Source organism: Marmota monax, unplaced genomic scaffold (assembly GCF_021218885.2).
Source record: "Marmota monax isolate L192 unplaced genomic scaffold, Marmota_monax_Labrador192_F-V1.1 WCK01_AAM20220418_F8-fsc00099, whole genome shotgun sequence".
Lineage (NCBI taxonomy): Eukaryota > Metazoa > Chordata > Mammalia > Rodentia > Sciuridae > Marmota > Marmota monax.
The window spans coordinates 3,431,293-3,562,796 of record NW_026692126.1 but is presented as its reverse complement, the minus strand read 5'-3'; the positions used below and the strand labels follow the sequence as shown (position 1 = coordinate 3,562,796).

The 131,504-nt window shown below is 50.2% G+C and overlaps 3 protein-coding genes across 4 annotated transcripts; all 3 read right to left on the bottom strand.

Annotated features, from left to right (window-relative positions):
* Positions 1-13,883: 13,883 nt before the first annotated feature.
* Positions 13,884-77,517, bottom strand: Cacna1s (calcium voltage-gated channel subunit alpha1 S). Its single transcript, XM_046465019.2, has 44 exons — positions 77,325-77,517; positions 75,666-75,771; positions 61,275-61,414; positions 59,413-59,555; positions 59,099-59,251; positions 56,722-56,927; positions 55,713-55,816; positions 53,627-53,772; positions 53,169-53,250; positions 51,500-51,660; positions 48,178-48,403; positions 46,972-47,179; positions 45,868-45,988; positions 45,231-45,345; positions 44,037-44,130; positions 43,264-43,333; positions 40,301-40,433; positions 39,309-39,438; positions 38,671-38,730; positions 37,177-37,283; positions 36,675-36,762; positions 36,375-36,482; positions 34,185-34,237; positions 33,761-33,907; positions 33,089-33,290; positions 32,497-32,655; positions 31,073-31,183; positions 30,326-30,409; positions 26,947-27,003; positions 25,953-26,081; positions 25,694-25,759; positions 25,036-25,127; positions 24,259-24,418; positions 23,154-23,281; positions 21,772-21,868; positions 21,007-21,109; positions 20,075-20,176; positions 19,667-19,791; positions 17,908-18,036; positions 17,026-17,276; positions 15,760-15,845; positions 15,076-15,149; positions 14,684-14,827; positions 13,884-14,529 (listed from the first exon to the last, which is right to left on the bottom strand). The coding sequence occupies exons 1-44, from the start codon at positions 77,474-77,476 to the stop codon at positions 14,278-14,280; spliced, it is 5,604 nt and encodes a 1,867-aa protein (XP_046320975.1). The 5' UTR covers positions 77,477-77,517; the 3' UTR covers positions 13,884-14,277.
* Positions 77,518-78,777: 1,260 nt separating this feature from the next.
* Ascl5 (achaete-scute family bHLH transcription factor 5) lies at positions 78,778-79,805 on the bottom strand. Its single transcript, XM_046462788.2, has one exon. It carries the CDS (start codon positions 79,624-79,626, stop codon positions 79,021-79,023), a length of 606 nt encoding a protein of 201 aa, XP_046318744.1. The 5' UTR covers positions 79,627-79,805; the 3' UTR covers positions 78,778-79,020.
* A 16,396-nt stretch (positions 79,806-96,201) lies between these two features.
* On the bottom strand, positions 96,202-114,106 carry Tmem9 (transmembrane protein 9). Of its 2 annotated transcripts, none has more exons than XM_046464422.1 (6): positions 114,066-114,106; positions 113,488-113,589; positions 112,393-112,484; positions 106,416-106,524; positions 104,847-104,978; positions 96,202-97,290 (listed from the first exon to the last, which is right to left on the bottom strand). In XM_046464422.1, exons 2-6 carry the CDS (start codon positions 113,551-113,553, stop codon positions 97,138-97,140), a joined length of 552 nt encoding a protein of 183 aa, XP_046320378.1. In that variant the 5' UTR covers positions 113,554-113,589; positions 114,066-114,106; the 3' UTR covers positions 96,202-97,137. The 2 variants fall into 2 exon arrangements, with proteins under 2 accessions (XP_046320378.1, XP_046320370.1); XM_046464414.2 differs by lacking the exon at positions 114,066-114,106 and adding an exon at positions 113,798-113,997.
* Between the last annotated feature and the right edge of the window lie 17,398 nt (positions 114,107-131,504).

The following is a 131,504-nucleotide window of genomic DNA, read 5'->3' as shown; positions in this document are numbered from 1 at the left end:
CATACGTCTAGACCACAGTCCCATTGACCTTTATGACCCACGGATGACCCATCAGGCCCGGCTCACACTCTGTTGTGGCAGTGGGGGCAGAGGGGTCAGTGTGGGAGGCTTGAGATGCCCCAGGAAGAGGAGGGAACAAAGGGGGCACTCAACTCCAAGGGCACCTGGATGGAGAGGCTGGGTGGGGAAGTGGGTGGGAAGGGAAGGCCAATGAGTGCAGCTGCCTGCACGAATGGATATAAAGGACAAGGGGGTGCCATGGAGACTTTAACACAGGGCAGTTATGGAGGAGGAGACCAGTGCTGTGGAGACACAATTCCCTGTCCAGTCCACCTCTCCTCCCTCTGAGACTGGACTCCTCCTTCCTGCCCTCCAACTCCAACATTGGGGCCATTCACAGAGCCCCTCACCAGCTGCCCTCCCTTCCCTCACTTCACCCAGCTCCCTCCCCTGGATAGGGCCCAAGAGGACTACCCAGCTGCAACTCCAGATGTGAGTTGAGATCTCTGGGGGAGGGGAGAAAGGGGAGTCTGACTCCAAGCCTCTTGCATCACCCTCAGATGATGAAACCATGTCAGAGATTTTGGTAAGGATATAGGTTAGGGTCGGAGAATTTATCTGTTAGTGCCATCTTCCTGTCCTGTCTCCTCCACCGTCCCCCTAACACCCCAGATAACTACTCTATCCAGGAGCCCAGATCCCTGTATGGTTTGACCTATTAAGTTCAAACCAAAAAAACAGAAAATTTCAACAGCAGATTTCAAGGTCACATCAACACCCTCTCATCCTCAGGGCAAATAGAAGGCTGCCATCAGCAGGAGTACCCCCAAGGTTGTGGTAGGGGGTTCCTGGTGAGATCTTGCACCCTTTACTAACATTTGAACACTCCCAGAGCCGGAAACCAGCAGAGTTGAGGAGTCAGATCCTGGGCATTCTCTCTCCATCTTCCAACCAAAATTAGCGATAGGGAGCAGCGTAACACAAACAAGGTACTTCATGGGCATGTTATTTCATCGTTATACCCCTGAGCTAGACTTTAATATTCTTTTTCAACTTTGCAGATGGGGAAACTGAGTCTCACCCAGCATATAAGCAACAGACTCAGAATTTGAATTTGTGCATATGATTCTGGACTCCCCAGATCACCTCTAAGCAAGTGCCAGGAGGATGGGAGCTGGGCTAGCCTAGGGTTTTCTTGCAGGCCCAACAGCCTCCAGGCCTAGCCCTCCCAGATGGCAATGCTGCATTTTGCAAAACTGCTCTCCCACCCACCCATCTCTAGGCTTCTTTGGGGCCCAACTCTGGTTTCCTGCCTGCAGGAGGTCGGCTGTAACTTCCGACAGTAGGTGACCCTTCTGACTCACAGTTCAACTGCTGGGAAATGCTACCAGAGCCACTGCCCACCCCCTCTGCAATCCTCCAGGCCACAATCCAGAGTGTCCAGCTAGGACAAGCAAAGAGACACATTGGCTGCAAACTCAGACCTCCTAGAATCAGGGCCTCAGGATTTTGGTTACTTTGATCACCTCAAGCAACTCCCTCCTGGGCCACCAGGGAGCAGCAGGACAGCCCAGGGTCCAGACTGACTCCTGAGCTCCGCTCCCATAGGTGAGAAGCTAACACGGGGATTCAAGGTAGAAAAGAGGCTTAAACTGCAGCTTGGGAGATTTAGGTTAGACAGGTCAGAGGAAGCCTAGGACAATCCCTGCCCTTTTCTGTCTCTGTCCAGCTTCAGCACAGCCCCTGCTTCCTCTCTGGCTTATTCCCACTTCTTCTGTCTCCTTTCAGCTACTCTTCTTTCCTTCCCTCCTCTCCAAACCCTGAAGTTTCTTAGAATCAGCTATATAAGGCACATAGCATCCCCAGTACTTTCCTCTCTGCCTGACAGAAACACACACACACACACACACACACACACACACAGGCCCTGAGTAGAAAATTGGACTGGAGTTTGAGTCCCAGGATTTGTCCCGAACTGAGGCCCTTCCCCCAGGCATCTTGGGGCCTCCATCATTTCTCCTGACATGAGCTGTGGGCGTCTGGGCAGATGGGAACCTGGGGGAGGTGTGGGGAGCCCTCTCCAAGTCAGGAAGCTCCCACGCTACTGTAGTTAAAATACTCCAGCAGCGACTTGGGGCAGCCATCTGGCCGAGATTTTGCTCAGGCACGTCTCAGCTCTCAACAGCAACCCCAAAGGAACAAATCAAAACACCTAAGAGATACATGTAGGCCCTAGAAATGTCTCCAAGGGTGGCCTGACCTTGAGCCATCTCCCTTTTTATTTTCTTCAGTGTTAGTACTGAGCATTGGCATTTGCAAAATCTGAGCATTGACCTCAAATTCTGGGAGCAGAAGATGGAGTTCTGGACCTCCAGTGTTAACCCCCGGCAGCTGTGCTTGATTCCATGGGAGAATGGGCCTTAACCTATCCTCCAGCAGACGTCCAGCCACAACTTCCAGTGTTCTCCCAGAGAAAGAACCCAGTTTTGCCTGCTAGCAGGAGCTCAGAACCCCAGGGAGTGTCCACAGGGCTGTAGACTAAGAAGGTCTGAGCTCAGGCATGGGTTCAGCCTCACTTCCTCTGTTATAGGGGGAGACAGACTTAGCCACAAAGGAAGCCAGAGGTTATTATAAATAGCAGGGAAGGAGAGAACTGTTGTGGATTACAAACACCCCACTGGTCTTAAAAAAAAAAAATCTTATTTTGTTTCAAATGATAATTAGTATTTAAAGAATTCTCCATATAACCTCAAACATGAAATCTTCACCACCACCCCTTCTACTTTACAATGCTTTCTGACACAATATTGGGGCCAAAGGTAGTTGACTATGTCACCAAATCCTCAGCTTGGAAAGAACCCCCTGGGTCACTTAATGCATTCCTTTATTTTCAGATGAAGAAACAGGCCCACAGATGAAAGGGACTATCCAAAGTTGCATTGTACAGTGAGATTTAGGTTAGACAGGTCAGAGGCTGAGCAGTAAAACTGAAAGTTTAGTCCCTATACTTCCAAAGCAGGGCCGTTTCCATGATAGCACAGTAGGAACCCAACAGCCAAACATCTGAGATTGGGCTGTCAGTGAGTTTATAGTCCTGACAGAAGTTCAGTCTGAATGAAATAACAAAAGACAGCCCCTCAGCTGAACTGTGGTCTTTAAGACATAGAGATCTAGGCTCCAATCCTAGCTCTGCCACTCATTAGCTGTATAACCCTGTTCTAGTGATGTAACTGCAACAAGCATCAGCTCCTGCATCTCAAAATGTTAGAACAGTCACCTCACTGGGCTATTACAAGGTAACATGGGTCAAGCATCCAGGCTGGCAGTCAGCACAAAATAGCTACTAATTTTTTTTGCATTTCCCTTGGATTCTGTATTCCTTCTCCAATGGATTTGTCATAACAAAGTTCCGGGAGAGAGAGGGAGTCTCAGAGGTGAGTGTAGGTGAGGCTGGGGGAGGAGGAGGTTATGGCAATGAGATTTGCTTGGTTTAGGTCATGGGTGTGAGGTCCGGGAATGGCAGAGGCAGATCTGCAGGAAATTATCCATTCTCTGTCAACCACTCAGTGGTGGAGCCTAGGAAGCCAAGGGAAGTTTGCAGTCAGAAGGGAGCCTTGGCATGCGGATCTGTGCTGTACACAGAGGGGCTGCTGATAAGGAGATCTTGCATCCATCCTATGGCCACACTGGACCATAAGTGTTGTTTAAGTTTTCTTATTAAACCTTCATAACAGTGAGGTCAACACTGTTATCATCCGCATTTTGCAGAAGAGGAAATGAGCTCAAAGGTCATTTGGCTAGTGTAGTAGTCATTAGTGCTGTTTACATATTTCCTGCTCTCTGTCTTCCTGCACTAGGTAGGACTGCAAGTCCTCAGTCTTCTTTGATGGTAACTGGTCATGTGACTTTAACCAATGAAATGTGGGGCTTTGCCAGCTTTAATCAATGAAATGCGATACTGGTATGTGTCACCTCTAGGTAAATAAATAAATAATAAAATGTAAAAATTAAAAATCTCAGTGGCACATGCAAAATGATAGCAGCTACTATTGCACCATTTCTGTGCTGGGCATTGTGCTAAATGCTTCCGATGTATACTATAAGGTAATGTGCATGGTAACCCTAGGAGGTAGGAACAATCATCATCTCCATAAAACAAACCAGGAGCTGGGTGTGGTGCCACACACCTGTAATCACTGGCTCAGGAGGCTGAGGCAGAACAATTGTGAGTTCAAAGCCAGCCTCAGCAACTTAGTGAGGCCCTAAGCAACTCAGTTAGACCCTGTCTCCAATTAAAATACAAAAAAAAAAAAAAAAGTTTGGGGATGTGGCTCAGTGGTTAAGTGCCCCTGGGCTCAATCGCAGGTAACAAACAAACAAACAAACAAATGAAAAACCAGGACAGTAAGAGTTTATAAGGTCACAAGTGAGGAGCAGGGTTCAGACTCAAGCAAGTCAATGGCCAGTTTCAAGGAAAAGACTGGATCTGGGCTTTGGCATCTGCTGAGCTAAGAAAGTGATCAGAAGCTGGATGTAGTGGCACACATCTATAATCCCAGAGACTCAGGAGGCTGAGGCAGGAGGATTGCAAGTTCAGGCCAGCCTCAGCAATTTAGCCAGTCCCTAAGCAATTTAATGAGACCCTGTCTCACAATATAAAAAGAGCTGGGATGTGGCTCAGTAGATAAGCACTCCAGGGTTCAATCTCGGGGTACCAAGAAAAGAAAAACAAAAGTGGTCAGAGCATCTGAGAAGTCATCTGCTTTTTGTAACCATGCAGAGACTCATACACAGTTTCACTATAGCCCCAAACTGGAAACAAACTGAATGACCCTCAGAAGGGAATGGGTACAGAACTGGCACATCACACACACAATGGAACACTATTTGGCAATGAGAAGGAGAGAGCTATTGATACTAAATACATCATGGATGGATCTTAAGAATTAATTGTTGGACTGGGGATGTGGCTCAAGCGGTAGCACGCTCGCCTGGCATGCGTGCGGCCCGTGTTCGATCCTCAGCACCACATACAAAGATGTTGTGTCTGCCGAGAACTTAAATAAATAAATATTAAAAAAAAAAAAAAAAATTAATTGTGCTCAGTGAAAAAAGCAGACCAGAAAGAGCACAGTGATACATAATTCCATTGTTGTAAGAATTTTGGAAAATAAACTAATTATAAATGTCAGATTGGTGGTCGATGGTGGGGGAAGCAAGGGCAGTGGGTGGGGCTGGGTGGGGGGGTACAAGGGGAATTACTAAGGGGCTTGAGGAAATTTTTTGCGTGATGTGTATATCGATAATGGTGATGATTCCATGGGTGTGTACGTCTGTCAAAATCAATCAAATATGTATGTTAATTAATCAAATACTGTATGTTAATTACTCATCAATAAAATTGTTTCTTAAAAACAAGTAACTTGCTCCAATTTCTTCTTTGCCCAAACAGAGAGGCAGAATGGCTTATGACTTAGCCTGGGTCACAGGGACAGTTAATTGGAATTCCAGCTACCTGAGTGGGCCTCTTGTCTGTACCATGGAGGCTGTGGGCTCATGGAGAGATCCCCACATGCCAAAGGGACAGGAAAGTAGATAGCAAAAAAAGGGTAAAGTGACATAAAACAAAATAGAGAGCCCTGAAAAGAGGCAGACAGGGCATCCGGCTGGGAGATCCAGAGAAGAGAAGGAAACAAAGAGACCAAGCCACAGGCCTGGGGCAAGGGAAGAGGGGGATGGGAGACCTGGTGTGAGGGGGGAGGCCTCTTAGACTGTCCTAGCCAGGACCAGAGCAGCCACCCCCCTCTTTTGTCAGGTGCCTTCTTTATAAGCCCCTTCCCTCCAATTAAGTTCACAAATCCCTTTCCACCAACCCCTCCGAGCTGCTGATTTTCAGTCCCCCAGGATGCATCACTGGGTTTGAATAGCTATTTCCTTGGCCAGACCACACAGAGCAAACTGCCAGCAAATGAACATTTAGCGCTTTAAAAATGGGGGGAGGGGAGAGGGGTTGGCAGCAACAGCAGGGGCAGGGAGTCATGCTAGGTTAACCTCGCAGGTGCCAACTCTCCAGAAATGTAGCCTGACTGAGGATTTTAAGGGACAGCAGAGGATGCCAGCACCCCAGGCTGGAGCTCATGGGGTGGTTTTAGGAGCATTTCAAAGGCCCTTTTGACGTAAGACAGTCAAGTTGACCTGAGGTGAAATGACTCTTGAAAAGTTCCTCTGTGCCTTCCCTTCCTGACGCCTGTACTTCCTGACACTGGTAGCAGCAGAGAGAAGAGAGGCCTTGCCTTGAGGAGGACTGGGGAATTAGGAAGGGTCTAGTGACGATGGAAAGATGTAAGCATTTTTTTTTCCCCTCTTTAACTTCCAAATTTAGTTGGAGGACCCAACATGGGAAGGCCAGAACTGGGTGGAGCAGAGTTTAGGTCATAACCCAAATTAGAAAGAGCCCAGAGGAAGAGGCCCATCCTCTGTCTTCCATCTCCCCCACCCAGACTGATGTGGGTCTCTTGTGCTGGAAAAAGAGAAACAGAGGACGTGGGGGACTTGGCGGAGGTCATATCCCAAGTTGTTGCTATGAATGAGCCTCTGCTCACTACTCAAGGGAGACTGAGGACCAAGCTTACTGATAACAGGTGCAGAAAGGCCCCATACCAATTTTTTTATGTGTACTGTGTGCATGCACACGTGTGTGTGTGTGTGTGTGTGTGTGTGTGGTGTACTGGAGATTGAACCCAGGGGTACTCTGCCACTGCACTATACCTCCAGCCCTTTTCATATTTAGAGACAGGGTCTCCCTAAGCTGCCTAGGCTGCCCTCAAATTGGCAACCCTCCTACCTCAGCTGGGATTATAGAAACACACCACCGCACTCCCCACCCCATCAGATTGAATCTGCTCACTGTGTGAAGACCACCCTGCATAGGGTGCCCACCTTGGTGAGCCCCCATCCAAACCAATTTGTATGGATGGTTAGAATAGCTGTAAACTGGTCCCAAACAAAAGGCTGGGAGCAGGGACGGCCAGACGGGCAATGGTGGTACTTGGGCAGTGCCAGACAGTGGGGAAACCCGCTATAGGTTTGAGTAGGTCAAATTTTAGAAAATTGCCATCGTAGCTGGGCTCAGCTGCGCAGACCTGTGATCCCAGGGACTTGGGAGGCTGAGGCAGTGGGATCTCAAGTTCAAAGCCAGCCTGGGCAACTTGGTGAGACCCTGTCTCAAAATACAATAGGCCTGGGAATGTAGCTCAGTGGTGGAGCATCTCTAGGTTCAATCCCCAGTAGTAAAAACAAACAAACAAAAACCCACAAGAAATTGCCATTCTATAGATCAAAAAGAATAGAATATTGGCAATTTTTTTTGAATCAAACTAATACCTACTATTTAGCAGTTTACTTGGTGTAGGGTTTTGATTTTCCCTTCCTTCCTTTTTCCCTTGCTGGGAATACAAAGTTAAGTCCTAGTCCCTGTCCTTGAGGACTCACAGCATTTGGAAAGAGCACATCAATACCCCTAATTATGATACAGTGCAATAAATGCCATAACACAAGTTATCAAGTTCTGCACAAGCCCTGAGGAGGTGGCAGCGAAGTTTGCCTATGAGGGTGTTGTTAAGGTTTGGACCTGGAATGGCCCCCAAAGCTCATGTTGAAGGCTTGGTCCTCAATGCATCCATGTTCAGTGGTGGGCTTTGGGGTGGTGGTTGATCATGAGGGCTTTAACCTCATCAATGAATTAATCCATTGATGAATTCATGGTTGAGTGGTTTATTGGGTGGTAGTAGAAACTAGGAGGTGGGACCTAGCTGAAGGGAGTGGGTCTTTGGCAGTGTGTCCTTGGGAACTATATCTTGTCCTCTCTCTGTCTGCCTTCCCAGAAGCCATGAGGCAAGTAGTTTCTGGTGCCACCCATTTAGTCATGACCTTTCTGCCTTATCACAGATTTAAAAGCAAGGAAGCCAGATGACCATAGACAGAAACCTCTGACACTGTGAGCCAAAATCAACCTTTCCTCCTTTAAGTTGTTCTTCTCAGGTATTTTGTCACAGTGACAGAAAGCTGACTAACACAGGGGGTCAGAGAAGGCTTTTGAGAAACGTTGTTAGGTAGAGATGGAAGGAGGGGTTGCTGGGTACAGAGGGCATGGTCCTGGACACTTCAGGGAACTTGGCCTGTTTGAAGAGAGAGGGGTGCCGCTGACCACTGCTAGGCTGGTGCTTGGCAGGATGTGAAGGGGTTTCAGGGCCGGGTAGCCGAGTCTGAGTTGGGGATTGTGAGAGCTTGTCCTGTGATCCTCATGATAATGCAGGAGATAAGCAGCTTAGGAATAGCGTCCAGGCTCCCGTTGGACCCTGGCTTCGCCATTTTGTGGCCAAATGACTTTACATAATTCACTCGGCTTTTCTGAACCTCAGTTTTCTCATCATAAAATGGGATTAGCCATAATGCCTGTTTTATAGGTAGTGCTGCAAAGATTACATGAGATGTTTAAATTCAGGCACGTCATGAACCTGGCTTGGTGAATGTTGGCTATTGTTCCACAGAGGAGCAAATCAAGGGGCAGAGGCACTTTCAAAAGAACAAACAACTAGAAATGGGAATGGGTTTTCCCTATGTCCAGGGCTTCACTTTTATTTCAAGGCTGCCCTTCTGAAGAGCTGGGTCTCCTCCTGGCTCCCCTTGCTGCCTCAAGTGATGTTGGCTGGCCATGGCTCCTTCCTTCTCGGGGTCCTGGTGTCATTTCTCACCACGGTGGTATCTTTTCTTTTACTCATTTTACTTTAAACTAACACCAGTCAAGCCTTTGTCCTCTGAACCCCGTGGAGCGCCTGTGGACACCCTAATGTTTTCAGTTGCCAGAATTATTATTTGTCCCCTGTATTTATGGTCAGTTTCTTTCTAAAATGCCTTGGTTTTCTTGACGGGATCTTAAAGTTCCATTTAGGGGCACAGTTGTGCTAATGTAAGGGAACGAAGCAATGGAATTCCAAAGCTTGAGGACCAATACTGGCTCTGCCACTTACCGGCTACGATACCCCTCTGTGCCTTATCAGTAAAATGGGGAGAGGGAGGTCACCTGGCACTCTGAGCTATCAGCTCCAGGGCCGCAGTGATGAATTACTGGAATCAGTTGCCACAGGATTAGGGAAGACCCTAAATATAATAAGGGGTGGAGGTCAAGGTCAGCCCTGGGTTGGCGATGGTCAGCGGCAGGAATCACCTTCCATGCTCGTCCATGATGGTCAGAGCTGTCAAGGCCTGTACAGAGGCTAGGCCTGGAGCTGAGGGGTGTGGGCTGAGTGTCACTGCTGCCTAACTACCCCTAAAAGCCCTGGACCCCCCACTGCCGATCAGCTTCCTCCCTTCTTAGAAATCAGCCCTCTCACTAGCCAGCACCTGACAGGATCAAAACAGCTTCTTACCAAGTGCAAAGATCTTACACTGCCACATTCATGCCCTGCAACAACCCTGAAGCAGGAATTATTCCATTTTACAGAGGGAGGAGCTGGAACTTAGAAAGGTTTTGTGAACTTCCCGACCCTCCTTACTCCTCACATGAGTGGAAGGAGGAAATGAGTTTAGATCCTAAGAATTTCCCACTTAAGACTCTGCTCATAATCACTTTGCAGAGAGTAGTCATACCTTTCCTTTAAGAACCCCAGGTGATGGACATCATGGTGCATGTTATGCCTAAAATTCCAGCTTCTCAAGACACTGAGGTAAGAGGATCAAAAGTATGAGGCCAGCCTCAGCAACCTAGTGAGACCTGTCCCAAAATGAAAGATAAAAAGGACTGGAGATGTAACTCAGTGGTAAAGCATCTCTGGGTTTTATCCCTAGTATTTTTTTTTTAAGGAATATTTATTTTTTAGTTTTAGGTGGATACAATATCTTTATTTTATATATACGTGGTGCTGAGGATGGAACCCAGTACCTCATGCATGCTAGGTGAGTGCTCTACCACTGAGCCACAACCCCAGCCCTATCCCTAGTTTTGAAGAGAGAAAACAAACAAAGAAGAACTGAATAGAGTCCCAGGAGGTGGGCTGGGTGCACCTCAGGGGTATAGCACTTGCCTAGCATGTGCAAGGCCCTGTGTTACATCTCCAGGAGAGGCGGCTAGCTCTGCAGGAGTCACTCAGCTCTATCCAGAGCAGGGTGGGAAATTCTCCAGGTCTGGGGCCAGGAACACTAACCCTTCTGAGAATGGACTAGAACTGGGGCTCACTCTCTGGTCTTTCCAGGGACCCTCCATCTAAGCTTTGCACTGTCCAGATGGAGGGCTGCCCTGGTCCTCAGAGCCCCCACATGCAGCTTTGTGCTCATCTCTCCTGCTAGCTGCACTCCGCCTCTTCTGGCAGATTCTCCCCCCAACAGCTGGGCCCCAAATCTGCAGAGAACTGTCAGGGAAAAGATGGGGTCTGGCAGACACTGCCCCTGGCCAGTGCCCCCCAGTGACAGAAGGTGGCCCCACCTTCCCCTATGGGCACACTCCCTCTGTCAGGTGGTCTTGCTGAGAGGGGCATCTGGCTCATCTGAAATCTGCCCACTCCCCCTCACACCCTTCTCAGGCCTTATCCTTCCTTAATTGGGTCCTCCTGGCTTTATTTGAGTAGCCTAGCAGCCCCGTTAGGAGAAAGCCATCCGTTTTGTCCAGGGGAGTTGAGATGGATGCAGAATTTCACCCATTCTGATAAATTAGAACACTTTATATGTTACAAAGGACACTGCCTGAACTTTTCAAAAGGGCGAAGAGCTAATAGGAAAGTTTCTCAGAGACTTTTATACATACATACCTGTCAGTCAGGCTGGAAGGAAAGGCATAGATTTGACAAATTGCACAGCGGTTAAGGACATTTGATGCTAAACTGCCTGGGTCTGACTCTCACTTTGGCTCCCTTACCAGCTCTGTGGACTTAGACAAGCTACTTATCTCTCTGGGTCATATTTGCAAAATGAGGATGATGATACCTTTCTTAATTGCTAAGAGGATTAAATAAATTAACATACAAACCACTTGGCACAGGGCTTACCATAGAGTTAGCAAGCAATCTATATATGGTAGACATAGTACAGGGTGCTCAAGTCCCTGCTGCAAGTAAAAAATAACCTTTTATAGAATTCTACAGCATAGGAGCAACAATCTCATTAGTTGCACATTATCTTATTCTTGTAGATGAGTCAATTGAATGGGAGATAGTGTAAGTGGTTGTGAAGAGGAGGGGGCAGAGGAGGGGACCAGGAGGAGTCTAGGTGCTCCCTCTGCATGTGGAGTCTGGCATGTCACCCTCTGGAAGCAGAGTTCTTCCTCCCTGCCTTCCCTTGGCCTAGACGGACAGCTAAGGTGGCCAAGGGTGCAGGACTGAGCAGGAGGCACTGGGCAGTATGATTGCTGAGGGCAGGGTTCACACCTCTTAGCTCCTTTCTGCATTTATTCAACACGTAACTGTTGAGCCACCAATGAGTGTTGAAAAACGCTCATCTCTGGAGGGATAAGTGCAAACAAGGAGGCCATAGCACCAGGTTTCATGGAGCTTAGCATCTGGCTGGGGGAGAAGGCAGGTACAATAAGGTTACAATCCCTGCTGGGACAGGGAAAGCAATGTGCTCAATTTCTGGGTCAGACAACAGAAAGCTCTGTGCAGGATGTAATAGGAAAGCTGAAGTTTAATTAGGGGTCCATCAGGTTCAGGGCTCAGGAAGTTTCCAGAGAGAGCAGCACATTGGTGCTCAGAGATGAGAGCAACTCCCTCTGGCCAGGTGAGCAGGAGACTCACGTGGGGCAAATCTGGGTGAGACTAGGAACTGAGGCCAGGGTTTGCCTGAGATTCTGAGAGCTCTGGGGACACTGTTTGGGTTTGAAGTAAGGAAATAATAGATTTCTCTGTTTAGAAAGATCAGAGATGGATTGGGAGGGAGGCGAGAGATTGGGAGGCCAGTTCAGAAGCTGTTGCAAAGGACAAGACATGAGGTGATGGGGGACATATCAGGACGTGGCTGTGGGGTGAAGAGAGGTGGAGACAGGTGTAAGAAGCACTTTGGAGATGAGTTTATGGGGCATAACAGCCAGACCTTCAGTTTGAATGAGGAGTAGGTTTCCCTGAGAATGAGGAGTAGGTTTCCCAGCAGCAGCAGAGGAGAAGTAGCCTTGAGGAGAGGATAAGAGGTGACACTGGGACAAGGTGGGTTTAGACATGGTGGACATTGTATTTTGTAGGAGGAGCAGAAATCAGGGACCTGGAGAGAGTTTAGGAGAGATTTAGACCAGAAATACAGATTTGAGAATCAGCAACACATAGGTGTCACTAGGATATGAGCATGAATGTGATCACCCCAAGAGTCAGTGAGTGCAGCGAAAAATCAAGCAGACGGAACACACCTGGGAGCTGGGGGTGGAGGAAGAAGGCTCAAGAAAGCTTCAAGTGGGAGCGCCCTTGGGAGGTAACAGGAAATTCAGGAGATCTGAGACTTGGGAGGCATTTCAGGAAGTGGGGAAAGATAAATTGTATCAAATCTGCCTGGAAGTCAAGTAGAGAAGAGTCCACTGGATCAGCAACAGATTGTTAGTGATATTGGTTTTCATGAAGAAAGGGTGGGGAGGAATGCAGGCTGCGTGGGGCAGAGAAATGGAAAGTGGAAACCCAGGCAAGGACGCCACCCAGGTAGGAAGTTTGGTTCCCTGTAATGGACTTACGATTGATGGATAAATAGGTAAATAGATGATACACAGTATTTACATAAATCCACAGGCAAGATGGCTGCAGGATCATGTTAAGCTAGAAGCACCTAGAATGTGCCCCACGTAGATAGAAGGAGCCAGCAGAGGCAGAGAGGGGAGAATGGCTAGATAGAAGGAGTATTTTGGCAGAAGGAGAGACCCGGCTTGGTTTCCACTGGGTCAGGGGGAAGGTAGAGATAGGTTCCTCAGTGTGGTGAGAGAGCTGAGGAGGGACCTTCTGGTGGCTTCTATTTTTGCTGTGAATGCAAGCTACTGGCATTGAGGTTTGAGGAGAAACATGAGTTGGAATACCTGCTCTGACCAGGCACCAGGAAGCTTTGGGTCCAGCAGGGACCAGGGATGTACAGCACCCTGAGGGTGTGAATGTCCCTGTCCTGTGCTGCTTGCATCTTGGGGCAGAACCCAGATGTAGGGATCCTGCTGCAGGATGTAATAGGGAGGCTGCATGGGAAGCCAACCTGGTTACCATGGCCACAGCCACAGAGCAGGCTTGCCCGGCTGGCTTAATGTAGGAGTGGCCAAAAGAAAAAAAGAGTATCCAGGGAAGGGGAGGGGCACTGTAGGGATTCTGAGGACATGGTGCAGAGTCTCGGCTTTGCCTCTCCCCAGCTGTGCACTTCAGAGATGTCCTATCACCTCTCTGTACCTCCATTTCCTCATCTTGATCCTATACCTACATCACATGGTTCTGGTGAGGATAAAATGGATATTGTGTGTGAGAGTGCTTTGTAAACACAGTACATGAAGACCTCTGGTGTGAGACTGTATGTAGCTGGCACACGGGAGACACTCAGCAAACAGTAACTGCTGTTACACGTCACATCCATACTCATGGGGTGGATAAGAGGGGCCATGGAGACCGCAGATCTGTGATAACCAAGGCCATAAACGGCACGAGAGGAGGGTGGTGTTGGCAGTGAACTCTGACCAAAGAGGCACTATCAGAGCTCCAAAGAAGGTTGGCCATGGTGTGACTAGGGCTTAGGAGTGTTTCTGAGGCCACCAGTCCTCTCTGGGGTTGCTCCGCCCTAGTCAATGGGGCCAGCCCTAGACTTCCAGGCTGAAGAACCCCACTCTCCACACAGTGCCTCTGCCTCATGCAGAATAAAACCGAGAGAGCCCCTCTAGACTCCTAGGCCCAGGTTCCCTGAGGGCTCTTGGGGAGGGGAAAAAAGTATAGAGGGTCCAGAAAAAGAGAAAAGCAGAGGCCAGGTGCCAGTGTAATAGGCCTGAGACTTTAATGTCCTGCTGATGGGAGTGGCCTTGTGACAGATGGACACTGGCACTGGCCAGGACTTTTAGAATGACCTTAGAAGTTCCAGCCAATCATGCTTCTTGCTGGTGAGGGAAGGGCCTGTCCTGTCCATCTACTTCCTCCCAAGTTTTTGAGATGGTTCCTGACCACCCTTGTTCAGCCAGGCGTCTAGCCACTGAAGGGAGGGAGGCTGCTGTGGTGCTAATACTCCTCCCTCCAGCAGTCTCCCTCCCCTTGGTCATGTCAGCTCTAAGCCCAGGCTGATTCTTGTCGGCCATCACAGCCCGGGAGGAATCAGGGTCTCCTGTGAGCCCTGATGCTGGTCAAGGCTGCCCAGGGAAGACCCGAGGCTCAGGCCTCCCACGGCACCAGACGGGCCCTCTGGGGTCTGTCGTTCTCTCAGTAGCTCTGTTGCTGCCACCTCCACTTCCTCTGGTTCCATCTGGCAGGCATCTGCCAGGGCCTGGCCTGTCGCCATGACGAAGCCAGCGTCAGCCGCCAAGGAGTCCAGGCCCCCTCGAACCAGAGCCTGCAGGGAGGAGAGGGGCCTAGACAGGGTCTTCCTGGGAGTGGTCTTTGGTGGGGGAAGGTCTGCTTCTGTTGACCCTACCCCCTCTCCATGCCAGGCTGTCACAGGGCCACCTGCCAATGTAGCCAGCTGCTCTGTCCCAGCCTCTCCTCACCTCCTGGATCAGCAGGGCCGTGGCTGGAGTTGGGCACCTGGAACGGCTCTCCTCGGAGCTCCTGCTGCGAGATGCTTCCGCGTGCAGAGAGCCTGGCATGGAGCGCTTCCTTTCTTCTAGAACGGGAAGCTCTGCCCTGGGGCGCTGTTTCAAATGCACAAAAGCAAAGACCCCAACAGGTTTGCTGGAACCCACAGATGCAGTGAAATCCCAGCACATCCAAAGCGGCCTCAAGCAAGATCCATGGAAAGGAGAAGATCCAGGAACCTGATTTTTTTCTGTTATGGGTGGGCAAACTGGCGCCAGGCCCTTCCCCTGTCATAGCTCGCTCCTAGCACTGCATCAGGTAGGGTCTCTATATGGAGTTTGCTCCCTGTTCTCCACCCCTTTACCTGGCAGGGGACAGGAGGTGTCCGGCAAGTCCGCCATTCTTTCAGGTTTTCCACATGGGGCTTGCTGAGAGGTCCTGTGAGCAAGGCGAGGACAAGAGGACCGTTGGCTCAGGCAGGCAACCCCGTACCAACTCTCTTGGCCAGCTGTGGAGGGCGGCTTAGAGGGAGGACACATGCTGGGGCCCAACCAATTCCAGGCCAGGCAGAATTGCCCAGGTCTCTTTACCCTACTCTGGGTTTGGGAGAGGGGCTCCGGGCCAAGTCTCTAGCTAAGCCATTCTTCAGTGTGTTTGTGCATGTGAAGGAGTGTGTGTCAGGGAAGAGGGTCACTGATCTGCAGTGTCCTCGGGGTCACTACTGTCACACAGTGGTCCAAAACCCACTGTCAGATTCCAAGATGACCTGCTAAAGGGCCCAAGAGCCAAGGTAACAGTGAGTCCGGGAGCTGCCCTTCCATGGGACCTGGGAGAGGGCGGACTCCCACGCTGGCTGAATTTCAGGCAGACCTGGAATAATGTAGGCTCCCCCACCCCCCTCTACCTAGAAGCTTCTCTCAGCTGGTTCCCACTGCCACAGGCCCCAAGACAGCCCTCCCAGCTGGGATGCCAGACTCCAAGGAAGGAGCGAGGCTCCCCAGGCCTCCTCAGGAGAAGGCTCAGCTTCTCAGGTCGGCAGAAGGCTGACCCAGGGCCTTGCGGGCTTGGCTGAAGGTTCCTCCTCTGGCAGCAGGTGTCTCTGTCTCTTCTGGAAATTCCCTTTCATAGTGGACACTGAAATGGAAACAAGGCCAAGTGAACCAGAGCAGGCTTCCGGGTCTCTGGACGTCTCTGCTCTTCTGTGGCCCCAAATCCTTTCACTCAGGGTCTGGACCCGTCATAGCACAGGGACCTTGACTCCAGTGACCCTCTCACCTCTCTGCACAGCTATCCCTGACTTGGGGGTGTGAGCCCAATGCCTCCCCGCCTCCACTGCTGTTCAGTGGTCCCCTCTTTCCTCTCCACATTCCATGCAGCCTCACAACCTTTAGGACCCTGGTTCTTGACCTTGGCTGCACGTAGGACCCCCTGGGAGCTTTAAGGAATAGTAGTGACTGTCGCACTCCCAGATGATGGGGGTTTGGGAAAGCTCCTTATATAATTCAAGTGTGCAGCTGCAACTGAGAACTATTCTAGACCTTTCCAGTCCATGGTGATCAATATCCCTTCTGTACTCTCAGGACATGAGTCATATCACATGACACGTCCCCTAGCAGCCTGGCCCAGGTCCGATACAGCTCTAGTTTCACACCACTTTGCACCAAAGTCTAAAGTCAGGCGTACCCTTCAAGGCTTCTGGGATGAACTCAAGGGGCTTCTCCAGCTGGGATGGGGTGTAGGCAGCCCTGGCTGTGGAAAGTAGCTCTTCAGATGACTTCTGCCCTGTCCTACCAAAGCTTTGCTGGCTTTCGGCCTAGAATGGGAGCTCCGCTTTGAGCCCAGCTCCTGGGTCATGTTGGCTGATCAGCTTTTTCCCTCATCCTGCCCTTTTTTCCATGACACTCAGGTAGTCACAGATTATATTTAGTCTTTAGTCTGGGGTTGGTGAGGTGGAGCCCAACTCCAACAATTGAACCTTATCACCCACAGTAGTCTGTGCTGCTGAGGTAGGCCCGCTCTTTCTAACCTGTAATATGCGCTATAATATATCTCAGCTCTAAGACCTGCTGCAGAGGATGAAACCAAAGGTCCCCTCAGCATCTGGGCCAATGCTGACATGAAACTGCCCCCTGCTGGCCACAGGCATCTCTGCACCCTAAACCTGCCCCTTGCATTAAGGTGCAGAGGATCCCCAAGGGCATAAAGGCAAGCAAAGGATACACCATAAATCTCAGGGCTCCCTCTTCCCATCTAGCCTGCAACCTGCTAACCCTGTCTCCTCAGTCCTATCCTGGTATCCAGTTGCTTCCATTACCTGGAAAACACAGAGCTGTTGCTACGGTCACTGTTGCCATGGGCAACATTAGCATTGGCATTGTTGGTATTGGCACGAGCAAGTGGGTTGGTTCTTGGATCATGAGGGAAGTCCTCCAAGAAGACAGGGGACTCCAGCTCCTCCATCTCTATCTCAGAAAATTGGAGGGGTCTTTGGTTGGCCATGACGGGGGGCAGGGAGTTGGTCCTTTCCAGGAAGTTGTCCACTTGGCCAAACAGGCCTCCAGTCCTCTAGAGGCAAGGAGAGGAGTGAAGGGACAGAGGGACAGAGATCAGTGACCGAGGGATGAGGGTTGGAAGGGGACTGGGGGCTGTCACCCAGGATGATGGTGCTGGAAACAAGTTATGGATTGGAGACAAATCCCATGAGGCCAGAGGGAAATGGCCTGAGCAGTGAGACCAGGCAAAGAGAATCCCACCCTCAGAAAGGGCTCAATGTGATGGGACAGACAGGACATAGCTCAGGACATGTACAGGATACACCGACACATGGATAGGGAAATGTGGTGTGGTGGAGAGAACCCTGAATTGGGAGTCTGCAGAGCTGGGTTCTAGCCCCCTTGAAGTTAAGTTTTGCACATCTCACACCATCATTTCCTCATCAGTAACCTGAGAGGGTTTAACAAGGTGGTCATAAAGAATCTTCCACCTTGAAAGTGTTAGAAGAAAACTGGACAGAGGACTGGCATAACATGGAATATTGATGAGGGTTTGCAGGGAAGGTGGGAAAGGGTGTGTTATGCTTAACACCTTGTTCCATCAGCTCTCATGTCCACCTCCTGTGTGGCTGGACTCCTGGCCATTCTCTCTGTTACTGCTCACTGTGTCTAGACCACGAAGGGTGGTCATGACCCTCACTCACCCGGAATATTCCTTCCTCCATTGCAGCCTCCACCATAGCTCTCTCCAGCTCCTCCTCAGCTGTCAGGTCCCCTGAGATGGTGCGGTGGATCTCAGGGGCTGCTTCTTCCTCTATGGTCCTCAATCCAGCCTGAGGATGGAGAAGTGACTGGTGAACCTTCTAGACCACGAGCAGAGACTAGAACTGCTTCCCCCACTCATTTCTAATCCATGCACCTGGGGGTCTCCTGAAGCCTGTTCTCCCTCCTGTCTCATTCAAGATCACAGGGCTGTGAAGCTCCCAGACCCTTCTCCGGTGGCAGTGATAGTCCACACTCTAATAGTTACCAAAGAGTCTGGTCTTAATTCCATGGGTGGAGATTTTGTGTCTGCCCCAGGCCTCTGGGTTGAGCAATCTTTTCACTTATGTGCATGTGTGTGTGTGTACATGTGTGCACACCAAAAAGAAATTAACAGAGTACTGAGTCCAGAAGGAGAAGAGAATCCTCACCTTCAGAAAGGTGTCAGTTTGATGGGATAGACAGAATATAGTTCAGGACCGTATAGGAGACACAGACATACAGATAGGAAAATTTAATATATCATCATATCTATATGTCTACATTTCTATACATTTATCTATCTATCTATGTATCTAAAATTGATCAAAGTTCATATCACCCACAAAGGGACAAATCAAAATTGGTGTCACCTGATAGTTTGCAATGAGGACACAGTAACATTTCTGTAACCGACAAGATGCATATCTTATACCTGATATAAGGACACATCAGACAAACCCAACCTGAGGGACATCATGGCCTCTCATCCTCAGAAGTGTCAAGGTCATGTCAAGGAAAGACAAGGAATGTTCCAGATGGAAGAGACTAAGGAGAGATGGAAACTAAATACAATGTGTGATTGGCTCCTTTTGTTAAAAAGGACATTATTGGGACAACTGGTGAAACCCAAATGAGGTCTGAGGAGTAGATGGCAGTAACATATCAACATTATTTTTCTGATTTCTTTTTTCATATATATATTTTTAGTTGTAAATGGACACAATATCTTCATTTTATTTATTTACTTTTATGTGGTTCTGAGGATTGAACCCAGTGCCTCACACATGCTAGGCAAGTGCTCTACCACTGAGCTACAACCCCAGCCCCCATTTTCCTAATTTCGATGGTTGCATTGTGGTTATGTAGGAGAAGACTCATGTGTGCAGGAATACACTTTTTCATGTGTACATCATGGAACATCAAGGGTTGAGGGAACATTATGTTAGTGTTACTCAACAGTTCAGAAAAAAAGGTTTTGTATTGTACTTGCAAACTTTTTAAAGTGTGAGATTATTTTAGAATAGAAACAGCAATTGAAATAATGTTCTGCGCATACAGCACAAATGCATGCACATTTTTGATTTTACAAATTATGTGCATTACAATGAACACAAAAAATAGAAACAAAACCCACATAAGATAAAACAAAGTTCTAAAGCTTTCTTTTTCATGGCATTTTAAGTACCCCTGGGGGAATCTGCTTTCTTTGGAGACTATTGCTCTTGTCTAACTCATCTATCCTCTGAACAAATCCCGTTTTCTTCTGTCCCACCATCCAGAGGTGAAGAGCTCCTGGTTCTTCTGAAGTTGATACGTGACTCATGGAGGACCATCCAGAATCATCATCTCACTTCCTCACTCCTCCATCCCCAGACAAAATTCCAGAGGGAACCGGAGCCCTGGCAGGAGTCCCTTGGAACTTGCCTGGGTTGGACTTACCTGGATCTGTACGGTGTCCTTCTTAGGCCGATATCCATAATATTCTTCCTGGCGTTTTATGAACTTCCGGAAGTGTTCCTGGATGAGGAATGTGGCATAGAACTTCCCCACTGTCACCTCATCATCTGCAGAGGGGCCAACAAAGGATGTCCCGAAGGTTGGTGGTAATCTGGCACAGAGTGGGAGCCAGGTGCAGCCAGGTCCAGCACCCAGGTCCTCCTCGTCTTGCTGCCTTGGTCGACGGGCACTCTGCACCTTAATACTGGTGGCTGCCTTGCTAGATGCTCATGGGAGTCTATCAAGGGTATTTATTGAGGTCTGGGCCATTCTCAGATTCTCAGGGGACTTCTCAGAGAAGCTCATTACCCTTTCTGCCTCTGGACTCTGGTCTCCTACAGTAGCACCCACCTCCTATTGGAGGGATGACCTGGTCCAGGAGCTTCATGCTGGTTCTCTTCCAGATCTTCTTGATGATGGCCCTCAGCTCCTCGTTGGCCTGTTCAAAGTTACCTGGGGCAAGGCAAAGGCAGGAGTGGCCCCAAAGCCATCCAGGCCAGGCTGACTGCCTGTGATAAAGCCACCTTATACTCACTGAGCCCCTCTGAGTGCCACTCATTCACTCAGCCAACCCTGGCAAAGCTTTCTTTTGTGGCAGCTGCTGTGCTAGAGGCTGGCAATGGGGCATCCAACCCTTGGGTGACATGTTTGCTCCTCAGAGGCCTTGGCTTCCAGTGCCCAGAGTGCTTAGTGTCCAAGGCTGTCACCCCTGCTCTCCTCCCCAGACCTTCAATTCCCTGCCCCTCCTGTAACTCCAAATTGCTCCCCTCTGACTCCTCCCCTTCTTTTTGTTCTCCCAAAGAACCTGCCCTGTGGCTGCCTAAGACTTTTTCAATGCAGGGGTGGCTCTGATGCAGCCAGAACCCTGAGCAAGGGCTCAGGAACAACCCCCCTCCCTCTCCCCCCACACTTTATTCCTTCCCTGCCACCATGTCCCTCTGCTAGGTGAGTGAGGACCTCCAGGTCTCGTGGAGTTGAGTGTGGACTCCTGTCACTCTCCCAACCAGCTGAGCCCCTCCTCTGCCCCTGTCCAGAGCTGACCTCAGGTGCCCCAGCCCCTGCTAGCCCTGGCACTTCTCTAGCCCAGAGACACAGCCGAGGAGTCTGGGAGCAGATCCTTGGTGAACTTGCCCTGCAGAGTACTCCAGGCTCTCTCTGAGCCCTGAGGGGCAGGAGGACTTGGTGACCACTCTCTGGGCTCCCTCTGCTTCTCCCCATGGCTCTTGATTCCAGTCTTGAGCACTGAGAATCTGGCAGAATCGGTGCCCGCTGAAGGCCCTCACCTTCCGTCTTGATCTTGAGGGCAGTGCGCACCAGGGCAAAGAGTGTGGCGTTGAAAGTGACCGTGCCATCGCTGTTCAGGGGCATGTTCATGCCCACCAGCCGCTGTGCAAGCAGAGGCAGTGGTTTGTTGTTGAATTGGGATCAGAGGTCATGCTCACCCAATCTGTGGGCCCAGAGGGGATGGGACACGAGACAGGGTGTGGGCTGATCCTAGTCTCTACCTCTTTTTTGGGTCCTGCTCATGGAATGAGCAGTTTTCCTCTGCCTCAAGCTCCCACCATGCCGTGTGGTACTCCCCACATACCCGAGACCTAAAAGCAAAGGGTCTGCCCTATCATTTTGGAATACCCCAAACTGTGAGCCAAAATAAACCTTTTTTATTCATAATGTGATTACCTCTGTTTTTTTTTTTTTTTTTTTTTTTTTGGTACCAGGGATTGAACCCAGGGGTACTTAACCACTAAGCCACATCCTCAGCCCTTTTTCTGGATTTTATTTAGAGACAGGGTCTTACTGAGTTGCTTAGGGCCTCACTAAGTTGCTGAGTCTGGCTTTGAACTGGCGATCCTCCTGCCTCAGCCTCCTGAACCACTGAGATGACAGGTATGTGCCACAGTACCCAGCTTTAGGTATTTGTTATAGTGTTGGAAATCTAAACAGGAAAGTGCTCATCTAAAATGACTCCCTCAGGGCCTCAGTTTCCCTGCCCTGTATCACCTGCTCCCTTTCTCCTGGAACCGCCCCTCTCTGGCAGCTCTAGTTACCTTACATGCTACCCGGTGTGGACAGAACTTCCCAAAGCCCAGTGGGGGCTGGATCCTTCTCAGCAGGGTCACCACATCCAGATGTTTGATTCTCCCCCTGCAGGAGGACACAGATCTGTAAACCACATAGCCCCACTAGGACCTCCCCTGCTCAGAGAGCAAAGGGAAGGGAGCATGGGGCACTTCCTTAATTTCCAACTTTAGGAAGTAGGAGCCTAGGACCCTTTTAAAGGAGGAGACCCTGTTGGGATTCACTGTTGCCCAGTACCAGGAATGGAGGCTTTATTTGGGGAAGACAGAGGATCTCTTTTTGAGGGGATTCTCTTGGAGAGGGGATCCCCAGGCCTGGAGGCTGGATGTATACTAACACCTTGTTAGGCTTTGGTCAAGATGTGAGGAGCTCCTGGGCTATATTATCAGAAGTAGAGTATATGGCAAAGGAGGTGCAGACTGGTCCCCAGAGCTGGAAACCATATTTTCATTGTGACCATGAATCTCAGAAAGGGCATAAAGCACAGCAGCCGGGAATGACCAAGGCAGCAGATGTGTGTTGCCTTGGAAAAAAACCTCATTTTTGAGGATGCTATTGACTTCCTTCTTTCTCTGGTCCTGCCTGGGTTGGAAGTTGACCATTTTCTGCCTGTCTCCAGAGGGCTGAGTTAGGACTTGTGGATGGCTGGTAGAGGCAGGGAGGTTTTGGTTTCCCTGATGTAAGCAGTTTAAAGCACAGTGGCTAAGGACACCAGGCAGACCTCCCTGGAATTGTGGGGCCATTTCTTAACAACTGCATGAGCCAGGGCAACTTAATCTCTTTGAGCTTCAGTTTCTTTATTTGTGAGATTAAGATGATCAGAAAACCCATGTTATAGGTTGTAGGAATTAAATAAGATAATACATAGAGTGTTTAGTATAGTGCCTGAAACCTGGGAAACATCCAATAAATGCGAGTTTATTATCTTTCTTAAAAGGAATGTAAGAAAGTGGCACTTCCCAAGCTTTAATGTGCATACAAATCCCCTGAGGATCAGGTCAACAGAAATGAGGATTCTGATTCAGGCAATCTGGGCAGGGTTTGCATTTTAACCAAACACAGGTGTGGATGGTCATTTTGAGTAGCCAGGACTAGGGTGTCTGGTGAGATGTTGAGTTCCCCACTCCTAAGAATGTCCATTCAGAGGCTGGATGACATTTTCCCAAGAAAGTCAAGGGTCTTTTCACATGGGAGGCTTGTGGGACCCCTTCCAACCCTGAGACACTCTGATTCTCTGGGCTGGGACCTTGGATAAATGAACAGAGAGTGAGTCCTTAGGGGACACAGGGTCTCGGATGGAGGATGGACAGTTTAGGCAGTGCCCAGCACAGAGCCTATGAATTGGACTCACTTAGCTTCCGGGTCATACTCCGCCCAAATGGCCTTGAACTCATCCAGGTGATGAGGGCCCAGGATGGACCAGTCTCGTGTGAGGTAGTCAAAGTTGTCCATGATGACAGCCACAAAGAGGTTGATGATCTGCAAGAGGAGGACCAAGGGCTCCCAACCGGAAAGGCAGGAGATGCGGGCGCAGGCGGAGGTGGGAGGCATCCCTGGGTGGGGGGCTGCGGGCTCTCCCTCCCCATGGCCCTCGTCCCACATTTCACACACAAGGCGGTGTCTATCTCTTCTCTTGCACAGGCAGGTGCTGTGTTAGGGTGCCAGTGCCTGTTTTTTTAAAACCCAACCCGAGTGCCTCTTTGGGAGCTATCCCATCTCAGCCTGCCATCTGCACCTGCGAGGCACTTTGCCATCTTCTGCACCCTAACCTGTGGCCTTCTTGCTGCCTCTGCCTTTTCTGTCCAGAGTTGGGGGGAGTCCCTTTGAATCACAAGGTACTTGAACTCCTTTGTCCCTGTGAGTTCCATCAAGGCCAAGACTGGGTCTCATTCAAGTTTCTATCTCCTGTACCTGGCCCGGTGCCTGACACACATCAGATGCTCAAATAATAGTTTTGAGGGAATGTAGGAAAGAAAAAGGAATAGAGGAACAAGGTCCCCATGATGGCTTCACATGGACAGACAGCAACCCTGCAGTCTCAAAGTGACTTCATACTTTTTCTAATGCCAACTGACTTCCTGTGGGATCCTGTTTCCAGATTCTCAGCCTTCTCATAATTGGACAACAACTTTCTCTTCCAAGGAATAATTAGGCATAAACATCTTTAGAGGAAGTCCCCACCTATGGAGGGTATGACCTCATTAAATTCCTTGTGCTTACTAAATGTGTGTCTATATGCGTGCATGTTTATGTGTGTAGTAAAAACTTCTTATAATCCCTCTAGAGCAGGAAAAAGTGCTCTCAAAACAAAACCAACCCCAAGATGACCAGAACAAAGGGCACTCTAACCAGAGCCTCAGTGTCCTGGAGATGGACCCCTGGAGAGATGGAGAGGAAGAAGGCGGGTCCACCACCCTCAGCTCAGTCCGTCCCTTCTGCCCTGCCCCAGGTCTCACCAGGAAGGCGCAGAGCATGTAGAAGCTGATGAAGTAGTAGTAGGCGAAGTTGGTGCCGCAAGTGTACTCCTCGCCCGGGGCATAGTCCGACTCTGGGTCACACAACTTTCCGTAGCTGCAGGCCAGCAGGATCTCCTGCCAAGCCTCACCTGTGGCACACCTGGAGGAGAGAGGCTCCTGTCAGCCTGTGCACTCTTTCGTGGTCCCTTAGGGGGCCACCAGCCCAGCCAGGGCAGGCGTGATGAGCAGATGGGGGCTGCTGCCACAGAGGTGAGGAGGTCAGATCCTAGGTCACCGTCCCTGCAAGCCTGTCTACAGTTTCTCTCTGTGTGGGAGCCCCTCAGCTCTACCATCGTGGGGTGCTACCACTCGGAGATCAAATATAGAAAAAAGGTTTCTTGGATGGAGGGGCAAAATCGGTCCATGGTTCAAGTCCCTAGACGGGGAACAGTCAGAGTGAGCACACTGACTAAGGCGAGGCAGGCTCGAGGCCTCACCACTTTCTTGGGAGAGGCATTGGCCTCCGTCATCTCCTCCAGTGGCGTCAGAAAGAGGAATATGCAGCCCTCCATTCATTGGAGGCATGAGTGAGACATGACCGTGTGAAGCCACTTGTTCACAAATGATTAAAACCTTCAAGACGGTGACAGTAGGGCATTAAGCCAGGCAGGGGACCTTTCTGAGTGCTTGACTGTGTGGAGCTAATGCTGTCCACAGGGCAGTCAGCACAGAGCCAAGGCCAGAGGGTCAGTGAGGTGGGGGGTGGGGGACTCCTGCCTGAAAAGCAGCAGCACAGCTTGTGGGAAGGTCTGGAAGTTGTTGTTCCGGTTTATTTGGGTCCCATCCACCATGGCAATCTTCCCAAACATCTGCAAGTCACAAAGGGCTGTAGCTTAGGAACCTAGATACAAGTGTCCCCTCCGCTCATCTCCCACGTCTTTTCCTGCCTGACCTGCTCCTTGCCTTCACCCCTACCTCTCCTGAACCCTGCTCACTTTGGTCCACAGCAGGTCAGGAGCCAAATAAATTGGACTATTTTCTCAGTTGAGTAACATTCTTCCCAAAAGGCCAAAGAAAAGTAGGAGAGTGAACCATTTTTCCCAACTGCAGGCAGACCCAGGGTATTGTGGCCTGGCAGAGGGCTCCTGAGGAAGGGCCCCAGCCAAGGCCTTAGAGATGAGATCTGGCCGCTGCTGCCCATCTGCCTGCCGAGGGCTCTCCTGGGTCACCTCCAGGCTCCTACACTGTGGTATCTGGGCTAAGGAGTGCAGCCTCTTTTCTCAGCCTCTCAGGTGACCAGTTGGACCACTGGGGTGGAGGAGGCAAGGAGGTGTAGGGCCCAGCCCGCATGCTGATTAGGCCTCCTGAGGCCCACGGATGCCCCCTCTAACTTGGTCAAGATCCATTCTGTGGCCTGGGCCCACCTGCCTCTCACCTGCATGCCAATGACAGCATAGATGAAGAAGAGCATGACGATGAGCAGAGCCACGTAAGGCAGGGCCTGCAGGGCAGGGAGGGAGCGTCAGCATCAGCCGTGGGCTGCACCCACCTGCTTGCCACCCTGCCCATCAGCAGCTTGCTGGGTCCTGCCTGACCCCAGGATCCCCAGAGCTCCACCCTGGACTCAGGTTGATGCCCCAGTGGCCTCCTTAGGTAAGTGCAGTTTCCTGTCCAGTTGGGCTGGGTTTTTGCACCTGGAAGGACTTGATGAATGTCCACAGCAGGGTGCGCACTCCCTCTGCCCGACTCAGTAGCTTGATCAGCCTCATGACCCGGAACAGGCGGAAGAAGGCGCTGGAGATGCGGGCGCTCTCATCTGGGTCCTGCGGGGCAGCAGCCCCAGAGGTCAGTCTGGGGGCGGCCCCTTCAGGTGGTAGGGGCAGGGTGGGGTGGAGGTGCAGTGTGTGTGTGTGTTGGGGAGATGTCCATGGTAGGGAAGTGGTTCCACACCCTCCGCATGGCCCCTGCTGTCCATTATTTTGGACATCCCGGGGCTCATGGCTCTGGGCTGTTGGACTCGGGGAAGGGGTGGGCATGGACGCCAAGCTGTGCGGTGAGCCAGTGCTCAAGAGCAGCAGCAGGGATTCTGCCCTGGGGCGAGGCTGCAGCCAGGCCCACTGTCAGCCCTTCTAGGGCTTTCTGTTTATTTCTCCTTTGCCTCAAGCTGCCACGGAGCTTAGTGCCCTGGTGGCCCTTCTGGGCCCCTGGCACTAATGTCCTAAAGTGCAAAGATTCCCAAAAGCTTGGCCATAAGTTCAGCAGGGTCACTCCCTATTATCTCCACCCTACTCTTAGCCCCTGCCCTTGTGCCAGCCTTAGACACAAGGATAACCCTGGAAGGGAGACCCCTCCCTGCCCCGCTTCCTGTGGCCCCAAAGGCCTTGTGCCTAATGAATCATCACTGAGGTCCTTTGCCAGCATAGTCCTCTCTGGACTGTACTCCAATCTGCACAGAGGGTGCCAGAGAGAACCCTCACTCGGTTTCCCAGGGCTCCAAGGAAGCCACTGTCTCATGCACATTCTCCCACAGAGCCCCCGCCTCCTCCCTAACCCTGACCCTCAGAGGGTCTGCTCTTAGTAAGGGGGCCCTGAGTGCTGGATGCACCCCATGCGACCATGCAGCCAGCCTAAGCATGCGAGCTGCGGGGCGAGCCGCGTGCGGGGCGGGCTCATGCAGCCTGGAATTACAACGTTCCCGCAGCCTCCACCCAGGCAATACAGTCCCCCGCTGGAGGCCAGGAAAGTCTGTGGAGAAAAGAGACGAAGGGAGGGGGAGGAGAGGAGAGAGAGGAGGGACACATGGGAGGGAGGTGAAGAGAGGTGTCAGAAAGGACAGACACACAGGAGAGTTAAAGAGAGAAAAAGACGGAGAGGTAGGAGTGAGACCCCGAGTGGCTGCAGTCAGGGGCAGGGGACGGTGGAGTGGAAATGAAGCTCTGTGGGAACATGAGGGAACAGGCCGGGCCACAGGAGCAAGAAGGGAGGGAAGACTGGACACAGTCCCTCTGGACTCTCAGATGCATCCACAGGTGACAGGGTTATGTAATGCTGGGGACATGCCTGCCGAGGGCTCACTGGAAAACACCTGCTCGTCACTCTAAGTGGCCCCTAGAGCCCTGAGGTCAGGGCTGTGGCTCTTATGGAACTTTCCTGTGGGGCAAAGCTCCTCTGTGGGAGCCTGAGACCCCCCCAGCGGATGCTCCTGGCCCAGGCCCAGGACCAACGCTCACATCTCGGTGGCTAGGCCCTTAAAGACCTGGTGGTTGGGTTTGTGGGGATGACATTTTTCCTGCTTACTCCAAGCTTCTCCCTTAGGCCACATTTCATGAGAAACCCTGTTCTTGAGCTCTTGGCCGAAAGAAGTCATTGTTGAACTTCCACATATCTTCAGGGAGGTGACCCCCAGCGCCCTGGTTGTGCCGGTCGAGCACAGTGTCTTGGGCAGCTTTACCCCAGACCACCCAGGTCTCAATCCTGTCTGCATGTCAGAATCACCCCCAATTTTTTTTCCATGCCTTTTCTGGGTCCCCACCCAGGCCAATGAAGTCAGAGGTTTGGATGCACCCTAGGTAATTCTAATGTGTAGCCAGGGGATGACAACCGTGTTCTAGATCTGTGATGTCCATAGGGTGGCGGCTAGCTATGTGTGGCTATTGAATGACAGGAATATGAAATAAAATTAGAAACCTAGTTCCTCAGCTCCACTATCCAGTTCAAGTGACCAGTAGGCACATGTGGCTAGTGGCTACTGTATTGAACTGAACAGAGTGATTCTATCATTGTTGTGAGAGACGTGCTTCCAGGCCTTTCCCTTGTGTGTATGTCCTCCACAACCAAGAAAACCATTTGAATTTATCCAGGCCTCCCCTACCCAGGCCTCAGTCTTCAGGAAGTAGTTATTTTTAACTTAGGCTCGTTATATTGATTGTGTAGAATTGTCTCCTCTGACTGTGCTGGTGACTAGTGCTGCTTTTAACCACAGGGACTTTGGGGATGCTGTTTTTCCAGCAAATGTTGAGCATGGATGGAAATACACAACACACACACACACACACACACACACACACACACACTCACTGGTTTTGCCCCTCGCCAGCCCTGAGCAGATGGAGCTCTGTCTTCCCTGTCTGTTCTGTGCATGGGGCTGAACAGGGTTCCCAGTGCCCACCCCCAGCCCTGCACATCAGACAGTCGGTGTGGCAGCCAAGTCCCCAGAAACTGCAGCTGCCTGCCAGGGCTCAGTTTTCCAGCCTTGGTCCAGGGCTCCTTCCGCACAGACTCAGATTTCCTCAGTTGTAGCCGCCCATTCCCACCCCATCCCTGCCCACCCCACCCAGGCATCTCCCAGGCTGATCCTCCCCACCTCACCCCCACTCAGCGACAGGCTTCCCCGTGGCTGGCACAACCTAATGTGCTTTTCACTGAGCAGTGGGAGGCTCAGAAAGAGGCCTTACATATGGATGAGCTCCTCTCTCACTGGGGTCCCTGATGATCAAATCAGCCACTCTTAGTGTAGAATCCCACCCTTTCTAGCTTAGAAAGATGAATTCCCTTCTCCACCTGCTCTTGCCCCCTTTCCCTCCTGCTCTTGCGCTGCCCCCTGCCTGGCCTGGGATCACTGGGTACCTACCCAGAGGGCAGCTGTATTGATTTTAGTCACTAAGTCTTGGATCTCCTCCTCCCAGTGTCTTCTCCCCTTCTTCACTCTGTAGCAAGGCCACCAGAGGGCTCCACTTCGAAGTCCTTGTAGGGGACCTCTCTGGCTGAAACCCCTCCCTGACCTGCAGTCCTACCCCTCAACACAGATTCTGCTGCTGTTTCCCTTTCTCCTCCAGGGCCTCATTCTTGCATGCTGAGTCTCTTGGTCCAGTTCCTAGGTCATTCGCCTTCCTGCCAGCTAAGTTTTCAAAATAGATCCAGAGCTGGCTACTGCTCAGCACCTCCACGGCCAGCACCCCAGCCACCATCCCCTTATCTGCAGCTCTGCAGTAAATTTCTGACCGCTCTTCTTGGTTCAGCCTGGTGTCTGCTCAACCCAGAAGCTAGAATGATCCTTTAAGAACTAAAGTCTGAACATGCTTAAACCCTCCAAAGGGCTCTTTGTCTTTCTCAAAGTAAGGACATAACCATGATCTGACCCCTGTCTTCTCTCATCTTCCCCAACCTTCTCCATTCCAGCCACAAGGGCCTCCTGCTCCTCCTAACTCAGCAAACATGCTCTGGCTATAGCCCTTTGCACACACTCTTCTTGCTCTCTTCAGCACTCTGTTTCTCATACCTGCCTGACTCACGCCTTGCTTTATTCAGGTCTGATCTCAATGTCATTTAAACAATTTTTTTTTTCAATACCAAGGATTCCTACCACTGAGCTTCATCCTCAGCCCATTTTATTTATTCATTTTAAAAATTTTGAGACAGGATCTCTCTAAGTTGCTGAGGCTGGCCTTGAACTTGCAATCTTGCCTCAGCCTCTTGAATTGCTGGGATTACAGGCTTGCACCACTGCACCTGGCTCCAATGTCTTCTTGATATCATCCTCCCTTTCCCTCCCACTCCGCATCCTTAACTGCCTACATTTTCCGTTCTGTAACCTGTCACGTGATAGACCTATTTACTGTCTGTTACCCCCACAGTTTTGCTCACTGCCGTATCTCTAGCACCAAGAGCAGTACCTGACCCTCAGCTTAGTTTTAAAATCCACCACCCTGTTCAGAAACCTTTGGTGACATCCCACTGCCAGCTATGTAAAGTTCAATGCCCCTATTCCAGCCTTACCGGCCCCCACCCCCTGCATGTTCATATGCTCCTGCCAAAGCCCGAACCCTCTCTGCATGGCCCAGGCTGTGCTCTTCCTGCAAAAGCCCTGCCTTGGAGTTTGTCCCCTCTCCAGTGGCCACCTCCTCCAGGTGGAGTGCCTTTCCTGACCACCTACCCAGAGATGGCCTCTGCTTTCCTGTAACCCTAGGGTGCTGGGCTGCTCACACAATGGGTACCCCACAATTATCTACAGTCTGAACAAGTGTTTTCAGCCCCACCCCAGTCATGGCTCTGCCGGGCTGATACTCACATCGATTTCACTAAGGATGACATCGATGATGCTGCCGATGACGATCAGGAAGTCAAACACATTCCAGGGGTCTCCAAAATAGCCCTGGGAATGAGAGACGGGAAAACAAGGGTAAGTTTTGTGAAGAGGGGACTCTGGTGGCCTGCACAGGGCAGTGGTCCAGTGAGATCTTCTGGGACGGACCAAGGTGCAATGTCCACGGTGCTGCTTCTCTCTGGGGCTGTGTGGGCCAAGCCAGCCAACACCCTTCTCCTCTTGGCACTTTAGTCTCTTCCCCTAGAGTGTCAAGTGGTTGGGAGAGTTGTTGGGGACTAAGGACTTGGGGTCCTGATCCAGATGGGGAACTCTTACATCCCTGAGCCCCTCTTAAAGTCCTGGCAGGTTTGGGAAACCAGAACCATCAGTGGGTGGCCTGACTGGGCTGGGCTGCTTGCTGTGGGAGTGGACTCCAGAACCAAAGAACCAGGGCAAGATGCCCCACGGCCCTGGGCCTGTGCTTCAGAAGCTGAAGCGAAGGTGAGGAATTTAAGACAGGCTCAAAGATGGGGCAGAAATGGGCACCTATTGTGTCATCTGTCGCTTCTGGTGGCCTGGAGCTTCCCGTGGCCTGTACCTGACAGTGGCTGTGGGCAAAGCGGTGAGCAGGTGGGGAGCAGAAGTGCTGGACCAAGGGGCTTCAGCAGTGAGGAGACGGGGAGGGTGCTCCACGGGAAGCCCACCCAGACTGGCCACAGGGCAGGCGCTCACCCTGGCCTTGAATGCCATGAGCTTGAGGACCATCTCCAGGGTGAAGATGATGGTGAAGGCCACGTTGAGGATGTCTGAGATGTGGTTCATCTCCTCTGACTGGTTGTAGTGCTGCAGAGGGGACAAGGGAGAGGTGGGCCATAGGGCTGGGCTTGCCCAGCCTGCTGATCCCATTTTAAGAGCTTCCATCCTTCCTGGGAGCCCTCCACCCATTCTTGGGTCCCCTTTCTACCTTGTTTTAGCTCAGAAAACTAGGAGCCTGCTTTAGTGATCCCCTGAATCCCACCAAGTTTTCAGAACATTCCCTGCTTACAAAAGAGAGGGTGGGGGGAGGTTCTGCAAGTTCAAGTCCAGCTGAGTATGTTCCAGGGTTGCAAGGCCAGAGCTCACTCATATATCTGTCTTGGGTGACCAGGGTGTCCTGGGTATCCTCCAGGCAGGGCTCTGTGATAGGTTCCATGTAGGCATTTGGGCATAGGACTAGGAGACAAGACCCCTGGGTCCTGAGGTTGGCATTGTCACTAGCTGGTGGGAGACAGAGCTCACCAAGCTTGCTGTACCTGCATGCTGTCCCTAGTGGTGTCAGGGTATTTAAATCAACAACTCGCCCCCTTAACCCACTGCTATGCCCCCCTCCCCCCCTTAAATCCATGGTCTTAGAGATTTCCCTGGGAATCTCTTCCCCCTTTCTTAGAAAGTTGATGAAATCCCACCTCTTCCACAAGGCCTTCCCAGGTTGGTCAGAAGGATCTGATGGCTGTTCCCACCCCTCCAGCCTTGGTGGTGCTGCCCAAGTCTGCTGCCTGACTCAGCCCCAAACACAAGCCACTGTTCATGATCCTCTGTGTGGTCGGGGCCTGCTAACTCAGTGACTCCATATTCTCAGGACCAGGCGCTGTGTGGTCTTATCATGGGGTGTGTCTTGGGCTCCTAGGGGCGGGGAGCCTGGCTGTGCAATTCTATTTATATAAGACTTATATAAGGATTACATGCTTAATTAAGATTTGATAAGGCTGCTGCTGATTAGGATATTGTCTATAAGGGATGCTCAACTCCTAAGAGAGACACCTGTTCTGTGAATACTAAACCCAGTTTTCTTGGGACCAGAGCCAAGATTCCAACCAACTCAACCATCTAGCTTTGCAACCTCAGAAGAAAAACAGAGAAAGCGCTTTCTACTTCCTACACTTCTTCCTCCTGTTTGCAGAATCACCACACTATTTGTATGTTCTGAATTGGTTCCTGAATAAGCCATAGTGCCTGGTGACGAATCCTGTGACCAGTTTACTTCTGTGTCCTGCCCAGCCCCTCACCACGCAGTGCCTGGCATGATAATGTCTATTGGGAGGAACCAGGAAATCCCATCCTACTCACCCTGGCCTACCTAGGGCCCAGGTCCCTTGTGTCCTGGGAGGCCCCCTTACCTGCATGCCCAGGCAGATGGTGTTGAGCATGATGAGGGCAAACATCAGGTATTCAAAGTAGGAGGAGGTGACGACGTACCACACCTGGTACTGGTATGGATTTTTGGGGATATAGCACCTCAGTGGGCGGGCCTTCAGGGCATACTGCACGCATTGGCGCTGGGACACAATACAACAGGGTGGGTTAGCACCAGGAGCCTGCCCGCCCCCCAACAATGCCACATCCATGGGCTTGAGGGAACCCTAAATTCTGTGAAGGCAGGAGGAACCATGGCTGGGGGACTGCATGGGTTATTTAGAGAAAGAATCCCACTGGGATCCTTGAGGTACCATAGTCAGTTGTAACCATGGCTCTTTCTTAGCCCAGGGGTTCTGAAGGGCTTCCTCTCTCTGAGCATCATGGGGGTTCATGAGAGGATCTCCAGCTTGGTCAACTAGTATGGCTTTAGGTTGGATGTGGTGTGGAGTGCGTGGAGGTTGGGGCTGGGCTTAAGTGGAGGTTCTGGGGTCACTCTTAGGACCCTCTTGACTGGCCAGAGGCTCAGGGCCTGTAGGGGCTCTGTTCTCCATCTCTAGCAGGCAACCCAGGCACCTGGTTCTTGTCCAGCTCGCAGTTCTTGTACTCGGTCTCCCCCTGCTCCTGGAAGGTGACAATGACAAAGCCCACAAAGATGTTCATCATGAAGAAAGCAATGAGGATGATGTAGATGATGAAGAAGATGGCCATCTCCACGCGGTTGTTGTAGATGGGGCCTGTGTCTTCCTTATTTGAATCTATGGCCTTGTACAGCAGCCTTGGGGTGGGCAGAGAGGAGGGGATGAGGGCCTTGGGTCATGAGGCAGCCAGCCACCCAGGAAGGGTAGGAATTACTCCACTGGCCACGGGGAACCCAGGGAACTTTCTGAACAGTCAAGTGATGGGAGAGAAGGAAGGACAGGGCCAGAGCAGGCTGGAACCATCTGGGAATGGTCCTACCCTTCTATGAAATGCTCCATCGATGGCTAATCAATCACTAGGACACCCCTGTGGGCAAGAGCATATCCCTTCGGGGGATTGGGCACATTTTGTTGGAGTCTCCTAGTCAGGGACCCTTTGTAGTGACTAGTCAACACAAGTCCTACAAACCATCAAGGAGCTGGTGGGGTTTGCTGAGCATTATCACAGGCCTGAAAGGTGCAGTGGGGGCCATGGGAGAATCACAACTGGCTCCTGGCACTGCCCTGACAGTGCCTGTGTTGGACCTGAGCCTCAGGCTTCACTCACTGGGGCCATCCCTCGAAGGTGGAGACCGTGAAGAGTGACATCATGGCTGAGAGCACGTTGTCAAAGTGGAAGTCGTTGTGTATCCACTGGCGGGGGCGCAGCTCTATCTGTGTGGGATCCTCATCCTTGTACACGTAGTAGTAGCCCCTGGTTCAGGGAGGCCCAGTCACTCCACTGAGTGTGGCTGGGCTTCCTCTGCCCCACCCAAATCTTCTGAGTCCTGAGCAGTTAGTGTACAGGAAAGACACCATTGGACACCCTCTCCCCACAGCTGCCCAAGGAAGGGGGCGTCTATGAACTTGTCTCCTGGGTCTAATAGCTCAGGTCTTCCAGTTCCCAGCCCGAAGGGCCAGCGTGCCCCATATATGAGGTCCCTGCAGCAGGACCCTCCCATGGTGCCCCTCAGCCAGCAGAGCATATGTACCTGCACTCTTCTTCTGTCATCTTGGATAAGTCATTGCAGCTGAAGAACTTCCCCTACATCCAGGAGGAGGGAAAGATGGAGACACGTTGTCATGGAAACGGGAGAGGAAAGTGGGCTACAGAATCATACAGTAAGGCCATCTGGAAGGAGGAGCCTCCCCTTCCTCTCAGAGGGGTGGCCTTGCCCTTGAGGCAGGCCCCCGAAGAGTCTTTCTCCTTCACCACCCTCTGACTCCAGGGCTCTCCCTGGCTTCCCTAGCCAGACTAGCTGCTCTCAAAGGTGAGAATCCAGCTCTTTAAGTGAGCATTTGCTGAGGCCCCAAGGAATGGAAATAGGAATGCAGCCCTGGTCCTGCTCCTCCCCCTTGGAGAGGGGAGACAGAGCCCCTCACCTCCCACTGCTGAAGGAGCCCCCTGTGTTCTCCCCAGTGAGCAGCAGGGAAAAGGTCTTCCCCACCTCCCGCCTCCCCTCTCCTGCCATAGGCTGGCCCCAAGGGCCACTGTGGAAACAGGAGCTGCAGAGATGGACCCTAGGTGGGCTCTGATGATTCAACTTGTCCTCAAAGTGGGACAGGGGCCCCTAAGGCCTGAGTAGGGGACTCTGGGGTCCCCCTAACATCAATGAGAGCACTTTCTCTTTTTGTCTATGTCACCTTTGGATACCTGCAAAAGATCCGGTTTGAATAGAGGAGTTGCTTCCTAGGTCTGAATGTGGCTCAAATGAAGTTTGAAACCCACAGATTCTCGTTCAGGCCCTCCAAGGCCCAAAGAAGGAAATGCCATCACTGAAGACGCAGGACTCGCTGAAGTCAGCTGCCCTGCCCCTGTGTGTGGCGGGGCTCCCACCACACCCCCTCTTTAGGATTGCTGGAGCAGAGCTTGGGATAACCCGGGGGTGTTGTGGGGGGAAGGTGGGGAGTGGAATAACATGAAATGCATGTGACAGGTTTCCAGAGTAAAATGTGACGTGCGTGACCAGTGTGTCCTATTAGCTGGGCAGGCAGGATCTGAGGGCTTTTGATGAGAGATGAAAGCACAGAAGTTGTGGTATTGAGGTGCCATTGCTCTTGCCCAGAAGGGACATGGCAGCCAAAGGAAGGGCAGCCCCTCCCCCAACATTCCTTCCAGGGCAGTGTCTGGCGGGCTCCTATGTGCCAGGCCGCAGGTGGGGCTCCAGGGGAAGGGATGAGTCTGGCATGGTCTCTGCCCTCAGTGGGTCCTGGGACCCCCAAGCCTGACAGAGGAGAAAGGGGGGATAGCCCCTTGCCACGACTGGAGGCAAAGACCACATGGGCTGTCCAAATGTCTAGATGGTGTAGTTTTTTGCCCCTGAAGGTCCTCTAGGAGCCCCACCTTAACTATGTTCACCAAATCCTGTTCCCTGCCCTCAAGGAGGAACATGTGGTTTATCTTGTGACCTCCTCAACCCTAGCAGAGGCCCCGGCCCCATGTATGGGATGACGGACGCTTCGTATGCTGAATGCATAAATACCATTGTGTACCTAAGACTCACTGAGGTTATATAATCATGACTTTTCAAGGACCATGCTTTGGGGACAGGAGTGGGTTGAGTCATGACAAAGAGTATCAAGGGTCAGTGGAACACTCAGATGTCAGTTTCTGAGTATGGCAGGTGACCTAAGAGCCAGAGGCATCTGGAAGCCAGAGTTTTGTGGGAGGGGACATCTTTGTGGGGCTGATTCCTAGGGAGGAGCTGAGTAGTTGTGTTTACCCAGGAAAATGAGCCTAGAATAAGGCCAGCTCCAGACATGAAGTGAAGGACAGCCACTCCAGAAGCTCCTGGGAGGCTTGGCTGATGCCAACTGCCCGGCTGGGTTCATGGGCTGCAGAGCCCTGCTGCACCAACAGAGCTGGAGGTGGTGGGGCGGGGCGGGTGGTGTGTTGTAACCGGGGCCTGGTAGGGTAAGAGGAAGTGGCTGAGGTGGTGAGGGGAAGGAGTGACCGCAGGGGGAAGAGAAGACATAGGCAACGGTGGCCAGCAGAGCCACAGGCCAGCCATGGGCATCACTTAGGAAACTGGATCTAACCCCCAAACTGTGCATTTAGGGAACATTTGCTTTCACAATTTGGGGCTCCCTCTGCTTGGGAAAGAAACCCATTGGCGCCTTTCATGGCCTGAGAGAGGCCCCAGGTGGGGAGGGGCAAGGCTGCCCAGGCAGGGGGGCCTCACCTTGAAGAGCTGGACCCCAATGCAGGCGAACATGAACTGCAGGAGTGTGGTGACCAGGACGATGTTCCCGATGGTGCGGATGGCCACGAAAACACACTGCACCACGTGCTGGGGAGAGAGGGGCCCGATGCGGGGCCAGGCCTACACCAACTGCATCCTACTGTCAGCTGGGGGGACAGTTCCCAGGGAAGCATGGCTTCTCCAGCCTCTTCCTTAACCCCCGTTTGGCCAAAGAGATGGACCTGTGCCCCAGCCAGGCTGGACAGAGTTTCTGGAACCCTGCTGGGGTCCCTCTCTCACCTTCAACCCTTTGGCTCTATTGATAGCTCGGAGGGGTCGAAGCACCCTTAGCACCCTCAGAATCTTCACCACAGAGATGGCGCTGGACCTGGGGGAGGCGCAGGGGGTGGGGCTGAGGGCAGCCTGTTCCAGCCAGTGGGGCCTCCATGCACCTCCTGCCTCTAGCTCTCCACACAGCTGCCATTGGTGGGCCTTGCAGCAGGACACAGGCTTTCTCTGGGTGGCTAGAGGTTCTGTCTCTCCCATCAGGCCAGCAGGGGCTGTACTCCCCATGGGGAGAATTGGGGGCGGATTTCTCCTCTCTGCCTCCCTTCTCAGTTTCCAGGATAGGGCTTTGCTCATATAGCACTGCCCCTTCAGTTCAGCTGGGGACAACCAGGAAACCCCCGACCCACGTCCCTGAGAGACCCTCCTGCTGCAGCATGGGGTGGTATTCCTGCTTCAAAGACCTGGCACAGAGAAAGTTGGGGGCATGCCCAGGGTTGGCCCTTGCCCTGCTCACTCTAGTCCCATGGAGATGAGAGAAACGGCCACCACCAGCAGGTCCAAGATGTTGAAGTAGTTGCGGCAGAAGGAGCCTTTGTGCAGGAAGGCCCCGTAGGTGGTCATCTGAGGGGAGAGAGGCAGTGTCCTGGGTAGCGAGCCTGGGGAGCAGGTCAGACACTTCCCTGCCTTGCCTCCCAAAGAAGGGCTCCTTGGCTCTGTCTGCTCAGGAGGAGTGAGTATAGAGACAGCCTGCCTGCCTGGGAGTCTCTGCCACTCCACTCCCTCCCGAGGCCTAAGCGCACCCTCTGCTCATGGCGGAAGCACCTGACTTGTGCTGGGCTTGCCTCTCTGAGCACAAGCCCTTGACTTCACATACCGTAGGATGTCCAGGCTCCTGCCCTGCGGCCCTCCTCCCTCTGAGGGGCAGGACCCAGATCCTCTCCCCTGGAAAGTTTTCTTGGAATGTTCCTCTGCTCAGGGATTGCTATGCTGGGTTCGACTGCCCTTTGAGGACCCCAGAACTTACCAGCCCCTTCTCTCTGCACCCCCTACCTACCCTCTGCCTTCTGGCTTCCCTCTCGACTTCTTATATTATACTCCCTTAAGGTCCAGTTCAGGGCCCTGTATGATTTTTGTCTTGTCTTCTCAGCTCCAGTAACCAGGTTTCCCCCTGGGTTTATGGAACATCTCAACCCAAAGAGGCCACACTGTCCTCTCCAAGAATGTCCCCAAATCTTACAATGAATTTGCTGCTCTCTGTCCTCTTGGATTTCCCTGGTTTTCTCTTCCTAATGAAGTCCTGTCCAACTTCAAGGCCTAGCTCTTATGCCCCCACCTCCACAAAGTCCTCTTTGACCTTGGGAATCCACTGTCTCTGCTCAATTCATTCAGTAGTTGAGGCCCTGAAATAAGGGCCATCCCACAGTCTGCTCTGACGGCTGCCTCTCCTCTCCTTGTTGGTGAAGGTAAAGGCTGGGATGAGCCCTCCCTCTGCCTGCACCCCCAAAGCCCACTGCACGGTGATGGCTTCAACTCAGTGTGCCCACTTCAACAAGTGGGCAAGTGGGGATTTGCTATGGATAAGACATGAACAGTGTGTGGCTGCCAGAACCCCAGGCTGGGACAGTGGTCACTCCCCTGGGGACTCTTGGGAAGTCAATAGTAACCAAGGTCTAGGAACAAATTCTAGCTTCCCTGATCTACTCTTAAGCTCAGTGTGCCACAGGCTTCACAGACGCGGGCTGTACTCTGCTGGGGTGGCAGGCCACAGGTTGGTTGTACTTCCTGTCTCCAGCCTTCCCCCGGCTTGTGAGCTGAAGATCTATCCCGTTTCCTGGGTCCTGTGAGGCTTTCCTGTGGTGACCTACTTCTTCCTGTTTTCTCCTGCCCCTTAGTCTAGGCCCTGAGTGAGGTCAGCGTAAGAAAATTGGATTCACATCAGGGAGGGTCCCATTCCCTGGCCCAGAGAAGCCCTGAGCCCAGGGCTGGCTGTCCATCAGCCTCTACTTACCTTGAGGACAATCTCCACAGTGAAGACGGAGGTGAAAGCAATGTCAAAATACCCCAGGATCTGGGTATGGGGTGGGGGAGGAGCAGCAGTGAGAGGAGGGATGGAGCAATGATACCACCACCACTACCACCACCATGACCACTATTACCACCACTACCACCACCACCACCATCACCACCACCACTGTCGCCACCATCACCACCATTACCACCATTCACCATCATCACCACCATTACTGTCACCATCACCATCACCACCATGACCACCATTCACCACCACCACCATCACCACTATCACCATCACCATCACCACCACCACCACCACCACTACCGCCGCTACCATCACCACCATTACCACCATTCACCATCATCACTACCATTACTAGCATCATCACCATTACCACCATCACCACCACCACTATCACCACTGTCACCACTACTGTCATCTAAAGCACTCAGTAGCCACAGCCCATCCTACTCCTGTTGTGACAGTACTGTCTAGGAGGGGCGGAGGAGGCAGTCTGGATCTTTAGGAGCTTAAACTAAGAAACATTGCTTTAGCCACAGAGAATATGCACTTGCACTCTGGGCACCAGAAGTGTGGGGATGGCCGAGGCCTGGCATGGGGGCCCCTATCACCTGGTTCCGCACAGACTCAGCCCGGATGGGGTCCTCAGCAGCCAGGGCAGCACTGCTGAGCAGGATGAAGAGCAGGATGAAGTTGGTGAACCAAGTGGCATTGACGATGCGGTGGCACAGGACACGGATCCTGGCAGGACAGAGTAGGGAGGCAGGGGTGCTGTGAGCTGCTAGTAGTTTAAGCCCCATCAGCCACCGTCCTGAAGAGGGACAATGGCTCCTCTCCCTTTTCCCCAGGCAGTAGAGAAGGATAGCCTTGCATTTTATGGTACCCTGACTGAACAGGAGGGGATTCTGCCTCCCAGTTAGTTCCTTCTGTCTCTGTCCCATATTCCCATGCAATCCCTCCACCATCTGCCCCTTCTCCCAATGCACCACCACACTGAAGTTTCCCTGCAAAAAGGATGGGGCAGGCTGAACTCCATCCATGATGGCAGGCAGGTGACACTCTGTAAGATCTAGAGTCTGTATATCTTTGTGTGTGTGTTTGTGTGTGTGTATGTGTGTGTGTGTGGTGCTGGGGATCGAACCCAGGGCCTTGTGCATGCAAGGCAAGCACTCTACTAACTGAGCTATATCCCCAGCCCTAGAGTCTATGTATCCTAAAGCTGTAAAATTATGAAGCCAATACAAACTATAGCATTTCTCAGCTCATGCACAGTGATGTCTAAATCTGCTCTTAGCAAGGAGCCAATAAACACGGTTCTTCTAGGTGTAACTGATACTGGTCACTTATTTTTTAAATCCTCCTCCCAACCCACCCCCAGTGTTGGGAATCAAACCTAGGGCCTCGCAAGTGCCAGGCAAGCACTCTACCACTGATGCCCACCCCAGCATCCTGAACAGGGCACAAGATGTTAAGCTAAAGGAATGAGCTTCTCTCAGTGTAGCTGTAGGCATGGAGAAATAAGAAAAGGTCTTTTAAGGGCAGAGAATGGCTCTCTCTGGGAGTCCCATGGGTCACCCCACACAGCAGACAAGGGACCACCTACTTATTGGTGGGGCTGAAGATGAAGAAGGAGCTGGCTTCTGGGATGGGCACTGCCTTCTCTTTAAGCTGTAGCTCGGCCAGGGGGCGTGGTCGGGGGCTCACTGGGATTTCAGGCTCATCTTCCTCGTCATCCCCTGTGTGGAGAGGGGGAGATATTAGGGTGTCTTCCCAAACTTTGCTTCATCTTTGGCTTCTGTGCTCAGAGCCCTCCTAGGGGTCCCTGCAGCCAGCAAGCAAAGTGGGTGGCAAGCCAATATGGGACTCTAGGACATTAGCAGGGACTAGCCTAGGTATCTCTCTTGCTCTGCAGGGAGCAGACTTGAGCTGTCAGGGGTCTGTGGGGAGGACCCAGAGTATTCTGGGAGTAGATCCAGGAACAGGCCCAGGAGTCTTTGTTGCTGCCCTTTCTGTCTCAATACTGGATCATCAACACCATGAATGCATAGTAGCTGGGGAATGGGGTGAGGGGCTGCTTCAGGAGACTTGAATTCTGTCCTCATTCTGCCATTGACTTGCTGTGCAGTGCTAAACAAATCTGTGCCCTTCCTGAGTTTCAGCTTCCCAATTTGTTCTTTTTATTATTATTATTATTTTCTTTTTCATGGTGCTGGGGATTGAACTTAGGGCCTGGCACACGCTAGGCAAGTGTTCTGCCACTGAGCTACATCCCCCAGGGGCTTTCCAATTTGTGGAATTGGCCTGTAATCCCAGTGACTTGGGAGGCTGAAGCAGGAGGATCACAAGTCCAAAGCCAACCTCAGCAACTTAGCGAGGCTCTAAGCAACTCAGTGAGACCCCGTCTCAAAATGAAAAATCAAAAGGGCTGGGGATGTGGCACAGTGGATTCAATCCTCAGGACCAAAAATCGAAATAACAAAAAATAACAACAAAAAAAAAAGTTTGTGAAATTGACAAGGGGCAGGAAAGTTGTTAAAAAAAATGGAGTCGTTGGTCTCTCTCCTAGGATTCTAAAAATAATAATTTGAGAGAGGAACTTCCTGCATGTTAAAAAAAAAAAAAGCAACCAACACTTCTTGAGCTGCAGCCCAACCTCAGGACCAGGGCAGGAAATGGGGTGGAGGAGGGAGGGAGGGAGAGGAGGATACAGACACTGACAACACATCCAAGGTCTCAGGGCCTCTAGGGGGAGCTGAGGGCCTGAAGTCCTCTGCTCCTGGGCAGGAGTCCCAGGGATGGTGCTGGGGCTGTGCTAAGCAGGGAGAGTGCTGGAAGAGGGGTTCCCTCACCCTCCACCTTCTCTCTTCTCCCACCGGCCCTGGCAGAGACCCTCAGTGCAACTCGGTGAGACCCTGATTCTGGATTCTGGTCTCCCCATTGAAGACGCCTGAGGGTTCTCATCCATCCAAATCCCATTCTCTCTCCCCTCCATTCCTGAGAAACTAGAGAGAACTCTTGCTTCTTCCTCTGAATGTGTGTCCTAACCTGACATTTCCTGTCCTGACTGGACTGGCAAGGACCCCAGGGGCACACTTTCTGCTTAATTATAGAGACCTATTAATTCTTAGAGTTGCATCTGGTAGCATCTTTGCCTCCTCTCCCTTCTAATTCTCTTTTCTGTTGTCTGTGCCCAACTTATTTCCTTTAGTGTACGTATCTTTTGTTGTAGGCCATTTCAAATTCTTTTTAAAATCAATTAATTAATTATTTTGGTACAAGAGATTGAACCCAGGGGCGCTTAACCACTGAGCTACATCCCTAGCCCTTTTTATTTTTTTATTTTGAGACAAGGTCTCCCTAAGTTGCTTAGGGCCTTGCTAAGTTGCTGGCTTTGAACTTGCGTCCTGCCTCCAGAGCCCCTGAGATCGCAGGGGCCCAGCTTAAATTATTTTTAGAAAGAAGGTAGATATAAACACAATCCCTCCTCTTGCTAAGACCTCTCCTCCAAACACCCAGCCCACTCTCCCTGCCCTCCTTCTCCTCTGCAGTTCCCCTCAACTTTCCTACGTCAGCCAGTCTCCACCCGCTCTCTAGCCACCCCCTTCTAATAGATGACACCTGTGAGGTGAGACAATTCCAGATGAATTATTCTAAAACTCCAATCTTCATTTCTGGTAGATACTGGAAGAACATTTTATCAGTCTTACTATACCATCTCCATTCAACCCACATTTCATTTCTCAAAATCCTTGCATATATTCATTCATTCATTTTACTGAGCACCTACTCTGTGCCAAACACTGTGCCACCCAGAACACAAAACTTCCCCATGGAGCTTAGAGTTATTGGAGCAGATGGTCATTGGCTGATTCCACAAAGGGACAAAAAATTGCCCCCATGACCCAGTGCTCTATAGGACCCATGAGTGAGCTGAGCAAAGCCTGGGAGCTTTTGGATACCAGAACTCTTCCAGGTGGACTTTTAGGATTAATCCAGCCTGATTCAGCTTCCTCCATGTGTCTTCTCCTTGGTCCAGATGGGTAGGATTTCTGGTTATGTGCATTTAGATGCTCAAAGTTCATCCATAGCTGTGTGTAATCCCCCCTTCCCATCCCCCCCTTCATCTTTCCTTTTGGATTCCACACAATGCCAGTCATGGTGAGTGATCTGCTCCATCCCCACATGGATGGGTGTGTATGCTCTCATTGAGGGTCCACTCTGTGTGACTACTAGGAAGGTCATATGTACCCACCAGTCTCTGTGCTTTCAAAACCAGGTCCTCAGCACTGAAGCATGCATTCAACACTCAACAAAAACTTGCAGAGGTAAACACAAATAAGATGTGTGAATTTTTCTACTGTGTGTGTTGTAGGGAGAGATGAGCTGGCAGATAGATGGCTTATTTGCAAGCTTGGGTAAGGAAGGGACGTCTCCCTGGTCCTGACCTCCACATGGAGGAGTTCGAGTAGGGGACATACAAAATATTGCCCATGGGGAAAAGGTGGCACCAGCATATGCCCCTTTAATCCCATCACCCTGCTCCAGCCTAGGCTCGAAGATCCTCACCTGGGAAGTCCGCTGAGGGGTAGGGATCCTTCACCTCATTGACATTAGATTCAAACTCATCAATTTTCAGCTGCAGGAAGGAACATAATAAAGAAGATGGCAAAGCACAGCTGCAGTTGCATGTCCTGAGCACGTGCTGGGGACCAGGGTAGCATTCAACCTCCATAATCCTCTGTAGCCTGAGGGACAGGTGATATTGTGGTCATCCCTGTCTTGCAGACCAGAGCCCAGGCCCAGCAAGGTCAGACAACTTGCCCTGCCTCCATGAGACACAGTCAAGGCCCACGCTTGTCCCAGCCTGTGTCCTCTGTTGGGTTCAACAGTGGAGATGGGCTCCCCAGACCAGGCTCCCCAGCCCCTCTGAGCCCAGTTCCCTGACTCCTTGAACTCCATTTCCTTAGTCTCTGGGAATGCCAAGTCATGCCAAGGCTGAAATGGGCAGGGCAGGACTGGTGGGGAGTCAGTCCAGGCCTCTCAGTAGGCATGGGTGTCTTAGGGAGGTGGAAACCTCTTGCTCTAGGGCAGGAAGCTGGAACTGTGAGGAAGCCTGGTTCCCTGACTGGAAGGCCCTGGCCTCTCAGTACAGGATTCCCTGGAGCCGATGCATCCACCAGCCCTCCCCCCAACAGAATGCAGGGGAGCCCTCACCTGGCAGACAACCTCTCTTCCATCTCCCCTTCCTGCCCCACCAATGCCCTGAGGCGTGGAGGAAACCAGGGGGCTTTCAGAACCCCCGCCACGTAGCCTGTAAAGCATCTCATATGAGGTCTCACCTTGGCGGTGGTGGGAATGCCCTCACCCTTGGGTTTCTGCTCCAACTTCTTGGCCATCATGGTCTTCTCTTCCTCTGACTTATCTGGGAGACCCCTGGGTTGGAAAACCAAGGAAACCCGAGGTGGAGTCCCAACCAGACAGTTGCCAGGGGTCTTCTCAGTCTGACAATTCCCTCGGAAGGATCCCACACCAAGGGCTCAGGGGGTCTCTGTGCAGGAAGGTGAAGGACTGGCTACCAAGTGGGATGGGGGTGGACCTGGGCAAACCCTTTCTCTGATGAGAGGCCATGATACACAGCTCAGGCTTGAGGCTCACTGGTCAGCTGCATTCAGTGTTTGTTGATAGTGAATGGGTGGAAAGTGGCTTTGTACTTAGTTCATACAAAATTCATGGAAGTGGTTTGTCCAAGATGGTTTTAAGCTTTCTAAATGTCTGGACTCTACTGCTGGTCTCTCTTTCCCCTTCTCTTCCCATGTTTTGTCCACAGGAATGGGCACTCCATTCCAGCAGGCATGGGCATTGGGAGAAGCAGGGCTCCATCCAGAACCTAGTTGCTCCAGTGTGGCCCTCCAGTGACAGGCAGGGTTGACACCACCTTGGAGCTTGCTGGAAATGCAGAACCTTGACCCACCCAACCTGGTTCAGACCAGTTGAAACAGAATCTAAATTTTAACAAAATTCCCAGGTGGTACATTTGTCGTTTGAGTTTGAGAAATGCTGTCTAGACCAGTTCTACTTCCACCCCCAGAGGAGAGTCCCAGGCTACAGAGAGTGACATGACATCCCAAATGGAGAGACCTCAGGAGGTCCAGAGAAGCCAACACCCACTTCACAGATGGAAGGTGCCTGAGGTTCAGTAAAGGACAACTCCCTCCAAGAGGTACAGTGATTCAGTAGTAGGGCTGGGAGGAGAAATCCCAGAAGCCCTCATGCGGGTCACCTGGTCCAATGCACCGGGTTCTGCCATCACATCTCCTGAGGCCTGTGTAGAAGGCCATCCCGCCTCTAGTCCTGCCCCCAAAATGACTCCCAGGACTGCAGCAACCCTGGCTGTCCTAGTTGTAGGAGTGGGCCTATGGGAGAGGCCACGTGGCCCCTCATCATTTGGCTCCAGGAAAACCCCCTCTTCCGGATGGAGGCCACAACCGGGGCCCATCACTCCAGCTCCCTCCTGCTGAAGACACAGAACTCACTTGGACATCTTCCTGCGTTTCCTCTCCTCGGCCTTGGCCTTCTGGGCAGAAGTCAGGCTCTCCGCCTCAGCCAGGTTGTCCACAGCAATGGCCAGGAAGACGTTGAGCAGTATGTCTGAGAGAGCCGAGCTAAAGAACCTTGGGTTGGGGTGAAAGGAAGCCTCTGCCTGTGTTGACAGGACCTAACGCCCGCTGGGGTAGTGGAATGTCCCTTGCTAGAGAGGGTGTGAGCTCAGGGACACAGGTCAGGGCCCTCAGAGAAGCCTAGCTGCAGAGAGTATCCACGAGGGGTTCTGAATCCGCCACGGCCTTTAAATCCTATCCATTTCCTGCCATAACTGATCTCAGCTCCTGCACCAGGCTACTACATGGGGACCACCATCTGTACTGCTCCTCAGCTAAACCCTGTGCTTCCTCCCACCTGCTCCAGGCTGGTTGGGGTCAGTTTCTCCCCATGACCAATCATTCCTGCCATGGTCCTCAAACCTTTCTATTGGGAGGAATCATCCCATAGCCACACCTGCCCTTGCTTTGTCCTATCCCCCCACTTCATGAGCTAGGACCTCCCCTCCAGCCAAAGGGCCTGGCACTCTTGACCCCTCCCTAAGTTCTCTGCACCCTGCACCCAAGGGGATACAGTTGCCACAGACGAAAAGGATGATGAAATAAATACACACAAGCACGCCGGGGTAGGACGGCCCCCCATAGGCCATGATCCCATTGTACATCACAGAGTTCCAGTCCTCCCCTGTCAGGACCTAGGGGGAGAGGGAGGAATGAGGAGATGAGAGGGTGGGCATGCAGACCTGAGAGTCTTTCGTAGGGACTGCATTATTCAAAAGGCCTCTTCTGGCTCCATCATTCTCCCTAATCTGTCCTCTTTATCCCAGGGCACAGATGACTGGTCCCTGCCCTCCCCATTGCCTCTCTTAATAGCATCTCATCCAGTTCTGCAGGGCCAGGGAATTTGATGAAGGGGTCCCTTTCCCAGTTTTGTTCCCAACCTCCAGGCTAAACTGGATGGCACCAGCCAGGCCCCCTGTCATCCCAGAAATGGTGTGAAATAGCAGGTCCCTTGAAAGCCATGATGTCTGACCAGCCAGTGGGGTGAATGGAAGAAAGAGAAAGTGGAGCCATCCAAAAGACCAACTGCTTGTCACACACCACCCTTCTTGCTGGTACAACAGGAGGTGTTACCTAAGAGGTACCAGCTATAACTGAAAGGACTTTTTCCTACATTACACTAGGCTAGCTCTGTGGGAGGCAGTGGCTCTAAGGGCTTCTCACTGGGTTTCAGACACACTCCCTTTGGTGGCTCCTGGGGAACAGGTGGCAGAGCCATGCCTCCCGAGTGAGCAATGTTTCATGCATCCCTCGGGCTTTCCCAGGGTGGGCAGGGAGTACCTGACTTGTCTGGCTTTGTCCTCAGAGAAACGAGCTGCACGCCTCTGAACTCCCAGCGCACCCTAACTCTAGTCACTCATCATCTGTTATCCTACCTACCTCTCTGCAAGGACCAGGGACCAAGAAATATCAGACAGATTGGGCCCAGCCCCACTGAGGACACAGGCCAGCAGGCATGATAGTGGCAAGAAGTACAGGCGATGGGGGAGACCAGAGGAGGACACCAGGAGATTCAAAAGGGATTCCCAGAGAAGGTGGTGCCTGTCCTGATCTTTACGGACAGGAAGCAGGATTCAGTAACTGCACAGGAAGAGAGACGTGCAGACGGACGGCCTACCTGGAAGACGCTGATGAGGGCCTGGGGGAAGTTGTCAAAGTTGCTGCGCCGCACCTCGGTGTCTTCGAAGTCGTACCTTCCCCCAAAGAGCTGCATGCCCAGCAGGGCGAAGATGATGATGAAGAGGAAGAGCAGCAGCAGCAGGGAGGCGATGGAGCGGATGGAGTTGAGCAGGGATGCCACCAGGTTGCTCAGCGATGTCCAGTACCTGAGGGAGAAGTGCACCAGGTGGGGAGGAGTCCTCTCACCAGCAGAGTCCTCTCACCAGCACTCCCAAGCGGGGTGGGTGGGTTTGGGGGAATGGCTTGGAGTGATGGGATGCCAGGGGGCCAGAAGCCCTGAATTCCCAGCACATGAGCACTGGCTCTTTGCCACAGAGCCCTTATCTCAGTTTGTATTCCATACTCCTCAGGAGAGCTGTGAATTAACTTCTGATGCCATCACTAGGCTAGAAACCTGGTAAGAGTAGGAACCAGTCCTCTCTTGGGCAATCGACTATGTGGCCTGTGCTTAGCACAAAACACAGCTCCCACATTAGAGCTCGGCAGCACCCCCTTATCTGAAGTTTCAGTTGCCTGTGGTTAAGTGCAGATGGTACTGAATCCTATATATATATATAGTACAATAAGACAGTTTCAGAAAGGGAGAGAAAGACCATAGTCACACAGATTTTGTTACAATAGACTATTATAATTGTTCTATTTTATGCGTTGTTGTCGTTACTCTCTTACTGTCGAATTTGTAAGTGACTTTATCACAGGCATAGTATGTATGGGCTCCATGCTATCCAGTTTCAAGTGTCCACTGTGGATGTCTCGGGACACCTCCCCAGCTGATAAGGGAGAACTACTGGAAACGGACCCATGTTCTTTCTCCTCCGCCTTCTGATGCCTGCTCTTATTCTCTTCTTTCCTGTTTCCTCCCTCTCCTTTCCCTACTCTTTTCCCTTTCCTTCTCCGTCTCATCCTCCTTTCCCTTTTTCACCCTCTTGTTCTCTTTTCTAGGGTCCCACTTCCTTGCCCTGCCAAAGACCATGGTGAGAAAAAAACAGAGAAAGGAGCTCCGAGTGGGGAGGGTGACTTCTCTTCCCCAGAGGGAGGTTAGTCCAGGAGGGAGGGACGTCCCCCGCAAGGAACCACTTGTGAACTTGGAAATGAGATGGGTGTTGACCCGTGGCCGCCCAGAGCCCCAGCCCGCAGTGCTCACTTTGTGATCTTGAAGATCCTCAGAAGGCGGATGCAGCGGAGCACGGAGATGCCCAGGGGCGACATGGCGCCCGACTCCACCAGCAGGATCTCCAGGATGCCACTGCACACCACGAAGCAGTCGAAGCGGTTGAAGATGGACATGAAGTACTGGCGCAGGCCCAGCCCATACATCTTCATCAGCATCTCGATGGTGAAGAGGGACAGCAGCACCCGGTTGGCGACATCTGCAGGCAGGCACCACAGCCTCCCATCGTGCTCCTTCCCATCTCCATCTCCAATCCTTTGCCCTGGACGGAGCCTCCACCCACACACCCTCCCCAGGTTTCCAAGGCACGATGGTTTTTTTACCCTTCAAAACTCAGTAAAACCTGGTGAATTTTGCCTACTGAAGGAGACCTAGTCTAAATTTCCAACAAGCTAAGTCGTACCGTATTTAACAGGAAGAGAATTTCATTATTTTTAGTTTCACTTATGTTCATTAAGCTCTGCTTTTGCCTCCTTATTACATACACCGCCCCACCCCATCCCACAGAGGAGCCCTCCAGGGTCTACAGCCAATCTGTCCTCCTGTACTTTGCCCCGTCCTCCTTGGGAAGCCCATGACCAATGCTCCTTTGTCTTTCCTTATATGTCTGACTTCTTTCTTTCACGTGGACCCTTGCATGGCCATTTATAAAGCTCAAGTCCATCCCATTTACTCTGTCTCTGCTGTCTGAGCTCTTTCCTCCTTATCCCAGCCAGCTTCCTGAAAGAGAGGTCCACACTGCTCTCTTCACTACCCAACTGGTTCTGTCCCATTTGTTCTTCAACCCATATCCATCTGGATCCACTCTCATCATTCCACCAACAAGCTTCTCCAGGGTCGTCCATCGCCTCCATGTTGCCCAATTGCTGGATGTTTTAATCCCCTTTGTTTCTAGTCTCCCAGCAGCCCTGGCTCTGTTGAACATCCTTCTGCCTTTACAGACATTCTTTCTCTTTCTCTCTGGCTTCTGTGATACTACATCCTTGTGGATTTCTCTTCTCCTCTGGTTCCTCCTAAGCCCCCTCGGCAGATGTATTCTTTACTTAGACATTGAATGAGAACCTGAGCTATACACTTCGGTGGACACAATCTCCTGTGATCTGGCAATCTTCTAGGATTGTTACTTCCATGCTGCCCCTACCAATGACTCCCAGATTTAATTCTTGAAGAGATTTAGACCTCTGTGCCAAATTCCAGTCATGTTTTTTCATCTGCTTCCTGACCTCTCCATTGGGAGGTCTCAAATGCCCAAGGCCAAGCTGATCCCCTCCTATCTCACCAAGCACATGTGGTCATTGACTATCTTCCCCATCTACCATCATCCACTAATTGGCATAGGCTAAGAACCTCAAGTTCACCTCTGACTCCACTTAGTAGGCAGTGTCCCCCAGCTTCCCCACATTTGACAATGTGTGATACATTTAATAGGGTGTTCAAAATATGGGGGTTCAAAAGAATGAATGAAGATAAGAACAGATGCACGCAGGCCTCTGATCAGTAGGTTGTTTCCTATTTCCTTCCCAAGTCTTCGATTTTTTTCTTTTAAGAAATTCAATCTCCTTCATCACATAAAATAGTAGTCTCTTGCTCTGTCCTGTTAGTTCAGGTTCCTGGGGTTCTAGGTCCCATTGCTTGGACCTGAGGCCTCCTCCTCAGGGGAGCTCTGTCCCTTGTTTGGTTTGCAAGTTTTTATTGTGAACTCATCATCAGGAAACATTTTCCCTGTGGGGATTCTGTGTGCTTTGGCTCCTTGAAGCATCCTTAAAGAGCAGTTGTGTTTGCTTCTCTTGGGCACCCTGGGGATTTCACTTCTCTGTAGCCAGTGTCACAGAGGCTTTTTATGTTTGTGTCTTAGCTTACCCTCTTGGCACCATGACAGGTAGTGAAAATTGGACCCCATGCTTCCATAGGGCACAGATCAATTTCGATTTTTTCACTTGAGACATTTTTTTTCTTCCTCCCAGGGCGCCAGCAGGGAAAAACTTCTAAGCTCCTCGTGTGGTCCAACGGGCAGGGAGAGTTTTGCTTACTTTACTTGGGGGCAGCTTTGCTAGGGCCTTGGTGCTATGCTATGTACCAGCCCAGGGCCCCATCAGGCTCCATCTCGTATCCCTGCTTAGACATTAAAAGCCCAGCTGCTACCCTTGAGGGTTTAGGTCTAGGTCTAAATGTCCTTGGAAGTTAGCTCATGAGTTCACTTGTCTGGCTTTTGGCCGCCTCTTTGTTTCTGCCACCCAGAGACTTCCTTCTCATAATTTGAAATGGTGTTATTATAAATCAGGCAGCATTGTTACATGTTTGTAGTGGGAGAGCACTTAGTTTGTCCACCATATTGGAGCTGGTTCTTCTTTTGTCTTGCCCTACCCTTGGTCACAGTCCTTAGCTCTGCACACAGAGGACTTTTACTGCATGGATGAGGCTCATTTATCTTCTGCAAAGACTCAAGTCCCATCCTGTTACATTCATGCTTATAATTTTTCACTGGCTTTCCTTTGCCCCAAAATTATACTTCCAACACCTATGACAACATATGAGGTCTGTTATAAGCAAAAGCAACTCTGCCACTCTCTGGTCACATTAAAAGTTCAATGGATCCCCAAGTTCACATCTTCACCATTTTGCATGCATGGTCCCTCCTGCAGGAATCCCTGCCAACCTTTGACCTCCTGGGCCATGTCTACTTCTCCTTTAAAAATCATGGATCTCCAGAATCTCTTCTGTGATCCTTCTCTAGCTCCCTTCCATCTGCTCTATCAGTGGCCTCCTGGATGGCCTTGAAACTATACACATGTCCTCTCCTCTGGCTAAGTATGCTCCTTGAAGTAAAGAGCAGTGAATCGACTCTTTTGTATCCTGAGTTCTTTTTCTATGCTTTAGTATGTACTCAATAAATAGTTGGTGAAAGATTGTTCCTTGTGGTAGGATTTGAGCTCAGATGCTTGGTGCTCTAAATTACTAGTAATCTTATATGCAATGATCTTTTATTGAAATAATTTGCCCAGTCACTTGGGTAAGCACTAAAAGCTCTCCCAATGCGTTGCTGTCATGGGTCCTCATGGATAGCAAAGTCCTGAGGAGGAAAGTTAGGTGTGTCACCTTGCCTGTCTGTCGAGATCTCTATTTTCCCATGTAAAAGGAGGGAGTTGAATCGCATGATCAGTCCCAGAAGTCAATAATTCCTAGAAAGTGAGGTCAACATCCAGTTGACCTCTTCTGGTCAACCCCATGATACCCTGGGCAGGTTTTAGCATCAAGTCCATGTGCCCCCTTCCCGAATTCCTTCCCTCCAACTCACCTTGCAAATGGGTCAGCCAGAGTGGCTGGTTGTGGTGCTCTGAGGCAATAGACAGGGTGTTGAGGGCCACTATCAGGATCACCAGCCAATAGAAGACCTTGGATTTCACTAGGTCGTGACACTTCCAGCGAAAGACACGATTCCACTGCCGCCAGTGCCGGCTGAGGGAGGGGACAGGAGGATGGGGGCCAAGAGCTACTTTGCTGGAGTCCACCTTTCTCCAGTGACACTCAGCTGAACTCCAGCCACACCTGGTCAGAGCACCCACTCTCCCCTCCTGCTACATAAGAGAGCTCAGGGCATGAGTTCCAGAGCCCGGCTGATTGAAAATCTGGCCTCTTACTGCAAAGTTCTTCATCTTGCAAATGAGAATAATAAGGATGCCAACCCCTGAGGCAATTAAATGAGCTGATGCGAGGAAAGTACTCAGCCCTGCGCCTCACACAGGAGTTGCATGCATTTGAATTTCAATTAAAGCAACACTGAGTAGTCCCAATAACGTAAAAATGTCTGCGACGGTCAGGAAAAGTCACTTTCACCATTTGTATGGCCTTTCTGGTGTGCAATAGGGCCCCATTTACCAAAGTTTAAAATCTATATTTCTTTTGACCCAGAAATCCCGTTTCTAGACTTCTGCCCAAAAGAAATGGTCATGCTTTTGCACAACACAGGAAAGACTAATTAGATACATTTTGGTACAACGGTACTGAGGAATAGTTTATATTCAAAGATATATTTTTAAAAAGGTATGTATGTGTGTGTGTGTATGTGTGTGTTCATAGATCTGTGATTATATGTATACATAGGTGTAAAAATGGTCCCAAATAGATAATTTTAAGTAAAAATTATGTCATGAGATGATATGCATATTGTATTCATTTATTTAACAAATTTTTGTCAACACCTTCTATATGCTGGGCATTATTCTAGTCATTATAGTGACAGTAGCCCTCATCTGCCATTGTGAGTAGGCCACACAGCACTTATAACATAAATAACCCCATTATGTAGCAAACAAAAAAAGCAGAAAATCGTGTGTGTGTGTGGTGTGTGTGTGTGTGTGTGTGTGTGTGTAATAGAGATGAAAGCACAGAAAAGATCTTAGAGGGCTACTTGGCTAACTGTTGCCATGGTTACCTCTTTGAAGGGCAGTAGGGACTTTCATCATTTCTTTAGTGTATTTCTCTATTGTTTGATCTTTCAAAAATCAAGACTATGTGTGAACTTGTAAAAGACAGCCTACCAATCAAACAAACCCTCCTTAAGACAAAGGCAAGAGCTTAGAGCGTCGCCTTGTCTCCAGACTCTTGGGTCAGGGCCACCTTCTTAGGAAGCCCATTTTGTGTGTCCCCCTTTCCCTTGTGGAGGTTTCCAGCCTCACCCAAGCCCACCTCCTAAGAGAGCAGCAGCCAGATGTGCTGGCTGCCCCAAGGGCTCCCTGCTTCTTCCTTGAATGGTACATAAATAGGTCACCTGCTCAGGGCCTTCTCTGTGTGTTCCCTGAGCAGCGGGACACTGCCGAGTCCTCAGAGCAAGAACTGGCCCTGTTTTCTTGGAAATCTGCCTTTCTAAGGGCTGGGATGGTGACTGGAGGGGAAGGTAACTAATTGGAATCTGACCCCATGTCTCAGTGAGAGGGACAGAAGCTGGGAGATGGTCAGGTACTCACATGAACTGGATGATTTTGTTCAAGCCCTCTATCTCATACAGGCTCTCGGTGTCAGAGCCACCTCCATCCAAGGACAGCCGCCCTAGGGATAGGACAGATACAGAAAGTCAGCCACAGGAAGGACGCAGTGGAGTTAGGTACCTCTGGGAAGGACGGTGCAATCGTGAGCCTGGGTCCTGCTGTGATTTCCTGAGATTTCAGATTTCCAAGAGCCCTCATCTGCCATTGTGAGTGGGCCACACAGCACTTTGGGAAGAGTCGGGCACCCCTGGATTCTACCACCTGGGGTGCAGGGGCTTAGGCAAGTCTTCACCCCCAAGGGCCAATGCTGCCCCTGCCCAGGGGGCCTGCCAGGCTTTCGGGCATATATAATGGCATCATGCTCTCTCTGTGGGAGCAGATGGTGGGGTGTGGCTCAGAGCGGGTCGAGAGGCTGACTGTGGCCCTGGGGCCCAAACCTTCTCTCAAGTCCTCCACGTCCATGACCTCGCCCTGCGTGATCCAGCTCATGTAGCCCCGGAGGTCCTCCTCCAGCTGCTGCTTCTCCCGGAGCTTTTGAAAGGTCCCCCTGGACTTGGCCTTCTCTCGCTCCTTGGTGAATTCCCTGAAATGGGACGGGGGAGACAGGAGGGGAGGAAAGAGAAAAGAGGGGAAGCCTGAGCTCCCTGAAGACAGCGGGCACACTGTGCCTGGATGTGCCCCCTTCTGGCTGTGGTGTTGCCTGGGGTCTGAGGTGGCCCTCCAGGTGGCTCAGGGTAGCACCTCTCTCCCTTCCCCTTCCTACCTCCAGGAACACCTTGGAGGACTACTCAGCCTCCCATATCTATTTTCCCACTCCGTTTCATTTTCTCCCACCTTATTTTGGGATTGCCTTTGAAGGTTGGGGGTTAATGACATGATAGTATATTGCCCTGATGGATCAGCCATGGATCCTCAGAGTCTGGTATGAAGGGGACACTGCCTGACCCTTTCAGGTATTATAGAACTTATTTCCACTTACAGACCCAAGGCCTTGAGGAAATTCCCCAGGCCAGAAGGCAGGCACCAGCTCTGGAAGTGAAGGATCTGTAGACCAGCAGAGGGCAGCCTTGGGCAGCAGAGGGCAGAGCTCTGCATGGACCAGAGAGACAGCAGCAGTGGTCTGCTGCTGAGATGGGCCCGGCGGGCCAGGAGGAGTCTGCTCTTAAGACAGTCACCACACCCTGTCAGGGTGGTGTCCGGGCGGAGGCTCTGCCACGGACCCTTTAGTGGTGCAGCAAAGCACACCGATTCCTCCTCAGAACAATTATTTTGTGCAAGATGCATGGACTAAAACCACAGTTTACAAAGGGACCAATTATATTAAAGTACAGTTTTTGAAGTATGCAACATTCTGATTGAGGAATACATGTAGTTCTTCATTAATTCATTACTATGAAGATCTAGTTGTCAATTAAGTAACTATCATAAAATTTCAAGGTAGTAATGAGTATCACTGTTTGCAGCAACTGTAATGTGACTTGGGATTTCTGTTAGGACAAGTGATGGCCACTGCTGATAACACTGTGGTCTGTCATCTATGTTCATCATTAAAAGAAACTCAATATTAATTGGAATAATAAAAAAATGAAAATAAGTTTCTCCTAACCAACTTCACAGACCCTTTGAATTCTATCTACAGACTGCCTGGAGTGGGGGAAGCTTCTAGGGTGGGGTGATTGGTTACTGCTAACCTCTTCACTGTGGCTGGGGTGGGACCCCAGCAGGGTTGTTCCAAAGGGAACAGCCCTCATTAATAATGAACCATTAGTACTTAGTTTGTGATATGTGTTGGACTCTAAGTATTAGCTCATTTAATCCTCATAAATCCTATGAAATAGATACTAACATTATTCCTATTTGACAGATGCAGAAACGGAGGCACATGGAGGTTAGGTAATTAGACAAAGATCACACAGCCACCAAGCAGTAGTGTGGGAATTTAATGAACGGTCTGTGTTAACGAGGGGCCATACTGCCTCCTAGGCACACCCTGGGGTAGGAAGCTGGGGTCTAAGGGGCTTTGTTCAGAAGTGTGAATGCAGAAGGACAGAAGAAAGCAATATTGGGAGAAGCTTGAGGAGAAAAGGGAGGAAAATGAACACCTGAAGGGTCCTGCTGCCATCTCTTATCTTTTCCTTGCTAACCAGGAAGAGTGCTCTTGGCCCAGTGGGACTGACGGGGACCCAGGGATGAGCCAAGGTGCTAGCCATACCTCCCTGCCCTGCTTTGTTCCACTGCAATTGGATCATACCCGTCACTGACTACCGGTCCAGCATACAGCCATACTTGTGGATAGGCCTTTGCACCTGTGGGGGGGGTGAGGTTCTTTGCCTCACCTCTGTTGGCCCCCAAATTTTAGACCATCACTAGTAGAGGAGGATGCAAAATGCCATGACATTAAGCCAATTGAGGGCTCCTTTGAAAAACTGTACCACCGGTGACATCATCAGCAAAAATACCCCAACACTACCACAATTCGCTGCACCAACACTCCCCCACCCCAGCTGCCTCTGGGCTCCTTACCCACTCAGGACGCCCAGCACCAGGTTGAGGATGAAGAAGGATCCCAGCAAAATGAGGGTGACAAAATAGATCCAGGGCCACTCGTTCCCAATGGCATCGTTGACCTGGTCCAGACAAAGGTGTGAGTCCCATCCTCTGACCCCCTGAGGACTTAAGTGCTCTCCCCAGGTCTGTCCACTCAGAATCCAGCCACTCCTGGGCACAAGGAGAGACACCATTTGGGCCCAACAAGGAGATCTTTTCTCCTTGCAGACTACAGGGGGCCTTGCTTGTCTGGCTGTCCTAGGTCACCTACCCATTTTCCCTCACCAAGGTATCTCCCATGTGCTTCTGGACTAGGCTCTGTGGACGCCATGACCAATGGTGTTGTTTGTTTGTTTGTTTTGAACCAGGAGTGATTAACCACTGAGCCACATCCCCAGCCCTTTTTAGTTTTTATTTGGAGACAGGGTCTCATTAAATTGCTTAGTGCCTTGCTAAGTAGCTAAGGCTGGCTTTGACCTTGCAATCCTCCTGCCTCAGCCTCCTGGTTGCTAGGATCATAGGCATGCATCTGATGTGGTTTCTTTATGACCAAGATTTTTCAAAGTGAACAACCTCTGTGAATCCAGACAAGTCATGCAACATCTCCGAGCATTAACTACCCCATCAATTTGATGAGGATAGTGGTATGTGCTCTGTCCTCACAGGCTGGCAGCAGAGGTGAAATAACATGGGGGACACTCCTTTGACAAGTTCAATCATTTGCTTCCCTAGTCTGAGCTCACAAGAAGCATTCATACAAATCCTTTATATTTGTCAAGCATTTGACAGTTTTGCTATTGTTCCCACTCCAGGCCACATTGAGATTAAGAGTGCTGGAGTGGAGCCGGAAGGATTAGAGTTCAGTTCTTGAGTTCTATGGCTCATCAGGTTCATAACTGTGGGGAAGATATGTACCCTTTCCAAGCCTCAGTTTGCTTATCTGTTAAATGGGCAAGGATAGCAGCAGGCAGGGGCCCAGACCCACCCAGTAAAGGACATCCGTCCATCCCTCCATGGTGATGCACTGGTACACCGTGAGCATGGAGAAGCCAAAGTTATCGAAGTGGGTGATGCCGTGGTTGGGCCCCGGCCAGCCGCCCCGGCACTCACTGCCGTTGATGGTGCATGGGCGTCCTGAGCCTGTCCTGGCGCAGGGTGATGGCTTCTCGTTCTCCACGGTGGCCACGATATCTGGAGGTAGAAGGCAGAGTCAGTGCCAGACAATGCTAGTAGGGGGACAGTAACAGGAGATAGGAAGCTCAGGGAATAGAGCAAGAGGTCTCAACCACACGGGGTGAAGATGCAGAGGACGGCCCCCCACAGAGCAGATGCTGGAGAGGAAGGGGTGGCCCAGGCCGAAGACTGGCCGGGGATGGCTATGGGCAGAAGTGACTGTGCTTAGACCCCAGGGCCTCTCTGGAGAGTCTGCTTCTAGGATTAATCATCCAAAGAGGTGCAACCCATGAAGCAGGACTAGCAGGAGTGGTCTTTGTATCCACTGCTCCCAAAGAGGGGGAGCTGCCCAGCTGGAGTGGGACATGGGGCTGGGGACAGGGACTTGCATGCTCTGACTTCAGAGGCCCATCTGGGGGCTAAGATGGGCATGTTCCAACAGCACTGGGCTGAGACATCTGACCTGTGGGGCAGGAGTCTGCTCTCCAGGGAGCGGCCAACAGGCCATAGCCTGCACTCTCTTCCCTCCCTGGATGGTGCTTTTATTGTCTCTAAAATCCTGCGGGTTTGAGGACATTCTGGATCACATTAGGGTGTTTTACAGTCTCCCTGTGTTCAGAGATTGGCTTAGCTCATGGGAACCAGAACGCCCTACCTTACCCATGTTGAACAAGTGGGCTCAGTGCCCTGCAACGGGACAGTGAGGACCTTGATGGTCAGAGCAGGGCCCCTGACCCCACGAAATCAGTAACCCCAATCAAGCAGGGGCTTTTAAGACCTCCAGATTTGGACTGAAGATTGTGATAGACGGCCCCTTCCTGTCTGTTTGTCCAAGAGGGCTGATTAGGTTGCCGACCGTCATGGCCATGAGAAGAGGCTGGCATGGGAGAGGACCAGAGAGGAGCCCACTGAGAGCTTTCTTAGAGTTTGATGCCAGCATCAATTGTCCCCTTGTTGTCAAGGGATGTGAGGAGGTGGGGACCAGCCCCTGAGATGCAGCAGGTCCTGGTGTGCTATTCTGATGAGTCAGAAGCCCAAGTTTGGGGGCAGGGCTAGTCCTGATAGAGGGCACCTCTCTGTTGCCATGTTCAATTCCCCATAGGCTCCCGTGTAAGCAATGTCCAGGCCACGACCAGCCAAGGCTGAGGCTAAGTCCCTGCAAGCTGCTGCCAGTGTTGAGCAGCCAGTCTCAGCACGAGAGACCAGAGACCCTCTCAGGGCATCGCCTTCCCCCAAATATTTTCAAAGGAAAAGTTAAAACAAACAAACAAAAGCCTGGGGATATAGCTCAATGGTACAGGCTTCCTGGGTTCCAAACAAATATCAAACAAATAAGGCCCTCCAAATTCACGAAAACTATGAACTATTTTTGTAATAATGCTGAGATGTCACTGACCCTTTGTCTCTCATTCAACAAATGCAGAGTGGAGTTGTCCAGTCAGGCATTAAAGAGACTTGCAAAAAAAAATATGTAAAACGGTGCTACTCTTCTCGCTAAATATTTTTGGTTTATAAGAATATAATTATTTTTCATAAAACTATATTATCCATATATTATCTCATATCACAGGGTTGTTCCTTTCCTTTAAAAATGAATTAACAAGTTAGTATCATGACATTTGTCTCAGTCTTCATTTCTGATGTCATGAATATCGATAGATCAAACTCACATAACTGAAAGCTCTCTGGGACCTCCTGACTTTGTAAGAGTTTTAAGGGGTCCCGAAGCCAAGAAGCTGGAGGAATATTGGTTTCGAAAACTTTGTTCAAGTGTGACTAGGCCTCAGTGTAGGTTATGTTTGGCAACTGGACAAATGACCCCTTTGACTCCCGGGTGTTTTCTCAAGGTCTCCTTCGGAGTCCACATTGTGGGCCCCTGCTCTGAAGAATCTCAAGGTAAAGCGAAAACTTCAGCTGCAGGGAAAGTGGAAGAGAAATCCAGGCTCATCCCAAGCCTGCACCTCAGTCCATGACTGGCCCACAAAGCCTGGAAGACACCAGGCGTGGGCCAGGTCACTGCCTTTCGCTGACGGTGGCAGAGGTGTCCTTCTTCCAACTCCTCCTGTCCAGGGGAAACCCATTTCCCAGGCCAACAGGTGTGGGAGGCAATGGCCTACCCTGGAGTTCTTCACTAGCATTGGTGTCCCCCTACTTTGAGTTGTCCCATTCCACGGTCCCCGAGGGCTCACCCGTCCCAATGAAGTAGCAGGTCTTGTGCATCTTGCCCTTGAAGAGCTCCAGGCCGATGATGGCGTAGATGATGACCATGAAGAGGACGAGCAGGGCGATGTGGAACAGGGGGAGCATGGCCTTGAAGATGGAGTTGAGCACCACCTGCAGGCCTGCCAGGGTGGGCAGCCGGGAAGGGGAGTCACCTCCCTGCTTGGTCCCAGGACCCTCCCTCTCTATGATCCCTGGGAAGCCTCTGGGACGCCAAGGTAGAAGGGGACAGGGGAGCAGGTTGGGAGAGGAGGAGGGGGTCTGCGGAGGCATCGCCACCCACTGGGCACCCCCGACACCAGCCGGAGGGGTCTGAGCACGCGGAAGGCTCGCAGGGCCTTGACGTCCAGGCCGGCGCCTTTGCTGCTCATGGGGGCCGTGTTGCTCTGGATGATGTTGACCTGCTCCAGGATCACCGTGAAGACCCTGGAACACAGAGGACAGGGGTGGGGGTGGGGCCAGTGGTCAGGTAAGCCACCGTCCCCGTGGTCTGTGTCTCATCCGTGTTCAGAGTACCTGGGGGGAGATGGCAAATGTGATCATCTACTGCTAACTGGGGATTTGCTAAGAGCTGCCTGGAGAATTCATTAAAAAGGATTCTGGGGCCAAGTTCAGATTCAGTGAAAACAGTTCTGTGATCTATTCGTAATGTCTGTGTCCGCTCTTGAGGGGTGTGTGCCATGGTCCCTGCCCTGAGCTACAGTCGCAGTGTCCACCGAGTACACCATGGGGGTCAGAGGGTGCTGTGCTGATCGGACCCTCCCCCATGGTGACCTAGAGCAGGAAACCCCGGGGCAAGTTCTTACCCGGGCTATTTCTTTCCTGCTCATTTCCTTCTCTATGAGTTTACTTCAATTTCCTCTCCTTCAAGCCTCCTTTCCTATAAATCCTGCCTCTGACACAGGCACCCCTGGACACACCGCGTGTGAAGCCATGACACGCCTGTGGCATCCTGTTTGGACACGTCATTCTGCAGGCCCTTGACTCAGCTCCCAGACAGGACAGCTCATGAGGGCCAAGGCTGATTCACAGAATTCTGTTTTCCTCCTTGTGCCGAATGCAGCACTGGGTCGTTAGCAGATAAGCCACACGGTATTTATGGAATCGAAGGGCAGGCATAGTGGTTAAGGGTGAAGTCTATGGAGCCAAGATTTCCTTGGTTGAATCCTGGCAAGGCCACCAGCTAGCTATGTGACCTTGGGCAAGTTGCTTGACTTCTCTGTGCCTTAGTTTCCTTATCTACAAAATGTGGGGGAGGTAGTCGGGAAAATTAAATAAGATGCTATATATGAAGCACATAAAGTGCTCAATAAATTCTGCTATCATAATTAGATGGTGGTTAGTAAAGGTAATATTATGAGCTGAATAGAATTCCTGTGTTGAAGCTCTAACCTCCAGTATCTCGTAATGTGACTGTCTTTGGTGACAAGGCCTTAAAAAGGGTGATTAAGTTAAAATGAGGTCACTAGGGTGGGCTCTAATCCAATCAACTAGTGTCCTTACAAGAGGAAATCTGGCCACTCAAAGACACACCAGGGGTGCATGTGCCCAGAAAGACTGTGTGAGGACGCAGGGAGAAGGCGGCCATCTGCAAGCCTTGGACAGAGGCCTCAGGGGAAATCAGACCTGCTCATACCTTGACCTTGGACTTCCAGCCTCAGAACTGTGAGAAAAGAAATCTCCATCAAGCCTCCAGCCTGTGGCATCTTGTCATGGCTGCCCAAGCAAACTACTACAAGTTACTAAATGTCCCTTTTTGTGAACCTGAATGACAGGCAGATAATGCAGGTATGTGGAATCAATGGACAGGTGACAGAGGCAGACAAACATGAACCCCCAGTGACTGCTGGCCACGGGGCCCTCACAGATGGTTTCCACTGTTGAATGGTGTGAAAGAGATGAAGATTTTTACCATGCCTAGCTGGGGAGCAGTTGGTGACCTGCTGGCAGGTGGTGGGGGACAGTCCTTTCTTTCCACCACATCTACCTATCCCCTGGGCTCTGGCCTTTAGTAGAAGCCACCCCATGGCAGCAGTTGGCATGATACTGGGCTTCCACCCTATCCCCGGGGGCCAGTGGTGTCAGCGGTGGGCACAGAGTCCTCAGCCAAGGAGTGACTTCAGTCCCCCCAGAGCCAGGCCTCACCCCAGGAAGACAATGATGAAGTCCAGCACGTTCCAGCCGCTCCGCAGGTAGGCATCCTGGTGGAACAGGAAGCCGTAGGCGATGATCTTCATGGCAGCTTCAATGGAGAAGACGATGAGGAAGAAATACTCCAGTTTCTCCTGTGGGAGTAGAGGCGGTCATGCCTTGCCTGTCCCCCCAGCCCCTCTGGCCCCATAGGTCCTCAGCGCCCTGCCTCAGGACACTGGCTCCCTCTGCAGGGACCCCACCTCAGCCTCTCACACCACACAGCCCCACGTTGCCACCCCTCTCGCTTCTGGCAGTCTTTACTCAAAAGTTGTCCCCTCACCGAGGCCCTCCCTGGCCACCACCTGCAAGTTGAGCCACCTCCAATGTTCCATATTCCTCTTTCTCCCTCATTGAGTCTCCTTGGCACTGGTCCTTAGCTAAAATATCATATGCACCTTCTTCTCGGTTCACTCTTTCTCTCCATGAAGTGGGAAGATTTTAGTCCATTTTCCCCCATGACTCTACTTCCAGGGCCTAGAACTGGAATAATCTGGGCCAGCCCCCAAGACGAGAGTCCCCAGGTGGTTTCATTTGGGCACCCCTCTCTCACATCCAGTGGGTGGATGGTAGGAGGAGGTGGACTTCTCAAAACTCCAGAGTTGCTCCCCATTTTTGGTCAGGGTCTTGCCCTTTAGCTCATTTTCCTGTGACTTCCCTGCTCACCCGGCCCACCTAACCTGAGCTATCTGCAGGCAGCCATGATTAGGCAAGGTGATCCAAATGTAGGGTACTCTGTGTATAGGGGAGACCCTGCAGGTAAGAGGCTCAGGTTTCAGCTCAGATGCACCCCACAGGAGGCCATGCTGACTCTTCTGGGCTCTGTCCCTGTAGCCTGATCCTCTGGGTCACCCTAGGCTTGGCTAGGTCACCCTTCCCCTCCTCTGGGCTCAGGCAAGAGCTATTTCTAACTGAGAAAGCAGGTCCCTTCTGTCAGGGCTCCAGGCTGAAACTGCTCTCCTTGCAACTATCTGAACCCTGGTTTGGTGGCTTCTAAGAGCTTTGGTCCCCACGTCTCCCCAAAGAAGCCCCGTCTCTAGGCAGTGTCAACCTGGCCTGCTGCCTGGTCCAGGTGCAGAACTGCACAACTCCAGGAGGTGACAGTGACGGGTGCCCCATGGAGCTGAGCAGTACAGGGCTCCATGTTCCAGAGGCCACTCCCCCATTCAACCCCTCCCTTGAAAGCACTCTGGGGAGTAGGGTCTCCCCCAGTCAGTTCACCATGAAGGCCTAACTCATATTATGGACTCGTGGTTCCTTGACCCTGGCAGAGCCAGACTGGGGAACTGGTCACTTCACTCATAACTCGAAAGATCATCTATTTCTATTTCCAGTTGGATAGATGTGGGAGGCAAGGGGAAAAGATCTCTAAAATGACTCATTAATGTAGTTGTGACTGCAGAAATCTCCAAACAGGTTATTGAGAGAATTTTCCCGAAACCATAGTTTCTCCTTCCAGGAAGAAGGGTAAACAGAGGCATATATGAACAGACCTGTCTCCTTGACCTACCGCTAATCCTTTCCCTTAATGTGTAACCTCACAGCTTTCTCCATCTTCCAGAAATGATAGAATGGGGACTAGAATGCAAAGCGGTGCCATTCTGCTGAAGGGTCTGTTGCTGGAGATGGCTTGGCATCAGGCAGAGGTGCTGGGCAACCCACTTCATGCCCAGGAACTGCAAATGGGGGTCTGGAATCCTCCCTGTTGAGAGTGGGTGGGGTCTCCTTGGAGTGGGTGACCAGTCTCTCCCTGTCTCAGGACAAGCTTCTGACAGTGAAGCACACCATCAAGGGGTGGGGTGAGGAAGAAGAGGAAAGTCAAGTCAGCATGTAAACTTTCAGATTGCTGAAAACTCTAGGGGGACAGACAGAAGTCAGGTTGAGGGGAGGGAAAACAGGACCCAAAAGAGTTTCTGTGTCTGGGCTGCCAGCCATGGACACCGCAGTGCTGCCTACACCTGTTGCTGCCTGTCCAGCTGCTGCTTGGCTCAGAGCAAGTTTGTCGGGAGCTGTGGGCCTCAGATGGGGTCACTCAGGTTCCACAGTCCATGAGCTCCAAGGCCCAACCCTCTCCACCATCCTCCTGGCAGCCTGATTGTGAGTGTCTGGGTGACCGTGCACTGATGGAGGAAACTGGTGTGCACACACGGCATGGCCCTTGCCCAGAGGGACACAGGAGAGGGATGTGTCCATTCTTGTGTCATAGGAACAATGTCATCAATGTCACACTGCCTTGGCCCCGTGGCCTCCCCAGCCTGGATTGAGCCTTGCACAAAGGAACGAGGGATGGTAATTCCACAGATATTTGTTAAGCTTGGCACTGGATGTCCTGGACAAGGCCAGGCTGTTTCCTGAGATCAAAGTCATCAGCCTTCCCAAAGTACCTGTTTCCATCTGCACCCCCCCAAGAGTCAGCCATCGGGGAGTGGGAGAAATAGGTCTATGGCAGACGGGTTCTCACCAACTCTATTTCTTTACTCAAGTTCCTAAGACTCCATGAATTTCGATTTCCATATCTGCAGAACCAAGATAATGAAAACTACCCTGGAGAATCATCTTCAGAATTAAAGGACTCCCTGTAAGGAAGTGTCTGCTGTGGCCTGGACAAGGCATGGGCTCAGGAAGTCTTATTAGAGGCCTGGGCCCTGGAAGGCGTTGTCCGCCTGCCCTGTCCTGTTGTCCGTGCTGTTCTGTTTGTGTCCACAGAGCTGCTGTATGTGGTCGCAGCTGTGGGTGGCATACCAGGGCATGGCTCTGTCTGACCTTGAACTCATCAGGTTTGACTCTGTCTGACCTTGAACTTCACTGGGTTTGAAACTGAACTTCTCCTTTTGAACATGCTCTAACTCATCAGCCTTAGCCGATGGTACCCATTTGCCCAAACCACAACCAGGGGTCTTTTTGGACTCAGGTCCTTCAGGTCCTTCAGGTCCAGGCCTTTCTACCCTGAATGCCGGCTATGTGTGTCTTGTCCCCATGGACACAGCCATAGCCCTCGCTCCTTCCCCATCTGCAGTCATCTGCTGCCTGCCACGCCTCCTCCTCCTTCTGCCCCCTCTCTATCCTAGTCTGGCCACTTTCTCTCCTACTGCTCAACAATGTGTTCATGGCAGATAAACCCCACATGCCTTCCTGAGCATGCAAGGCCTCCTATGACATGGACTCCTGATGACCTTGACCTACCGCTGGCCTGCTGGCCACCTGCCTGTCAGGTAGAATGATTTTCACGTCTCCCAGCTGCTCTAGCCTCAGTGCCTTTGTTCATTTGGGCTCTCTGCCTGGAGTGTCCCTGAGTCCTGCCACCCAAGTTGACCTCTCATCTCTTAAGGTCCCTCTGACATTGCACAGGAAGAATAGGTCCTGTGTATCCTCAGTTTTTCCTGTGACACTGTGCAGTGTTTCCTTGCCTGCTGCCCAGCTGCAGCCTCCTGGAGATCATAGAGGTGGGTGAGCAGTCTCTCCCCGTCTCAGGGAGATGTCCTTATGTGTCATCTTTTTTTTTTAATTGATTTAAAAAGAAAATAAGTGACAGCAGAATGCATTACAATTCTTATTACACATATATAGCACAATTTTTCATATCTCTCGTTGTATACACAGCATATTCACACCAATTCATGTATTCATTCATGTACTTTGGATAATGGTGTCTATCACATTCCACCATCCTTGCTAAGCCCCTGCCCACTCCCTTCCCCTCCCATCCCTCTGCCCTATCTAGAGTTTGTCTATTCCTCCCATGCTCCCCCTCCCTACCCCACTATAAATCAGCCTCCTTATATCAAAGAAAACATTCAACATTTTTTTTGGGGGGGGGATTGACTAACTTCACTTAGCATTATCTTCTCCAATGCCATCCATTTACCTTCAAATGCCATGATTTTATCCTCTTTTATTGCTGAGTAAAATTCTATTGTGTATATATGCCACATTTTTTAAAGATTGTGCAACATGATCAAGTGGGATTGATCCCAGGGATGCAAGGTTGGTTCAAGATATGAAAATCAATAAATGTAATCCATCACATCAATAGACTCAAAGATAAGAATCATATGATGCAGAAAAAGCATTTGACAAGATACAGCACCCCTTAGTGTTCAAAACACTAGAAAAACTAGAGATAAAGGAAAACATCTCAACATCATAAAGGCTATCTATGCTAAGCCTCAGGCCAACATCATTCTAAATGGAGAAAAATTGAAGGCATTCCCTCTAAAAACTGGAACAAGACAGGGATGCCCTCTTTCATCACTTCTATTCAACATAGTTCTTGAAATACTGGCCAGAGCAATTAGACAGACAAAATAAATTAAAGGGATACAGATAGAAAAAGAAGAACTTAAATTAGCACTATTTGCTGACGATATGATTCTATACCTAGAAGACCCAAAAAGCTCCGCCAGAAAACTTTTAGAACTAGTAAATGAATTCAGCAAAGTAGCAGGATATAAAATCAACACCCATAAATCAGAGGCATTTCTGTATATCAGTGACAAATCCTCTGAGAAGGAAATGAGGAAAAACTACCTCATTTGCAATAACCTCAAAAAAAAAAAAAAAAGATACTTGGGAATCAACTTAGTGTGTCATCTTAGTTGTGGAGAAGCCCCATGGTTTCACTGCCTCAGGAACAGGTGAGATGGAACATTTCCTCAGTAGCAATAGTACCTGGATACGGGGGCCTGGGTTTCCCATCAGAAGGTTGTTGGGGGCAGGTGAAGGGAAGTTTTTTTGAGAAAGCCCCCTGTTGAGGATTCCAATGCCTCTCTCCCAGCGTGCAAGCTCTCCAGCTCAAAGGGTTTTGAGGCTTTGAGTTTTCCCCTTGCTCTTCCCTCTGCCTGGAATGCTGTTCCCCGGATATTCACATGGCTCACTGTCTTCTTTCTTTCAGATTCTAACTTGAAAGCTTATTAATCAGACCCTCGAGGCCACCCCTCCTCCATGATCTAATGTCTTACCCTTCTTTATATTTCTTTTTAACAGATGTCAAGACTTACAGTTTGTTTATTTATTAATTTATTTATGTTTACTGTCTCTCTGGACCTAATATCAGGTTCACAAGCTCAGGCTCAGGGAGTGTGCTGCATTCACTGCTGATATCTGCATCTGGAACAGGGCCCACCACATACATATTTGTGGCTGAGTCAACTAGTCGGTGTCCTCGGGCCCTGGAGCAGGTGCAGGCTGTTGTCTGGGGCTGGCCCATAGACTGTTGCCATCTCTCCGAGGTGAGGGAATTGAGGTGTAGGCATTGAGTGAGCATTTGGAAAATTTCATAGCAATTTGGAGCAACATCTAAGCACATGGGTGAACTGTAGAAAAATCTGGGTTTGTCCATCACATGGCAGGTTCCACAAGTCACAGTAGGGCCATGTATCAGTTCATGGTAGTCTGGAAGTTAAAAATAATAAACTAGGACTAGGTGTACCTCAGGGTTGGGGTGCTTACCTAGCATGCAGAAGGCCCTGGGGTCCATCCCTACCACTTCAACAAAAACTCTAAACCCAACGCATCCTTCCCCATAGATTGTCATCTGAAAGCTGGACTCCAGAATGTGTCATATTGCCCTGCACATAGTAGGTGCTCAAGGAATGTTTGTTAAATGAATGGATGAACTTGGAAAGTTGTGATCTCTGCCGCCACATAATTCAAAGGCAGGTGCATCCTTGGGATCTCCTTTCCCAAGAAGAGATGCTGGACCTCAGGCCAGCACCAGAGCTGAACTCCTGAGCTCAGGGAAGGACCAGGAGGTGCCTGCCTGTGGACTGAGAACTCCATTTCCACTCCCTTCAAGGGCCTTCATCACCAACATCCTATTCAAGGGACACATCCCTCCAAAACAGCGTTTCACTGGATCTCTCCAGGGCACACATGGCTGGAGGCAGGCCACTGTGTGACCCTGATCCACAGGCCTTGCACCTGCTCCCTGGGATGCTGAAGCCAGGTAGCCACAAAGTCCCAGATTGAAAAAAGCAGGGCTCCGACTACATGTCCCTTACCCTCCCTTTGCCAGCTTTCAACTCCAAGGGTCGCCTGCCCCCGGCATGCACTGTGCTTTATGGGAAGATAGTGGAAGCCAGGTGGCTCCCCTCCAAAGGGACCCGCCCAGCCCCAGACGCCTGTCTGGACCATGGAGGCAGCTGTCACCACACCTCCTTCCCCTGTGTCTCTGCTCAAGCACTATGGCCTGGTCTGCACTCCTGTCTCCCAGGCCATCCATGTGCCCATGGAAGGCTCTGAAGCTACAAAGCCCACAGAAAGCACCCTAATGGGACTGGTCTAAGAGAACAGATGGCAGCACCAGGGTGGCTGTGGGAGAAGGGCCCCCTGGGAAGGTGCCCTGCCACCATGTGCCTGCTCCCTACCCTGGGCCTCAAAGTCCCCTCTCTTAGAGTCCAGGCATGTGACCTGCACAGACACCTTCCTGCTAGGGCTTGGGGCTGGCAGGTGGGGGCATTAGACTCACACTGTGGTCCACTCATTGAGGCCATTTGCTTCAAGGAAGCAAAGGGGATTTGGCTGAGGGGACGGGGTTGCTCAGGTGCTGGGTAGAGCTTTGACTGTGGGTGAAGCAGGGGCCTGGCATGGTGGTCCCCACATATCCTTGCATTCCCAGGGCCTCCCAGCAGGTACTTGGGGCAGGCTGGACAGGTACAACCATCAGAAGACACTTCTATGACAGTCAGGACTTTTCCCTCCTGTCTTTCTCCCCTTTCTGGCTCCCTGGAGCAGACAGCAGGCTACTGGGTGGGCCTCCTTGTCTCAGGAGTGGTAGGGCCCTGACATTTGGTCTCGTGTGGCTTAAGATTAACCTCAGGGTGGGAGGTCTCAAGGATAGAGCTCATAGTATCCTGCAGATGTGACCAGGTATGGGGGGAGACCTGGGGCTCCCAAGAAAGCAGGCTCCAGCCTTGCCCAGGATTCCTGACCTAATGAGGGTGCAGGGGACCTGTGACCTGGGGACTCTGGCACTACCAGAGACCTAGGGCCTGGGCACCACCTAGGGCAGGAGGAGTGACTGCAAGTATTGACTGCTATTGAAGGTCCCTGCATCTGGAGGGAAAGGGGTACAGGATCCAGACAGACAGGGGTTCGAGGACACAAGACATTTCTCGCACACCTCAGTGCTGGGCAGGGGATTCGACCTTGCTGAGCCTCTTTTCCTATTTTACAGATGAGGTAAGTGCCACTTAGAGGGGGATGTGAGGTGCCCTCGGCTGTGAAGTCCCCACCCCACCCGCTGGGGCAAGTCAATGGCCTGTCTAGTCAGCCAGCCTGATGGGCTGATCCCTGTGGCCACACTGTTCACTGAGTGTCCAGCACCTGGCATCTCCCTCACCCCTCAGCCTCCAGGTTTGGAAAGTGACCTGTTGAGGAATGAGGAAAGTGACTATATTTAACCCAATGAACCCAGGCCAAAGAGACGCTCCTGGAGTGGGCCTCTCTGGCCATTGGACCTCCCCAGTGGGGCCTTCATTCCTCCAGTCCCCTCAGCTTGGAGAGAGGGTCTAGATAAGGTGGGGGGCTGAGAGCCACAGGAGGGTTCTGCACTCAGGGGCAAATGGGGAGGCAGGGGAAAGCAGAGCTGTCAGGCCAGTGCTGTCTTGGGTAATTGTGATAATCACAGTTAAGCCTTATTAAGGTTAGGGGGATGCTAAGTGTCCCACAGGGGGAGCTGAGCCCCTGGCAAACCCTTGTTAAGCATGGTCAATTCTCTGCATGGTGGCCCAGGCTCTGACCACCCTGTGCCCTGCAGTCCTAGGTCTCTGAAGTGCAAGACAAGAGCTGACGTCCTCCTGAAGCCCCAGTCTCTCCAGATGGCGAGGTGGAGCCCGCCACAGGCCACAGGAGCTGGTGGGCACATTCCAGACCCTATAAAAAGACAAACGCCCTGGCTCCCGGGGGCTTAGGCTCCAGCCTTGCGGAGGACGCTCAGCAGCAACCTGAAGCCCAGGAATGTAACAGAGGCCTGGAGGGCTCAGTGATGCCCTAGGGGCGGTGGCTGCTCTGGAGCTTTGGAGGGGCTGACTGGGCAGCAATCCTGAGCCCACCCACCCACACAGGCAGCAGGCAACGCCCAATTGATGGCATTAAAGAAATTTTTCCAGAACTTGGAAAAAAGGCAAGAGAAGGGCACCAGATCCTCTGTGATGTCATACTGGAACAATTTATAATAGGCCTGGCCAAGGATTATTTAAATAAGGCAGGGTTTCTCAACCTCAGCCCTAATTGACATATAATTCTGTGATGGGGGAGGGGTTTGTCCTGTGCATTGCTGGATGTTTGGCAGAGTCCCTGGCTTTGACTAGACGCTAGAAGTGCACAGCCCTACCCCCTGTGTGATCTCAGACTTTGCAAAAGTCCCTTGGTGGGCAGATCCCCTCCTGCCCCCTCCCACAACACCACTGACCTGGGGGTATATCCCCCCATAGAAAGTCACTCCGTGGTGACAGTTTCATGTGGTGACAGTTTCATTGCCCTGTAGGGCATTAACCAGCTGCTGGTCTAACCTGGCTACCGGGTTCCACTTTCTCCACTATCATAAAACTTCTGCTCCTCCAGTTCTCTGTAAACCGGCTTTACTCTCCTGCTCATTCTCTGATGAGTCAAATTTATCTTTGACACACGCTCCTTCTATATTTTAGTCAGAATTACATTTTCACTTTTTGAAATTCATCCTTTGATGTAGGATTGCTTTAAGGATGGAAGAAGATAAGAGGCCCCAAACAATCCATTTCCAGTGTTGTCTCAGTAACCAGTAGCCCTCATAGTTGCTATTGCTTGGTCATACAGGTCCCCTCAGGTTGGCCAAGGCTGGAATGGTGACCCTCCCAACAGTCTCCTTTAATTCAATCAGTGGCCCTCAGAGGTGCACAACCTCTTCAGACCTTGGGGTTCAGACAGGGGCTTTGGAGAGCTGGGACTGGGCCTGTGGGCAGGTTCTGGGCTTCCAGCTGCATGTGGACGCATCACTTCCCTTCCTGTTGGCCACTCCCTGTGTCCATTCCATCCTCCTGCTTCTCTGACAGACAGTGTCCCCTTTGTGATTTCCTCCCCCAGCCTCCAATCTCCTGGGAGAATTCTAGGAGGGACTGTGCTAGCCACAGCACCCCACCACCACCCCAGGCCCAAGGCAGGCTTCCCTCCTGGGCAAGTACAAGCAGGCCGAGAGGCTGAGGCTGGTCACTGAGTGTCCATTCCAGCCCTGGGCAGGCAGCAACTCCAACCAGGAGAAAACCCGGTTGCCTTGAGTGGCAAGGACTATGCTAGGCCCCAGGGAAGCACAGAGGGTCTTCCTCCTCTCTCCTCTTCCGATGTCCAGAAAGGTACACCAAGAGACCCACCCAGAAAGCCAGCAGCACAGTGTGCAGCATGTGCAGTGACTTCACCGCCCCGAGCCTCCGTTTACTCATCTCTACAAATGAGAAGAATACCATACCTTCCTCACGGACAGTAAGCATGATAAGCATTTGAACAAGGCCTGCTATGATGCCAGCCCTCGACCAATCCCGGATGTTGCTGTTCACGAGGATGATGGTGACTTACTGCAGAGTGGGAGGAGGGACTAGGGAAGCTGTTCAGATAAACTGGATGTTTTGGAGAAGATGAAGGATTAAAGAGAAAACAGGGACAGGTGGTGGGTGGGGTGAGGAGGACTTTTTATTTTATTTTAAATAATCCTCTGGTGTAGCTGTTGGGGGGTTATACCCTTTGAATCCAGGACAATCTGGGGATCTCAGTGACCAGGGGCTTTCTGGATGGAAAGGCACTGAGGCTTGGCTCTGAAGCACTCTGGGACCTGCCCAATGAAGTTCCTCAGGTTGAAAGTCTTGACTCATCCAGAAACTTCTCTCAAGTGTACAGTGCTATCCAATGAAGGTACTGAGGGAATAGAGAGGTTGTATAACTTGTCCAAGATTGTGCACCTAATACATGGACCCCAGAAGCATACCTCCTAGCTTGGAAAACCATTTCCTAACCACCACACAACATTGCTTTTCCAACCTGGCTGACTTTAGACCCCAAGTCCACCCTCCCCCCAGTGTGATGTCGTTCACTTGGTCAGGATGCCAGCACCCTGATTCGCTTCTTGCTACCCTCTCATCTACCCTACTATGTATCCCGGAACTCCTTGCCCTCCCTGGGTCTCAGTTTCCTCTTCTGTTCAGGGAAGATCCAGGCCCTTCTAACTGACATAGAGCAGTCAGTCAGAGGGGTCTCCCAGCCCCAGGAAATCCAGGTCCATTGTCACCAAATGCTGGATGGAAGAAGAGCAGGAGAGGGACCTGGAGGGGATGTCCCTCCCACAGTCAAGCGTGCTAGCATCCCTGTCTCTGTTCACACACCTGAGCTTCAGGAAGACTTCCGTGCCTGCCACCACCATCCCCACCCCTTCTCAACCTGGCTGCCCTGGCATTTATCAAAGCAAGGAAACCTCTGTCATTAACTCTCCAGCCTGCAGAGCCAATTGCCCATGAGTGGACAGACACCTGCACCCCGGCAGGTCCACAGTTGAACTGGCTCTGACTGCCTTGCAAAGTGACACCACCATCTGCTCTATCATCCACCCTAAAACCCAAGTGTCACTCTCGCCTGCCCCCCAACCCCCTCCTACCCCCATCACCACCCCACATGCAGTCAGTCACCAAAGCCACTAGGGTTGCTCAGTGTTGTCTGTTCATTCATCTCCACCACCTCTGGGGCCAGAGTCTCAGTGGCCTCTTTGTCCCTCTTGCTGCCTCGCCATCTTACCGTAATCCAGGCTCTATGTGGTGGCCTCACTTTCTACATCCCACCTTGACCTCTGTCTTTTGCCTCCAGCCCTTTGCCACATGGCTACCTCCACCGGGAACCCCCTTCTTGCCCCGCTCCTCTACCACACTCTCCGTCACACTCCCCAGCCTTGTCCGGGCCCTGCTGCACAACAATGCGAAGCCTCTTGTTCAAAGAGCAGGAAATCAGTGGTGATAAAGGCACTAAAACATAAAACTCTTCTCTTTCACAGTCTGTACCTCTCATGCTTTTTAGTTGCGGAAATGTTGTGTGGAGCCAGCGTAGACTGTCACAGTTAACGGCTTCCAGGACCCCCCATGTCACCCTCATATCCTGTGCCCTGGCTATAGGTGAAGTAGTGCCAGGCCTTTCCCCTTAACAAGGACCTATCACCTTAACCCACACTGAACAGGTGATATATCTAAGGGTATCCCAGCATCCTCTCTGGAGACGTGAGAGTTGCTAGGTACCTGAATGGCAGATGGCTCAGCTTGGCAGAACCGCCCACCGAATGGGCTATGGCACAGTCAACCCAGGATAGACTGTTAAGTCCGTGGCTGCAACTTAGAACAAAGCAGCCCGCGTGGGAAAGGAACATCAATCAGGCGCCCCAGAAAGGCCTGTCAATCAGCAGGATCTCCTGACAAATGCCTGTCGGTCAGCAAGACCCCCTGGCCAATCCTGGAGTTCAGCCAGCTCCCCTGACCAACTCCAGAGGGACAAGGGACCCTAAAATCACCTTTTCCTGTCCCAAGCCCTTCCCTTCCTACTGTAAGCCCCGTAAAAGTCCAGTCCGGTAAGCTCCCATGAGGTTTCTCCTCAGACCCTGCTCCTGTCCACTCTGCCGGTCTGATCAAGTTCCACCTGGGAGTGATATCCCAATAAAGCCTCCTTCGGTGGCCTTTTAAAATCTGCCTCCTTTGGTTGCTACCTGCCTCACCTGATCTTACAGGGACAACCATAGTTTTACCCTTCCTTAAGATTCCAAAGGACCCAGTTCCTGCACCCAGGTCTCTGCCAGGCGTCCAGGGGGCCACGGCATAAGGAAGCAAGCTGAAAGCCCATCTTTGAGGCAGGGAGGTGGCAAGACGCAGGAGCACAGTGTGAGCCAAGTCCCAAGCTCCCAGTGTGTGCTACTGTCTACAAGGACTTTACTTACAAAATAGAAATTCAAGGATAAACTTAATTAAAATTTTGATTGTATGTCTACAGAGCATTAAGCCTGAAGCCTGGGGCCCTCCACAGTTCACACGGCCACAAAGCTGGCCCCATCCTCATCCCTCAGGTCTCAGACTCTGTCCCATCCTTTGGGAAGCCTCCCCAACCCCTAGTGTCCAGTAGGCCATCAGAGTGTCCCCAAACCTCACATATTGCCCATTTCATTTTAACTACCTCTTTAATTGGTTTAATCGTAATTACTTGTTTAACTTATTTTGTTAATTAAGTTTTGAAGATAGAAACTGTCTATTTGGTTCACAGTTATATCTCTAGTAGGTGCCCGGGATATAAGAGGTACTAAATATATATTTGTAGAGTGAATGAGAAAGTTAATGCAGAATTAGGTCTCCCCTCTTAAAAGCTATGGGTCATTTTGGATAACAGGAAAGTCCCCAACCTTTTTCAGATATCTACAAAGAGGCCAGTAGGATGAGAGAGAGGTAAAAACCTAACCTCCCTTCCTTCTGCCCTGTCCCCTCTCATGTCCCTCTTGCTGGGTGTTGTGGAAATGAAAGAATAATTTACAAGAGGGAGTGAGGAGGCCTCAGGCAGAAGCTGGCTGTGTGATCTTGAGTATCTCCTGCTGTCTCTGGGCTTCACAATGAAGGCTAATAGCCCCAGGAGCTCTGACTTGCCAAGTGACATCTGTGGCTCTGGATAGGCTTCCGGGCAGCTTTCTCTCCCGTGGACCTCACCACCCTGTTTCTATGAGCTGTACACCTAACTCATGGTGTTTCAAGATGGGAGATGACATAACCATTAGGGTGCAATTTGACATTCTCTGGGGAGAGCAGAATTTCTTGCAAAAGCAGTCAACTTCTTAAGCAGTGCACATGGAACTGAGGCCCAAAAGTATGACTTTCCAAGGGGATGGTGGACCCAGAGCCCTGCTTAATTCAGACACACAGAGAACTAAGTCTACCTTGTAGAAGGACCTGGCTGCACCAAAGACCTTCCCCGCCCACTGAGGTTGCACAGGCCCTGCCTCCTTTAATCCTGTTCTTCTTCCACCTTCAAGAGCTCGGTTTTTTCTACTCACAGAAAGCACATATTTAGAATCCCAGCCTCTCCCCAACTCAAGATAGGTTCCCATGGAAACCAGCAGGAGGAGAGGCAGAGAGAAACTGAGGATGCAGGCTAATGGGCCCCTCCCTCCTGTCCCCTACAGTTTCGGTGCAGGGAAACACCAGGTTGAGATGGCAGCTTCCTGGGACCCAGGGCCCCACCCCTGTGAGGTGAGGCTTTACCACTTTACCACCTCCAGCCCCTGAAGGTTTCTCTAGAAGTCCTCCTGCTGTCTCCACCTTGGCAACACAGCCCGTATAGGAGCAGAGCCCAAAGTCAGAAATCTGGGTTGAGGCCCTGCCTCAAGGCTTGGATGGGGGTGACTCTGGACAAGGTACCTAAATGTTCTTAGGCTAGTTTTCTTGTCTTTTTTTTTTTAATTTATTTTTAAAAATATTTATTTATTTATTTTAGTCATAGTTGGATACAATAGCTTCATTTATTTATTTATTTTTATGTAGTGCTGAGGATTGAACCCAGGGCCTCGCATGTGCTAGGTGAGGGCTCTCTACCACTGAGCCACAACCCCAGCCCATAGTTTTCTTGTCTTTTAAACAAGCCTAATAATGTTACTTACTCCACAATAGTAATTATGAATATTTTAAAAATGCAATAATATAAACTACTTAGCACAGAGTCAGGCAGCTGATAAACACTTAAAGAATGTGAGCCATCTTTATTATTAGCTGACTTTTGGGTAAGAAAGTGCGACAACTTAGAGATAAACCTCAGCGTTCACAGGCAGAAAGCAGAGTAAGGTGGGAGGAGGTAGGATGGCCTGATTCTGGAAAATTCCATCCAGCTCTGGAATTGGACAGTTCATTGTATCATTGGGAGGGGTGGAGAAACAGTGGTATTATAGAACTCTAAAGCATGCTCTTTCTTCAAATTCTTAGGTCTAACACTCCCATTAGGCAAGCTCATGGAAGCAAATTCCTTCTGGATTATATCCAGGGAAGGGAAATTACATCCAACCTCCATGGCTCACTGGCTGACCTCACAGAGGCTCAGTTTCCACCTCTGTCAAATGGGTGTCAATCTCGGTGTGGTTGTTGTGAGGCTGTCATGAGTGTTCTCTGGGCATAATGAGGCCCTGTTCGGTGCAGGCTGATGATGTCACAGAATCTGGGATGAGCAGTTTACCCTGCTGCCCTGCAGGGGGTGGGGAAGGCCAAGTGCATCCGCAGGATGTTGAACCACTGGTGTCTCCCACCAGGACAGAGTCCTCCAGTGGGGTGTACCCTGCCTGGGATTGCAGTCTGCGGGAAAGGGGACAGAGGGCCATCTTACCAGGCCGAGGTTCAGAGTACTGTTGTCATCTTCAGGCATGGGCAGGTACACAGCCAGGGCCACACAGTTGGCAAAGATGGTGAGCAAGATGATGGTCTCAAAGGGTCTGGTGCCCGGGTTAAGGAGCGCCTGAACTGGGGTTATAATGCCAGGGGGATGGACAGGCTCCTGGGGACCCTTCCCCACTCTCCTGTGGGGTTCCCCGGAGACCTTGTTCCCTCTCATCAGGAACAGGTAAGTTCCACTTAGACTCTCAGGGACGCAAGGGCTGGCACCCAGCTGAGGGTCACTGAGCTTTAAGGGCTAAAGAGTCTTCTGGTTGTTCCACCCTCAGTGCCTACCCCTTGCCCCAAAGAGCTGTGGCTTCTGAGATTTTTGTCCTGACAACCGGTGGGGGCTCATCCGAGAAATGGCAAGAGGCTGGGGCTGCTCCAGGTTCAGACAAAGTCCCCCACAGAACAGGGGCTGGAAAGAGGGAAGACAGAGACATGCAAACCAGGGTGCACATGCTTCACCCGCCAATAACCACCCCACTCTCCAGGCCATTTGCAGAGGTCTGCCTGGGCCCCTGCCTATCTTGACTTTCACACCTTAGGAAGCAAGTGTGTGGGAGGAGTTAGGGAAAGAGGGGCAGTGTGGGCCATTGGTGTGTGGTTCCCACCTCTCTAGGTGGGACACAGGGCAGAGGCCTGCAAAAGGAGAAGGCTCAGAGGAAGAAGGCTGGAGAAAAGGAGGCAGCTGCCCAGTAGTCTGCTCTGACAGCAGACAAGCAGGGAGGGAGAGGCCAGGATTGACGTAGCCGGGCAACTGTAGCTGTGGGGAGCAGGGCTGACCCCCACTCTAAATATCTACTTGGCCCCATGTCCCTCTTGCCCTTCCAGTTGTCCCTCAAGCTCCTATCTTCAAGGAACAGCTGGTGGGAGCCCACACTTCCAGAGCCCTTCAGAATATTTCAAATTCTCCTGACCCTCTCCCTAGGAATCCACTTGACCCAGGCCCCCTCCTCTCTGCAGCTTCTTCCTCCTTCCCCAAATAGTCCAAATATTTTCAGCGTTCTTCCTCCCAGAGCTCATGTAAGCAGAAAGGGACTTGAAATCCCTGTCCCTGGGGTGGTATGTCTAAGCTGAAGCAGCCAGGCTTGGAGCACCAAGAGCAGGCCTCTCTTCAAACCCATTTCTCCCCCCCCCCGCTTCATCCCCAGCTGGGACTGGGCCCCAGAAGAAGCCTTCCCACAACCACTCCTGATCTTCTCTTTCCCCCTCTCGTGGAGGGTGAGGCTTTTCTCAAGGGGGCTACTGTAGCTCCCCCTCACCATCTTAGTCCACCATGAGACAATGATTTCAAAATCTGAGTAGGGTCTCAAGATATGGATTTGGGCATAGCTGGCACAGTCCCTATGAAACAGGCACTTCCCCGGGTCGCCAATAGCTTCTCTGGCTGTCATCTAGGACCTGAGTGGGAAGCCCTCCCACTCCTGCCTTCTTCTCCAGTGTGGTGGAGACCTTCCTTCCCAAGGGTGTCTCAGGTTGTTCTGAGGCAGTTTACCCCATTTCAAGTCCCCAATCACTCTAACCCTCAAAGTTTGAGCTCTGTGACCACCACACACTCCTCCCCCACATCATGCACCCTCTCCCTACTTCTCGAGGCCTTGAAGGATACTTCCATTCCACAATGCTGATACAGGCCTTCCTCAGGGGGTTCTGGAGGGTCAGGCAGAACAAGGCCCGGGGTGGCCTGGGCAGAATCTCAGGAACAGGCTTCTTGGGCTGCTTCTTCTTCGGCCCCTCATCCTGGGGTGAAGAGGGCTCCATGGCTTCCCTGGCAAACTTGCTTTCCCTGCTCCCCCACCCCACTGCCCTCTCTTCCCTGCTTCCTTGTGTCCCCAATGCCCCCCGCCTTGGGGACTGGGCCTGGCTGAGCCTGTCCTGCTGAGCCAGCCAAGCAGGGGCGGGAGTGAGGGTGGAGGATTTCTCTCCCTGCTCCCAGCGAGTAAAATTAGCCTCCACTCAGCTCCCTGCTGCCTGGCCTGAGAACCTGAGGCCAGGCAGCTGTCATTCCTTCGAGACCAGCCAGTGACATCCCAGATTGTCTCTCAGGAGGGTAGGATGGTGAAGGGAGGAATTTATACACAGATCTGAGATGGGGCAGGCCCAGTGGGAGGCAGGATGGAAGGTTTCAAGGCTGGACCAATAGAGTTTAGGAAGGGGTAGCCTGGGGCATGGAGTGTCACCCTTCAGAATGGCCTGTCATACCAAAATTAGGATTCCCCACCCCAACCCTAGGACTTCCCCACCCCAGTCCCAGGACACTGTCCTGAGAAAATGGTAGGCAGCCTAGCTCGGTGATCCTCCCCAGCATTCCACTCCCATCGCAGGACCTGCAGGGATCAGGCCAAGACCCCTCCCATCCACCTTCAACACCACCAGGCCTGCCTCTTGTCAGGGAAACACTGAACCCCTCCTCACTGGGCTGGACGTCTCCCAGGACGACCTCGAATGGGCACACCTCTGGTATGGCACCCGCACACTGTGTAGTAACCCTGGCTTTTTACCTTTCTTCCCCACTCTCTCCCACCCCTACCTGTACCAGGGTGTTTCTCTCTGGGACTCTGGCCCCTCCTGTGCACAGTCTCCTGGCATATACTAAGATCTCTGGAAAAAGTTTATGGACTGTGAGAGCTAGCAGAAAACTCAGCCCTCCACCGCAGTAAGGCCTTTGGGCTGGGTGGGCCAGTGAGAAAGGGGCATGGGGTGGGGATGGGGGTGGGACTAGACAATGATCCAGGAATCACAAAACTCAACAATGCATTTAATTAGCCTTTTGGTGCAAACACAGTGCTAATGGACCCCAGAGGTTTATAAGTCTTAGGGGGGAAATGCAGTTCTCATTCAACCTGGGGAAAACCTGAGAAGGCTACACTGAGGATTTGGGGAGGCGGGGTGATGGCCCTCCATCAAGGAAGCCAGAGAGCGCCACCCGTGGTGTACACACATCCCATCCTTCCAAGTCTGGCTGTTCCATCGAGGCTGAGTGCAAAAGCAGTCTGGCCTCCCACCCCTCCCTCTGGGTTCCTCTCCCAAGTGATAACCGGTCGTTAGTATCTGAGGCCATCTTGCGGAGGGTCGGGGCATGGCGCATTCAAATCGGCTCGCTTCCAGCGCACTCTCAGAGACAAGGCTGCGCTGCGGTATGGACGACAGAGCGACAAGCTGGCCCCAACTAACTTTCCCAAATGCGGGCCGAGGCAGAGAGGGGGGAGGCAGGTCCGAGGATGACGGCACCGCGGGTGACCCAGCAGCGCGCACGATGCTCCCCAGAATGGGACGGTGCCTGTGGAGGAGCAGCCACTGTCCGATCAATGGCTGGATTCCTCCGACTCGAGAAAGGGCGAGGAGGAGAAGCAGGAGGACTCGGTCGACTCGGGCACCAGGGAGTGGGGCACCCGGGCCCCGCAGTCGCCGGGGCAGTCAGGCTGGAGAGCAGCTGGCCCGATGCCCGGGAGGCTGCGGGCGGAGGCTGGGGCCGCCCCGTCGGGGGCCGCGCTCAGCAGCTCCTGCAAGTACTTGATGTAGCGGATGGCGGCGCGCAGCGTCTCCACCTTGCTGAGCCGCTTCTCGGCCAGCGCACCCGGGAGGTGGCCGCGGAGGCGCGCGTAGCCCTCGTTGACGCACTTGACGCGCTGCCGCTCGCGCTCGTTGCGCTTCTGGATGAAGGCGGGCTCGAAGGGGTAGTCATAGACCCCAAAGGCTCCGGGGAAGGACATGTAGGGGAACACCCCCGCGTAGGCGTCGTAGTAAGGTGGCTCCGCATGGCCTGGGTACAGCAGGAAGGGTACGTTACCCAAGGACTCGGCCGGGGACAGCGGCGCCTGCCTGGGAGGGGGCACAACACCCAGTTGCATGCAGCTGGGGGGCCCCATGGGCCTCCGGTCCACCAGGGCCCGGCAGAAGTTATCGTTCATGGTGCTGCGTGGAGCAGGACCCAGAGTGATACCCTCACCGAATGGCCCCTATGTGGGGTCTGCAAGGTCCTGACACGGTAGACAAGTCACATCAGCAGCAGGAGCTCTGGAGCACCAGGATTTACTAGGTCCTCTTTTTGCCTCCAGGTGGCTTCCGGGGACTCCCTAACGCCATCCATTGCTTGGGACAAGTGTGGCCACTCCCAGAGGCTCAGAGGATACCCTTTCCCATCCAGCTTATGGTGCTGTGGATCTCGGAGGGCCCTGGCCCTTCTCCCCTGCACCCATGGGTAGGGCAGCTGAGCTGCCTGCTCTGCCTCCTTCTGCAGTCCAGAATGGGCACCTTCCACTGGCCCTAGCTCCAAGCCTCCATGCCAGGGGTCCCCTAGTGCTTGGTTCTTATTTTTCTTGGACTCAGGAATCCCCAGACTGTTTAGGGGCCCGAACTGTCAGAAATGCACCGGCTCAGCAGAAGGGTCCTGGGGAACGTTTCTAAAAAGGAGAAGAGTGAAAATATCAGTTAGGAAAAGTCTGCATTAGGGACTTCTTTGTGACACGCTCATCTTCAGAAGGGATTGTAGCATCATGCAGGGAAGCCACAGAGGCTTTTGCAGAGGTGGAAATCTGGGTTAAAAATCTTGTGTTTGCCCCTTAATAGTTGGGTCATGGTTTCCATATGTGGAGACATTAAAAATATCCTTCACAGAAGATTAGTAAGAAATGAGAATCAAATGAGAAAATATATATATCCTAAAATCCCTCCTACAGTGTATGACTGATAAAAATACCCAGCGACCACTTTTCAGACTGTTTGCCAAGATCAAATATAACAATGCCCCATAATGTTATTTCCTTTGAAGATGGGGATCAAATTTATTATTTCCTGGGCCTTACATTTAAAAGTGGCTCAGAAACTGCCTATTGAATTAGCAGTAGGAGCCCAGAAGCAATCACAAGTTACCCACAGGATATCACTCTTTGTTGAAGGAAGTGCATCTTTCATTACAAGAAAGATTTCATTCAGGTGTCATTGGCACTTTTGAAGCCCTCTGTCCAACAGAGACACAACCACTAATCCCTTTCTGTGTCCACTTGGGGCCAGGATATGCCGTCTCCCTCTATCCTGGGTTTCTCCTTCATGGCACTTTACAGAGGTGCCTATTCTTTCACCTCTGTGTGCCCAGAGCCGTGCCCAGAGCCTAGCCCAGCCGATGGCAATGTAATACGTGCTGCACAAACCTATGGAATACCTGAGAGGGGATTAGGCAAAAAGCTGGGCTCATCAGGGTGGGACTTAATTACATGTAGCCTTTCCAAGGTTTTAGAAAGCTGTTATTTCAGAAATAATTGGTCTGTGTTGGGTTTAAGTGCCACCAAGCCCATCACCTGTGGTTATCAGAGCCAAGGAAGTGTCATTTTTTTTTTCTAGAAGTCTCTGATCCTGTTGTCCCTTCCTGTGTGTGTCTACAGAGTCCTTAACTGCCATCTAAGCACTAATCACATCATCTTGTCTTTACGGAAATTCTCGGGTTTACTGAATGAGTGAGCGAGTGGGTTTTGCATCTCTCACAGAGTGTCATGAGGCTTTGGACAGTGGGCACGGCTTCTCCATGAGACAGAGGGACCAGCTCTCTCCCCGCTGGGGAGGCAAACTCAGTTTCTCAAGAGTCTTCTGCACCTTATTGCCTTGTTCTTTTGCAGGCCCAAGTCTAGGATTGTCCTCCATGGTGAACAAGAACCCCTGCCCCAACTCCCACAACCCCCAGAATAAACAAGGACTCAAAGCATCCTGGGGCTTGGTGTGGCTGTCCACCCCTGCAATCCCAGGGACTCAGGAGGCTGAGGCAGGAAGACTGAAAGTTCAAGGCCAGCCTTGCCAACTTAGTAACATGCTTTCTCAAAATAAAAAATAAAAAAGGGCTGGCGATATAGCTCAGTGGTAAACACCCCTGGGTTCAATCCCTAGTATGGAAAAAAAAAAAAAACCCTTCAAAAAACAAAAACAACCATCATGGAAACTCACATTTGCACTTGTTTTTATGTTTCTTTTTGCACTTGCTTTTAAGTGGAAGCAAATGCATGAGACATCAAGACAATTTAGTCTATCCCTCCCCCTCTCCCCATCGTTTTAAAGAGACGGTTCCAGAAAATTTCTCCCAAACTGATTCTTGGCTCCACCAGAACAGTCTCCTGATACACTGCTCATTCCTGACTCACTTCTTGGCTGATGTCTCCTTGGGTTTTGGAGGCCTCTGTCCACTTTTCTGCTTTGCTCAATCTTGCCATCCAAAGGGGAGGTGCAGACCCATTCCCACCCTGAGAGCCTGGCTTTCCAGCTCTTGACGTGGGTTTTCAAAGTTGTGTGTTCTGAGACGTCACCCAGTGTGAGCACCAGGGTGGGTAGGGGCTAGGCTTTCACTTTCATGGATAATCCTCTCTGTCCCTCAGTGCTGGGCACATAAAGGGTGCTCAAATTATTGGCTAGAAGTGCTCTTCTGTAACAACTTGTGTCCCATACTGTACTCCCTCCCATGATCCCCATCTCTTTATAGTTGATGTCATTATCAAAGTTTTATCTGATACAGGTTGGAAATTTATCTTAATGATTATTAATAAATTCAACTTAATTTTTGCTCAGGTTGAATCAATATTCATAACATTCATTTAAAATAACTTAGCTTACATATTCTTTATATTTTTTCCCTAAAACTATACAGAAAAATGATTCAGGCAAGAAACCTCACAGCAGGACTATTTCTTAGCCTGTTCTGTCTTTACTGTTAGAAAGAGAAGCACAGGTAGGACACACCTGTGAGTGAATTTTTTTATTCTCTAACATAAATCCTCTGTCCCAAAGCAGAAACTGAGCCACATGGTGTAGACCATTACCATGAAGGGGCATGATATTCATTCATTAAAGACTTACTGAGGAACTTCTAAATGCAGGGATGGCTACAGGTATTGGGATAGATTGTAGTAAAATAATGATAATTACTGCAATTGTTACTTATGACACTGTGCTAAGGGATGCATGCGAATCATATTTGAATTCTCACGGCGTTCTTCTGAAGTAGTTGTTAACATTATTCACTTTTATAGGTGAGAAAACTGAATGCCTAGTTATCTTGAACTAGTAAATGCTAATTGACTCTATCCAGCTTCTCTTCTCCTTCTCCTGGTATTTCTCCTACTGCCTCTCATCTGATCGAAGGATCAGAAAGGCTTGCACTGACCTAAAGAAAGGATGTTATTAAATTATGATTTCTGTTGGAGGGGTGTTTGCTGCAGATTAAAATTATATTGTTATGTTTTCTCTGTTCTGAAGAGAGGTACTGAAGGACACCTTGGTCATCCTTGGGAGGGCAATATGCCTTCAAAGATGTTCTTCAATGTTGCCCATGGATTTCTGTTGCTGGAAATATGACTGAGGCTAGCACCTGGAGCTTAGCCCTGGGAGCCTAATGAGGAGGTCCCTTGCCTGAGCTTAGAAAACCCAAGGAGGAGCTGTGAGCGGCAACTTTCCCATGGACTGCTTCCTACACTGGGCAGAACCAGCCGTCAACAGCGCCACAGTGTGGTGGCAAGAAAAAATGCAAGTAGCGAATGGGAGAATATTGCTGGAAGTCCCTGTTACTGCTCCCCTTAGGGGTTGAATCTCCTTCCAGGTCTTTTGGAAAAATCAGAACAAGGAAGAACCCTCAAGAACCCTCATGTTTGCCAAGATGTACTAATTTTCTTCTTGAGTTTTTGAAGCAATTCACAACATTTAAACTTTCATTATATTCAATAAAATTTGCATAAATGTATTTTGTTATTGATTTTGAATAAAAATTAGTGCATTGTATCAGGCAACTTCCTAGGCAAAAGGGTGGTTCTTATATTCCCTATAGCAGCTTCTCCTCCACATGCTAACTATCATAGAAAGAATATAGTTGATACAGGGAATGCAATTGACTGAATTATATTATGTGCATGTCCAAATATGCAACAATGAATCCCACTAGTATGAATAATTGTAATGCACCCATAAAACAAATTTTAAAATATATTTTTAAAAAGAATGTTATGGAGTGAACCCATGGATTACCTCAAGTAGCCATGGACTGTTACCTGCAGACAGTGCTGTCTACTCTTTCAAGGGGACTTGGGTCTCCTCTGGGATTGGGGGCACCTCCCCAGCTCCCCAGCTCTGCTCTACTCTCATCTACTTTGCCCTGGCAGCAGAAGAGCTGATGTGCTTGGCAAGGGGTACCTGAAGTTCTTCTGCGAAGCAAGCTCCAATGAAATTTCCCTTTTATGTCCATGGTGTGTGACAGTGCTATCCCATTCAGCTAGTGGAGGGTCAGCTATCACCAGATAATGTGTAGAGAACTTTATAATCTTCAGTCCAACTTGCAACAGAGAGGGGAAGTGGTCACTGGGGGTCTCCTGGGCCTCTGTCCCAATTTTTGCTGCTTCTAATTGTGCCCCGCCAACATGGGCCCCTTCCTGTCACATGCTTCCAGAGGCCCTAACTGTGCACACCAGCCAGGAACAGATGGCACATTATTGTAACTTGCTTTGGCTGGTCATCATATCTCACCTGCTGATCCCTGTCCCAACACTCTCCCAGGTGCCCAGTGTTCACTGGGCCCCCATTTGTCCTTTCTCCAGCCTTATATTCTTGGTGGCCAGTGGGCAGTCCTAGCGTTCTCTCTCTAGAGGTCTTTCTGACACTGTCCCCGAGCCCAGGTTGTAAACTGTAAACACAAGACCTCTCGTCTTAAATTTCATCATGGACCCACAGAGTTCAGGCTCAGTAGATATTGTTGATGGACACAGTGAGAATTGGCAGAGGCAGAGGTGAACTTTGGGCAGGCTGGGTCACTCACAGAGCAGACACCGCAGGTCTATCTTCCTTACTTTTCTGACTACTGTTTTTGCTGGGACAAGAATTAGGTGTCTGAGATCAGAAGTTGGCTGAATATATCCAGCAGAAGACTGTGGTTCCAAAGAGGTTTGAGGCTAAATGTATTTGTCATGGTTCATCTGCTTCTGCCATCACTCGGGGACACCCCTGACAGGTGCTCAGTCCACAGTGGTGCTTTTCAGCAGCAATGAAACTGCTTCCAGGACCCGCCCCCCCCCCCAACACTCCCTTCTATTCCTGCTGCCAAATACTTGGTGAAGGACTCAAAATGACAACTCTGGCTTTGTGGCATCCTCTCACCCAACTTCCTGCCTCCAAGTAAGTTGGTTCCCAAAAACCTTTCCCCAAAAACCTTTCCCCCCAAACCTTTCTGCCATCAAATAACTTGGAAAAAGCTGCCTATATTCCATCCTCGGAGATCAGTGGGGCACGTTAGCCTCTCAGAGGCCTTGGAAACCCTGCAGTAAAGAAACCTATTTATGTTTAACCTAGAAATTCTAAGTAGACTACAGACTTTTTTTTTTTTTTTTTGAATCCTAGCCATGCGTCATGGCATATACTGTAATCCCAGTAACTCAGGAGGCAGAGATAGGAGGATCACAAGTTTGCAACTTAGCAAGACCCTGTCTCAAAATAAAATATGAAAGGGTTGGCGATGTAGCTCAAAGGTAAAGCATCTCTGGGTTCTATCCCCAGTACCAAAAAATAAAATAAGAAATCCTTAAGCCTACGAACATCATAAAGAATGTACTGCAAAAGATTTTACCTTAAAATCTCCAGAATCATTTTTTTTTTAAAGAAATGCCACCATCTTCCTTGAGCATCTTACAGACTGAAATATTTCTTGGGTAACTTGCCACTCCCACCATATACACATTAACACCCCAAAATACAATTCAACATAAGCAGTCATTTCAGAATCTTGATGATACTGCACGGGGAGAAGTATCTACCTCCTTCGGTCATGTGAAGGAAAAGGATAGCCAGGCCCCATGACCATGAATTCATATGCATCCTTGGGGGGCTAAAAACTGCTGGTGATTCTGGATGGACACAGGGCAGGTGTGTTCAGTGCCACTTGCTCCTTGACCTGCACCCAATAAGGCAAGTGGTATATGAGGGCCTCAGCCCATGGCCTGCCCTCTGCGCTTGCTCTCCTGTCTCAGGGTCTGGAAACCTTTGGTTGGTCCCAAGCCACTTCTTTCACCAAGAATAAAGAATCATGAAGAAAGAATCACAGAGCTTTGGCACAGACTGGCCAAGTCAAGCCCTCAAACATGGCGTCACTTTGGTGAGAATCTCGAGGAAGAGGAGCAGGATGGGAGAAGGCTAGTATGGAGTCGGTCGGTGCCTTCTGGGGTCTGCCACTTTGGAACTCTGCTTCCTTACCTCACGTCATCCTCACACCTGGGAGGAGGTGGGCATCCCTGATTCTGTTTACAGAAGAGGAAACTGAGGCTCAGAAAAGCTGAGAGAGCCACTCAGGATCACACGACTTGATTGCAATTTTCCAGGGTCTGTTTGTGTTGCCACGTGAGGAATTGCTTGGCTGGTAAGGGTCCTCACCTTTTATAGGAGTCGTGATTATCACAGGATCAGGGGGCCAGAGTTGGATGAGAGACTTGGTCCTTCTTAATTCTCTGTCACCTGATTTGTAATTTTGGGGAGTCACAGAAAGACATTCTGAGAGGCATCTACCCCATTACCAGGCTTCCAGCTCTGAGCCCCTCAGGATGCTTGGAGGAGGGCCTAAGAGCATCTCACTGCCCAGAGTCCCCATGACAGAAAAACCTGGTGGTAGGAGTCAGAGGGTCAGGTCACACTGCTCCCAGTGGATCCCACCCTCTGCCTGTGCGGGTGGAGGAGCCTCAGCATGGCTGCTGATTTCTGTCAGCCTCAGTGTCCTCATCTGCATATGGGGGGGTATGGTGCCTACCGCATAGGTGACTGTAAAGGTAAAGGTCATGTACAGGGACCACATGGCACCCTCCAGGAGCTGCAGCTCTTGACCATCAAGCAGGAGTGACTTTGGGAAGAGTTGCAGCTCTAAGACTCTTGGATGTGGCTGCAAAGACCCCAAGATGGTGAGGGCCTCCCAGCAACATGGCAGCTGGCCAGGACCCTGATGGCCACCTCTAGTACCTTCCCATGGTCACAGCTGTCCTGACAGAAGTCGAAAAGGAAATGTCTATATATTAATAGCCTGATTTTCCCCCTTCAAATGTTTAAATGAAAAGAGGAACTGAATTCTAATAATTATAATAAGTTGAAGGTATTGGCTATACCCCTCCTGGCCTGTCAATCACCAAATGTCTCCTGAGCTCTGTCCAGGACCCCTGCTGTGGGCTGGGCTCTGCTGACAGCCTCAGCCTTCAGCTTAGAAGAAGGTAGGACAACATGGCAGTCGCTGAGACCAATACACACCTGGCACTTATGTGCCACACTAACTATTGCAGGTCTGCTAGGAAATGCTCCCCAACCCTGTGATGTCAGGACTGATGTGTCCCTAGAGCACAGAGTGGAGACCAAGACACAAAGTGGCTAAGAAACTTGCAAAAGGTCATCAGCTGGAACAGGGCAGAGCTGGCATTCAAATCCAGGCAAGAGGGCTCCTTATTAAAGACCACTTGCTGTATGCAGGGCAGAGAGAGACCAATCCACCAGAGAGGTGAGAGCAGAAGGAGTCAGGAGGAGAGAGTAAAGCCACCGAGCACCGTGTGAAGAAGGGTACTGTGCTCCTGAGTTCCGGAGCTGGCACGTGTGGCGGTACTTTGTGCCCAATATACCCATGAGTGGTTTTATGACCAAATGAGTAAGCTGGCTAAGTCACTTGTGAATTTTAAAGTTCCAGGCAAATATCAAAGGATTATCATTATTAATTTTTGTGATTGCCATTTTTAAAAGGAGCCGTCAGCCACTGGGTAAAGATGAAAGTAGAAAGTGCCAGACCGTTTCTCCAGTATCATTTCAAGCCTGCAGAAAAAAATTCATTCTTCTGTTTATCACCAGGAGACCTGCTACCTTCACCTTCAGAAACAGAGAACTACTGGCTCAGGAGTCACTGAGAACTTGAAATTTGGAGCATGCCTGGATCAGAGAACAATAGCTAACCCTCACATATAACTCCTTCCGTGCCAGCCGCTATTCTAAACGATACACACGCATGTGCCTACATACACTCATTCATTCACTTGTTCTCACTACAGGGTAGGTACTACTTTATGGATAGGAGAATGGAGACCCAGAGAGATAAAGCAACTTTCTCCAGGCCGCACAGCTGATAAGTGTTGAACTTGAATTTCAAGAGAACCTGGTATATATACACTTTGGTACTAGTGTATCATCATCATCCTGTTCAGGGACAAGTTTTCCTGGGCCAGAAAGAATAAGACTGAAATTCAGGAGAAAATGTGCCCCATACATTACTCCTACTGCTCCCATCACACCCTTGTCCCTGCTGTCAGATGCATTCAAAAGAAGGAGAAAGAGGCCATGGCTTAAAAGCCAGGACAACTGGACTCTTGTCTCAAAGCCACCATAAGTGTGCTAATGTGATTCAGTGGACAAATCTTTTAAGATGCAACTGCTCCTTTCCATTCAGAAAGCAGAAATACCTCCACAGGAGGCCATCAGCCTCAATGCCCCACTGGTGTCAGGCTGGCAGGGGACATAGGAGAAGGGAAGGGAAAGGGCAGCACGGCCCTGGGCAAGGTTTGAGAGGGAGCCCAGCATCTGACCTGATTTCCCAGGGGAGCTGCTGCCTCCTGCTGTCCCCGTGCATCCTGCTTGAATCCCTGCCTGCCTGCAGCACTTCTGAATTTGCCAATGCTCATTTCAAAAAGGACAAAAAAGAGAGAAAAATCACCCTGTGGATACCCTGGAGGCCCGGTCGGGATGAACTAGGTTGTTCTGTAGAAGAATCGGCTTTGCCCAGAAACACAGGCTGGGGATTGAACCCAGGGGCACTTAACCACTGAGCCACACCCCCAGCCCTATTTTGTATATTTTATTTAGAGACAGGTCTCACCAAGTTGCTTAGTGCCCCACTAAGTGGCTGAGGCTGGCTTCGAACCTGTGATCCTCCTGCCTCAGTCTCCTGAGCTGCTGGGATTACAGGTGTGCACACGGCGCCCCGCGGTGCACCACTGCTGTCCCCTCTCTGCAGCAGCCTTCTCTGCTCTGAGCTTGGGCTCAGGGAGACGCTTCTTCCGGGAGCATGAGCCTCACCTCTCCACCCACCGAATCCCCCCGCCTTTAGGAACCTGTGTGGGTCGCTTCATACTCCTGGAGCCTCCCTGCCCGCTCCTGTGTCTATTCTTTTTCTTTTTCTCCCAAATCCTAGATCCTTTGCATGTTGGTCCCTCATTGGCCACAGCTGACTTGGGGCACTCCCGCTGTGTCCTCTGGCCTTGCCACACACTGCCGTCTAGGTCTCTCTCAAGGAGAAGGCATTCTGGAAGGGCAGGAGCTGACCTTATGCACCTCTGCATCCTGCAGGACCCAACACTGTGCCCGATACTCTGGAGGAGCCCAAGAAGCTGCCCAAAGAGCACACGTGCTTCAGTGGCCAGGCACGTGGTCCTGGGCCTGTGACACTCATCCATGCATGGTTACAGCAAAGGAGGCGCTCTCCACAAACGGAGTCTGCCTGGCCTGACATCTGCAGCAGAGCAGCTGTGCCGAGGTCAGGGACCTGAAAATACAAAACTCAGCCATGCAGACTGCTTTCTCGGGAAGGATAAAAAGCACCGGCTCAAGGGGAGGAGATTAACAGGGAAGACCCTTTGGAAGGAGAGAGCCACTTACTGGGCATCACCCATATCCTAGCAATTTATTTAATCCCTTTAATTTCCCTTTCTGGTCACTTTTCAATCCCATTTTACAGATGGAGAACTAAAGCTCTGAGAGCTTAAGTGAATTCAAGGCAAGATCATATTTCTAGTAAATAGCAGGATTAAAATAATAAAATATATGGTTTTCATACTGTGTTAGGTACCAAACACTTTACCCATGGGATTCTCACAATAGAGTTATGAAGCAAAATACTGTTATTAACCCATTTAACATATGCTGGATAAGCAAATAGCCTGTGGTCATGCAGCTGTGCAGTGATGGAGCTGAGTTTTGAGCCCAGACAGTCTGCTCAGAGGCTTTACCCCTCACCACTGCCTGGCATCGCCCAAGTTCAGACTAGACCTAAGCCCTCTTCTACCTGGAACCTTCCCATTTTAGCTCCTTATCAAGAAAGCCTTCCCCAGAAGATTTCTACCCAGAAAATCCATCATGTCATCTCTGGACACTGACAGGCCAAACCCAGTGGGCTCTCCAGAGGACAAGTCCATGGAAAAATTCCTGGCTGGTGGCAATGCCCTTGGCAGCACAGCTAATCTCCCCTTCCCCCTGGGAGGTGGGCGCAGCAACCCCAGCCAGCAGGTGGCTCGGCTCTGCTTTCCTTTCCTTTGGGTAGGAAAGCCATCGGGTGACTAAGCCCTGCATAAACAGTGCTCCCAGCCTCCCTCCTCCGCCTGAGGGGCAGCTCTATTTCAGGACGGAACTCTAGGGCCTCATCCCTCAGCCACCACTTTCGCGCGTGGTTACCGGTTCCTGGGGTTCCCTCCTCCAGCACCGCTGCTCCTGGGCCTCCAGGGGGACAGCAGAAGCTCCCGTGCTGCTCCACTGTCCTGCGGGGCCTCTGGCAGCCTCTGGCCCGGCTTCCCTGTCACAGCACCAGGAGCCAGGTACACTTTACCTGATTAAGTTTCAAACGGCGACACACCCAGAGGAGGAGGGAAGAGGGGTGGGGGCGCCTCTGATCTGGGACCGGCTCCCAAGGAGGAGAGAAGGCCACTCCTGGCCTGCTGTGATTGGCTGCCCCAAGTCCAGGCAGGAGACATGTAGCTCTGGGCTGGCGCCTAGGAAGAGCAGAGATGTCGTCCTCAGGCACTGCCCAGCTGGAGGCCAGGGGGGAGGACATGTGTGGTCCAGGGATCGGGGCAGCCCAGGTACTCTCCGATGCCCTTGTGCAGCCCAAGGGCCTTGAACACAGGGTCTCTGTGGAGGGGGAGGACAACTCTGGCATTGCTTTCAGGACACCAATTTGGGGGTTGGGTGGTCACTGAACACTCCTGGGGTTGAATGGAGGACAGGAGGGCTGCTGTGGCTCTCTAGGACACAGCTCCAGGGCTGTGGGGGTCTTTGCACAGCCAGCACTAGCTGGGGACTGCAGGGCACAGAGAGGCACGTTTGCAGAATTGTCCAAAGCAGGAGCAGCTGGGCCCTTGGAGAGGACCCAGGCCTTGGCCCTTGGGGGTCAGCTGAGGAAACTGGTGTCCAGAGAAGAAAGGGACTTGTCCAGGGGCAGCAGGTAGCTGGTGTAGCCTTCTGCAAAGAAGTCCCAGCTCCGTCTGGTGGGAACCGCTGGTCTCTGGAAAGCCTCATGATAGCAACTTCGAGAAAAGGGGTCCGGCCTCCACTATCCCACAGGCGCTCCCTGGGGAGTGGGTGGGGTGCCAACAGGACCCTTCTGCAGCCATGGGCAGACCCGCCCTCCCCCACCCAGACACGATAAGAATGATAGACAACTATGCCTGCAGCCAGTGTCTCTCTCTCTCTCTCTCTCTCTCACACACACACACACACACACACACACTCACATAACCCATGAGATGAGTTACTGTTCCCATTTTTCAGGGGAGAAAACGGAGACAGCTTGACATCCCCAAGACCACACACAAGAAGGGTCAGGGCTGGGATTTGTTGCTGGGCACTGTGGCCACACTCCCAGCCACCCCCCCACACACACACACACAGTACCTTGCTGGGCCGGGAAGGTCCAGGGAGCCTGGGTTGGGGCATCTCTGCAGCAGCACAGTCTCAAGAAACCCTCTCCTGGCCCTTTTGTCCCCATCTAACCAGCCAAGGGCCCAAAATCTAGAGAGAGCCAGTCGCCTAGAGATGTAGCCCTGAAAGTGCCTCGGGTGGCATTGTCCAGGGCCCAGGCCTGCAGTATTGACACCATGCTCCTTCCCAAACTCCTGACATCTATGGGGCCATTTGTGCTCAAGGTTCACCTAGTATTTTTCTTTACATTTCTCACTCCCCTGCCCCTTTCACTTGTCTCTAGTATCCATATTCACAAAATCATGAAGCATATATGCTTTTTCTAATACACGTTAAAATATCATCACATAAATACTTGAGTGAAAAGTAGTCTTCCATGTACCACTTCAAATTGCCTTGCTCATGTGAACTCTATTCTGGAAACCCTGGCTGGTTTAATGGCTTCTCAATTATCTGGAGAAGCAAGGCTCAGAGACAAGGTCCACCCTACCTGAGGACACACAGCAAGTATCAGAGCCAGCACCAGGGCCAGGGTTCCTGAGTGCCCAGCTTGGAGCCTTGACCCTTCATGTCCCCATTGATACAGTAATCTGAGGAGCCCCTAAACCTCTGGAGCTCAGCACCTTCGGGGCCTGCCTCTAACCTGCTCTATGCTCAGCTCCTTGCCCTGGGAGGGAAGACCAGGGGCTGCAGGGCCTCTGCCAGCTGAGGGGGCTCCAGGAGAGCTTACCCCTGGGGAGCTCAGAGCTGAAGCTCAACAAAGGTGGGGTGTAGCTGAGGGGCAGGGTTCTGGAGTGTACGGGCCCCTGATAAAGGTGAGCAGGAGGACTCTGCTGAACTCACAGGGCCTTGACGGATGGGTGGGACACTATGCCATGACAGTGTCATCGTGCTAGTGTCATAGTGCCGTGGGCAAGATCAGCCAGCCCTGGCTGGGTGCCTCCAGTGAGGGCTGCTGAAATAGTCTTTGACACTTTAACATGTTCCTTACAACAGTCCCGCGTGCAGCTAGTTGGCATCCCCGTTTTACAGCAAGGAAGGGGGAGACGGGTAGGGTTAAACCTGACTCAGTGCTGCTGAGCTAGTAAGGAGAAGTTAGGGTTCGCACCCGGCTACTGGGCTGAGCTTGGGGTCTAGCCACCCCGCTTGCTTCCCTGAGTGGAGGCCTGGCCTTCTTGGGGAGCATCTGCCCGGCCCCCCACCTGGCAGCCATCATCTGATGAGCACTTACTCCAGGCCTGGGCCACGGTACTGACAGACAAGGGGACTGGCTCAGAGTGGCTAAGGGGCTGCCAAAGGGCTCAGCTGGGCTGGGAACTCAGGCCGATGCTGGCTTTCGGGCGCCCACACTGTCTGTTTACTCCACCTACTGACTCCCGGAGCCTGTAGGAGGTGCTGTGCTGCCAAAAGCAACTGTCACAGCAGTCACCAAGCCTGGGCTGGGGCTCCCTCTTCCAGGCCTTCAGCTACTTCTTGCAACTCTGCTCTCCCCTGGCCCTGCCACACCAGGCAGGGATGGAAGCAGGGAGCTGGGGAGAAGCCTGGGCCAGCTCTGGCTCAGACCTAAACGAAAGCCTCAGAGGGCAGCACAGGACCAGTGGCCTGCCTGGACCAAAGACCCAGCACCCACCTAGTAAGCATGTAATTGTAGGGACATCTAATTGCCCCTCTTCTGAGGGCTTGCGGTAACTCCTTCCGACTGGTTCTGGACCAAAGCCAAAGAGGCAGGCAGATCATGGCCTTGAGGCCTGTTAGTCTTCAATAAAACACCAGTGCCTTAGGAGTTAGGGGCCCCAGGAAGTTCTGAAAGAGGAAGTGATGTGGTCAGGTTAAGGGCAAGGTCTCTAGGGGTTCCTAACAAAAACTTCAATATCGGGAGTGAGAATTGCCCAAGGCTTGCGCTGGGGCAGTGACAGTGTGGGGCAGGGGAGGAGAGATTCCAGAACTATTTGGAAGAAGAGTTAGTGGGACTTAGTGAGTGGCTAGATGTTGACAGGTACAGACAGGGCAGAATTGAGAAAGGATGGCTCCGCGTTTCTGACTGGATCAGCTTGGTGGGTGATGACGCTGCCAACCAAGGTAAAGAACATAACAGGAGCTGACGGGGGGGGGGGGGGGGGAAGGGAGTAGGCTGTGGGGCTCCCAGGGGGACTGTCCAACGGAGAGCCAGAGAGACACATCTGGGGCACTGGGTCAGGCCTGCACTAGAGACAGAGTCTGGAATGAACACCACAAAGCGACAAAAGAGAACAAACTCCCAGGGAGAGTATTTTGATGTTAATTTTTAGATTGAGCCAACCAGGCTGAGAAAGGAAGTCTGGGAAATAGCAATGTTCAGCTGGTCAGAAAGAACATGGGGGCTCGAAGGCCAAAACCACAGAGGCGAAGCTAAGGGAGAAGGCTCAGCAGTGAAATATAGCAGAGAGGTTCCGACAGATGAGAACCAGAGACGTCCTCTGTGACTGGCAATTGCAGAGCCATCTGTGACCTTGCTGAGAACTGTTTTAGTGGAGCACAGAGGGTGAGGTCAAGCTACAGAGGGCATGGGGTGAGTGAGTGAGAATGGATGGTGGAAGGCGTGGAGACAGGGAAGGGACACTCTGTAGCTGCAGCTGGGTGTGGAGCCCTAGAAGATTCTTTTCAGGGCAGGAGACTTGAGCATGTTAATAGGCTGAGGATGGGGCGGGGAATGGGATGAGGTTGAAGAGATGATGGTGATCCAGGGACTACCATGGGAGAGTGGGTTTGCTTTGGGCAGGAGAGACACACTATCGCCAAGACCATAGCAAAATTGCTCATGAATGTGAATGACAAGTTTGCAGACGGGGGTAAGGAAACTGAGGTCACACCTACAGGGCCTCTTTTCTTAAAGCAGTATGCAAGATGTTCTAGGGTGGGGTGAAGAGAAAATACTGGAAAGTTTCCCAGTGGTCTTGAAAGTGAACCTCAAGAAATGGTGAATGGCCCCATGGGGGGTGGGGCATGTCCCCATTCAGCCTCTTATAGCAGCCCTGAGTAGCCCAGGGAGGACTAGAGAGGTCAGGCTGGGCTGGCTTGGGGTTCTGCTGGCAAGAGCACAAGGGAGATGGAATCGGTCTGGGTGAGAGGAAATGAGCTGCTTCTACCCCTCAATTCGATTCTCTTTCGTTTAGGCAGAGGGCAGCGTGCTGGCTTCTAAATCCCAGTTTTCAGGTTCTGATTATCAAGGCCAAACTCAACCATCTATTTTTCCTGGTGGGACTAATCCACTGCACAACATCATGGCGGCCAGTTTTCTGAGAGATAAAGGATTTCTGAGTGTGACACTAAAGTTATGTTCTTCTGCCATGGACGAAGAATGCTACTTTTGATTTTTCCATCACTGGACACAGAGGTTCTAATCTCTGTTCAAGCTGAATAACTGAGAGATCACTACCTTTTCTTCTGGGGGACTCCCTGTTCCTTCATTATTCACAGAAAGAAAACAAGTTGTGCTCTGGGATCCAAGTCTGAAAATTCAGGCTTTGGTGTGTGAAGTTGGAACACATTTAGATATGTGGTTACTAGTAGTATCTTATGTAAAGGGAACACTCATTCCTAATATTTTGTGGATTTGCATATACCAAGCTTATTTAGATTTGGGTTAATTTATAGTTAGCAGTAGTTTTTCTTCAAACCAAATCTTTAAAACTACAAAGCCTGGCTGGATCTCTGAACAACTTACCCAAGACTCAGAGCATATCACATCCTTACCTGAAAAGACGCAATGGCCTACTGCAGCTGCCAAAGCCACATCTGTCCCTCATAGGTACTAAGAAAATGTCAGGCAGATGAACAGAGTAGAAATGTAACTAGTACTAGTCCCTCTGTCCCAGACATGCATTTATGAGATGTGTCTTTGGATAACCCCATCACAAAGCTCAGGCCACCTAAATACACTTGTTCAGGATCCCACGATCGGTGTACGCCATTCCGCTCCTACCCCCTCTAGCACCTTACATGGCTCTGAATGTGGGCAAACCATGGCAAACCGAAACCTCACAAGTTCTCTGGCATTCCACCCCTCACCAAAAACCCAGCATGGTCTCCACACAAAGGTTTTCAACCTATGTCCCCATGGACTACCTTCTAGAACAAACTCTGGTCCCACCAGACTGTTTCTGTAGGTCCCTGTTTCTGTCCAGGTCTGTGAGGCCCTCTCTAGAAGGTGCTAACACTTCCTTCTGAGCTGCCTACTCCCACCCCTCTCCCAACATCTGCTAGTTTTCATCTGGGGACACTTTGCAGTGAGTGCCATTTACTGTCTTAAGTGCATGAAGACGATAGCAGGCACTGTGCAGAGCAGAGAACTCTCCCCACAAGAGGAAGCCAACAAAATCTCAGGACATGCCAGGTGTGGTGGCACACACCTGTAATCCCAGCAGCTCAGGAGGTTGAGGCAGGAGGAGCACAGGTTCGAAGCCAGCCTCAGCAACTTAATGAGGCTGTAAGCAACCTAGTGAGACCCTATCTCAAAATAAAAAGGGCTGGAGATGTGGCTCAGTGGTTAAGTGCCTGTAGGTTCAATCCCTAGTACCAATCTCAACCCAACAATTCCTCAGCAGTGAAGGAGCCCAAGGGTGGCAGCACTCCAGCCTACCGGTCTTTTCCCTTAGGAGGTGACAGGGCTTTCCAATGAGCCCTGGGCTCTGCCTGAGTCCTACATGGCTCAGCCACAGTTACTGGGCCTTGCAGGGCTCTGCCTTTTGGATTGGACCTACTAAGGACAAAGTTTTCTGTCCCCCTCTCCGGGATCCCATCCTTACAGGTGAAACACTTATGTTCCCCAAATCTCTTAAAATCCAGAAAACAAGAGAAATAAAACAATTTAATGATGGCTTCCTTGATGTACAGACAACTCTAAGACAACAGAGGAACAAAGTTTCTCTCCATGCACTGGGACAATGAAATTCAGGGACAACTGGCAATCCAAGGATAGGAGTTTTGGTATTAAAGTCCACTGTCTGGCCTGTCACGTGGTCCAACCAACTTCTGGCTCAGCAACTGCAGACACAGGGGAGGGCTGAGAGCCTGCCTGGACTCCTGAGGCAGAGCGGGGAGCCAGGCGGCACAGCAGGCAGGAGGCACGGGCCGCCATGCATTGGGGACAAGGAGGCCAGGGAGAAGGAGCCAAGCTTCCAGAATGCCCTGAAGACCTCTGTGAGCTCAGTGGCACGGGCTCGCCCACCAGTGCCGATCCTGAGGGCTGGGGCCGGCTAGGCCAGGGCAGAGGTAAAGGGGCTGGGAGGGAGGTGGGAGGAAGAGCCGCAGCAGACAGGAGCACCCGTAGAATGCTGGGCCCTGCTCCCTCCCAAACACTGAGTTCTTGATGACACAGCTTCATCTTGCAAAGGGCAAAGACACAGCTTCATCTTGCAAAGGGCAATGACATCTCCATGATGTGGAGCTGGAAGGGGTAGCAAAGGTGGAGCCAAGAGGGACAGATGCCACCCAACCCTGAGACCACCTGGGATAATCTTCATTCCTTTCTGGACTTCCTTCCCCCTGCCCCTCTAGCCCAAAGATCCGAGGAGACAAGAGATCAGAGACCCCATCACAGTCCCTAATTAAAACGGTCAGGTATAACATTTCCAAACAGGGAGACAGGGGAAAATGCCATGAGCTTTTACAGGGAAGACCCAGGGAAGACTGGCTGAGGCAAAAGAGGAAGCGGCCCCCGGCTCCTTCCAGCTCTGGAAGTTGGCAGCCATGGCCTGGGTCCTTGACTTGACCGTGCTGCCCCTCTAGCTGAGCATCTTGTGCCGATCGAAAACTGTCTTCCGCTGCTCCTGCACCTGCAGCTTCCACCGCTGCTGGGCACCCTCCACACGCTCCAGGACAGTGTTTGCTCGGGGGCCACTGAGGGATGCAGCAGCCGCTGCCAGGGACCGAGCATCCTGTAGTGGGAACAAAAAGATGATTAACCAGAGGGTCAGGGCCCTTGAAAGCCTGCCACGGACTGAACGTACCATGAGCAATCCTAAAGCCTGCATTCCCGGGGGCTGTGGGTTCCTGAGGACCTTGCTTTGTCACCTGCAGAACCTCATGCAGCATGTCTGGCCTGCTGGAGGCCTTAGTGTCTGTAGATCTGCAAGATGGGGAACCCTGCTTCTCCTGAGCCCAGGAGGAGGGTGTTCTGCAACTTCCACACAAGCTAGTTCAAGTCAGGCTCCCAGCCGGAACCCCACAGGCCCAACTCGCAAGACAAATACTAAATGTTGGCCTCAAGACCCCAGTGACCATGCAACCTGGTCACTGCAGAACCCCCTGCCCTGCCCTGTTGCCCAGGGAATGGCAGATGGGGGGAGGGGCCTCCTGAGAAAACTGCAGAGCAAAGACTGCAGCATCTGTTCTACTGGGAAGGGGACATAGCACAGCAAGCTTACCTTCCCTGAGAAAAAGGGGATGTGACATCACTCAGAGAGTCTGGCAGAGACGGAAATTTGGGGCTTAAATCTAGTATTTCTATCCAGGGCCTGCTGTGACCTGCTCGCTCCTAACGGCCACAGACATTCCCCCTGATGGCACCTTCCCTGACAGCTCCGGTGCTCCCCCTGCCCCTTGCTCTTAGACCTGTTTCTGTCATCAAAAGCCCTCCCCTAATTACCGCTTCTCTATCTCTGAAGCTCCAGAGCCCATGCATTTCCTGCAGGACCCGAACCTGATCTTTGGGGGGAATTAGAGCCCAGGGCCAGGCCCAGAGCCCATGGGGATTTCCTCCCTAGCTCTCCCTGCCTCTCATCTCCTGCCATACATCTCTTAAGGGATTAGCGCACCCCTCTAAGCCCAGAGCCGCCCAGTAAATGCAACTTTGCTTCTAATGCCCTGAGCTGGCACAGCTTCTGTCGCCACACAGCTGCCAGGCTGGGGAGAAGGGAGGGACTGTGAGGGGTGAGGGGAGGGGAGGGGCAGCAGAGATGGGCTAGCAGCGCAGAGAGGTGGCTGTCTAAGGGGCTGGGAGTTCACCATCCTGACCACTGGGATCCGAGAAAGCTGTCTCATGCACACTAATTTCTAGGGCGACTTAGAGTTGGACACTGCCCTCTGGGTACCCCCGACTCTGATAAAGATTCTCAGAAGGCTGCTGAGGCTCAGGAAATGTCTGATGGGCAGGTGCTGGAGCTTGGAGTCAGGATGCCTGGATTCTGTGCTGGGACCAGCCTCAAACTCTCCTGGGCCCATCTCCCAGGTGGAAGCACAGGTCCACTCTCGGCAGGTAGAGGAGGAGGTGTGGCCTCAGCCACTTGGCAGTGAGGTCCCTGGGCAAGTCACTTCATTTCTCCAAGCTTCAGCATAATAAACCTAGTCTTTGAGATTCCTTCCTCCTGTGCTGTCACTCAGAATGCTCTTTACCTGATGATCTAGTAGACCCACGCACACGGAGGAAAAACACTTCCCCAAACGGTACTGACTATGATGTCCTCATATTCTCTGCTCTATTTCATTTCATTTTTTAAAAATTCTGGTCATGACTCCCAAAATTCATTTGGTAATCTAATGGATCGTGGCCCATGGTCTGAAAAACTCTGGTTTATGATTAGTGGCCAGGTACAGCAAAGGTCAGTACGTACGGCAAGCACTCGGTAAACTATAGTCCCAGAGTAGTAGTTCAGAAATGTCCGGTTTCCTTCTGCCTTGGCAGTTTAGCCCAGTGGTCAGGAAGGCTTTGGAATCAAACAAATCTGGCTTTGACTCTTGGCTCTGACCCTACCAGATACACGACTGTTGGGCAAGTGACCTTACTCTGAACCACCCGCCTGCCCACAGGCAGAGACTCAAGACAGCTTCTTAGTGAGACAATGAATGTGGAGCTGTTGGCAGTGCCTGTCTGCAGCAAGCATTCACCAAGGGCAGCAGTGGTCAGTCAGATCCCAGATCCAGGATCCACTTAGGTATGCAAAGGGCTAGAAAGTGGCCACCTACGGATAACGATGGTGGCTGCCCTACCATCTCCCAACTCTGCTCTTCCCAGCTCAGCCGCACCCCTGAGCAGGCTATGCTGTGGACAGCCCCACCCAGTTCCACTTCTGCATGGCTGCTGAGATAAAGTGGGCCCTGAAGACCCCCGACTAGGAAGCTACTGGCTCACCAGGATTTGGCCAATCTGGCTCAGGGGCTTCTCTTCTGCCTGATTCCCAGTCTCATCCATTCTGAGACCAGTGACTCATGTCAGGGCCTTGTCAGGGTGCCTGGATGTGAGCTGGGGAAGCCTGGGCTGGGGTCCTTGGGGGCCATCCAAGAAGGGTTGGAAAAGTGTCAGTCATGCCTGCCCTCCTTGCGAGGCTCCGCTCAAGAGTGTCTGGAGGAGCAGAAGCCAGGGAGAGCCAAGAGCAGAGCATTAAAGGAACAGGCTGCAACTCACCGCATTACCACAGCGTCATTTGTCAGCCCTTCATGTAAAGTCTTAGCAAACATCTCCTAAGTGGAGGAAGCTGCTGCTGAGAGGCTCCGTGTTCCCAGTGCTAATAATCTGATTAAAAGGTATTAGAGACTCCACATCTGTTCTCAAGACGGCCCAGAGCAGGGCCTCCATCACTGCCTCCTCTACACAGCAATGGGTGGAGGCAGGGAAAGGCCACCAGTCTCTACCCTTGTCCCTCGGAGAGTCTCTGGGGAACTCAGGGGGACACAGGGAAGTTAGACGAGTGGGTAGGTGGAGCTCCTGCCAATCAAGTGGGAGCAGCTAAGGTCTTCAAGGGACTAGTGTGAGTCTATGCCACTATGTACCAGGCACTATATATGATTACTCCCAGGCTTAAGCACTGGCAGATGGGTAATACCATTCCCATCCTAAGGATGAGGAAACGAGGCTCTGAAGGAGAAATACTCTTGCTACCCAAGATCATAATGCTGTTCAGGACCAAGTTAGGACTTGTACCCATGTCTGCATATCTCTTATCCTAAGGCTCAACTGTGTCCTTCTTTGGCTGATTTTTCATAAGAGGGGACCACCATGGATACCCAAAGAGGAGGGCTGGTCCCCCACCACCCCGCCCCAATCAAGGGTTACAGCAAGAACAAGGCGCCTGTGCAGGAACCAGGGACTGGGAATTGAAGCAGGTCTTCGTCTCCAAGCAGGAGGACCCTGGTACCTGTGTAGGTAAGCCTGACCTGAAAACACTGTCGCAGGTGCACCCTCTGCAGCCCGCCAGAAGCTCTGGCTCTCAGACGGGCCTGTTTTCCTGGTGATAAGCACATGAAGCGAGAGTTTTCCTGGTGATAAGCAGATGAAGGGAGAGACAGGATCCGCCCCCTTTGCTGCCTCCCCTTCCCATTCCCAACCTACCCAGCCAAATAGTGAGGAAGGACCCTCAGTCAAGCCCTCTGCAAAGATGATTAGAGTCTCCCTGCACTTTACAAATTTAACCCAAACCTACTCTACCAGCCAAACAAACAAATCATGCCACTCCCCTGCTCAACACTGGGCTAGAAACCAGCTACTCACAGGTAAATCGCTCCTAACCACAGAACCCAGACCCCTGAGCTGGCTGAGCCCATTCCCACCTCACCATCCACATGTGGCCCTGTTCATCAGTCACACTGGCCTGCACCCTTTTTCCACCCGCAGTGGCCACCTCACTTGTGACCTCACCCCTGTGCTGCCCCTTGGCCTCCCTTCCAACAACCAGGAAGCTACTTACACGTTAAGACTCGAATGAAATACCTCATTGTTAAGGATGAAAAAGCAACTGTAAAGCTTCCCTGCACATCCCACAACAGTCTTGCTGAGGGGAGAACGATCTATTACCTCTACTCCACGGCTGGAAAACTAAACCATGAGGTCAGTGCCAAGGACAGTGAGTGGACAGCTGGAACTCCAAGCCAGGCCTAGGATGTCACAGCCCTGCCCTGAACTACTTACTGTGCTGTATGTGCTGTTCTACCCGCCCCCACCCCCCAAATGTTCTAGGAATGTCTGTTGAATGGCACACCTTTTAATTCTCTCCAGGGGGAGAGACCTTATCAATGGCCCTCACTGATGCGTGTCTTTTCCATGATTCACTCCGAGAGTGGCCCCGGCCTTCTCTTCTCCCAGGCCCTACGTGTTCCCAGTTCCCTTGGTTCTCAATGTCCTTCTAACTCCCCTGCACACCCCTCTCCCACAGGGCCAGAACTATACCCACTGCCCAGCTAGGCCAAGACCTTTGAGGATCCTGTGAGAGCTCAGCGGCCCATGCTGGGAGTGGCGGAGACAGTTAGAGCTGCAGACAAACCCTCGTTTTTCTCTTCAAAGAGGGCCAGACCTATACATCTAAAACAGCTCTGTTGCCGTTTCTATCCCAGCAAACATGCTGGCTTCCTCCTTTCAAAGGGGCGTCTGAGCCCAGGGATTAGGCCTAATGCTTCTGGAATCCCAGGGGAGGCAGCGCCCAGCACTCAGGCCCACTGAGGCTCTGCCAGCCGTTCAAAGGGAGCACGACAAGCTTTCATCTCCCGCCACAGCCTTGGGCTGAGCTGCGGGGGAAGGCTCCCCTTCCTCTTCCAGTCCTCTAGCCCCCTGATGAAAGCTCCCGGTCACAGGAATTGGGGGGATGGAGTTGAGGGGCCCCAATCCTGAGAAATACTCTGGTCTTCAGCTCTGGGTCCCAGGCTCCTGAGAGAGGGGCTGGAAGCGCTAGAGCCTAAAAGCCTTCCTTCTAAAGTCACCCAGTTGTCTAGACCTACACAACCTCTAAAGGAACTTCAAGAAGCCAGGTTCCCACTTTTCTTCTCTTGGGATGTGGCCCCGGGAAGCCTGGCCTTTTCTGTCACCTTCGTGGGTGACACTCTCCAGCCCAGAGACATGGCCACAGCCCTGGCTTTGCTGTTGCCCAGCTGGGGCGTCCTTGGGACTTCCCTCCGTGCTTCCCAACCCCGCACATCCCTTTCCTCACGGGTGCTGGGGCTGGGGGCAGCAGACAGTCCCTCACTGTCCAGGACTAAGGTTGTTGGGTATCTGTAGGGATGAGGTCGGTCCCTGGGCCTCTCTAGCCAATGCCCTTCCATCCGCCCTGCAGCAGCTTAGCACGCCTCCCACCCATCTGAGCTGGCCCTGAAAGTCCCCTTCTGCCAAGAACCTTCCTTCCATGACTAACATGAAGAGAAAGACCTAGGAAAGGGGACCCTCCTAGAACAGCCAGTTTCCTCACCTGATCATCATGTCAACAAGCCAGATCTTACTGATGGCCTCCATGTTCCCTATTTGCCTGGATTGGGTTGCTCTGGGACTGAGTCCCTGAGGGCTGATATGGGTGTGTGTCAATCAGACCCCTGCGGGGTCTGAACGCAGCAGGAGAGGATCGGAACTGCTGAGCATAGGACCTACAACTAGGACACCGCACAGAATCAGGAGGCGAGGGATGGAAGGCAATGCCAGATAATGGGGTTAGAGGACCCTGATGACACCCATCCTTCCTGGACCCTGCATTCATGCTGGACTGGCCAGAGCTGGCTCTGCCTCGGGTCAGAAAGAAACTGAAGACAATTTTGATGATCTTCCGACCTTGGGGTGAGAGGCAAGGGTGTTATCCTGAGGGCAGGAGTCACCTCTACAGGTGAGGCACAGGCTCACCAGCCCTGACTTGAGTGCTGCCTGTGACAGCCTGGTGCGCTCAGGGGCACCCCTTATATATGGCTGGATGGTGACCTTAGAGAGCCCTTCTTCTACCCAGCCAAAACTGCGCCCAGGCGATGTCCACCCTCTGATTCAGGTCCCACCTCTGGGAACTGGACTGACCAAATCTAACCCCTTCTTCCTCCCCAAGGTCCTCCCACAGACAGATTCCAAGTGGGGAACACCAGGTCTCTTGTAGGAAAGACCTAGGCTCAGACCCGCAGACGGCAAGTTGCCCTTCCCCTGGCTCCATATCTAAGATGGCAGGAGACACAAAAAGGCCGTGCCCGAGAGCCACACATTCCAGGGAAATCGTAGCCTGGGCTGTGTAATCATCGGCTGCATCTCTCAATTACTCCCCGGCCAGGGCTGCAATTACCACATTACCCCTAATCGCCCAGTGTTTATTAGTGATGCTCCTCCCCCCTCAGAGCTGCTATTACTCTACATTAATAACTGGGTGGGCAGGCAACCTTCCTCTCCAACACAGACCACCCAACTTCCAGCCCCACCACATCCCAGGCCCCAGCTCCAGCGGGGCCAGGCTCATCACCTCTGCTCCACCTTTAGCCAAATTCATGCCAGCAGGAGGCTGGGGGCAGATTGGGAATAGACCCATACCCAGAAGCAGCAGGGCCACTAGGAGTGGCCAGGCTTCCCTGTCTCCCTGCCTGACCCACCCATGCTGACCCTCGTGAGATCACCTTGGCAGCTTCACGCACAGACTTGAGCCCCCAGATCCTCTTTTTGGTAGGGAACCTGCCTCCAATCCAAGACTTGAAAGCTCTGAACTGGGGCTGTCCAGGGGGCAGTGTGGCCTAGCCTGGAACCCATGGTGACCCACACCTCACTACCTTACAAGGGAGCCTGCTCACAGTACTGTCTGCAAGGAGAATCCTTCTTACATTGTCATGTCAAATCTCCTTCCCCAACTCCCATCTTTGGGGTCTTCTGTTCCCCGGGGAAGGTCAAGTTCTACTCTACAAACACCTAAGGCATGTGCCTTCTTGAGTTTGTTTTTTCTTCACCAAGTTAAACATCTCCCAGTTTCTTCAACTAAATCCCCCAGGACATGACTGAGGCATTTCCCCTCTAGGCATTCCTGTGGACATGGGAACAAGCTCACCACGATGTGCACCGCACCAACAGGTGTGTTCCACCAGCAAGGTCCTAGGGACAAACCTCAGAGACAGTCTGGAGACAGGGTTGGCAGGCTGCCTGGCATCAGTGCTTCCCCATCTTCTTTGTCATATAAAGTTGACCTCTGAGACCTTTATTAATCTGACCTAAACTCCCTAGCCAGCTCCACCTACCACTATGCCTAGGTGCCCACCTTATTTTGGGATGATCAAATTCCTCACATGTGCACAGCGTCGATGGCACTGCCACCCAACTCCTCCGACTCTAGAGCTCCTAGGACTGAGGTTTGCACTGAGTACTCAACAGACATTTGTGAAATCACCAAACCAAAGGATAAACCTGATGCCTCCAAGGCCACCACTGACTTGTCACCAATGCCTGAGCAAGCAAGATACCATGTGTATCTACGTGTGACAGGCCCTGGTCGGTTTACTTCCACTGTGCCTAGAAAGAGTATGACACAGAGCTAAGGCTCCCCAAGCTTGTACACCGAGGCTGGTTGGTGCCACATGTCAGGAAAAGTTGGGGCTATCTCCTGCTTCATCTGGGAGGGCAAAGGGCAGTTCCTTGCTTGAGTCTGGGTGATGTATAGGAAAATGGGCAGGAGAAGAGCATGGGGGAGCAGAGGGAAGCAGGTAGACCCTGATCCCCACCAGGTGCAGAGGAGGCTCTCTGGGTTGTCCTGGGGATTTGTGTGGGCAAGTCCAGGGCCTCATTTACCTCATTCTCCTCTTCATTGTGCAGTTGTTCTGTGTAAGCATCTGGTTTTCGAATCAGAGGGTCCACCAGCATCAGGAAGGCCATGTACAGCAAAAGGGCCCCCACCACGGACAGGTAGATGACAATGATGACCTGAGGAAGAGACCCGGCTTATGCTGTGAAATAACACCCAGGGCCAGGGGAGTCACGGGCCATCTGTGCTTGGCTGCCAGCAACTCCTCCACTGTTACACTGGGAAGACTGGGAAGTGGCATGGGCCTAGAGGGCAGGAGGGCCAAGAAGGACAAGGGACAGCCCCTGCCACAGACTGACCAGGTCTGTCCTAAGCTGAGGGAGCCCCACAGCAGGGAACTCTGGAGGTATAAAGATACTTCTACCCTCAGGCAGAGGGTTAGGCAGTGGTGTCCTCGCAGCATGAGGTCCCTTCCTTGCCATATAGGAGAGGCAACATCTGGTTCTGAAATAAAAGTCTCAGGCATCTAGTTCCCAGTAAGTGAGGCCCACTGGAGCAAGTTCAGAGACAGAAAGGGGAAGCTCCAGGAGAGGAGTACAAAAGGTGTGTGGCCTGGATGACTGGACAGGGCGACAGCTACTTTCTCCTTACAAAACAGGAAGAGGCTGTGGCTCCCTGAAGCAAGTAGAGGGGGTTGAAGACCACTCCCACTCCAACATGCCTCAAAGGTAGGAGGCTGAGGGAGGACTCAGCAATGTCTTTAAACTCATGAGAGTTATTTTCTGATGCTATCTAGAATTGTCATGTAAAGCTTCAAAAAGGAAAGGTGACTTCATGGCCTCTATGAGATGGGATGTGGTCAAGTCCTACCTGGTGGCAGAGGAATGTGGTGTCCTTCCTCATTCTCTATGGTGGCACAGGTGAAGTCTACCACTTTTTTCCTGAATTCACCCAAATGATTACTGAAAACAGGGCTCAGGAAAAAACAAAAAAGCCCAGGTTCTAGTACTGGCACCCGGCACCCAGCACTGGCCGCAGATCTAAGGTTTTCTTAGAGGAGTCTGACGTCACTTTGGAAGTCTGATGAGACCCTAAGCTCTGAGAAGGCAGCTTTACTCCCAGCATGGTGTATGGGGCCCAGAACACAGCAGACATCCAAAAAAGATGTACTGAACAAGCTGGGCACGGTGACTCACGCCTGTAATCCTAGCAGCTCAGGAGGCTGAGGCAGGAGGATCACAAGTTCACAATGAGGATCAGCCTCATTAACGTAATTAAAAAAGGGCTGGGGATGCAGCTCAGTCATTATTATTATTTTTTTTAAGAAAGGGGGAATTAAATAGATGGAAGCGAGAGGAAGGAATAAAACTGGAAAGAATGGAAGGGGAAGGGGAGACTCCAGCTGCTCTCCCAGGACACTCTATCTGTCATTGTGTGGGAGCCACTGGAAAGATGTCGGAGAGGAGAGCCAGCTCCAAAGATGTGCGAAGTGAGACCCTGTGTCTGTATGAGGGCCCAGAAGCCAGTCCCACTCGCCACTTGGAATGTTCCAGAATAAAGCAAAAACTATGCACATAGAACAGTTAGGGGCAGGGCTTCCCGGGCCCTGGAGGTACCTTGATGGTGGTGGTGCTGCGCTCCTCGTACTTGCACTCACACAGCAGGCAGTAGGCCTCCACGTCGTGGCCGGGCACGGGCATGGGCTCCACCACGTGCAGGCAGTTGCTGGAACACAGACAGGGCGGTAAGGTGGGGCTGTGGGAAGCCCCCACAGACCCAGGGCAGGAGGCAGGCAGCCAGCGGAACTGAGGGATAGGGTGGGCATAGGTGAAGGGTGCTCCCAGGGAGGGCAGAGGGCTTACAAAGGGCCAGGCTAGCAGAAGCCCCTTCCCAGTCCCTAGCCTCATGGGCCCCACCATCAGTGCCAGTTATCCAAACTATATCTTCAAACCAGCAACAAAACCCATTATTGCTCCCCAACACTCTGCCCAGCTGCCCTCTCCTCCCATGCTATGCTGTCCCTGGTGGTTTCATCATTTGTCCAAAGGTTTCTACTCCAAGTTGATGTTTCTTAGATTAGGATCTCTAACCAAGCCCCGGATCCTCTAAGCTGGACAATATTGCCAACAATCAGAGGATTTGCTGTTTAGTGTCCCAGAGGGGCCATACACTCTACACTCAGCCTGTGTACTCTTGGCCCCTAGGTCCCCAGGCCTCCATGCTGGCTCTGTGGTCTGTTTCCAGTGGCAGAGAGGACAGCTCTAGCATTCACCCTGCTGACCAAATCATGCCCCCGGAATCACCTTCAACAGCATTTTTGCCCCCACCCATAAATTCACCAAATGCCAGCAATTTTACTTCCTTAAAAATTCCTAAAATCATGGAATAAAGAAAGAAAGAAAAAATAAATAATAAAAAATTTAAAAAGAAAGAATGGAAAAAACTTTTTCCACTCTGTCCCAGTGCTGTGTCCCAGCTGAGGTCCTCATCATCATGCCCTTGGACAACTGCCCAGCCTCCCTACTGCTCTCCTACCTCTAGTTTGGCCTTGCCCGATACTACCTTGACAGGGCAGCTGAGTGACTGTACCAAAATGGAACTCCTGTCAAGTCAGCTTTCAACCAGTCAATGCCTCCGTAGCAAGGGCTGACAAAACTGTCCCACCAGTCCTGGTCCCCTCACCTGCCCAGCTGTCCATGCCACTCCCAGACCCACTCCCCACCCTCCAGCCAGCTGACCTGCTGGACTCTTCTCTGTGCAGCCACATCCCACGCCCCCACCAGGAACACAAAGCTCTGCCTATCTCCTCTTCCACTCTGCTTCAGCTAAAAGGTCTGAATTCTGTCCCCAGTCAGTTCCCCATCTCACCATGAACCTGGCCACACCACCCTGTCTTCACTTGTACTGTCTTGCCCAGTGGACATGAAGTCCCTTGGAAGAAGGGTCACATCTTACTCATCTCCATACTCCCTGTGTGCTGACCATGGTGCTGGCCAGAGCAGGACTGTGATCAAGTGACTGCCAGATGTATACATGTGCCACCCAGTGTCACCAAGCAGTGATCCTCAATGAATAGGGGTCGGGGTGCTAAGATTACAGGCCTCAAACTGAGGAAGTGGGCTCAGGACAGCAAGGTGGCAGCTCTTCATCAAGGTGGAAAGGCGGGGACCCCAGTCCAGATCCTGGGCCCCAACATCCTGGCAGCTGACTCAGCCTGGGTGGGGCCTGTGCCTGTGCTGGGCTCTGCACCTAGCCTCTTGTTTCCAGCCTTCCCTGGATCAGCAGGTTTCTGACTTGCTTGGTTCATAGACCAAGGTGAACAAGCAAAAGGCCCCACAGAAACACCACTACCACTAGGGAAAAATCAAACAAAACCTGCAGAGGATCACAGAAGTGGGCCAGGCATCAGCCTGCAATGGGCGCCTGGGCCTGGGCTCAACTCTGACTCTGCCACTAAGTGTCTGCCCTGGACTGTCCTTTCCTCTGTGAGAGGCCATGATTGTACCAGGTGACATTTAAAAGGCTCTTCCAGCTGTGAAGAAGTCCTGAAACAGTCAAGCAGAGTCCTAAAAAGGGCAGAGCTGACCTCTTGGCTCTTAGCTGGGTTTCTGACAGAGGCACCAAGGGTGTGCAATGGGAAGATCCTGTGTTGAAATAACAGTGGGTGTCCTCTGAAAGGAGTGTAAGTGGCACAAGTTATCTAAATCTCTGATGATCCCAGTTCCATCCTTGGGTAGTAGCTACCACTGACACTATTCCCTGGTGTAGGAATTGGTCTCCCAATTGTATCAAAAGGCACCCTCTAGGCCCTGCACACTGTCTCTGGGAGGAGCTAAGGAACAAGGCCAGTTTCAATTGTTCCTCATTCCATTCCTGGCAATGGTGACTTTTCTGTACCATCTAGTCTCTACAAGCCACTTAAGGACAAGATCCTTTATTTTCCTCAGCTATGTGGAATTCTGGGTTTGGAAAGCTACTCTGGTGCTACAGGAAGATCTGTGGGTTTCCCACCAGGGCAGCAGGAAGGGCCAACCTGTGCCCTTCAATTTGGGATCCTACTGCCCAAGAAAGCAGGCTGTAAATGAATAAGAGGAATGGCAATAAGAAACAGAATTTTTCTTTTGTGGTACTAGGGACTGAACCCAGGGCACTCTACTACTGAGCTACATCCCAGCCTTTCATTTTTTGTTTTGAGTCAAGGTCTTACTGAATTGCCCAGGCTGGCTTGAACCTGTGATCCACCTGCCTCACCTTCCTGAGTAGCTGGGATTACACATATGTGCCACCAGGAGTTGAAATATTTCTGTCTTCTCTGGCTTTCCTGGCAATCAGTGAAACCAAAATCTTTTCTTGCTCTCCTAAGGGTCTCTGCTGGCTTTTTGTGATTAGTAATAAGAGATTTCATGGACTGGTCAAGGGATATTAAGGATAGAAGGTAAAAGAAAAAGACAGACTGGATTTAATTTTTCTGCTCGTCTACTTATTCCATAATTGTGGGTAATTTATTTACTCCCTCTAGGCCTCAGTTTCCTCATTTACAATGGAGACTAAAACTCCATTATACTTTCAAACTGTGGCTTTTTGGGTAGCATAGGAAACACTATGCAGGAGGGGGTAGGTGTGGTTGACGGACCTCTCAACCAGAGCAATTTTGATTTTATGGTTCACACATTTGGTGTCTCCATAACAGATTTTGTTTGGAGAAGGCTGTATTTTAACATGTCCAAAAAGCAATGAACTAGCTAGCCTACTATGTTCCTTCCTGCTCTGGGACTCTCTCTGTAACTCATCTTGCCAGACACACCAACAGGGCAATACTGATGGGCTTTGGGCTTTTTGATATGCATGTGATTTTAGACTCTCAACACTAGATGGCAGAATACCAGCAACACAGGAATACTCGTGGCTTGACCATTAAATCAAAGGACTGAGCTCTGAAGGTTCTGGCTTTACTCTGCACAATCAAGAGGATGGGGCAATCACTCTTTCTGCAGGAGATAAAGGCAGCACCGGAATGAAAATGTGGCAGACAATCCCACAAAACCAAATGCCAAATGTTTTCTCTGATATAAGGAGGTTAATTCTAGTGGGGATTAGACAAACTCTAAATAGGGCAAAGGGAAGGGAGGGTAGGGGGAGAGGGCATAGGGGTAAAAAAGATGGTGGAATGAGATGGACATCATTATCCTAAGTACATGTATGAAGACATGGATGGTGTGACTATACTTTATATACAACCAGAGATATGAAAAATTGTGCTCTAAATGTGTAAAGTATAATGCGCCCTGCTGTCATATATAACAATTTAGAATAAAAAATAGGTTTTAAAAAAAAGAAAACGTGACAGAGACCTGAAGACCCAATCAAAGTGATCCCCAATTCTAGCCCTAGCACTGAGGTCTAGGATCAATGTCAAGACCCCAGCCAATCCCTAAGAGGCTCCAAGCAAGAGTTTGATGATTTCCAAACAGGGCCAATGTTGCTGAGTCCTAGAATCCTATACTCTTACCTCCCAGCACCCTTAATGGAACTGTCCTGAGGTTCTTTATGTAAGATTATTCTTCAAGAAGCTCCCTAATTCTGACTTTTAAGAGGAATGAAGAGATTAACTACTACAGCCCAAAGGTCCACAGAGGATACTGCAGGCATCCAAGCTTCAGTTTTCAGGCAACACCATAGCCCCAGGACAAAGATAATGCTACTAAAATCTGCCAGTGTCTGTCTGCACAAAAGGCATGAGATGCAGCCTTGGTATCTAGTGTAGGGCTAAGAGAGTTCATTGGTGTCTTTACTGATGCTATTCGAACTATGACCATAACATATAAAGAGGTACTAGGGTCCCTCCCAGGCCTTCATGCATAGAGCTTGTAAATCCATCAGGACAGCAGAAGCAGAGGAAACAGGCTGGTGCTTTGGGAGGAGCCCAAGTTTCCCAGGGCTATGGTATAAGTTTGATGATGGCTCTCCATGTGGCCTCTAATAAAGCATAATATATTCATGATATCAACTAACATTTACATAGCACTTACTATGTGCCAGGTGTCATTCTAAGTACTAAGTTTTGTATACACACACACACACACACACACACACACACTTCATATTCAAAATACTGCCACCATTTTATAGATAAGGAAATCAAAGTACAGTAGAGATTAGGTAGTTTGTCACATCATTAACAAGTGGCAAAGCTAAACCGAAAACCAGGAAGACCAGACCCAGAGTCCTGTGCATCCAGCTAGACTGCTTCTTAGAAAACTACAGTCCAACCATCTCAGACCTGGAAATTCAACCAGTTCCAAAATTTTCAAATACTGCCCTGTATCAGCTGTATTATAAGCATCTAACTTGAAGAAAAGGTGACTGCTGAGTCAGAATCTTGGGGTGGAGGAGGCTGGCAATCTGTATTTTCTCAAAGCTTATTTGATGATCCTAACAACAACCAAGCAGATGAAGCACTGACCCAGGCCCCATCTGATATTATCCCCCCCACAATGACCTCACCTGTGTCTGCACAGATCCCTCCAAGGATAGAGTTTCCCAGTCCTGAACCACCTAGATTAGTAACGTTCCTTTATCATGTTCACGTCTATTCCCTGAAGCTTTCATCCACTAGTCCCAATTCTATACCAAGAAACCAGAGTGTACCTACTTGGTCCCCATATGTCCCACCTCCTACAGAATGCCAGCCCTTCTCCCAGTCTTGGTCAGCCATAGAGTACCCCTGGTTCTCTCCTCTTCAGGTTAACTCTAGTCCCTTATACCATTCCTTCTAGAACAGTGAGCTGAAAATTCCTTTCACCAAGTTGGTGTTCTTTACCTGTATGAATTCTTGGTTATTTCTCTATTTATTTACTTGTTTATTTTTGGTACTAGGGATTGAACTCAGGGGTGCTTTACCACTGAGCTACATTCCCAGTCCTTTGTTTTATTTTGTATTTTGAGACAGGGTCTTGCTAAGGTGTTTAGGGCCATGATAGACTGCTTAAGCTGGCTTCAAACTTGCAATCCTCCTGCCTCAGCCTCCCAAGCTGCTAGAATTTCAAGAGTGCACCGCTGTGCCCAGAATTATTTCTCTCTCTTAAAAAAAAAAAAAAAAAAACAGAAAAAAAAAAACTGAGGCAGCAAGAAGCAAATTCAAGATTCTAGAAGTATAATTTAAATTCTTTCTTTGAACCTCAGCCTATGCAATAATAAAAATGGGAACAATACCCTTCTTATTTACTTTAGAAAATCGCTATGAGACCAGCACAGAGTGACACAAGTAGAGAGTTTTGCAAAAGCATTGAACATTGCACAACATGTGGCCATAATATCTCTCTCCCAACTTCCCTATCATTTTGCATATATCAAGAAAGATCCAAAATAAAAACAAAACAACAAAATCTAGTCCTCTAGCCAGGAACCCCTCAGATGAAATGCAAGACACTTGGGTCCTGTTTCCAACAGGTTATAGACAAAGACATTCCTTTGTAAGGCTCTCCATAGAAACAGGAGCAAGTTCATTCGTCAGGAAGTCCACAAACCCTAGTAAACACCCATAGGTGTAGTAATGGTGTAGCAGCCAAGGGCCAGTCCATGGAGGTGCCTTACCAGTCCTTCTGAGACACATTCTGGTTGTAAATGTGCCCACTGATGTTTCTATAAGGTGGACAGATGCATTTGCACCGGATATCTTCAGAACTCTGGAAGAGAAAACAAGTATCGGAAGGCAGGACACCTGCTTGGGTTGAGATTCTAGCAAACCTGCCAAAGTTTAGTTTCCTGTTCTTCAATGTAACTATCCATATGCTCGAATTCAGCAAGGACTGCTTCTGTATTAAGGATGCAATATCACAGCATCCTCAAGACAGAAATTGTCCAGCCGGCAAATGAGACCCAGAAAGTAGCTGAGGTTGCCATTCCCTAACTGGGATGTGTGTTCAGGGGGCGGCAAACCAAGTGACTGTTCTGTATCCTGAAACCCACACTATGTATGTACTTCTGTCCAATAGGCTGGGTGGCCAGCCTCTTCCCCTAATCCCATCTCCAACCTCCAAGGTTAAGAATGGGGGAAAGAAAAGGGTTCACATGGGAATACTCAAACAACTTCTCTGAAAGTTCTTCCCCTCTGGGACAGGTAAAAGACAGCACCACATATATTTTCACTCCAATTAGGAATTCCCTGGAGGGCACAAAAGCAAACCTGACTGAACCTTATTTCAAAGTCTTAGGGATCATTGGAATCTCAGATTCCACAGCCTCACACCAAACCCAGCTGGGGGTCCTCTACCCCTAAGGAATGGGAGTTATCTCAGGAATCTATCACTTATGAGGGTTCCCCTTATAAAAGAAACTTCCATCTGTACAGGACTTTACACTCAGCATTTTTATATCCTCAAGTGACTTGATTCTCCCTGAGTAAATATAAACACTACTATTTTACCCAGGACAAAAGTATGGATAATTTCCCCAAACTTGCTGGAATTCCAGCACGGGTCCTTCTGATCCAGAAGCTTTCTGGGTGCACTGTCCTCCCCTCTCCCCTCATCCTTTCACCCTTAGTGAAGAACTGCAGCTTTGGCCTGAGGGGACACCCCAACCATGATCCATAGAAGTGAGGGGCAGGGCTCCTGCAGCAGCCACCTCTGGAGAAACCCTGTAGGCGGGGTTGTAGTGCACGAGATGCTGCAGGTTCACCTCCCTCACCTTGTTGGCTTGAGCTGGGGGCACCAGCAAACCCCCGACCAAGACCACCAAAGACAGAAGCTTCATGCTTATCAGGCTTGCCGAACCAGCAAGACCGAACACCTGAAAAAAAAGATACGATGCAGTCGGGAAGTGACCACACCACAGCCAGCAGTTCTGCCCCTAACCATCTCGCCAGGACACCTGAATGGGACTGGAGACTGGGCTCCAGGATTCCAAGGCCTCTTACGCCCAGTCGCCAAACGCGGCTTTCCCCCTGTACCCAACACTCCGGCTCTCCACTGGCCACCTGGTGTGTCAGGCAACAGACCTCCTGAGGATACAGCCCTCGGGAGCCCCGGATGCTCCGTCAAGGCCGGGCTCTGACTCCGCGTCGCGACCCACCGCCCTCCGCCATCTCCGTCTCCGCCGCCCCGTCAGCTCAGGCCCGATTGGAACTCCAGGTGTAAAGTCTGGGAGCCCGGATCCGGCGGCGAAAGCCAGTGCCCTCGGCGCTCAGGAATTTGGGGCCGGGTTGGGACTCCCCCAGAGCCCCCAGTAAATCCCCACACCCCTCCCCCAACGCCGCATCCACAAACCTGCAAGCCCGCCGCAGCCGCTCCAGACCTAGTGGCCCCGCCCCTGCCCAGTTTCTATTGGCTGCCGGAGCAGCCGCTCAGCCCAGCCTCGCTATCACCAAGGTAACAAGACCCACCTTCGCCTCGGTTTGGAGACTCCAGCTCCTGGGAGAGACTTGCATTTCTCAAACTAGCCAGGAAAGGGAACGTCGGGCTTCCGTACTAGAAACCGGAAAGGGTCTTGCTTTTACGTAGTCCGTAGAAGTCTTTCCCCTAAGCGTTTCTTGTGTTATACCACTCAGATGGCTGTTTTAAAGAGAAAGCACGTTATAAACTATAGCTATAAACTAGCAATAACAGTAATGATGAAGAGATTAAGAGGCCGGGCGCGATGGCCAGGCGCCTGTAATCCCAGAGTCTTCAAAGGCTGAGGCAGGAGGATCATTGCAGGTTTGAGGCCAGCCTTAGCAATTTAACGAGATCCTGTCTCAAAAAAAAAAAATAATAATAATTTTAAAAAAGTGCTAGAGATGTAGCTCAGTGGTAAAGCGCCCCTGGAGTCAATCCCCAATTAAAAAAAAAAAGATTTTAAGGGGCTTTGTCCACAGTCATAAACTGGAAACGTTTTTTAGGAATCTAAAAATATGGGTATGCTAGGGAGGACATTCGCAGCACCAACTCGTCCCTCTACACATAGACAAACAGCTGCACCTGAGAGCAGAAAATGTGAGGCAGTGGCAGGGGCAGCACCCTCAGCCTAGTCCCCTCTCCTCCATGCAAGTTCTAGCCCTGGCAAATTGGGGCAAGGTGTGCAAGGACAGGCTTCAGGAGTGGAGGTGGGAGTACCAGGCTGCTAAGGGGCAAATATGAAGGAAAGAAGAGTCCAGGGCACCAGATCTGGTGTGAGGTGGCCAGGCTTCTGTTCTGGCCCTGCCGGTAAGTAGCTATGTTACACTGAAAAGACACCACCCCACTCCTATGGGTTTCAGCATTTTTAGCTGTTGACAAGCTGTTTGCATTCTAAGATTCCCTTCACCTTTGATACCTTGGAATTTTTAAAGGGTGGATCAATATGGTTCACACTCGAGGAGCAACCATGTGGGCAGCAAGTTAATATAGAAAGTGATGTGTCATAGAAGAGTAAGTATTATTTTGAGCACTATTGTGCCAGGCACTGAGCTAGGTGCTAGGGATGTAAATCCTACCCATGTTGTCATGGAATTTGAAGTTTATTAAAAATTGAATTGTAATGACAACCAACAATTATAGTTCAAGGTGGAAAAACCTTTGCTGGGGAAGACTGCGGAGGCAGGTGAGAAACCTAGATCAAAGGCCAGGGAGCCCTGGGTGGTGGGCTTGAGTGGGTGAAGGGCTACATAAATTGGGCCAGTGTGGTGGGCAGAATAGTGCCTCCCCACAAAACGTCCACATGCTAATTCCTGGTACCTGTGAATATGTCATATTATGTAGCAAAAAGGGACTCTGCAGGTGTGATTAAATGAAGGTTCTTGGTATGGAGAGAGTGTCTTGGACCATCCGGATGAGCCCAATATAACCAGATGAGTCTTAAAAGAGGAATTTTTATGACCATTGAATCAGGGTGATAGAAGCTGATAAAGGCAAGGAAATCAATTCTTCCTAGAATTTTTTAAAGCTTTGCAGACAACTTGATTTTAGTTCAGTTTCACTTGTGTTAGACTTAGGACCTACAAAGCAATAAGATCATAAATTTGTATCACTTAAGTCACAAGGTTTGTGATAATTTGTTAAAAGCAGCAAAAGGAAATTAATAGTCAGGACGAGTGGGTGAGACTTGGGATAGATTGCAGGAGCAGGGTGATGGTGAGGAGGGCATGCTAGAGGAAGACGACCTAGGAAGTGCAGAGCTGGCTCTGGGGAAGTGCATGTAAAAAAAGAGCAAATGGCTTAGCTTGGCTTCAACCAGGGCAAATGAATGAGAGGGCAGGAAGATAGGCCAAACCTGCCTGACTTCAGGATCAGAATGTGAGCCAGGAAGTGGGCAGGAGCCACTGGCTTGGAGCTCCTGACAGGTTAGGGACAGGTAACCCTGGGAATGTACTCTCTCCAGCACAGGAGACAGGCCAAATGGAGTTTTGGGACATTCTGTCCTTTCCTCTAAGAACTATTAATCTTCATCCTGCCACTCACAAGTTTGGAGTTTTAAGACTTAGACAACAATCCATTCCCCTGGCCTGTACCAGCTTTTACCCAGCAATCCCAACTTTGACCTTGTAAGGCCAGGTCTTGGCATCCATACCAGAACTGAGGGTTTGGCTTCCTATTCACTCCCTGCCACCACTCCTGATGCTCCTGGACAGCTGTCATCACCCCCAAACTGTGCTTGCTCTTCCTGGAATCAACTATATTCTCCTGCTTTCCTGCTAATGCCCAGCAAACCTTATCTGTTCCGTGATGCATAGCCTTTCACTCCTAGGAGATGATGAACTTCCTAAGTTTTGCATTAGCAATTACGCTTTAGCTATGCTAAAGGATCACCTAACCAAAACAGAGAAGAAAGCCCAAGGGGTAGAATTTGATCATTTGTTAGAGACTCAAAGGAGCAATAACTTGAGATACTAAGGAGCCTTTGGCCCAGGGGTTATAGAAAGTTACCACTCTGCCCACAGATGGCAGATCAAGGTACCTGGGCACCTCCTTGAAATGGGATGAACACCCTCCTTGGATACCCTGAGTACATCCTGCTCTGACCAAAGCAGGGTTTCTCAGGTATCAGGGAAATGGGGCCACAGAGCTGAGGGCATCAGGGGGCCTGCTGTACAGCACCCTCTTCCAACTTGGTGATGGCCTGGACAGGCACACTTATTTTTGCCTGGAGTTTCCAAACTTGACTCCTCACAGACACACTGAGCTCCAAACATCAACTGACTAAGCAGCATTTAACCAGAACAATTATACTTTAATTAGACAAAGCTTGGAATAAAACATTCCACCCAAAGTTTCATAAATGACATAAACTCTCCCCAGTCTGCTATGCCTACGCACAGACATAAGTGAAATACACCACACATTTTAACAAGGCCCGCTTCATGCCGGGCATTCTTCCAACAAACATTCACTAGGCACCGTGGCATGCATGGTCCTAGGCGTGGAGAGTTCCTCGCTTTGTTCTGTTTCTCTTGGCTCAACTCCTACTTCTGCACATGCGCTTTGGGTGTAGAGTTTGGGGAACTGCGCCAGTGTAGAAAAACAGTTCACCTTTTGGTTTTAATTTTCTTAACTGCATCAGATGTCTCAGGGGTTTGTCTGTTTTTCGGCTCATGGTCGTGAGTAGAAGGCAGGATGAGGTGCTGGTAAGTCCCTGAGACAACACAGGATCAGGGTTCTGGTTTGAACTGCTCCTGTCAGAGCACCAACACGTGGGGCCTCAGTTTCCCCCTGAAGACATCTGTTTAATTCCATTTTACAACCTCAAAAATTATAGAGGACCCCCAAAGAGCTGTTTTTATTGGTCCTAACTATATTTGCATTATTAAAATTAAAAGGAAAGCCAGGTGAGGTAATTCATGCCTGTAAATCCCAGTGTCTCAGGAGGCTGAAGCAGGAGGATCGAAAGTCCGATAATAGCCTCAGCAACTTAGTGAGGCCCTAAACAACTTAGTGAGGCCTGACTTAGGATAAAAAATTAAAAAAGTGGCTCAGTGGTTAAATGTCCTTGAGTTCAATACCCAATTAAAAGAAAAGAAAAAAAAGAACAAGTTAAAAAACAAAAGGCTTATCTGAAAAATAATTTAAATTAAAAGTGAGAAATTCTAAAAATCATTTATTTGTTTAGAAATAACAATACGGACCAATGGTACAGAATAGAGGACACAGAGACCAATCCACAAAATTACAACTACCTTATATTAGACAAAGGTGCCAAAAGCATGCAATGGAGAAAGGATAGCATCTTCAACAAATGGTGCTGGGAGAACTGGAAATCCATATGCAACAAAATGAAACTGAATCCCTTTCTCTCACCTTGCACAAAAGTTAACTCAAAATGGATCAAGGAGCTAGGAATCAAACCAGAAACTTTGCTTCTAATAGAAGAAAAAGTTGGCCCTAATCTCCACCTCGTGGGGTCGGGCTCCAAATTCCTTAATAGGACACCTATAGCACAAGAGATAAAATCAAGAATCAACAAATGGGACATACTCAAACTAAAAAGTTTTTTTCTCAGCAAGAGAAACAGTAAGAGAGGTAAATAGGGAGCCTACATCCTGGGAACAAATATTTACCCCTCACACTTCAGATACAGCTCTAATCTCCAGAGTATACAAAGAACTCAAAAAATTAAACAACAAGAAAACAAATAACCCAATCAACAAATGGGCCGAGGATCTGAACAGACACTTCTCAGAGGAGGACATACAATCAATCAACAAGTACATGAAAAAATGCTCACCATCTCTAGCAATCAGAGAAATGCAAATTAAAACCACTCTAAGATACCATCTCACTCCAGTAAGAATGGCAGCCATTATGAAGTCAAACAATAACAAGTGCTGGCGAGGATGTGGGGAAAAGGGTACACTTGTACATTGCTGGTGGGACTGCAAATTGGTTCAGCCAATTTGGAAAGCAGTATGGAGATTACTTGGAAAGCTGGGAATGGAACCACCATTTGACCCAGCTATTCCCCTTCTCGGACTATACCCAAAAGACCTAAAAAGAGCATACAACAGGGACACAGCTACATCAATGTTCATAGCAGCACAATTCACAATAGCTAGACTGTGGAACCAACCCAAATGCCCTTCAATAGATGAATGGATAAAAAAAAATGTGGCATTTATACACAATGGAATATTACTCAGCACTAAAAAACAACAAAATCATGGCATTTGCAGGCAAATGGATGACATTAGAGCAGATTATGCTAAGTGAAGCTAGCCAATCCCTAAAAAACAAATGTAGAATGTCTTCTTTGATATAAGGGGGGTGACTCAAAACAGAGCAGGGAGGAAGAGCATGAGAAGAAGATTACCATTAAATAGGGACAAGAGGTGCGTGGGAATGGTAGAGAGAAGGGGAATTGCACGGAAGATGGTAGGAGGCCCTCATTGTTATGCAAAATTACATATAAGATGGTGTGAGGGGGAAAGAAAAAAGAGAGAGAGAAAAACATGTCACAGTAGATTGGGTAGAAAGAGGGGAGGGGAGGGGAGGGGGGATAGGAAGAGCAGCACAATACAATAGACACTAGTATGGCCCTATGTATAAACGTGGCTGTGTAACCAATGTGATCCTGCAGTCTGTACACGTGGAAAAACAAGATTAAGATTACGTACCCCATTTGAATCAAATGTATGATATGTCAAGAGCATTGTAATGTTTTGAGCAACTAATAAAAAATTTAAAAAAAGAAATAACAATAAGTCTATTGCATGCATAGATATCTTTCAATTAAAAAAACTGTATTTTTGAAACAAAAAAACTGAATGACAAAAGGGGCATCCATTGACATTTTCTTGTAAGTCCCCTTAATGTCTGTTTGAAGAGAAGATAACTGTATTCTGTCTGCTCCTGCATTCAGTTGTGGTATCACATGTCATCTAACCTTGAAAAACTCCACTGTATGCTTATAGAATGAGAGTGGGAAGCCAAAACACTTCTTTTTTTTAATTGATTTTTTAAAAAAATAAATGACAGCAGAATGCATTACAATTCTTATTGCACATATACAGCACAATTTTTCATATCTCTGGTTGTATATAAAGTATGTTCATACCAATTCATGTCTTTATACATGTACTTTGGATAATAATGTCCATCACATTCCACCATCCTTGCTAACCCCCTTCCCTTCCCCTCCCACCCCTCTGCCCTATCTCTTCCTCCCATGCTCCCCCCAAAACACTTCTTAATGTTGCGAGGAAAATAGTTTGACCTCATGATTTATCTGAAGAGACTCATGAGGGTCCACATTTCACAAACTACTAATTTAAAGATCATGACGTTGGGCAGGCATGGTGGCACACACCTGAAATCCCAGCGATTTGGGAGGGAGGCAGGCAGATAGCAAATTCAAAGTCAGCCTCAGCAATTTAGAAAGGCTCCACGCAATTTAGTAAGACCCTGTCTCAAAATAAACAAGATTGGAGATGTGGCTCAGTGGTTAAGCCTCTCTGGACTCAACCTCTAGTACCAAAAAAAAATCTAAGGTTTTTATAACATCTGTCATTCTGTGGTCTTTCTGAGAATACTTTCACTTTTTGGTAGGTAGCATTTGTCAAAATAAACTTTAGGAAGTACCCTCCCAGGAGTGCTATCATGGGATATTGCTGAAGGTGGGATAGAGGTGAAATGTGAATTCTATGAATAAATTAGTTTGGGAAGCCTTAGTTTAAAGTAAATCAATGGGCATATTTTGCTTCAGGATTTTTTAGATGCTTCAGTGTGCTAACACATATTATGAATATCTTAAACTTTATCATTGTGCATATTATTTGTCAATAGTTTTGACCACAAACTCTCTTTTGAAAAGCACCTTTCAAGACTAGTGTACCAGGAACCTACTTTGAGAAATGTTGCTGCAGTGGCTGCTAGGTCCTTGTCCTGAGTTTTAACAGATCAATTTCTATCATTTGGACTGAGGTTTTTTTTTTTTTTTTATCTAAACAAAACTCCACATGTTTGTTGGTCCATTTAGTGCAGAGACTTATGATAGCCATTTCTGGGGCTAAGAGTAAGAGAACTCAGCTCTGGGAAAACTGCACTTTGATGAAAATGAAACAGAAAGAATATTGGTAATTATAGTAATAGTTTTATACATATTATATTTGTTGAGTGAACAAAAATTAATAATAATAACCATGTACTGAGCACCTACTACATGCCAGGCACTTTAAAAAATATATAATGGCTGAGCATGGTGATACACACCTGTAATCCCAGCAACTCAGGAGACTGAGACAGAAGGACAACAAGTTCAAGGCCAGCCTCAGCAATTTAGCAAGTTCCTAAGCAATTTAGTGTTAGAAATACTGAGGTGCTGCAATAAATCAAACACAAGCTTGGAAGTGGGTTGGCAAGGCAAAATCATACTTCTTTAGAAGGGTAGGCCCCCAGAGGGAATCCAGGGAGCAAGCACACCTGAGCAGGCAGTCTGCCAATATTTATCCCTAACAAAGCACTGTTCCTTGCTCTGATAGGAAGAGTTGAGGTGTAGAAACCTATGTGATTAGCTAATCTAAACTTGGGGCAGCAATGGTAAAGGGCTATAGTTGTGATTGGATACCTGTTGGGGAACTTAAAAAATGACTGCATTCTGACCACTCAGTTTCCTAACTAAAGATGGCTCCATTATATACATGAATCTTAAGTTACAGTAAATATATCTGTGTTTCATGACAGTTTAAACTAATAGAAAAGAAAACATAAGGGCTAGAGTTGTAGCTCAGTGGTAGAGCGCTTGCCTAGCATGTGGAAGGCACTAGGTTTGATTCTCAGCACCACATAAAAAATAAATGACAATAAAGGATCATCAACAACACATGTGTGTGTGTAAAGAAAACGTGAATTTTTTTTCCTTCGGCACCAGGAATTGATCTCAGGGGCACTCAACCACTGAACCACATCCCCAGTCCTATTTTATATTTTATTTAGAGACAGGGTCTCACCAAGTTGCTTAGCACCTTACTGTTGCTGAGGTTGGTTTTGAACCTGTGATCTTCCTGCTTCAGACTCCTGGGCCGCTGGGATTACAGGCGTGTGCTACCATGCCCAGTGAAAACATGAATCTTAACATTAGTGAGATCCTGTCTCTAAATAAAAAAAAGCGGGGCAGGGGATATAGCTCAGTGGTAAAGCGCCCCTGGAGATATAGTTCAGTAGTAGAACACTTTCCCAGCATGCCTATGGCCCTTGGTTTGATCCCTGTCCTCTGGCTTCTTGTCTTGCCAGGTGATCTCTCCCTTTTACATGCACTCCTGCCATGATGCCATCTGTCATGATGTGATGTAACCATATTCACCAGAATATGATGAGACTTCCTGATTTTGGAATTTCAGTTTCCAAAACTATGAGTCAAATAAACCTCTTTTTCCTTATGTATTATCCAGCCTCAGGTGTTCTTTTATGGCAATGGAAAAGAGAGAAATAGATAGCCTAGGCAGAAATAACAAATATACAGATGTTTCTGTTTATAATTTTCTCACTTTTCATAGGAGTGGATAAGGTAAGGACTATGGATAATTTCTTCACTTTACAGTCCCCTGTAATTCTTTATCTAATGAGCATTATCATATTTTATCACTTTTTTAAGAGAAAAAGAATTATTCATTACCATTAAGCTTGGCCAGTGTTTCCCAGATCATTTATGTTTAGTCACATTTTTTTCCCAAGCCTATCTAATTATCAAAATGTTTTCTGCTCTTATACAAATTTATCTTTTTAAACTTAGCCTTGATGTGCTGGTTATACCTGGAACTCTATTTCCATGCTGTGAGGAAGTTATATGTAGTCTCAACAGAGATATCCCCCAATTTATGATTTATTACTTATGACCAACACTAATTAGGGACTACCTGACTGTTCAGACACTACAGGATAATGCCATGATTTGTTACAGTACAATTTATACTGTCAGGTGAATAATAACTCTTGATTTAGTTAAGCCTTGTTTTGAATGAAACTCTTAGCATTTCCCTATCAGTGCAGTTGGTGGCTACTCTCCCCAGCAGCCACCAGAGGTGTGGACAAAAGGGAATCCACTGCGAGAGTCCCTTCTGGGTAACCTCATCTTGTATTTCAGGTCTGGCTTCCAGTACACAATCACAGTGTGAAAATTTAAGAGTTTTTCATACTTAACAGATGGTGGTGCGGTGGGGGGCAACCATACCTGGCGGCCTCCCATCCTCCCAACAAAGAAGAAGAACAGAATCCAGTGCATTTTCCAAAGAGGCTTCCTGTGGGGAGTTTTAACAGATGGGTTCAAAGCAGGCAGACATGAATTCTAGGAGGTCACACATGACAGAAGCAGCCACAGGCACGTTTGCACAGGCTATGTGGGGCCTGAAGGTCATCAGAGCCAGTCAAGTAGGTTGGATCTAGATGTACCATTGGGAAGTGGTCACCAGGGAGCAGTTGTCTGAGGCAGATATCTGAAAGGAACGCTGTGGAACTGGGGCAAGGGAAACAACTGGAGATGTGCCAAGGGTCACTGAGCCCTGGTTCTGGTATGAGAAAGTCCCACATAAATTTAAACTGTTGAGGCAGTTTATTATTTTTATGTCAAGAAAACATGAAATTATAAGCATTCAACATATGTATTAATAACTAATGTAACTGAATTTTACTGTCAGGAGTTACAGGGAGAAAAGAAAACCCAGTCCTGATATATATATATATATATATATATATATATATATATATACACACACACACATATATATATATATTTTTATGGAGGTGTAACAACTCTATGGTAAAGTATATAAGGCCCAGAATACAGCTGGATGAATTTTATTTATCTATTTATTTTGGTATCAGAGATTGAACCCAGAGGCACTCAAATACTGAGTCACATCCCCAGCCATTTTTATATTTTATTTAGAGACAGGGTCTTGCTGAGTTTCTTAGGGCCTTGCTAATTTGCTGAGGCTGGCTTTGAACTCACGATCCTCCTGCCTCTGCCTCCCAAGCCTCTGTGATTATAGACATGCGCCACCGTGCCCAGCTGTCAAACTTAGCTTGGGAGTCAGGAGCCCTCCGTCTGTCCTGGCTCTGCTGTCAAGTCTCCATGAGACTTTGAGCAGAGCAGGACTCCCTATGTGGATTTCAGTTTCCATAACTATACAGTGAGAGCGTTAAACTAGATTGTTACGTCACTGAATGTACTATGTGCATGCCAGATGATTCATGGGAGAATCATGGAGAACATGGAAGAACATTTTTTATTTTCGTAGGTATGCATTTTTGAAACATTCATGAACTATAATCCAGGAAAATGCATGAATCTTAACTGAACAGCCTAATAGGTCTTTACCTATTTATGTAAATCATTCCAGTTCTCAAACAAGCACATGTATGTAGCTCTCCCAAAGTCACCGGGATTCTGATTGCTAACAACATAAATGAGTTTTGTCTATTTTTGAATGTCACGTAATTCAGGCACAATCTACTCTTCATCTGTGCCTGGCTTTTTTTTTCTTTGCTCAAAATTGTGTCAGTGAAAATTATCTATGTTGTTATATGTGGTGGTAGTTCATTCATTTGCATTGCCAAATAGTATTCCCTTATAGGAATTCACCACAATTTACTTATCCATTCTGTGGACACTTAGTTTGTTTCCAGTTTGGGGCTGTTGTGAACAATACTGCTATTATTGCAAATGTCCTTTGGTGGACGTATACACTCATCCCTCTTGGGTACATATGTAGGAGTAGGATTACTGAGTGAATAGTGGAGATGTGTTTTAGGGGAGGGCAATAAAGCTGGTACAGAACTTTTTCATATCCATCTAGCAGTTTCTGGCTAAAAAGGGAGTTTTTAGTGTCCTGGCAAACAAAAGCCTAGAAGGAGAGTTAGAGGGCACACTTTTAGACACAAAACTTCGAAGAAGAGAGAGCACAGGCTGTGCAAAATGCAGAAACCAAAAACTGTGTTATGGGGGCTGGGGTTGTGGCTCAGCGGTAGAGAGCTCGTCTAGCATGTGCGAGGCACTGGGTTCAATCCTCAGCACCACATAAAAATAAATAAAATAAAGGCATTGTGTCCAACTACAACTAAAAATATTTAAAACAAAAGAACAAACAAAAAATTGTGTTATGTGTATAGTTGTGGGGTGGGGAGGAGGGTGCAGAAAGGGAATACTGTAATCAGAATGATCTTGCAAGGTGGAGATGGAGGCTGAGTCTCCGTTTTCCACTTATGCAAATATAGGAGAGAGAAGGAAGTGTATCTGTGGATGTGTTGGTGGATAGAATGGCCTAATATGACTAGAAAGACAAGCTGATCTGACTTAGGGCTGACTTAGGGCTTCAGACCTAGCAGCTCGTTTTGTCTAGAATAAGGCGGCATCGATCGATCCACCTCATTTTGCATCAGCAGCTGGGAGCTCTGCTCTATTTAGGAATACCTGCCATGAAGACAAGACTGCTTTATGGGGCAGTGGCCAGTGTGGTGAAGGCCTCAAATCCCTGCCACAGAGATGGGAAATTGTCCTGGGAAAGAGAAATCTGAGGAGTATGACAGCTCTTTAGGGCCATCTGAAGGGATGCAGTGTGGAAGAGGACTGGCTTGTAGCATCTGACTTCAGAAGGCAGACACTAGCAGAGAACCGACACTAGCAGAGAAACTGTTCAGCTTAGTATTAGGAAGAATGTTTCACCAAGTTATCTACAGTCAGAATGAGTTGCCTGGCTATGACTCTGGAAGTTACGTTGCTTTGGTTATAAGCAATAGAAACTGACTGGTCAATCTAAGAAAAACAAAAGTTTGTTAGAAAGAAGTGGGAAAGTCACATGGTTTTAAAAAAATGACTGAAGAACAAGGTATGGCCAAGTGCTGTGGTGCATACCTGTAATCCCAGCAACTCAGGAAGCTGAGGCAGAAACATCACAAGTTCAAGTCCAGCCTCAACAGGTTAGCGAGGCTCTCAGCAACTTAATGAGACCCTGTCTCAAAATAAAATAAAAATATAAAAATGGCTGGGGATATATTAGGTCAGAGGTAAAGCACCCCTGATTTCAATCTCTGGTATCAGAGAGAAAGAGAGAAAAGGGAGTGGAGGGGGGAAGAGAAAGAGAGAGAGAAGAAGAAGAAGGGGGTGGAGAGGAGGAGGAGGAAGAAGGGAGGGAGGCAGGCATGAAGAGGCATCCTCGGTTGTTATTCAGTATGGTAAAGTCCAGAACAGAAGTAGTTCCAAAGACTGAACTTTGTCTCATGTCTGTCCCTTGGCAGAAAGGTCAAGACGCCTTGATGGTAGGCCCAAGGGTATCCCCCAAGACAAATAAACAGTTAATAGTGGGAGGGCCAAACCACCAGTGTCCCCTACCATGTCTCTTTTCTCTGCCACTCAGGAGATCAAATAGCATTGTGGGTTTTTTGGTTTTGCTTTTTTATTTTAAGAGACCAGGTCTCACTCTGTTGCCTAGGCTGGCCTTGAACTCCAGGCTTCAGCCATCTTCGGTCTCATCCTCCCAAGTAGCTGGGACTACAGGCATTCCAGCGCCCCAGCTGGAGAAGCATTATGATAGTAACAGTCTTCAATGTATTCTAATTTGTCTTCACAAGTGAAAAACGCACCCATCTGGTTGCTTAGTGTTTACTAGTAGCACATGTGACAGTCACGACTGAGTGATGAAATGCCAAATGGTGTGAGAACAGGCTTCTCCTAGGCGACAGACAAGCTGATGGACTTGTGCATTCAACAAACAGGTATCGGATGCCTACTATGTGTCGAGCCCTGTGCTAGACACCAAGACTCATTAAGCCAGTGCAAAAATGGAAAGGTTAAATATTTGCGGGTGTAGACGCAAAGGGCATGTGCATTGCATCTGGGTTGCAGTGGGTGGGGCCGGCCAGGGAGGGATTCATTTCAGGCCAAGGCCCGCCCTAGCCCTAGCCGCGAGTCATCTGGCACTCCCGCTGTCCAATCCCTACCACCCCATCCCACAAGGCTCCACCCTGGGTCCCCAATGCCTGGGTTGTTTGCAGTCCAGTGGCAGGTGGCGCCCCCATGGTAAGGACATTTCTGTTCGGGGGCCAGCAGCTGTCACCTGAGAAAGATTAAGATTCTCCCAACCAGGCGACAAGGCCTGTTGTGCCCCAGACAGGCACAGCTCAGATTCCCTCCCTGAGGCAATTAACCCAGGAAAAAATGTGACAAATCTCCCGGGGCATCCGCCCTCCAGTCCAATGCCCGCTCGCTCTGGCTTTTCCTAGACTGGAGCGGAATCTGGAAGAATTTTTGAGAATGGAACCTGGTGGGGGCATCTCCCCTTTTTTTCCCGCTGGGGACAGGAGGGAGAATTTAAGATGGGCCCAAGCGGGGGACGACCCGGGGCCCCAAGTCCCTGCCACCCCTGCCCCGGCTAAAAGCAAAAAGCTAAGGTCACTGCAGAAAGCGGGCACCCACAGCAGGGGTGCGCTGGCCACTACACTCCCGAGGTACTGCGCCCTGAAGTCACCGCTCCGCGTCCGGGGCGGGGCGGGGCGGGAGGCTGGGTCCCGCTGATCCCAGGAGACATAGCAGCACGGAGACACTAATCCGTTGTTTTTACACATAATCACTTCACACGCGAAGATCACCTACCTCAGATTGCTCTCGTAGCTGAAGGGATCTGTCAGTTTTAAAGGCTTTCAGCTCACGTTCTCCAGGTCGATCAGGACAGAGCCTCCCAGGGCGGGACCAGCGGCCTCTCAGAGCCTCTCAGGTTCTAATCTCCCCGTGGCCACTAGCCCTGGATCAGGGCATCTCTTTGGATCTCACCTGTTCACTGGGTTAAACTGAACCCTATGCATCTCTCTTGAAAGAGAAAAGAGACTTCAAAGTGTGTTTGGAAAGTTAAAGCCTGCCAGGAGTGGAGGGGTCTCTTTGGGCTAGGAATCTCACACCCCTCTCTGGCATGTGAGTTTGCTCACCAAGGGATGCTGATTTCATTTAAAAAATGTTTATAATTGACTAGAAGGAAACCAACCTAATTGCTTATGAGCTGGGGAAGGACCACATGGAAGGGCTGCTTATTGGCAGGGATTCCCTCAGGAAATGAAGGAGTGGGAAGGCCTGAGGCCTAGGGGCGACTTCTGTAAAAATTCCTGTGATCAGAACCATCAAATTTGATGATTAGAGAAGGAGATTGGGACTCATTTTGAGCCAACCCCTCATTTCACAGATAAGGAAACAGGCCCACACAGGGGAAAGTGACCTGCCCAAAGGTATGTTGCTATTGGCCAGAGGCGGCTCTGGAATTTCTTTGAAGCATATTGAACCCAGTTTCCCTGACCTGGACCTCAATCCTGGCTCCCCAAAGCCTCACCCCACATGAAAACAGGTTTAGGGATTCTTGTTTTTCCCCCAGAGAGTTAATGGGATTGTTTCCTGCTTCTAGTGAAGGCACTCTCTGAGATCATTTCTCTTAAGTCGGAGGAGCCAGGGGTTTCAGGGGTTAAAGAGTATTTCACTGGTGTGGGATTTAGCAGAGGTGAGATTTTCATGAGCACTGTGTACTCTATCGGTTTACAACATGCTGTTAATAGAGGCCATTAATCACAGCCAACTGCAGCTGGCTCAGCCTGGTTGGACAAGGACAGCCCGCCATCTTTGGGACGAGTACTGAAGGAAGAGCCTCCTACAATTACCTCTGACGCCTGAAAATCTGTCCCAGGAGAGAAGAAACATGATGACACTGGCACATATATAGCTGGTGTCTCATTCACTCCTGCCCAGTCCACCCCTAATGTCCCAACCTGAGTAAAATGCCCAACACGGCGCCGAGTACACATTAGGTGATTAATGAATACTTGAAAAGAGACTAGATTTTGGAAGGCTCTTCCCCCAGACATCAGCAAAGAGGGAGGGAGAGGTTTTGACTGCCAGCTGCTGGGCAGAAACCCAATGGGACCAGTACCCCAACAAAGTAGAATCTGCAACTGGGCACTCAGAGGCAGATCTTTGCTTGCAGTGGGGCAGTGGTGTAGGGGCAGCGGCCAGGTCAGTGGGTTCAAGATGTCAGCTTCATGTCTGAGAACTTGCTTCTCTTTCTTTGATATCTGATGGACCCACACTCTCTCAGTCTTGGCTATCCATAATACCTCCAACTTCAGACCCGTGGTTCTCTTGGATCTGTTATGGTCAAGGCCATATGGTCAAGATTCGGGTGGACTAACTAGGCTGATAGGCTTCCAGCAAAATCCTAGACAGCCTATTGCTAAGGAGATTGAAGTCCAGCCACCATGTCTCAGAATATCCCACCCAACATAGTATTGTACTCTCCAGCCAAACGCGGACCATCTGGACCCAATATGCTGTTAGATACCAGAGGAATTATCTGTTGTCCTTAGTCGTCTCCTTATTTTAATCTTGAGCTTAGAGCAAGAGAAAATGAATATAAATTAGGAGGAAAGGTTTAATCACTTGGATGAGTTTAGCAGCCATAATATATGTGGAACTTACCATCTATCAGCCTCTTTGACATATTATTCAAATATTATCTCATTTAGGACTCACAACAACACTATGAAGCAAATATTCTTTTATCCCCATTTTATAAGTATGGAAACAGAAGTGCAGACAGGTTAAGTTCTTTGACTAAAGTCATAAAGCAAGGAAGTGTCAGATCTGTGTTTGCAACCCAGGTCATCTGGTTCCAGTCCATGCTCTAAGCCACCCAGAAAGGATGGGCCTGGGAAGAACTTTTTAATAGTATGGTGTCAGTCTCAGGCTCCCATGCAAAGATCCCCCTCCCTCCAACCAGGTGTGTGCAGCCTTCCTGGAGAAGGGGTGATGCAGTGGACCTTTGGAGGCCCTTATAGTTGATAATCCGCCAATTCCCCTGGAGGATTCCCTGCTCTCAGACTTTATTCACTTGCTTCTCTTTCTGCACCATCCAACAGGCTGTTCTGAGCTGCTTGGTTGAGTTCAGCTGTTGCCGAGGAACAAGTAATGTACAAACCCTGAAGGATTACGGTGCTGATGAGGCAGCCATCAGAAAATATCATTTGACAGGGCCTCTCTCTTTCACAAGTCACAAGTCACGGGGCTGAGCATGGAGCCCTCTTCTTGTCCTCTAGCAGCCCTGGCCTCTCACAGCCCAGCCCTTCTTATTTCCACCTGAGCCTTCTCCCACAGCTGCTTTGGTTTCATAATATTTGTTAGACCTTCAAAGCCACCCCTCCCTGGTCCCATGTCAGACACTTATATAGAGACCCGGGAATAAGGAGTCAGCTTCCTTTGCTCTGCAAGGTGCCCCTTGGAGTGCCCACCTGGCAGCTCTTTCTACACAGCTCCACAGGAGGTGTTCTTTGTGTTGCTTGTCCAAAATATCTCAGAGAGGACAATTCATGAAGCCAGTGAGTTTCTGGGGGCAGGTTTTCAGGAATTAATTGGGGCCCTCATGAGAATTCAAAGTACACAGTTTAACTGGCCTGGCGTTCTGCAGATTTCTCCTGTGCATGCCCAGATGGTGAATGCTGTACACGGACCACACTCATTTATGCTGTTGTAACACAAAAGATGCCATCCATGAAACATAAATGAATAGCTGTGGCTATTTCCAATAAAACTTTATTTATGAAAAAAGACTGTGGAACAGATTTGGCCTATGGGCCACAGTTTGCTAGGCCCTGAGAGAAGCTGGTTTAGGGCTGGGGCCTGGGTGGGAACCCTATCAGGCACAGCTGTGTAGCAGGTTCTGTGTAATACCCCAGATGACTGAGGTGCACCCTGACCTGCACAGACAGGGGACACTGACCTGACCCATCCCAGTTCAAGTCATTAGTGGACAGAGGCCTCTGGGAAGCACTGGGTAAGGGTGAAGACTGCTGTTGTGGAATGGGGTTGTGGGGTGCTGCCTCAAGAGTGAGGAGCCCTCGGGTTTTTCAATGTTGCGTTCAGTCCTCCTCTCCACTCAGACAGCTACATTGCTAGGGAGGGAGCTCTACACAAAGTTTATCGTGGACAAACACCTTCTCTTTGGCTGCTGGGCCATATCAGCTCTCTGTACTCTTTCTGGCAGAGGCAGGAAGGAACCCCAAAGCAAATTCCCACTAGATTGTGTGTTTATTGGATGCTTTTTTGGTCTGATGCTGATGTTCAGCAGCATCTGGGAAGTCCTAGCCTGGGAGTGGGGAGACCTCCAGGAATCATCTCAGATGTTATAGACCTACCTCATTACCTCGGGGACACCCCTCTCTCTTCTACCCCTAAGCCTTGCTTATGCTGTTCCTTCTGCCTCTTCCTTCATCTTCTTAGCTGAATTCTCCTCATCCTGCCAACTCCTCCAGGAAGCCTCCTAACATTTCTACCCTCCCCATAGTCTTAGCTAATGTCACCATGGGCTCCTATTATGTCCTAATAGTCCTCAACCATAGCCCTTGTTTTGCTTTGTTGTAACACTTATTTGGATTATACCTCTGCAAAAATGTAAGTTAGATTGAAAACTCCATGAGGAAAAGGACCCCAGTAACTCACACAAGATTTGGCACACAGAAGTTTCTCAATAAATGGTTATTAAAAGAAGAATTCATCCCATTTACGTCACCAGGCAGAACATTCCTTAACTATTGCAGAAATGAATGTGTCCATCGTGTTCCCTATAAACTTCCCAAGATGTCTGAGGAACAAGGGCCTTTCCCTGTGGTTTTATATACAATTTTTCCCTTTAAGCTTTAGATTCTGTTCATTGAAGTACAAACATACATGTATCATGGGTCCCTAGAGGTGTCTGAATGGAGGCCAAGTTCTTGTCTTAGTGGACTTCATTTAGGGAGGAA

Excerpts from the sequence above, each read along its gene's own strand:
- Cacna1s (XM_046465019.2), bottom strand. The coding sequence starts at position 77,476 with ATGGAGCCCTCTTCACCCCAGGATGAGGGGCCGAAGAAGAAGCAGCCC. Across the intron at positions 24,419-25,035 it reads GCTGTGCTGCTGCTTTTCAG|GTGTGCCACAGGTGAGGCTT; the intron begins GCAGGAGTCCCC and ends TCTCTCCTCCAG. Across the intron at positions 21,869-23,153 it reads GAGTATGACCCGGAAGCTAA|GGGGAGAATCAAACATCTGG; the intron begins GTGAGTCCAATT and ends GTCCTCCTGCAG.
- Ascl5 (XM_046462788.2), bottom strand. The coding sequence starts at position 79,626 with ATGAACGATAACTTCTGCCGGGCCCTGGTGGACCGGAGGCCCATGGGG.
- Tmem9 (XM_046464422.1), bottom strand. The coding sequence starts at position 113,553 with ATGAAGCTTCTGTCTTTGGTGGTCTTGGTCGGGGGTTTGCTGGTGCCC. Across the intron at positions 106,525-112,392 it reads AATGTGTCTCAGAAGGACTG|CAACTGCCTGCACGTGGTGG; the intron begins GTAAGGCACCTC and ends TCTGTGTTCCAG. Across the intron at positions 104,979-106,415 it reads GCAGCACCACCACCATCAAG|GTCATCATTGTCATCTACCT; the intron begins GTACCTCCAGGG and ends TCTCTTCCTCAG.